The 141306-nt window shown below is 45.5% G+C and overlaps 7 protein-coding genes and 1 long non-coding RNA gene across 30 annotated transcripts; 3 read left to right on the forward strand and 5 right to left on the reverse strand.

The window, feature by feature from the left end:
• Positions 1-847: 847 nt before the first annotated feature.
• Positions 848-6810, reverse strand: OARD1 (O-acyl-ADP-ribose deacylase 1). 4 transcript variants are annotated; one of them, XM_084890322.1, is made up of 6 exons: positions 6652-6810; positions 5769-5848; positions 5300-5444; positions 4062-4120; positions 2951-3063; positions 848-1526 (listed from the first exon to the last, which is right to left on the reverse strand). In XM_084890322.1, exons 2-6 carry the CDS (start codon positions 5805-5807, stop codon positions 1424-1426), a joined length of 459 nt encoding a protein of 152 aa, XP_084746448.1. In that variant the 5' UTR covers positions 5808-5848; positions 6652-6810; the 3' UTR covers positions 848-1423. The 4 variants fall into 4 exon arrangements, with proteins under 4 accessions (XP_084746448.1, XP_084746450.1, XP_084746451.1 ...); XM_084890324.1 differs by lacking the exon at positions 6652-6810 and adding an exon at positions 6452-6610; XM_084890325.1 differs by lacking the exon at positions 6652-6810 and adding an exon at positions 6350-6610.
• Positions 6811-7056: 246 nt separating this feature from the next.
• Positions 7057-36640, forward strand: NFYA (nuclear transcription factor Y subunit alpha). Of its 19 annotated transcripts, none has more exons than XM_084890293.1 (10): positions 7057-7196; positions 16293-16440; positions 18344-18430; positions 21150-21296; positions 23948-24079; positions 27107-27212; positions 28653-28819; positions 30434-30607; positions 31415-31516; positions 34489-36640. In XM_084890293.1, exons 2-10 carry the CDS (start codon positions 16366-16368, stop codon positions 34540-34542), a joined length of 1044 nt encoding a protein of 347 aa, XP_084746419.1. In that variant the 5' UTR covers positions 7057-7196; positions 16293-16365; the 3' UTR covers positions 34543-36640. The 19 variants fall into 19 exon arrangements, with proteins under 19 accessions (XP_084746419.1, XP_084746407.1, XP_084746422.1 ...); XM_084890281.1 differs by having other exon boundaries at positions 28671-28819; XM_084890296.1 differs by having other exon boundaries at positions 18344-18427.
• Positions 36641-37991: 1351 nt separating this feature from the next.
• Positions 37992-78332, forward strand: LOC311625777 (adenylate cyclase type 10-like; the record flags this gene model as incomplete). Its single annotated transcript, XM_084890367.1, is given in 37 exon segments — positions 37992-38148; positions 38894-38998; positions 42248-42286; positions 43328-43471; positions 47379-47439; positions 47441-47648; positions 47923-47982; positions 47984-48014; positions 48109-48197; positions 48766-48957; positions 49728-49849; positions 53881-53897; positions 53900-53956; positions 54084-54273; positions 54761-54816; positions 55526-55679; positions 55841-56030; positions 57616-57702; positions 59105-59254; positions 59258-59376; positions 59842-59978; positions 60629-60757; positions 65720-65825; positions 69307-69508; positions 70067-70192; positions 71576-71748; positions 72330-72483; positions 74741-74945; positions 75239-75335; positions 75909-76014; positions 76017-76046; positions 76260-76373; positions 76803-76810; positions 76812-76992; positions 76996-76998; positions 77494-77707; positions 78210-78332. Coding segments are annotated over 37 exon segments (4311 nt in total). The 3' UTR covers positions 78308-78332.
• Positions 78333-86726: 8394 nt separating this feature from the next.
• On the reverse strand, positions 86727-91418 carry TREML1 (triggering receptor expressed on myeloid cells like 1). Its single transcript, XM_084890302.1, has 6 exons — positions 91338-91418; positions 90818-91150; positions 88597-88702; positions 88128-88213; positions 87625-87677; positions 86727-87275 (listed from the first exon to the last, which is right to left on the reverse strand). The coding sequence occupies exons 1-6, from the start codon at positions 91378-91380 to the stop codon at positions 86964-86966; spliced, it is 933 nt and encodes a 310-aa protein (XP_084746428.1). The 5' UTR covers positions 91381-91418; the 3' UTR covers positions 86727-86963.
• Positions 91419-94253: 2835 nt separating this feature from the next.
• On the reverse strand, positions 94254-106587 carry TREM2 (triggering receptor expressed on myeloid cells 2). 2 transcript variants are annotated; one of them, XM_084890309.1, is made up of 7 exons: positions 106479-106587; positions 99140-99415; positions 98799-98902; positions 96832-97182; positions 95474-95564; positions 94610-94803; positions 94254-94503 (listed from the first exon to the last, which is right to left on the reverse strand). In XM_084890309.1, the coding sequence occupies exons 3-7, from the start codon at positions 98836-98838 to the stop codon at positions 94487-94489; spliced, it is 693 nt and encodes a 230-aa protein (XP_084746435.1). In that variant the 5' UTR covers positions 98839-98902; positions 99140-99415; positions 106479-106587; the 3' UTR covers positions 94254-94486. The 2 variants fall into 2 exon arrangements, with proteins under 2 accessions (XP_084746435.1, XP_084746434.1); XM_084890308.1 differs by lacking the exon at positions 106479-106587 and having other exon boundaries at positions 98799-99173.
• Positions 106588-111480: 4893 nt separating this feature from the next.
• LOC311625747 (CMRF35-like molecule 7) lies at positions 111481-122402 on the reverse strand. Its single transcript, XM_084890306.1, has 6 exons — positions 121978-122402; positions 121466-121795; positions 120129-120204; positions 118423-118547; positions 117612-117715; positions 111481-113834 (listed from the first exon to the last, which is right to left on the reverse strand). Exons 1-6 carry the CDS (start codon positions 122033-122035, stop codon positions 113658-113660), a joined length of 870 nt encoding a protein of 289 aa, XP_084746432.1. The 5' UTR covers positions 122036-122402; the 3' UTR covers positions 111481-113657.
• Positions 122403-124093: 1691 nt separating this feature from the next.
• On the reverse strand, positions 124094-135348 carry TREML2 (triggering receptor expressed on myeloid cells like 2; the record flags this gene model as incomplete). The annotated part of the gene is given in 7 exon segments (XM_084890279.1): positions 124094-124769; positions 125714-125886; positions 126109-126215; positions 127988-128396; positions 131763-132083; positions 135283-135336; positions 135339-135348. Coding segments are annotated over 7 exon segments (1155 nt in total). The 3' UTR covers positions 124094-124688.
• LOC311625761 lies at positions 125909-127975 on the forward strand. Its single transcript, XR_014795557.1, has 3 exons — positions 125909-126050; positions 126132-126239; positions 127423-127975. It is a non-coding gene; the product is annotated as an uncharacterized lncRNA (long non-coding RNA).
• Positions 135349-141306: the final 5958 nt, after the last annotated feature.

A 141306-nucleotide genomic window follows, 5' to 3' on the forward strand; every position in this document is an offset into this window, starting at 1 on the left:
AAAGATGTGAAATACTTTTTTAAACTGCTGTTTCATATCAGGCTGCAATGTGATAAGAACACAAGTCTAAAGTACAAAGGTTATATTTAACCAGTGCTCTCCTGCTGTTTCAACAAGCACATTTTAAAATCCACTTCTTGTACACTTGAGAAAGCAAGTCCTATGAAGGTCCAGAATTTACTCAAGGGAGAAAAATTAATATTAGGTCTGGCTGTTTTAACTCATAACACCATACTGGGGGGACGGGGTGTGTGTTGTGTGTGTGTGTGTGTGTGTGTGTGTGTGTGTGTGTGAAGAACAAGAGATGAAAACTCCACTAGTTTTCCCAATACCTCTGATAGTGAACTACTGGCTATACTCATGAACTTTCTTCTCCCACACAAAAACAGGAATAGACAAAGTGTTGCTTTCTTATCTTAAGAAGAGGATTAATATTTACTGCTCTCCATCCCAGCTGGTTAAACCTTAATGTCCTCTGGAGCTTAAAAACAAAGAAACCTGGCCATCTTCCCTAGCTCCCCTACTACCAAAACTGAAGTTTTTTTGGAAGTGAGTCTATTTTTGAAGAAGATTCATATTTTGTTGAGAACAATGAGTCATCTCCTCAATAAGCACTTTGCCAAGCGTTTACCATATATTTTCATAACTGAATTCAGAAAGGTTCAGTCACAAACTATATAGTGAACAGAAGAGTTCACCATGAGTGGATTCTAAACTCCTGCCTTTCCAGTAAGCTGACCCTTAGCTTGCTGCCTTCCCACTGGACCCCTCTGATTTTTCCAAATTAAGTTGTAGGTGAATCCTCCATTATCCAAGTCCAGAATAACACAAACATGTGTACAGAACCTCACTGTAGCCTAAGATATTTATTTTCCCACTTTGCCCCACAAATTCTTTGTTAACAATGTAAAAACCCATTTTTGTAATTTAAATAACAAAAGAAACACACCTCAAAATTCTTTCCTAGGATGAATTTGAGGATATAAGGATAATACAAAGTAAATGCACAAATGACAAAAGATGCAAAATTAACTGAATTGTTCATTCTTCCTAAAATTTCTCTTAAACATCAGAGAAGTAGAATCAATGCTGCCACCTAGTGGCAAGCCAAACAAATTTGGTAGCATCCTGGGGCAAAAAAGGATCATAGGGCCCAACACCTGGTTCCCTGCCTAATATTATCAGGCTATTACCTACCTTCCTGAAAAGAAAAAGAAAAAAATCACAGCAACATTTCCCAAGCAATCTCTCCTTCAGAGTCCCAGCCCAATCATGGGAATACAGAAACCCAAGCATGGCCTGTTGACACAGAAAATTTCACATGAAACTTCCCTCTGATCATTTTTAAAGTCAGTTTGCCCAGTCCTATGGCCCAATAGGAATGACACCGGAAAACATGGACACATCCAAAATGCTCATCTGTTCAGAGTGTGTACACAGTAATTCTGATGTCTGTTCCCTCAAACACCTCCTCAATTATTGTGGATACGTTTTCCCATTGCAGACGATCAAGACCACACCCAATCCTGAAAAAGATAAAACATCTCCATTGGTTTGATGAAGGTATTGAGGAAATCAATCCTTCTCTCTTCCTTTAGGCTGCATTCACCCAGAGCATAAGAACAAAGTACCTGACCTCACACTATAGGCATCCATGGTGGAAGCTTGGAATTCCTGTTGAGAATCCCCCAAGGCTGTTCCTGACAGCACCAACATCCCACAGCTGTCACTCTCTTTTACCTACATGTTACCACTTCCCCCTTGTTTCAAGAAACATTTAGCAATGTATAACTGCTGTGACATGGGACAAACACTATCCATCTAAGTCTACTGATGAAAACTAGCTGTGGGAGGATGGGGAAAGACTGGCATTTTAAAAATACACTTGGGATCATGGAAAGTTAAGCAAGATAAAATAAAAAGAAGACAAAGGATAGGATCTCTGCAAAAAAAAAAAAAAAAAGAAATTAAGATGGAATGCTGAGAAATGTCAAGCTGACGGCAGTTCAGTTCTTTGTACAAACTGGTGAAAAATCTTTACTGTCCCACAAAACTCTATTACCTAGCACCTTTCTTCTAAGATGTTACTTTATTGATCCTCAACATCTGGGGGGGGGGGGGGGGGGGGAGGCTTTAAAATGCTAATCTCATGTAATGTGATGATTACGTCCCTGAAAAATACTGTGATTTTAAAAAGTTGATGATACATAATCCTTAAGTTTAATTAAGACCACTGTAAGACGAGGGACCCTATAGTCACTTAAGTGACTTAGAGCTTGAAATAAACCTGCATGTATGGTCAGCATTGACTCAAAACTAGACTGACACAAAGAGAGGTGAGCCCAAGCTTATTTCCTGAAAAGGAAACAAAGGGCCTACTGAAAGTAAAATAAAAAACGATGTCATTCCTTAAGTTCCCAATAGGTAGTGTCTAAAATATTACATCAGGGTTATGTCCTCTGGCTACTGCCCAAGGTGACCAGCAACAAGCAGGCAGTTTAAAAGGTAGAGACCCTTTACAGCTTTTTTTTGCACAGGATTAACAGGTCTGGGACACCTGAAGTGGCCCAGAGAAAAATCACAATTGTTCTGTCTTGGTTCTTATACTGCTTCAGGAATGGAAGCTAAGATTCAGGCAGAGGATTCTAGAAATTTAACAAATGTGACTGAACAATGGTTCCTCCCTACTACATAGGTTGAGGCAGGTGTGGGTTTTAATGACCAGCTCCAAGTCATTCAACCCAAGCTAAGAAATGGGTGTGCTTTGGCCTAAGGTCTGACAACTGGTTCAAAGGCGATATTTTCAAAGTTCTGACATTTGTCCACCTTTAAATTAAGTTAGCATTTTGGATTAAGCTTTTAAGTCATTTGTCTATCTTCTCCTTCCCCTTCCCCCCCCCCCCCCCCCCCCCCCAATCAAGTCTTCACTTAGGGCCCTGGATTTCCTTGCCTGGGCATGGAGAGGTCTGTCACTCCATTCTTCAGACAATGGGACTTCATGGCCTCTAAACTCTTCTGTAAGTTTTCGTAAGTTGGCTTGTGTGAAGCCCTTTTCTTTGTAATCTGAGTACAAAGATAGAATTCAAACTTCTATTAGTCCAAAATGATAGCCAAAGAGAAGCCATCACATCTCCCAACATCCTGATAATTAAAACAAAAAGTATATTTTTATAGAACAGTCTAAAGCAGGGATGGCAAATGTCATACTGTCCCTTGCAGTTATGGGAGGCCTTCAGGAAAATCAACTAAATAGGGCCTGAGAAATTCAGACACTGCCAGGTAATAATCTTTCCTTCTCTCGAGCCCAGGAGGTTAACAGGCTGTGCCTACTGTGTATTGATTTTAAGCAAAGTAGGTGAAAAGTCTTTGTGCCACTTCCAAGAGATAAGCTGCATATCTGTAACAAGAACCCATACCACCCAAAAATGTCCTAAGTCTATTTACTTAGAAACTATGTTTGCTTGCTTTCTGTGTCTCTATAAAAGAACAGAGACAAACAGGTAGTACTCCAAATAACACTGAAGTCCCAGCAGCCTTAAAGACAGCATTCAAAGACGTAACACCACTTCAGTGTGCTGTCCAAACCAAGCTCTCAGTGGGCTGGCTCTAAGTCACCCAGCACCATCACCAAGAACCCACTCTCCTGGGCTGAAGACCATGAAGATAGGGAAGACCCCCACAGAGGCAGCAGGCAGGAAAGCAGCCGAGTGCATTTGATAGGGAAGAATGAAAAACTGCTTTGGGCAATCTGTCTCAAGACATTGCGTTTTTTTATCTCACTATGAGAAGGAAGGAATTCAAGTATGAGAGGCATCCCTAACTTTTCCAAGTCTTAAACACAGGCCTTTGGAAGATGTCACAGTATTCCTTCCCATGGAGCTAAGACGCTTTTCTAACCCGAAGCTCCACACAGCCTCACCTCTGGAGCTGAGTTGGCATGAGATCAGAAGCTTTTTGACATTTTTAGTTGTCTAGAATGGACTATCATGATCAACACAAATTCAGTGCAGCCTATCTGATCACCAGTCCTTAGAACATATTGAGAATAGGCCTCATCTTACCAAGTAGTATATGTATCGCCCATCTCTCTTCAGAACAGCCACTTCTCCAGATTTCTTTTCTAAGAAAAAGTTATTTAATAGTAGAAAGAAAAATGAAAATCAACACTGATCTCCATTCTTAGATTTTTAAAAAAACTTGAGATTGGTTTACCTAAACCTATTGTCTCCTATGAACACTTTGCTTCTTATCAGCCTTCCTAAATACTGTATTCCTGAGCATCCAACTTTCTTAATCATGTTTTCTCAACCATTTTCCTCACACCCATCTCCTGTCCTGCTCCTATTTTCAAGTACACCCTTACTGTTCACTTAAAACTTTGTCTGCCTAGAAATGTTTTAGAATATACAGCATTCTTCCTTTGCCAAATGTGTTCATTTTTACATAAAGAGCTAGTGTTTAAGCATTATGGGGAACGTGTAAGTGTATAAAAAAGTTTCTAATTATAAGCTTTCCATCAAGAAAAGGTGTCATGTTCATATATAACTACAATACAAAACAGCAAGAAATTGCTTTTTTGAAGGCTGGGATCAGAATCACTGGTGGAGAAGGTGATTGAATAAGCCTAGACTGTGGTCTGAGCAACTGCCTCAGAAGCTCCACATGACTCTAATACACACTTCTGGTTTTAAGTCTCTGGCAGGAAATGAAAGGAGGGGTATGGAAGGAGGATTCTAAACTCCTAAATACAGTACGTGTAAACAGAGGTTCTTGAATGCCAAAATAATAACTGGGTTTTGCTAAGCACTTCAAAATAATTAAGGTTTCCAGAGAAGTGGAGCATTACCAATAGAGTTTTATGGTAGATGAAAAAAAGAATAAAAACTTTTATAAGAATTCAAGCTTGGCATAATAAGGACCCAAACTAGAGACGATTTTTGTGGAGGAAAAACTTAATCTGATGAATGCAATAAAAGTACTCAGTGGTTAGGAACCTCCTCCTTACTTGTATATCTTGTTCAATGAGTGTAACAGGTCAAAAGACGTTCCAGCCAGGGTATAGGGTTAAACTGTTTTCAAAACTCACGTTGAGCCCTACCCGGTTTGGCTCAGTGGATAGACTAAACGGTCCCAGGTTCGATTCCTGTCAATAGCACATGCCCGGGTTGCAGGCTGGATCCCCAAAGGGATTGTGCAGGAGACAGCCAATCAATGACTCTCATCATTGATGTTTCTGTCTCTCCCTCTTCCTTCCTCTCTGAAATCAATAAAAACATTAAAAAAAAAAAAAAAAACTCACGTTGATTTAACAGTTCCTGCACCCCTCCAAATTTCTTCTTGAAGAGGACAGCTATCCCAGCACCCATCCGACAATCCTCACTGATACAGTGGGCTAGAGAGTCTGTTTTGGGGCATGCAAAAAGGTCTCCTTTCACATAGGTGATCTAAAACGTGCGAATGGGGAAAATGTTTTGTTAGATGCAGAAAAATACTTGTTTTCCTTTACAGTATCCACCACCCCTACCCACCTTCTTGATTAAAAACCAAATCCTTAGAATGTAAGCAGTTAACCACTCGAATTAAAGCATTATGTCAAAGGAAAGTGATGGCTGGTCTCTGTCTAGGTTCTTCTATTAGCCTTTCTAAAATAAATCAGCTAGCGAAAAAGGAAAGACAACTCCATTACTGGTTTCATTGAAAAGTGTTTATGTTTTTGACCTCAATTATTCTGAATTTCAGTTCACCGTAAGTTAATGGTTATTACGCACTCTGCTTCCTTCTGCATCTTCATTAGGGCTGCCGGCCATGATACCGAGTTGCTATCTCCAGAATTTAAATATTCCTTCAGCTATGAAGAGGGGAAAAGTAAAGAAAAATGCTTAGGCAGCCTGACTATATTACATTCAGATCGCCCTGAACACCCATTATTCTTTCCTCTCTCCCGCCCCCCAAACTTATATCACTGAATGTTGCCCACGTTCAGCCCGTAGGAAATAAATACAAGACTTCTGGGGCCCGGGAGAGGGAAACCCCTTAGGCTACCCGCAGCTGTGCCCCGCTCGCATTTCGCGCTTTCCCGGGGCGCCCGCCCCGCCCCCCAAGAAAAGGCGGCCCTAAGCCACGCCTCCGCCTCCCCCGGCGCCCGGCGGCCCTAGGACGGCCCCGAAACTCGGTGGGTTTGGCCTAAGGAAAAAGGAGGGACTTTGCTCCACAGCCAGGGAGTGTCCGCGCAGGGGGAGTGGACTGCCCCGCGCAGGAAGGAGAGGGGAGGCGGCCTCTCCGGGCTCACTCCCCGCCTCTGGGGGAGCAGGCAGGAGCCGGGAGAAGCCTCCCTCCCTCTGTCTCCTACCCTGCAGCGGGTCAGCGGGGGAGCACAGTCTGTCCTTGGGTCCCTGGGGAAGGGGCGAGGAGGCTCTGCTCTGAGCCTCCACGTACCAGGGGTACCCTTCACCTGAAGCCGGCCGCTTGGAGGTCCCGCCCCGAGGGGAAGGGCTCCAGACCCGGCCCCGGTAGGTTGGGAACAGCCGACGAGACCACACGCGGAACCAATCCCGCCACAGCCCTTGAGAGTACGCACCTAAGATGGCCGCCCACCCCGCCCCCCACCTGGGAGCGACGCGGGAACGAGCCCCTCTAGCTAGCTAGCCCTACCAGCACTCTTTGGTGATGGCCGCCCAACTTCCGGCGGCAAATACCGTGCGGTCTCCCGCCGCCACCCGAGCATGCGTAACGAGGCCGCCGGCACGAGCGGGAAGGGACGGCGCCTGCGCATTAGCCCAGGGACGTGCCTCTCGCGGTCGCAGAGAAAGGGGTGGGAAGTTGGCAAACGAGCTAGTTAGCGCCTGCGCAGTAATACGTCCAGGGCAGTGTACTGGCGCGTCTAAAAGACGCCGGCGTATTTTTCCCGTAGGGAGGGGGAGCAATTCCGGAAAGTGGGCGTGGCTTCAGGGACGCCTGCGCAGTGCTCCTTCAGCCAGGGGTGGGGCGTGCCCGGAGCCAGGTGTTAGGGGGCGTGGCTTCAGAGGCGCCTGCGCGGAGGCGGTTGGAGGGAGGCCCGATTCCCCTTTGTTCAGATTCGCCATTTTGCGAGGCAGCGGCAGTGGCGGCGGCAGCGGTGGCTGGAGCCTCTGATTGGGTTTCGGAGTCCGGTAGTGGAGCCAATCAGCGCGGGCAGCGAACCGGGGGAGCGAGGCACGGTTAGTACAAGGAGCCAATATCCAGCGGCCCAGAGCCGGCCCCAGCGCCCGGATTGGCGGGTCTCGCTGACCACTCAGGAATGGCCCAGGCTCCCGTCGAGCCCGGGGAGTCGAGCTGAGCCTAGCCGAGCGGGGGCCCCAGCTGGCGGCCCCGGCCTAAACCCTGCGTGCGCCGCGGGGCCCTCCCGGCCGAGGCCTTCAGAGGGCTGGCCCGCGCCGGGATGGGGCCCCCGGGGGCAGGCACCTCTGGGTCCTGTCCCTCGCAGGGTGCCAGTGCCAGCTGGGGGTGCGTCCGGGTTCCCCCGACACTTAGGCCGGGGTTCTCGGCGCTCAGGCTCGGGAGGGACGGGCTTGCCTGTCGTGAATGTTTCTACACTCAGGTGCGCACGCCTCGGTGGTTTCCTCCGGGTCGTCCTGGCCTCACCCTGAAGCCCGTCCTTGCACTCTCCGCGCTCCGGCCCTTGGGACGGGAACCTGCCCCCTCGGGGCTCGTAATCCGCCGCCCTCCGGGGTCGGCAGGGGGGGCTGGGGGAGACTCGCGTCGCCGCCACGGGACCCCGACGTGCGGCGGGAAGAGGGAGCCGCCCCCGCCGTTTCCCGGGGCTGGGGAGACGGTGAGCGCGCCCACTCAACCAGCTCTGCCGGGCCCCTCCTTTCATCGGGCCCGGCTCGGGGACCCGGGCTGGCGCCGTTACCACCCCCTTTTGGCTCGTCATTTCCTCTCCCCGCCGCGCTCGCCGGGGCAGCACCGCACACCTCAGTCTTGGAGCCCGACCAAGCGGGCTCCCCTTTCTTGCCCGGGCGCTAAGGCCAGCCCACTCGGTGCCTGGAATCCCACTCTACGAAGATTGCTAGCCCTTCGCATTTTTTTTTTCCTCCGGAAGCTGCACAACTTGCTTTTCCTACTGTTAGTCCTACCTGGAGAACTCTTCCTCCTTTGACAATGTTACATTCGCTTTTTCTTTCAGCTTTCTGTGTCACTTTGAACTTGTCAGGCTTGACTTCTTAGCTCCAACCCACAGCTACTCTTGGGTTTTTTGTGTTGTTTTTTTTTTCTAATATGCTTTCCAATTCCATGTGTTTTTTCCCAACAGATATTGTTGGGTTTTAGGGTAAGAAGAAATCTCTGTTGACTAGCCAAGTGTGAAACAATAGTATGTGCCAGACATCAGTATATTTGATGGGGAAGGAGAGGGTAGATGTAAATAAGAATCTTCCCTGCCTAGTGGAGATTGACAGGTGAACAACCAATTAATACATAACGGTTAGTGATGTCACGGGGCCACGTTTCTTTTTGTGAAGTACAGTACTAATGTGTGAGCTACCAACAGCCTTCTGGAAAGCTTAATATAGCCACCCTTTTGATTGGCCTGGAGGATGATCAGATTTCTTCTGATAAGATAGAAGAGCATGGGCAGAGATACCAAATTGTGCTGTCTGAAAGGGGTGAGGAGACAGAATAGGACAGTAGGCAGTAGTGGTGAGAATTTAAGATTGGGAAAACAAGTTTCTGACTTGTGGGGTTCTGTCCCATAACAGTGGCTTCTTTGGGGGAAGAATGGGAGATTTCCCTAGAACTTTAAGAAAACTTTTGACTTAAGTGAAGCACCTAGTGCAGTCCTTATCACGCAGAGTAGGCCTTCATCTGATGCCTGTTTTTCTAATCACGTGTACTAAAGTCATACAACAGATAGGTTTCAGAAAACAACTAATCCACTGTTCTTTAATTCTTATCCACATTAATGGATGTGCAGTGTATCTTATATGTTTTTTTAAAATATCACTTTTTAAAAATATGTTTTTATTGACTTTAGAGAGAGGAAGGAGGAGAGAGAGAGAAACATCAGTGATGAGAATCATCCATTGGCTGCCTCCTGCACACCCCTTACTGGGGATGGAGCCCAAAACCCAGGCTTATGCCCTCACCAGCTGGCTTATCTGGTCACTTTAAAACAGGGGTCTTCAAACTACGGCCCACGGGCCACATGCAGCCCCCAGGGGAGGCTGATCCTGCCCGCCAGGTTTTTTGGGCAGTGAGCGCAGCCAAGGTGTTACAGTAGGAATTAGTAGTTCATATAGTCCGGCCCTCCAGCTCTCTGAGGGACCGTGATCTGGCCCCCACTTTAAAAAGTTTGAGGACCCCTGCTTTAAAACCACCAAACACTTGCTAGACTTTCTAAAACAGCAGTTGTCAACCTTTCGGACCTCGTGGACCACCCGCTGTTCTAAAAAACAGTTATTGTCAGGTTACTCTTTTGCTAGACACTTGGAACTCCCACCTGTCTACAGAAGAACTTGGAATTTTGAGAGACAGTAGTCTGGCCTCTATCTTTCACGTGAGGTATGGGGCCTTTTAGTTTGCTGTCCGTATGTGGAAATTTCTGTGTCCTTGTTACTATGTTGGTTCTTTGGAGTACTCCACCCCTTCCCACATCATCACATATAAATAAGTCTTTCTTGAATTTAACACCAGGTCATATGCCACGTTTTCTTAAAGTCTTCCTTGATTTGTCTATCCCCAGTAGAAGAAATCTCCTCCAGATTGCCTTATTACTTTGTGTCTCTTAGATTCTAGTACAGATTTTTACTCCTTTACTAAATTTAAAGAATCTTTGAAGTTAGAATCTTTGTCAGAGTTTCTTTTTTCAAAAACCTATAGGACAGTGTCTGGGACATGATACATCATTAGTGGGGAAAAGGAACAATTGGAAATTCTAATCCAGAAACCATGAGCAGTAAGGAAGCTGGACAGCTCTTAGTTCTAGTCTTTTATCAAAGAACCAGGACCCATTTGTTGAGTTGTAAAATCAATTTAGTGGGCTAATGCTGGTAATTTTTATAATAAAATAGAAAAAAAACAAAGTGTATATTTTATATGATAAAAGGTAAGTATTCATCACCTGACCAGCATGGCTTAGTGATTGAGCATCTTTGACCTATGAATCAGGAGGTCACGATTCAATTCTTGGTCAGGGCACATGCCTGGATTGCTCAGGTTCCCAGTGGGCATGCAGGAGGCAGCCAATCATTGATTCTTTCTCATCATTGATGTTTCTATCTCTCCCTCTCACTTCTTCTCTGGGAAGGGGGAGATATATATATATATATATATATATATATATATATATATATACACACACACACACACACACACACACACACACACTCTAATAAAAGATAAATATGACCATACCTCCGCAACACCCACCAGCCAGTCAGGAGTGAGTATGCAGATTAATACAACAAAGCTGGTGGGTTAATTTGCATATGCAGACATGGAGCCAAGGCTGAAGGCTTGGCTCTGCTGTGGCCTGGGTCCCAAAGGGAAACTGGTGCCAGCAGCCAGGGGAAGGAAGTCCTATTGCATGAATCTTTGTACAACCGGCCTCAACTATATATATATATATATATATATATATATATATATATATATATATATATACACACACACACACTCACACACACATATATATATATGATAAGTATTCATGAAATTTTTGTTTCGGTTACTTTTTTAATGTTTGATAGGAAATGGTCTTTCTTACTGTGGATTGTGGTCAGAGAAGTTTGAAAGCTTCTATTCTAGACTTTACCTGGTAGTGATTATCAAATATGGTAATTTTGAGGGCTTTTACATGCTTACAGTTGACTCTCTGGAAGTTTAAGCTTTAAAAAATATGTGTGCCCCTAACCAGTTTGGCTCAGTGGATAGAGCATCAGCCTGCAGACTGAAAGATCCCAGGTTCATTTCCAGTCAAGGGCATGCACCTTGGTTGCGGGCACATCCCCAGTAGGAGCTGTGCAGGAGGCAGCTGATCAGTGTTTCTAACTCAATATTTCTCTCCCTTCCTCTCTGTAAAAAATATTAAAATAATAATAAATTAAAATAATTTAATATTAAAAACATTTCAGGTTCTGTGCCTTGAAGTGGAAAGAAGAATTTTCATGCTAGCCAGAATAAACACATACTCTCTTTGAAGAAAAAAAAAAGAGAGAGAGAAATCTATTGGTGAAATCCTTTGCTTTCTCTTGCCTGCCTGATCTATCACCAATGGATTTTATATAACAATCATTTGAAACTTTGAGTTAGAAACAAGAGCTAGACAGACTAAATCTGGCTGACTTAATTTTGTCAGAATCTTGGGCAGAGTAGCATTTGAGGAAAGACAATGTCAGGTTTTATTACAGTTCTGTTGTGGCAAGAGGACTAGATCTTAGTTCTTGTCTTCTTGAAGGAAACATTTCCATCAAGAGACAAAGTGCAACAAAGCAAGCAAAAACACACTTAGGACAGGGAATCAAGGAAGGGCATAGAAGTAACAAGAGTCTAGGCTGTGCTGCTTTGGCTCACTGAGAAGTCGGAGAAAAGGAGGCCTTGGAGACAGATTTGGGGGTTTAGCCTGGGACAAGCTGCTGCTGCTCATTGCATGTCTCACTGGGTCCCTTAAAAGGAAGAAGAGGGGAAGGGAATGGCAATGGCGGGGATGTGCTGCCCCAAGGCAAGCAGGCACTGGATCCTTGCCTTGAGGGTATTTCTCTCTCTTGCAGGTGGGAATTTCAGGGGAGGGTCTCAACAGAATATTCATCTGTTTTCCACTTGTGCTCTTTCATGGTCCTGATCTTCGGTGATTGACAGCACCAAGGCAAGAGATCATTAGTCAGTGCAGCTGGTCCTGAGGCTACCATGGCGTGCTTGTCTGGTTTTGCGGCTTTTCTTGGCCTGGAGCTGAAATACAACAGAGGCCTAGATGCTATCTTTAGGGAGGAAAAGGCCAGGAGTCTAAACCACATGACTAGAAGTATGAAAAGTCAGGGAAGGAAAGGTTACCCTGGGGGTGAGGTTCTTTGTTTTCCCAGTTTTGCCCCTTGCTAGGCATCCAGGGCTTTCTGCCCTCTGGAGTTTCTGTACTAGCCCATTGTCCTTGCTCTACTCATGTCTGTCTAACTGCCTGTAACAGTTCTGCTAACTGAAGCTCACAGCAGTAGACCAGTGTTTTTCAATCTTTTTTGGGCAAAGGCACACTTGTTTCATGAAAAAAATCACGAGGCACACCACCATTAGAAAATGTTAAAAAATTTAACTCTGTGCCTATATTGACTATATATAAAGTAATTCTCTTGAATAGGAATCAAATAAACACAAAGAAAGTATTTTATAATTACTTTATTATGAAATATTAAGTAAACAAAATAGTGAAAAATTATAAAATTCTTGTCTTGTCTGCACCTACGGCACACCAGGCAACATCTCGTGCCGCGGAACAGCAGTTGAAAAACGCTGCAGTAGACCATATGGTTTCACCGAAGCTAGTTGTGTTATTGAATTCACTATTAGCAATCTCAATACCATGTTCCAGTCTGAATCACTTTCACATTAATATGAGAGGATTGCTATTAGATTTGAAACTGCTCTCTTTTTTTACCCTTAAGAGTAGAATGGATTTAAATGTTTTTAATTTGGAGCAATTGTGTTATGGGATAAATTAATTAAGAAAATCTGCATGATCTGTTTATTAGTAACTCATAAGCTATTTAAGATGCAAATTTCTGGAAATTAGTGGTCAAGAAAAGAATCTCATACAATAAGGAGATTGTGGGTAGGGGAGGTGTGGAAATATAGAGGACATTTCTTCATTATACTCTGGACGAAAAGGAGTCACATGCTAACCTGACCAGCTCAGTGAAAGCCTTGCAAGCCCAGAGAAATAAAGTAACTACAAAGGATGGCCTGAGATTAAAACTTTTTTTAACTAATAGCAGTTTATGGTGGGTAGTCATGTCCTAGGCCAGTATCTTCCCTGAAAAAGGTCAATCTTTACCTTAATATTATTAGTTTTTTGCATCTAGGATAACATATCTTTGAATGTTAAAGCAATTTTCCCTTTTCCAGACCCCTCATAGAACAGGCACCACTCTTCAGAGACCACACGTCCCCTCAGTGTCACTCAGTTAATTGTTGACTGTTAACTATCCCACACTCACCGATGTAAAAGAAGTGTGTGTCTATCGTTTTCCTCTATCCCTGCCCCAGAGGTTTCCCCGCTTTGCTTTCTCCCGCCTCCCTAATCTATCACCAGTGGATTTCATGTAACCCACATAAGTCTCCTCTTTTGATTGTAATGTATAAAACAAGGTGCAAAGCTGCCATTCTCTGGAGCATTATCTCAGTCCCTTGAAGTTCTGCTTCCGTGCAGTTGTCGACAGTTTGGGCTTAAATAAACTCACAAAAAATCTTCACAGCATTAAGTGCTTCTGACATTAAATCAACTTTATTAATTAAGTTTGAGATAAACAGTTTAGATACAAAGGGTAATTATTTTAAATTTATACACCTATGTAACCACCACCACAGTGAGGATATAAAACATTTTTATCATACCCTGGATTATAAGCTCAGTGGTTGGAATGTCAGCCCTTGGACCAAAGGGTCTCGTGGATTCAGTTCCTGATCATGGGCACTTATCTGAATTGCAGGTTCAATCCCTAGCCTCTGGTCATGGTGCATGCAGCAGGTAACCAATTGGTGTGTCTCTCTTACATCTCCCTCCCTTCCGTTCTCTCTAAAAATCAATGGAAAAAAATATCCTCGAGTGAGGTTTGACAACAACCACAAACATTTTCATCACTCCAGAAAGGTCCAGGTGCTCTATCCCATTCAACCTCCCACTTTCCCCTTCCTCTCCCCTACTTTCATCATCTCCAGTCCCAGGGAACCACTGATCTACTTTCTGTCTAGATTACTATTGTCCTTTCACGGTTTTAACTGAAATCACATATACGCTTTTGTATGATGACTCAATTCTTTAGTCCCATCGTGTGGTCCCATCGTGTGCACTGCAGTTAGAAACAAGATAGCTTTTAAGGAGATTGTTTACTTCCCTGGCAGAGCCATTTAGCCTGGTTGAAAACCTGATTTTTCTATACTGTTCCAGTGTCCTTTGGACCTGACTCAGTCAGCCAATTCAGAAGAGACAGATGTAAAGATCAGAGTGCCATTTTGTCAGTGGGTATTGAGAAAATAGCTATCAAGTTTATTTTTGTTGTTAATTATATATATCCCTTATTGGCTAATCTATATATACCTAAATCCAAATTAAAACTGCATATTTGCTTGGTGAGTATTTCATTAGAGCAATGGTAGTGAGTTGGAGAACTGTATGACCTGGTACATGATACTGTGATGACACAGTCATCCTGTCATTTATGACTCTTATATACTACACACCATTTTGGTTATGAGTGATAAGCTTAATTAATTTTTGTTAGGCTTTTTTCTTTCAACAGTTCTGTATAAAAATGTTCAAACTCACAGAAAAGTTAAAAGAACTTTACAGTAAAAACCTGTGTACCCATCACCTAGAGCACATGTGTCAAACACAAGGCCCACGGGCCAAATCCAGCCCGCCAGGCCTTGCAATGTGGCCCGCACCGCGCTGTCATCACTGCACTCCGCTGTCAGTTTATGACATTGTCAGTTTATGACTCTTCAGTAAACCATTCTGCCCGCGATTTAGGCTGGATTTTAGATTTTGGCCCCTTCTCTGATTGAGTTCGACACCCCTAACCTAGAGTCTACCATTAACATTGTACCATACTTGTCTTATTAGATATCTTTACACCCATTCATCCATCAGTCTTATTTTTTAATGCATTTCAAAGTAAATTTTTTCCATCGGTACACTTTTTCCTAAATATTTAGATATGCACTTGAGTATATTTTTATTTCTTTCACACAATATTGAGACACGTTGCAAGTGACTAATCTCCTCCATTATGTGAGGATTAATAGAGATTGGTGCCTTGTTTTGCTGCTATAATGTGCAGTTTAGTTCTCACATAATCTTACTCACTTTTTAGGATTTATGAAGGCCTAGAGAAAAATTGAGGAAAAATAATTATCTGCATTTTGTTTATATACCTGTGCCTCCCTCGTATTTCCAAGGAGAATAACCCTTAAATTTTTGAATCAAGTCTTTATTCACCTTTCTCAAATATCACTTCAATTTACCTAATTGTATCCTTATTTCAACTGTTAAAGTGTATGAGAATGGTAAATTTGGACATGGACTAGCTATTTGATGGTATTACAGACTTATTTATTTTTTAATATTTGAATAATACAGTAGAGACAATATCATTGTTATAAATTGATAAACAGAAAAGATAGATGCTAAAGTATTAATGAATTTGGGAAATAATATGGTGTCTGGGATTTGCTTCAAAATAATCCAGGGGATGGTGCAAAGTGGTTGAGATATATGTGAAACAAGATTGACTATGAGTTGAGAATTGTTGAAGTTAGATTATGGCAATGGGGGTTCATTATGATGTTCTCACTATTTTTGTGTATATTTGAAAATTGCCATAATAAGTTAAAATGATACGATAAAGGATAGCATGTTATTAGGCATTCAAATTCAAGACTAGAAAAATTTTAAGGTCTTTTTAGAGAAAATCATAGCCATTTAAAATTTTTCCTTATATTTAATCTGTAAAGAATTATTTTTGCCATTAGTATAATTACTTTTTATTTCTTGCTCTGGATTAAAATGCAAACTCCTAAATCTTTGCTATGGCTTTCTTACTTGGTGCCACTTAGTGGAGATTTTGATAAGCAAAATAAATGTTTGACTTTGGGTCTGGATAATTTACTTACTAAATAATAAACCCTGAAGTTCTAAATATGTAGGGAACTAGAGTTACATGTTAGGCTTGCAACACCTGTTATAAATTAAAGAAACTGTTTCTTCTCTAAAGTACATATGCAGACTTCAAAATCAGTGTTAAATAAGCCTGTAACAAAGTGATATTATAATTCATGAGTATTTCTAAGATACAGGTATTGCTTTTTTATTATTGAAAGGTAAGCTTGCCAGTGAAATGACTAAAAGCATTTTTAAAACATGAAATAGAGTTGATATTGTTGTCATGATTCTACCATGTAATCCTAGTTAAAATGACACTGTATAAGCATTTTCTACTTTCTTAGGCTGATTTCTTACAAATAAAATACAGTGATAAGTCTCAAAGTTAATCATCTGGCATAGCCTTATTGACAATCTCTACTCTTGTTTTTCTCCCCAACATTTCTAATAGGAGTGCATCTCACAGTCTTCTATAATCTCCGGAGGGAAATTCCCTGTGTTCAGGATTCTAACTTGGAGGGACCATGGAGCAGTATACAGCGAACAGCAATAGTTCAACGGAGCAGATTGTTGTGCAGGCTGGTCCGATTCAGCAGCAGGTATGGAAGTAAAACTGCTTTAAATGTCACAGCAGTGGATTGATAACAGCACTACTCAGTTGGGGAATTATTTCAGAGATACCAGATCTTATAAAGAATGGTGTAATGACTTGTGCTAACAATGAAGTGCTTTTTGAAGATTAAACTTGTGATTTCTCTGCTGTTTTCTGTGTTCAGAACTATATTCAGCCTGTGACTACTGAGAATTTGCTCTTCATGGGAGCCTGGTTTAATGTTTTTATTGATTTTAGAGTGAAGAATGGAGAGGGTTAGAGAGATAGAGACATTGATTTGTTGCCTCCAACAGGACCCCCACCACCCAGGAATCAAACTGGTTACTTCCTGGTTCATGGTTTAAGCTCAGAGTCACTTTTTATCTTATTAAAAGTCAAAACACATCATCTGTTTTCAGATGGAAATTTGGAGTTTTTATTTTCTCAGGATTCAATTTGTTGTTGTTTTTCTACTTGATTAAGCTAGTGTGTAATCTACTAAGGTATTGGCCACAATACACAAACTAAGATAGTCAGTGTCTAAGAAGTTTACTGTTCTTTGACTGAATCCACTAAAGTGCTTACTGTGAAAAGTTCTAGTTTACCATGAGGATAATAGACTGCCATTCTAATGGATAAACACATATTAGAAAGCAATTCCCTACTTAAATGGGTTACTTTCTTGAATTTACACACAGCTTACATTTTCTGATGCTTTATATGTGGCTTTATTTTAGTGAAACTTCTCTTGTTTCTCTACATAAAAGAAATTGTCATGTATCAATTTAACTTTAGGACAAGATTAGGAATATTTTGTTTCTAAAATGCATCTTAGATAATATAGAAAAGTAGTTTGTAGGGAGGGCAAAGAAAAGTTTGATGGTGAGTTCTATCTAATGACCAAGGGAAAAGCTGCTCTTCATTACCAGAGTAGTTGTTTAACAGAGTAGTTATTTAAACCTCTTTACTCATCTTTCCTGCCATGTAGCTGCTGTGGTTCTGGCAGCTTCTTCACCTGCTTCTTTGTAAAAGGGATTCCACAGAGGGCCCTCAATGGGTGAATTTTCGTTTGGTCAGAACTTGTCATCACAGAACATAAAAATTGGGTTGAAATTCTTCTAAGGTAGTCTTAATGAGTAGAAGTAATTCTAGTGTGGGGACATGGGAACAGTAACCTCGTGAAAATTATTTTGGTTCACAGTGATTTCCTTTCTGATGATTGCATTTAAGCCCCAGAAATTTTTCATTGTAGCTTCAAGGTTATTAAAATCTTTGTTCTTGTGAACTGGTTTGAGGAAATAAAACAAACAAACAACAAAAAAACAGGCATTAAAATAACATTGTAGGCAAAAGGATCAATACCTATTTCTGGAGGGAAGGATTGCGTTAACAATTTATATATATATATATATATATATATATATATATATTAATTATTGATTTTTTACAGAGAGGAAGAGAGAGGGATAGAGATTTAGAAACATCAATGAGAGAGAATCATCAATCAGCTGCCTCTTGCACACTCCGCATTGGGGATGTGCCCGCAACCAAGGTACATGCCCTTGACCGGAATTGAACCCCGGACCTTTCAGTCCGCAGGCTGACACTCTATCCACTGAGCCAAACCGGTTTTGGCAACAATTTTTGTCTTAATGATAACTGTTTTGACATTTTTGAGTCGTGGAAGTATGTTTTGAGTTTCACTCTGGGGACAAAGGGCTAATATCTTCAGTCCTGTTACCTTCAATCAAACAGGTTCAGGCTAGGGAGTCTGTATAGTTTGAAAGTCCTGTGTAGGGTGGGGTTGTTAAGACTCTCTCACACTCCTATAAGAGGTAAGGTGATCTCATGCCTTGAACCATACATTTTCTTCCTGACACATTTCAAGCTCTTCCTGTTCCTGTTCTCAGCAGCAGGGTGGTGTCACTGCTGTCCAGTTGCAGACTGAGGCCCAGGTGGCATCCGCCTCAGGCCAGCAAGTCCAGACCCTCCAGGTAGTGGTGCCCTCTCTGATTCTCTGTAAGCACTGCATGAACTTCTCTTTTCCTCATGTCTGGTGCCATTGTGGTAGGATCTCAAAGAGGAATGGCAAAGTCAGTTGCATGTTTTTGATGCTAACTTGTCTGAGACTTACACCATGCCAGTTCCCTAATGTTTCATGCCAAGTCATGTGACTCCATTGTGAATTTTCTGAAAACAGCATTTGGCTAGTACTTTTTTTTGGGAATGTCTTGGAAAGAATTGTCATAAAGGATAGGAAAAAATTCTTACAGTGACATCAAAACCTATTTAGAGTTCAAGTTCTGTGTCAGATTGCAAGATAAAATTTCATGAACTTTGCTATAATAGTAAGGAGAAAATCATGTGCATTAGCTAGGCTAGATTGTTTTTATTAAAAGGGTAAATCAGGTACAAAATAATCATTGTACTTGGAAAGTTTTATCTAATCACTAAATCTCTTGTTAATCTCTTTACTATTTTCTAGGAAAATAGTGATCTTTTTTTTTTTTCATCAGATCTGCAAAGATCATCCCATACCTCTAGATTGGATATAAGTGGGATAGATATACTTTCTATAGGTCTTAGGTGGTATAGCCACTGTAAGAATTCTTACTTATTGTGGCTATAACAATTCAGTTCCCTAACATGTTGGCTAAGTTAAATATTCAAATTTGGCATGATATTTTGGCCAGTTTCAGTATAAAATCAGAAGCAGGAGCATTAGTCTTTTCTGTGTCTGTAGGTTACTTTGACTAAAATGACTGTATTTTTTAGAAGCTGGTAAGACTTCAGTGCCCTATCTTTTTCATCCACTAAAATAGAAGTAGTTCAAAGTAGGACCTAGAATGTAGAACCACTAAACATCCTGCAGTTAATTACCCATTATTGTAATCATTTTACTTTACCGTTTCAGCCCCACTCCCACACCTGCCACTCACAGTGTTTGATGATGCCAATTCTGAACAACAATTATCCTGAAAGAACCTAATCTTGTAGGTTCTTCCAAACTATAAATCTCAGAGTTCAGCAGCTTGTAATTTATGTTTTCATGCTTGCTTCATCTTACTGATATGTAAAATAATACTGTCATTAACCACTTTGGAATGGGAATGTAACATGCTCTTAACTGTATGGCTTTTTGTCTGATGCATGTATCCTTGCAATCATTCATATGTTGTAAATACGAGTGGGCTTCTTGGAGTCTCAAATGGTTTATTATGTGTGCTCACAGCATGTCAACAAGGGGAAAGGTTAAGATGACAGAGAGCTAAAAAATTATTATAGTTATGCCTTAAAACTTGTATTCTTACATATGTAGATTTTATTTAAAAGAAGTGGAGACAATTTATGGAAATAATAGAAACTATTCCTTAAAGGTTTCATTAATTTGGAAAATTTTAAATACGTAGTTCTTTTAATTATTCATGCAATAAATGTTCTGAAAAAAATCTTTCCTGCTAAAACATACGCAGACATTGGTGTAACGAGGGATTTGATTGGGGGTGGGGAAGTAAGGGAAGAAAGAAGCAGTGGAATCAAATTGTAAAGTTCTTAATTTTAAACGAATTTCTAAATGAGCAGTTTCACAAAAGCTAGGATTTCGAATATTTCTAAAGGTTCTGGAACACTTGTGAGTGGGTGCTTAATATCTAATTTACTCCTATAGGTCTGATTGATAATTTTATTGGAACATTTTTTTCCCACTGGCATTAAGAATGACTGTTTTAGTCATGCAAATTCTTTTGTAATATTATAAGTAATTTCTCAAAGATAGAATCAGAAAATGAGTTTTTGACTTTTAGCTATTCTGTTGAACATTCACTCCATTTCACTTTTTAAATGGCTTATATTTTGGCTCTAGAAAGGATTCTATTACCTAGGTATTTTTTATTGGGACTCAAAATGTTACAACAGAGCATTTACAATGGCCTGGCTTTTAGAGTTTTCATGGGAGCTTCAAAGTTGGAAATTTTTTGATATGCTTGAGTGCTTTGTATAATTTCCATATTTGTCATTGCTTCTGTTAAAATTAAAATAACTGGAGGTGCTGCAGGACCCAGTGCAAGGAATTCCATCGCAGATACTACAAACTGATCAGAAAATATTTCTAGGCAGTTTTTACTAGTAGGCTCTTTTCAACAACAACCAGAATATAAGGTGAAAAGAGTTAAATATGTACATTTCATATATGCTTGAGAAAGGGTGTTCTGCATAAGATTCCAGAGTGGCTTGCTACCCAGCCTCCTGCATTGCTGTATAGTTTGATTTACTCCCTTAGGTTATTTGGAACTTATATTTAACCATCATCACCACCACTAGCTACCCTTCTCATTGCCTCCTCTTCAGCCCTCACTAGAGATCTTTCCTGGATATTAGTCTAAAAAGGCAAATAGTCTTGACATTTGTTTAAACGCTTCTTATGGAGTAAGCCTATATTTGGTGACAAATGCCTTATATCTATTGAGACTTCCCAAAGACTGGATATACTTCATTATGTCTGACTTTAAAGTATTCCACTTGGCCTCTAGTTAAAAATACCATAGATGCTTGAAGAAGATAGGACTTTAGACTTATTATTGGGGGGTGGGGTAGGAGTAGGCTCTCCTGCCTTTCCCCCCTCTAGCAAGGCAGCAAAATAGTTCCAGTAATTGTCTTTTAGTAGAAACCATTTTGTGTCTTACGTTATTTCATTGTACTCATTTTATTTCATTCTAGGTCCAGGGGCAGCCATTAATGGTGCAGGTCAGTGGAGGCCAGTTAATCACATCAACTGGCCAACCCATCATGGTCCAGGCTGTTCCTGGTGGACAAGGTCAAACCATCATGCAAGTACCTGTATCTGGGTCCCAGGGTTTGCAGCAGGTGAGTGGTATGGAAAAGTGTTTAGGCAGAATATCAGAGGTTTTTAAAAGAATAGTTATTATAAGCTGTTTGATAATTGATATTGTTGCACTTAATTGCTTCCTACCCTCTCTTTGCATTTAGTCAGTAGTCCATCTTTGTAGTACCAGTGGTAAAGCAGAACTAGACATAAATTGTACATCCCTGTAAGGACTAATTAGACATGATTTTTGAATCAGTGTGAAAATATGGAAATCTAGTTTTATAAAAGTAATTCATTGGGTGAGCATTGTTGGCATTTTATGTCATTAAGGGAGGAAATTTATAATCTTCTTTTGGTATTCTTGTTTTGGCTAGAAGTGCTATCTTTTTCATTTCTTTAAGTCATCTAGCAACTAATGAAAAAAGGATATTTCAACCCATACCCATCACACATACCATACACTATATTTGGAGCAAAATTTAATAGCCTTTTTTTAAATTGAAAATAAGTTAATAATATTTATCACAGGAAGTTAGGAAAAGAACAAAATGAGCAAAAAGTAGGTTAAAATTACTGAAGAAGAAAACCAACAAAAATGTAGACAGTAAATAAAAACTGATTCTTTAAAGAGATCAATAAAATAGCTGAAACCGGTTTGGCTCAATCGTAGAGCGTCGGCTTGGGGACTGAAGGGACCTGGGTTCGAATCCGGTCAAGGGCATGTACCTTGGTTGCGGGCATATCCCCAGTAGGGGGTGTGCAAGAGGCACCTGATCGATGACTCTCTCTCATCAATGTTTCTAGCTCTATATCTCTCTCCCTTCCTCTCTGTACAAAATCAATAAAATATATTTTAAAAAAAAGAGAGAGATATCAATAAAATAGATAAATCCAATGGAAAGACTGATTCCAAAACAGAAAACAAAGGTAAAAAAGACAAAACATGTAGAAGAGATTAACAGAAGTAGGTAAGATGTTACATGCAAATATTAAAAGTAGAGTGATTTCTATCAATTTGGCAAAATTAAAAAAAAAATTATTATATCCCGTTCTACAATGGGTGTGAAGGAAAGGAAACACTCATTCCGTAGGTAATTTCAAATTCTGATGTCATTTGGAAGGCATCTTACTCTTAAATACATAAACCTATCCCACTTCTGAGAAACCTATAGGATGAAAAGCATTGATATATAGGGAGAAATATACAAATACATTTATTGCAACATTGTGCTACCAAATAAAGCTGTATTGTAACTTGAATGCCTATTAAAAAGAATAAGTCATACGATATTCATATATGAAACAGTATGTTAAAAAGAATAAACTGTTGACATAGAATGGTGGTTAATACTAAAGTACTTTTGGCAAAAAATAATTTGCACGAAAACATATACTATGTGATATTATCTTTGTAATTAGTAGCCAAAGCCCTATGTAATACATGTGTTTGTTAGCATGGGAATGGGAATGAGGAAGAACTATTAATTTTTACTATATAGATTTTTTTTTAATAATTAAAGTGATCACATTGGTGTCTTAATATTTTTGGAGGAATTTAATACAAGTTGAAAAATGCCGTGATCACACTGCTTAACAATTCAGACTTCTAATTTTTCCACATTTCTTTGTTTTGTTTTTTGTTTTGTTTTGTTTTCAAATCTTCACCTGAGGTTATTTTTTCCATTGATTTTTAGAGAGAGTAGAAGGGAATATGAGAGACAGACAGACATTGATGTGAGAGAGACATCAATCGGCAAACCTCTGCCCTGCCTACGTTATTTTATTTTTGCTTTTATAGCTAAGGTTACTATAAATTTATTTGAGCATGATAGTTTTATTTTCAGTTGAATTCTTAGGGTAGTTACTTTGGAGTGGGGAAATTGCTTGGCTCAGGAGTAGGAACATTTTTAAAGTTATTGGCACCCTAGCTGGTTTGGCTCAATGGATTGAGTGTCAGCCTGTAGACTGAGGCATTTCGGCTTTGATTCTGGCCAAGGGCACATGCCTGGGTTACGGGCTTGATGCCCAGTGTGGGTATGCGGGAGGCAGCCAATCAATGGTTCTCTCTCATCACTGATGTTTCCCTCTCCCTCTTCCATCCCTCTAAAAATCAATGAAATATGTTTTTTGGAGGAATTTAATATATGTGGAATCTAACAAGTCTTTTCTGACTGCTCACTGGCTAAGCTCTGATATGTAACTCGCGGTGTTTTTGGTCACTTGGGTAATAAGAATCCAAGAAGGTGATCTAGGGTTTTTCCACCTCACTCCTGGAAGGGAAAACGAAGGTCTGCTGCTGGAGGGGCTAAGAAATGTCATATCCTGCCCTAGCCAGTTTGGCTCAGTGGATAGAGCCTCAGCCTGTGGACCACAGGGTCTGGGTTTGATTTTGGTCAAGGGCATGTACTTAGGTTGCAGGCTTGATCCCTTGCCTTGGTTGGGGCGTGTGTGGGAGGAAACTAATAGATGTTTCTCCCCCTTCCTTCCACTCTAAAAAGTCAGTGGAAAAATATCCTTTGGATGAGGATTAACAAACAAACAAAAAAAGCAGAACAGGAGTTTTGTTTTGGTTTTTTTTCTCTTCACAGTACTTTCCGCTTTGTAGAGGAATGTGGATAACTAATAATCCAGGACCAAATGATACCAGTGTCAAAGGGGTACTAACCTTTCTTTGTATTGTCTTCCACAGATCCAGTTGGTCCCACCTGGACAGATCCAGATCCAGGGTGGGCAGGCTGTGCAAGTGCAGGGCCAGCAGGGCCAAACCCAGCAGATCATCATCCAGCAGCCCCAGACAGCCGTTACTGCTGGCCAGACCCAGGTAATTCCACTAGCTCTGAACACAGCACAGCTGATTGAGAAGGGTCAAATAGCTGAGCCATATATTTCACATGTAGTAGAAATGAGGGAGAAAACCATAAAAAATATATATAGAAAGAGAACTAAGATAGCTACATAGGTAAACACCTGAACTTGCTGCCGCGCACAAATCATATCAAGACTACAACTAAAAGACAAAACGAATATCATCCAGAGCCATGGGAATGCTGGCTGAGTGGAAATTCTACAACTAGAAGGAAAGAAAAAAGCACATTAAGAGGTCTGGCGGTGATGCATGCAAAAGGGGCTGGCAACTGGGTGCACTGTGTCTTTTTCTATCAGGAGGGAGTTACAAGCTCCTGGCTGCTCTGACCTCCAATTCTGGGTGAGACTCTGGGGGCCCAGACTCATACGGGGAGAAACTAACTGGACTGTCTGGCATCGGGGGCCGGAACGCAAAGGCAGCTTACTCTCAGAGGTGCTTGTAGCACTTCAGGGCAAAGCTGATGGTAGCCATTTGCTGTTTGCTCCACCCTGGTGATTCCCTGAAACCCTGCCCCATCCATTTTACAACCCCATCCTAGCTGTTTTCAGAGGCTTTTGCATATGAATGAACTGGCCTTTTGCGATCTAAAACCTAACCAACTGCCACTGGGTCAGAGAGCACCAGAGCTTCCAAAAGAAGGCCCAACAGCTTGCATTGTTTTACAGCTGGACCTCATCTGGGCACCTCCAAACCCCAAAGGAAGAGAAGGAATCTGCAGACCTCTCTGTAGCTCTTGCTGGATGGCCTCAGGCAGTGGCTGACTTTGCTACTCCTTGGAGATCCAAGAGCCAGTGTACCCAGTGGTCATAGTGAGACTATACAGATTACATCTCTTCATATCCATAATAGACACACTCAGGGGGGCAGACTCAGTGAGCACCAAAGCCCCACTGAAGCAATTCCTGCTCCATGAAGGTGTCTCCAGCACAGATGTTCTCCCATTATAGACACAAATGCTCCTCACAGCCAATTGGTCTGGAGGTCAATTCCTCCCAGTGATACCAACAGCAATCAAGGCTTAATTACCACAAGACTGCACACACTCTACAAAAGGGTACACCAAGAGTATCCACCTCAGGTAATTAAGGAGGCTGAGCCATTGGGCCCTATAGGACACCTAGCACACAAAGCCACTCTATCAACACAGGGAAGCAGCCAAAATGTGGAGACAAACAGGTTACAAATGAAAGAAATGGAGAAAAGCAAACTACTGGTCAAAACCATGGTTATAAGGTTACTCTAAAATCACCTAAAAACCTCCAAGAAATATAGTGAGACCTTCAAGGATATGAAAAAGAACCAATCAGAAATAAAGCAAACACTGACTGAAATACAGAATAATATTCAGCCCTGACCAGTTTTGCTCAGTGGGTAGAGCATCAGCCTGCAGACTGAAGGGTCCCAGGTTCGATTCCAGTCAAGAGCATGTACCTTGGTTGATGGCACATTCCTAGTAGGGGACTTGCAAGAGGCAGCTGATTGATGTTTCTCTCATCAATGTTTCTAACTATTCCTCTCCCTTCCTCTCTGTAAAAAATCAATAAGAAATATTTTTTAAAAAAAGAATATTCAGAGATCCAGCAGCAGACTAGAGGATCCCAAGAATCAAGTCAAAGATTTGAAATACGAAGAATCAAAAAAACACCCAACTAAAAATGAAAAAAGAATCTCAAAATATGAAGATAGTGCAAGAAGCCTCTGGGACAACTTCAAGTGTACCAACATCCGAATTATAGGGTTGCTAGAAGAAGAGAGAAAGATATTAAAAACCTATTTGAAGAAATAATAATAGAAAACTTCCCCTACCCGGTGAAAGAAATAGACCTACAAGTCCAGGAAGCGCAGAGAACCCCAAACAAAAGAAATCCAAAGAGGACCATACAAAGACATAATTAAAATGCCAAGGACAAAAGACAAAGAATATTAAAAGCAGCAATAAAAAAATAATAATAAAATAAAAGCACCAATAGAAAAACGGTTACCTACAAGGGAGTACCCATACAATTGTCATCAATTTCTCAACAGAAACTATGCATGTTAAAAGGGAGTGGCAAGAAATACTCAAAGTGATGAATACCAAGAACCTACAACCAAGATTACTCTACCCAGCAAAACTATCATTCAGAATTAAAGGTCAGATAAAGAGCTTCAAGCTAAAGGAGTTAATTACCTTCAAACCAGTATTATATGAAATGCTGAGGGTATTCTTTACAAAGAGGAAGAAGAAGAAAAAGGTAAAGTTAAAAATTATGAACAAAGTGACAACAAATATCTATCAACAAGTGAATCTAAAAATCAAGTGAATAAAAAGCTGATGAATATAATAGAATTGGACATAGAAAGGGAGTGGACCAACAATTCTTGGGGGGAAAGAGAATTTGGAGGGGTGTGGGAAGAGACTGGATAAAATTGTACGCCTATGGATGAGGACAGTGGGGGCGGAAAGGGGTTGGGTGGGAACCATGTGGAGGGGAGCTATGGGGTGAAAAAGGAACAACTAATAATCTGAACAATAAAGATTTATTTTTTTAAAATAATAAAATTTTAAAAAATAAAAGGGCGCAAAGGGTTTAAATCACTGTTTCTTTGTAGTCAGAGGCAATAGAGACCGGGAGGAATAAAATTCTAAAATCTACACAGAGAAAAGTGTGTGTGTGTGTGTGTGTGTGTATTTAAAAAAAAAAAAAAGACCAGCCCTGGCCAGGTGACTCCATTGGTTGGAGCACTGTCCTGTACACCAAAAGGTTGCAGGTTTAATTTCTGATCAGAGCACATGCCTGCATTTCGGGTTCAATTCCCAGCTAGAATGCATACAGGAGGTAACCAACCGATTGATGTTTCTCTTGCATCAGTGTTTCTCTCTCCCTTTCTCTAAATCAATCAAGTTACATCCTGGGATGAGGATTTTTAAAAAGAAAAAGACTACATGGCCTTTTGTGATATTTTAGAGTCTCTTAAAATGTGTTACAATTTTTCCAATAGACACAGCAGCAAATTGCTGTCCAGGGGCAGCAAGTGGCACAGACTGCTGAAGGGCAGACCATTGTTTATCAGCCAGTTAATGCAGACGGTACCATTCTCCAGCAAGGTAAGTATGCCCATTCATTTCTGTCTACTTTTGGGGGATTCATCTTTATCCCTTGAACAAATTATGCTTCAGGAATTTTGTGATCTCTACATGATATATTTTTGAACAAAAAAGATTTTCTCTTAAGTCTTCATTGATTGTTATTAGGTCCTTGTCACCACTACATGATCAATGTTCATTCCATTTGGAGGAATCCCTAAGTAGTGGTTAAAAGAGGATGTAAAATATAGCATAGGCAATATAATCAGTGATATCCTAATAACTATGTATGGTGTCAGATAGGATTGAGGTTTATGGGGATGATCACTTAGTAAGTTATGTAATGTCTAATTACTTGGGTGTACACCTGAATAATAATGTATGTCAACTGTAGTTGAAAAATAATTTTTTAAAAAGGACTGCTCATAAGGATTATATAAGCTTTAATCTTCTACTTAACACTTTCTAAATAGAAGATTGGAAATAGAAGTTGTTGCTTAGGTGTATTTTTATCAGGGCCACTTTTTTGTTAATTTATTCCAAAAATACTTATTATGTGCCTATTATGTATGTAGAACTTTGCTAAGAAAGAAGAGCTTCTCAAAGAAACTCTAGTCTAATAAGAGAGACATACATGTGAACAAAAAAATGTAGTGCAGAATCCTTATGGAGGTATGTTCTAGGAATAAATCATGCACACAGAAGGGAGGGATGAAATATGGCTTGAGAGAAGAATGTATTTCAAAGAGGAGGATATGGCTCAAACTGAACTGAAGAGCTTTTGGAAGCATTTGTCAGATAGATAAATCTAAAGAGGATATCTAACTGATTCCATGACTAAAGGTTTGACTTATGATTAAGAGTTACCAGTATGTAAAATCCAGTGGATGCAGTAACTGTGCTTTTGTTATGACTCAGGAGAGGGCCTGAACTGGATTGAGCACTGGCAGGAACTCAGAAAATGGTAAACACATTCTCCTCGGTGCTGCTGTTGATAGTTTGGGGACTAGGAATGCATGGTTTAAGCTTTAGGCCTGCAACTGGCTGATTCCTTGTCAATTTAGGATGAACAATTTATACGCTTATAAAATTTCTATCGTGAAGCAGATTGTCCATATGTACAAAAACTGGGCATAGCTATAGTCAGACTGACCCATAGAAGTGGAAGACTCCAAACTGTCTCGCCACCTGTTGAAAACTATTATTGTAATGCCAAGGAAAGTATCCATTTCAAGGATAGATTTATTCAAAGCTAGAACCAAGAAAATTAATTGGGTTTCAAAGATTGTGATTACATGGGTTTTATATAGTGAACCAGGCAGAGAGGGTGAGTGCTTTCCCCCCACTTATGCAGTTTAGTTTTTCCAAGGTGATTGAGTGTGTGCCAGATAGAAGAGGAACTAACTGTGTTCCCTTCTTTCTGTGTACCTGTTTTTTGTTTTATGTTTTATTTTCTTAAAGTTACAGTCCCTGTTTCAGGCATGATCACCATCCCAGCGGCGAGTTTGGCGGGAGCACAGATTGTTCAGACAGGAGCCAACACCAATACAACCAGCAGTGGACAAGGGACTGTCACTGTGACACTGCCAGTGGCAGGCAATGTGGTCAATTCAGGAGGGATGGTCATGGTAAGAATATTAATTCTTCAGCTCACTGTTCTCATCTGTAATTTCTTTTCCTACGTATCTGTCTTTGCAAAATTCTTAAACTTGCAATTTGATGTCTCTCATAAAGCTTGTTAATAATGTTGACCTCTTGGCATTGAACTTGATCCTTAAGACACTTACAGAGACCTATTTTTATAATAAACACTAGAGGCCCGGAGCACGAAATTTGTGCACAGGAGGTGGGGGGGATCCCTCAGCCTGATCTGCACCCTCTCCAATCTGGGATCCCTCGTGGAATGTCCAACTGCCAGTTTAGGCCTGATCCTATTGGACATTCCTCTTGTAATCCAGGACTGCTGGCTCCTAACCAGTCACCTGACTGCCTGCCTGCTCGTCCCTAACCGCTTCTGCCTGCCGGCCTGATCACCCCCTAACTGCTCCCCTGCCAGCCTGATTGCCCCTAACTGCCTCTGCCTACCAGCCTGATTGCCCCCTAACTGCCATGTGCTGACATGATTGCACCTAGCTGCCCTCCCCTGCCAGCCTGATCGCCCTTAACTGTCACTGCCTCAAGCTCTCCCCCCTCACCATGGCTTTCAGAAGATATCTGGTCTAATTAGCATATCACTCTTTTATTAGTATAGATTACAGTGAACTATAATTCATTGTGAGGACCTATTAGTGCGAGGTACTATTCTTGGTGCTGGAGATATAGTAGTGATTAATCAGATTAAATGTGTGATATAAATACAGTGAGAAGATAGAGAAGGAAAGTTGGGTGGTATGTGAAAGCTAAATCCTCTTATGTCTAAATAGAATATCTGTAAATAGTATCTAAAATGGATAAATTAAGAATTGAGTAGCAGAAGCCTGCACAGAGAGGAGGAAACTACCAGAAGAAACAATACAGACATTCAAAGTTAACGTTGGGAAGGGAGTGTAGCTAAGGAGACTTGTCTCATACATTTAGTACAGTGTTTCATTTTTGTTTATTTAGAAAAATTAGTCTTAAATTATATAATAAGTTAACTAAATTAGTTGTATAACTGTAGGCATTAAGTAGCACTTGGTAAATTTACCAATTTTCCATTGAACTGTTTTACCATATTGTCACACAATAGTCCTGGTGCACAAAATTAGTGCACAGGTAGGCTCCATAAGCCTAGCCAGTGGTCAGGGCTGATTGGGGCCTGCTGGCTTTCAGCCTCCCTTCCCTGGCTGCTGTCTGGGGCCTTCCTTCATTTCCGCACTGTCCCTTGGTGGTCAGCACACGTCATAGCAAGTGGTAGAACTCCCAGTCTCCTACTCCAACTCCCATGGGGACACGTTGCATGTTAGCCTGTCATATATATAGATGATTACTGTCTGGATGACTAGATGGCAGCAGACATTCCTAGAGAATGGAGCCATGCATGGACAAGAATTTGGACCAGATTATGTTATTTCTAAGTGTGGCTCCTAGGCCCCCAATTGATAGATTTGTAATGTTTGTTTAAAACGCATTTAATGTAAGTGTTCTCCAGGAAGTGCATTTAACTGAATGCCCTGTAAAATAGATTACCACAGTTTAAGAAACTGTTTCCTATGTCTATACTTTATGTCACTATTTAATAAACTGGTTTTCTCTCAACACAGATGGTGCCTGGTGCTGGGTCTGTGCCTGCTATCCAAAGAATCCCTCTACCTGGGGCAGAGATGCTCGAAGAAGAGCCTCTCTATGTGAATGCCAAACAGTATCACCGCATACTTAAGAGAAGGCAAGCCCGAGCCAAACTAGAGGCAGAAGGGAAAATTCCAAAGGAAAGAAGGGTATGTTCTACTTTAGGAATAAGTTAAACCTTTTATATGGTTTGTTTCCTTGAGAACTTTCCAAACAACTGAAGATAGATAGCTGGTTTGCTTTTTTGTTTTTTAATATATTTTTATTGATTTCAGAGAGGAGGAGAGAGAGAAACATCAATGATGAGAGAGAATCACTGATCAGTTGCCTCCTGCACACCCCACACTGGGGATCTAGCACGCAACTTGGTCATGTGCTCTGACCAGGAATCAAACCATGACATTCTGGTTCATATAGGTCGATGCTCAACCACTGATCCACACCAGCCAGGCTCATTGGCCGAAATGTAATTACATGGCCAGTTACCTGTAAATAAAGCAAAGAAATGCAGTGTTTTTACTAAGCAGCCATTTGCCCAACAAAAATTTAGCCTGTTATTAAAACAAAGGAGAGGATATATATTTTTTTTTTCTTTTTTTTCCAGGTATTATTATTTTACTGATTTTTCTTTTTTTTTCTTTTACATTTTTTTATTAAATTATTACCTGTGTACATATTTTAACATCCCCCCCACCCCCCGAGGATATATATATTAAGAGATAGTTATCTATGGGATATCTTTGGGGAGTCTTTTTTATTATATTTATTTAGCATTTACTTCTTATGATAGTTATATATGGTTAGCTATCCAGTGTTTTCTCTAAAGCTTTCTCCATAATTCAAAGTCATAAGTGCCTCTGGTGGCTTTGATCATTGCTTTTTTGAACTATTGAAGATGGAATTAGGTAACTATGCTGGTTCTAGCTAGTAGTTAAGTAGTTTATTTCTGGTTTTAGAAATATCTGCATGAGTCTCGGCACCGTCATGCCATGGCACGGAAGCGTGGTGAAGGTGGGCGATTTTTCTCTCCGAAAGAAAAGGATAGTCCTCATATGCAGGTAAGAAGACTTGTTACTTAGTATTTTCTCAGGTGGAATCTTTTGCATTGTCTAAGCTTTTCCCCCCAACTGAATCTTGACAGCAACCTAAAGCTCCAGGAAATAAAAATCTTATAGTTGAAACAAAGGTTTAGACAGATTAAAGTTTGCCTAAGGTAAAATCTATATATAAAAGGCTAAGTGTCTGTCCAACCAATAGCTATGATGTGCACTGGCCATTTAAAAATAAACAGCACTACGGATCTGGTGCCGATAAACCAACACTTGGCTTCCCCCAAGTGGGACACAAGCCCCAGCACCACCCTGGAGTGACACCCCACCAAATCTCAGCCTATGGCTGCCAAGACTCTGTAGTGGCAAATGCAGCCCATGTCCCAGCCCAGAAACTGTTGCTCTGAGCGCCTTGTAATTATGTCACGTAGCAAAGCCTCGCTTCCTCTCCCTAGCGACTAGCCTTGGAGTTTCCCAGCCAGGAACACAACTTGCTTTATAGCCAAATGCAAACATTTTATAGTTCAACCAAATATTTGTGAAGCATTTTCCCATGCTTCATCTCATTTTATCCTCAGAAGTCCTGGAGTAGGTACCGTGTTTCCCCGAAAATAAGACATCCTCCGAAAATAAGACCTAGTGCATGGAAAGATAAGACATCCCCTGAAAATAAAACCTAGCGCAACTTTGGGAGAAAAAAATTAATATAAGATATTGTCTTATTTTCGGGGAAACAGGGTAGATAGGAGACTTGGTAGAATCCTATTTTCATTAGCCAGACACAAATAATTATATTAAAATATTTCTTCTAATTAATTTTTTTTTCAATGTTCACGAATCCATGCACCAGAACACTAGTACTTTATAAAATGAAACAACTGAAATTCAAACCCAGGCAGTGAAATTCCATAACTTATTCTGTAACGGGTTCTTACATCTAATTCTACTGATTTTATTGTATTGACATTTCTGAGTCAATATATATTAAATAGAACTCTTGGTTTGTTTGTTTTTAATGCTTCAACCACTCATCTCAATATGTCCATCTACCAGTTACTAGAATTATCCAACTCTTCATTTTACCTCTAAAATGTAATCTGAATCAGTTTACTTTTTTCCCTTCCAAATGTCAGCCTAGTCTAATCCTCTCTCTTTTGGTTTATTTAATATAATAGCTGCCTACTGGTCTCCCTTCTTTCATTCTTGCGCTGCTATGGTCCATTAGCCATATTTTAGTGTGATCTTTTTAAATGTATATTATATCACATCACCATCTTGCTTAAATTTCTTCTACTCCTGCCCTTTCTCATTTGCACTTAAGACTAAAATTTAAAGTGTTATCTTGGCTAACAAGGTCCTGAATGATCTAGCTCCTGCCTACCTCTGACTTCATTTCCTCCTACTCCTTAATTTTTATGCTCTTGCTATAGTGTTCATTTTTTGTTCTTCTGCCATTAAGACCTTTGTTTTCAATATAACCAATTTGTAAAGCTTTTCACCCAAGTAACTCTCCTAATTCTGTGTTCTAACAATATGACATCAGTCAAGTTACTTAGCCTCTTTTAGCCTCAGTTTTCTTCACCTGTAAAATGGGGTGCTATTGATACTTCACAAGAATGTGAGAATGTCATGCAGTAAGTCACATTAGGCACCTACTTAGCCTAGTGCATGTGAGAGCTCAGTAAATACTATTAGTATTCTCATTCATTAATGAAGTCCAAGCTCCAGGCCTACCTCCTTCAGAAATCTTTCAGCTTATCCTTGGATCATGCTAATTGAGACTTCAGTGCTGTGGTGTGAAAGAACTGAAGGTGGTTACTATGGAGTATTGCAGAAAGCTTCCACAGACAAATCCTTGTCTTAACACTGTAGGTTGTGAGAAGCAGGAGGCAGAGTTTAGTGAAAAGAATATTAAATGGGTACCAAGAGATTTGGGAGTTAGTTCTTGCTAGGCTCCTGAGTAACTTATTGATTCTAGTCCAGGCAAATCACTTATACCCATCTGGACATCCGGTTTATTTGTAACCTCTAGGTTACGCTGTAACCTTTTAACAAAGTGCATCAAAGTAAATAAATCCCAGTGTCACTTAGCTCTGCTAAGTGCTCAGCATTTAAATATAATGAGCAGAAAATAATGACCAAAAATATATCTATACAGTGAGTGGCCAGATTATTTATGATCTCTGAACACATAGTAATCTAGCCACTCAGTATATATATATTAGAGGCCCAGTGTATGAATTCGTGCATGGGTGGGGTCCGGCCAGCCTGGCCAGAGGGAGGGAACATGGGCGGTTGGCTGGCCTGCCTGCTGGTTGAACTCCTGGTCAAGGGGACAATTTGACTATTAGCCTTTTATTATATAGGATATACACTGAGTGGCCAGATTATTATGCGTTCAAGGATCATAATAATCTGGCCACTCATTGTATATATACAGCATGTCCGACTGGCCTGGCTCAGTGGTTGAGCATCGACCTATGAAGCAGGAAGTAACTGTTCGATTCCCAGTCAGGTTACATGGTTGAGCTGTGGGCTCAATCCCCATTGCAGGATATGCAGGAGGCAGGCAATCAATGATTCTACTTCATCATTGATGTTTCTATCTTTCTCTGGAATCAATAAAAATATATTTAAAAAAATATATAGCATGACATGGCTTCTTTAGGTCTTTTTCTTAGCCACGTCTAAGGACCCTTAAACACCAAAGGTAGAGCACAACATAGGTATGCTATGAACTCTGGAATGTTCAGTAATGGAGTGCCAGGCCACATCAGATGTTTAATCCTTTTAAGAATAAGGTTTATTGTCTCATTTCCAAATAGAGCTGCATTTTAATCCATTTATGCAGACTTGCAAGCAGACCTTTGATTTTCTTGGCAAAGTTGTATGTATACCCTCCGTGATAAAGTAGTGAGAGCCACAGTTTCTGTTGCTTTTGCAAAGTACTTTAATCATTATTATGCTTTCTTTGTCTCTAGGATCCAAGCCAAGCAGAGGAAGAAGCAATGACACAAATCATCCGAGTGTCCTAACCCCAGGCCATGTGATGGAGATGATCAAGGTCATGTTCCTCACCACTGTTCCAGGAAATTGATCACTTCTTCCAATGGGACACTGATGATCACATTCTGCCCTTTTCTACAGGACAGAAACCCACTTAGTTTTTCAAAGTGGCTTGGTATTATAATTGCAGCAGTGTCTGGCAAATTGAAGTTGCAAGGCTTTGTCTCACCCTTTCAGTCCGGACCTATTTTAGACTGTTGATGTCATTGACGTTTCATGGACTAGGATGATGCAAGGGACTCATGCCAGCCCAACAGTACCACACACAGCACTTAGATGTTGACTGGGGAAGCCAGCCAGCCGTCTGAGCAGGGGAGAAAAACCTTCTCAAGCTAACCTACAATCCGGGAAGCTGCAGCCCACTCCTTCCCATGGAATCTAAACACCATCTCAGGCTAAGTGAATGGATACTGTATTCAGAGATGACTTCCAGGCATGGAAGTTCAATCTCATAATATGGAAATAATAAATTCTCTGAGATACATTCATCTAATCTGTGGTAATATAAGAATCTCTGTCTGCCAAGAGGATAGGTTGGTATTTTTGGACTCCAAGCCAAGAAAAAGCTAATTTGAGGGATAGAATGATAAAAGAATCAAGCACTAAAAATAATTGCTGAATCTTCTTTCGTTTTGGCCAGTTGTGGTCTGCTTGTCAATTTGTTGACAGGTCATCTGGACCATAGTTCTTATTATGGCTGCTTATAAGACAGTTTAGAAGGTATTGGACTTTGAAACTTCCTTTCCTAAGTAGAGAACAAAACAATACAACTATGCTGAAGTGCTGAGGACATTTGTAGTAACTCCTAAACAGAGAGGCAAAATAGAGATTTTCAGTCATAAGCTTGGTGACAGCATTTGGAAAATAGAAGGGTTTGTGTGTGTTTCAGCCTAGAAGAAGAAGAGAGAGAGGTATATACATATATATGCCCATGTGTTGTCATATAGCATGATGTCTTCAGTTGATGGATGCCTGGGATGGATCATTAAGATGAAGAGACTCATTTACATTATAATCTTTTTAACAACTGAAAGAGAAGTCTGAAATTTGGTCTTTGACACTTTCTGGAAAGCACTGTTCAATCAAGCTGTCCTGGATGTTCTCCAGGTTACCTCCTAGACTTAAAAACGTAGATATTGGCTTCACTCGTGCAAGAGCTTTGTGCTGGCCCCAGAAAACAGACATTCTCATGTTTCCCATGGCAGCTGACTAGTTGGTGCCAGCTTCCATTTGCTTCCCCCTTTCTCCACATGCCTTGTACAGCAAGGTTTTCACATTGCATCTACATTTTGGGGACAAATTACAGACTGGAACTAGAGATGCCTATAGTGTAAGGAATTGGGCTACAGTTCCCAGAATGGGTTGTGAGTTTCTGCCTACCTGGGAGCAAAGAAGGAAAACTTAATTCTTTCTGACTTAGGTACCAAGAATAAAGATTAGCTCTTTTTATATTTTACTCTAATTGCATTAAAAGAGAAAAAATATCTCACTCTCTAAAGAAAACATCATAAGCATTGTAATGGTCTAAATAGAGGTACAGAGCTATGCAAAGAAAGCAGGAAGTGAAATATATTTCTAATTCCTGGAATCGAATCATCTCCTGGCTTCCAGATGTCAGAATGGAGGACTTATTCTTTGGTAGACTCACTAGAAACTTCTGGCTCATAACATGAGTTTTATATGTTAACTTTATCCAGTAATCCCCAAATTTGTCAAATGACAGATTACTAAAAACAATGGGAAATGTATATCCCTAGGTTTGTTTAGGAATCTTTAAGGGTGCAGAGTTCAGAAAGAGATTCCTCAGACCTAATTTCTAGTACTTAAGCCAATATTTCAAAAATGCTATTTATTTGTATCTGTAAGTTTGTACATAATAATTCCAGCCTCATTGTTTCAGAATTTTTTCATGCATTTGAGTTTTGCTTAAAATTAAATGCTTCAGTTGTCATTGCATTTCAGCTAATTCATGGCCCTTTTATTGTGGTCATTTTTAGCACACCATAATAACCCACAAAGTGGGGGTGGGGGCGATTAAAGTTTGGATTTTTTATTTGTTGCTAGAAATCCTTTTATTCATTTTTCCTTTTGACTGTAGTGGTGACTTAGATATAGAAAGAGTGAATGGATGAGTGAATAATTGGTTTAATACATAGTTACTTCACTTCATGAATGTTTTGTTTTTTGGTGTGTTTTTTTTTTGCAGGATAATTGTATATATTTTAATTGTATTGGTACATTGAACATGTCAGTGTGTATATCACTGGACCAACAACATTTTTGGCTATTGAGTGCCTGATAATAATGTCTTGATTTTCCTTGGGGACTCAATTATATATATTTTCTCCTCAGCGGTAGGGGAGTACAGGTGATCTAATCATTGATGTCATTGCAACTGTTATTTTTAAAAATAAATTTATGAAAAAGTAATTTGAATTTTGAGAAGTCTAAATATTCTTGGTTCTAGGTTGTTTATAATGTTGAAATTGATCTCTATAGAAAAGACATACGTAGTGTCCAGGCCTCTTACCTATCTCCTTCCTTAAATCTCTTTTCCTTCCCTTTTGGCCTTCCCATCCTGCTGACAGGTATTTTCTGTCCTCTGTAGGTTGATAATATATTTTGGTCTTACAGGAAGTGTTATCAAAATGCAAAGAAGAATTCCTTGAATAGAATTAGCCCGCCAAAATGGCATTGATTATTAGTTGTTGTAGAACTATAGTGAAAATAAAAATGTTTCATTTTTATTTCTGCAGGAAAGACAAAAATACTTTTCTCATTGTTAAAAATCCACAACGTACTCATAGTTGTATTGCTTTGTGTTCTCTATGAATCTGAGCAACAGATTGGAAACTTAAGTACATCATTATCCTACAAGTCAGGAATTAAGAGAAAAACAGCCACAAGGATCTCTCCCAAGAGAGACCCAATTGGTCAACCCTGGCAGGCCTCAGAAATATCGTATAAGAATCTCTCCCCTAACAATTGAAATGGGCCAACAGTAAAATAGCCTTAATGTAATTTTAATTTAAAAGCCATCCTGAGTTTGCTTCAGCCAGATGCCTAAGGAACTTGTCCTTAGAAGTTCAGAGATGACCCGTTTCTACCTCTGATATGACGCAAAGACCATCCACTAATCCTTATCCCAGATCTTTTTTGTTGTAAAAGCATCTTCACTATCATATTTCACGGAAAAAAACGAGGGCGTTGCATGTTTGAAAGCCCTGCTCTCAGCTGCCCCGGAAGCCAGGGTTAGGGCAGGCGGGTGGGCGGTACCGCTTTTGATTGGCGCTGCCACGGGGAAGCCCACACTGATTGGTTGGTGGGCGGGGCCTCCAGGACCGCCATGCTAATTGGCTGCTACTGGGGGGGGGGGCCATTGTTTCCGGTAGGTCGGCGGGCAACACCGCTCGCCGTCATGGCGACCTGCGACCGGTTGAGGGCGCCACTTTGGTGGCCGGTGGAGGCCCGGTTGGCGGAGCTACTTCCCAACCTGCTGGTCTTCAGGAAACCGCTGGCACCGGAGCCCAAGCTGGCTTCGGCCCAGGGCGTCCTCCTGGGCGTCCACGTGACGGGTGAGGGAAGGGCCGGCGCGCCGCTCCCAGCCCGCCCCGCCGGCGGCCGTTGGGCCTCAGTCCGGGAGCCGCTTTCACCGCCAGCCATCCGGGGAATCACCGTTTCAGAGCAGGAGGACCCCGTTAGGGATGATCTGGCTTAGCCCAGGGGTTCTCTTCACAAAGGAGGAAATTGAGACTCAAAGGGGAAAGCACTTGTCCGGGGCCACACGGCCGACTTTGAGACCCCAGATCCTCCTAGTACCGAGCATTTTCCAATAAGTACTCTCCCTCGCCCACTTACTGTATTTGCTCAGTTCATTCTTTTGGTCTACAAGTATGTGGACCAGCTACATTGAGAGTCTGCCCAGTTAACGGGTGTTTAGGGAGTGTAGGTGTCATGGGTATGAAGATGGTTCCAAGAGTTCAAAATAAGAGTTCTCCAGAGAGTATGTTCCCCTTGTGCTGCCTGTCTCACGTGGGGAGAAATCCTGTGGGTCCCTTGGCCAGGGGGCCTTAGAGAATGGTGGGAGGGGAAGCTGGCTGCCGATGAAAGGGGCTTTCGGGTGGCTTCACCATCTGCAGCTCCTGGAGCAGTGGCCCCGGACTTCCCCAGAGGCAGCAGTCTTCTGCCTGCCCACCACCTTAAAGGATGATGGAATTGCTTAAGCCCAAGACATCCGCTTCCTTCACCCTGGTCTGATATGTGGAGGAATAAAAGTTTAGGGTCTTCAGCTAACTTAATAAATTCTGCTTTGTTGGTTAGGGTTTACAGCATTAATGGACAGGTTCAGCCTGACCTGCAAGCCAGAAGATGATCTGGACAAACTGGCCCACATTTTCAGTTATTACATTAGTGACATCATCGAGCGTGAGTGACCATTGTAGGGAAGCAAGGTGGAGTGGTCTGGGCTTCTGAGGGTTTGTGATAGAAAGGGTCCTGGGATACCTTAAAAGGGAAACTAAAGGATCATTCTTTCAGTGTCACTCAGACTAGTTCTGACAAGCTAGGTCTTGGTCAGTAGCTGCCATTCTGTCCAGTCTCACATCCTGTTGACTCAATGTTCAGAAACAGAAAAACAGCTCATTTTAACTTTGCATGTTTGTATTTTATTTCAAAATAAAGTATTTCTCAGGTTGTCTCTTCTAACAATGTAAAGGGCCTCATGTGTGCATATCAAATATAATTTAGAAAGCACCTTCCCATGCCAGTAATGCATTTTGGTCCTGTGAGGTAGGAATGAGTGTTTATTTCCTGCCATGTATTAAGCTCATGCTTATTTGCCTAATTTGAAAAAGAAACTTGTTCATTAAACATGTTTTTGAGTACCTACTCTGTGACACTCACTATAATAGGTACAGAGGGTGCAAAAACCAATTCTTCACCTTTCAGTCCAGTTAGGCCTACCCAACAGAAATTGCTCTGGCCCTATATCATTTAGTACTTACATAACATTCCTGTTCTTGAATGACAGTGCCCCATGCACTGATGTCCATCATTCTGAGATTCACCAGAATACTAACTTTGTGCCACCTCCTTTAGAAACGATTATTTGACTCACCTCTAACCCCTGAGGAGCAAGTAGTAAAGGTTTTCCATTTTTTCTCACCAAGTGTAGATGAAAGTGGGAGATAGAAGTTATGAATTAGGTAGAAGTTGTAATGTCAGGAACGTCTGGGTACCAAAAATACAGGTAAATAAGACATAGTAGCTGTCCTTCTGGAATTTCCATGTTAATGGGATAGACAAATGAATAATTATAGATTATACATTCTACAAAGGAAATAAATGGGTGTAATGGTTTAAAAAAGAAGAATTATAGGGTGAGAGTTTCTATATTAGGGTAGTCCAGTGGTTGGCAAACTCATTAGTCAACAGAGCAGCAAACCTCGGATGTAGCTCGCGAGACGCAATTTGCTGACCATTCGGGTAGTCAGAGGTGGTATTTAGGCTGAGAGGTAAATGATGAGAGGAACACCTTGTGAGGAGCTAAGTATGAAGCATTTCAGACAGAAGAATGCCAAGTACAAAGTTTCTGAGATGGGAGAAAACTTGGCATATTCTGGGAAGTAAGGCCAGGGTGGGGAACATCTGCCCTATAGGTCATATAATGCCCACGAAATCATTTGATCGGGCCTGGCTAAGGCATTAGGGGTGAATTAAAGCAGGCTAATTTTGAAATTGATAATTCTGTACGGTCCACAAATGATGTTATAAATATCCAAATGGACCTTGGCAGAAAAATGTTCCCCTGCCCTGGGCTAGAGCATACCTAGTGAAAGAAAAGTGGCTTGACATGAGGTTGGAGGTCATCAAGCTGTATAGGCCATAGTAAGGAGTTTGGATTATACATGTTAGTGTAAAAGGAAACTGTGGAAACGTTCTAGCAAGGGAGTGTGATCTGATTTACATTTTTTTTAAAGCTCATGTTAGCTGCCTCAGGGAGATTGGGCTAGAGGGAGCTGAAGGATAGGTAGTAAAAATGGAAGCTGGAAGAGATCATTGGAACAGCTGTGAAAGATGATGGACATTTGGTCTAGGGTAGTGGTTCTCAACCTTGGCAACACAGTAACCATTTGGGGAGTTGAAATTTTAAAAATTTTACAGGTAATTCCATTGTGCAATCAAGGTTGAAAACATTGTTCTCAAGATATAGCAGTGGAATCGTATGGCAATGGATTGATTTTATATATAGCATCCCCCCCAAAAAAAAAATGTATACACATACTTTGAATAATAAAGATGGTATTTATTAAAATTAAAATACATTTCATTTTAAAAATTAAGCTACCAACTGTTAAAATGTGAATACTTTTTTTTTTTTGGGGGGGGGGTGGGGTCACCCTATATATTTTTTAGGTTCAACAGACAGGATTAGCTGATTATTTTTTTCTTTTTCTTTTTTTAATACATTTCTATTGATTTCAGAGAGGTAGGGAAAGGGATAGAGATATCGAAACATCAATTTTGAGAGGGAATCATTATTTAGCTGCCTCCTGCACGTCTCATACTGAGGACTGAGCCCACAACCCAGGAATGTGGCCTGACTGGGAATCAAACTGTGACCTCCTGGTTCGTAGGTCGATGCTCAACCACTGAGCCACACCAGCCGGGCTGATTATTTTTTCATAATACTGGGAAGTAGTGAGGAAAGGACTCCCGAGTTTTCAGCTTTCATAACTGAATTGATGGTGGCATCATTTACCAAAACGCGAAAGTCTGAGCTTTGAGAAAGAAAATCAGGATTCTGTTTTGAATATAGTGAGCTTGGAATGTCAATAAGTCATTCAAATAGAGAAATCAATGCATGAGTTGGTAGGGAGAATATAAATAAAGAGAAAGAGCCTAAAACTGAGGCTTGAGGAACTCCAGGGGAGGATTATGATTAGGGAGAAAGAACTACAAGACAGTGAGGTGTATGATATTGTGCTATTTATGTAACCAAATGGGAATAGTGTCTCTAGAAAAAAAAGGTGGTTGCTAGCTTAGTTGAAAATGAAAAGTGTCTAATACAGTGAGGTCAGAAAATACTGAATTTAGCAAGATGAATGCTGTTGATTATCTTGATAATTTTAGTGAAGTGACAGAAGTGGAAGTCAGATTGGAGTAAGCTGAGAAGAGAATAGTAGAGGGGAAAAAAATGGAATGAATAGGATATGAGGAGAAAATGGTACTAGTCAACTCTTGAGAATATTTTTATTGGGAATGTAGCACAAAATGGCCCTAATAGCTAGAGAAGAAGGTAAAGTCAAAAATAGGTTAACTATGTTGTGTTTTGTTTTGTGTTTTAAAATATTTATGGGAACGATGCAATAGAAGATAAGGGAGGGAGTGAAGTTCTTGAGAGGGTAAGCTAGGCTAGGATCCAGAGGACAAATAAAGGGTAGCTTTGAAGAGAACAGAAGTATTTCTGACATTTTGGAGAAGGTGATATAAGTAAAGGTAGCTTTGAAGGGAAGCTAAAAGGGAGGAAGAAGGAACCCAAACCTTAAACATAAAGACCTGGAAAGATATAAAGAAAAACTCAGTAGGTCTTTCTTTTTATCACATATGATTCTTCTATGATCTGGTATAGCTCTGGTTTTGACTTATTTCCCTCTCTCTCTTACTCAATTTTAGATGTACTCTGTTTTGGAGGAGATATCCTAAATATCACAGGTATTTTTCAGTTTTTCTGAATATTTTAAGGACTGAGGGAGGAAGACTACACTGAGTGGCCAGATTATTATGATCTCTAAATGCATAATAATCTGGCCACTCAGTGTGTGTGTGTGTGTGTGTGTGTGTGTGTGTGTGTGTGTGTATGTATATATATATGAAGTCCAGTGCATGAATTCATGCATGGGTGGGGTCTGGCCAACCTGGCCAGAGGGAGAGGACATGGACAGTTGGCCGGCCTGCCTGCTGGTTGAACTCTAGGAAGAGGGGACAATTTGCATATTAACATTTTATTATATAGGACATACACTGAGTGGCCAGATTATTATGCGTTCAGAGATAATCTGGCCACTCAGTGTATGTTTAGATAAAATTTGGTGTATTTGTTTATTCAGTATTGTTTGGTTATTTAATATATGCTGGGCCTGGAGAAACAAGATGAGAAAGACACAATCTCTGGCAGTCTCCCAGTCTAATGGGAAAGCCTTGCCCATATTAAGCTCACATTGCTTTACATTTAACTTAGTGAATGACAGAAAAACAAGTGCCTGTAGAGTATTCATGAGTAAACTAATGAGAAACTTGGTCATTAGTAGCAAAAACTAAATATAAGATAGAGAGGAGTAAAAAGTCTCCTTTCTGTGAACTCTTAATCACTAACGTCTTTATGCCACAGAGTTGAACCATCTTTTTATTTAAACTTAAACCAACCATAACGTTATATTTGAATATGAACCTACATTTTATGAAATACCCCTCACCTTCTTTTGATAAACCGATGGAAGATTACCAAAACTATCATTAAAGGACCTTAATCTATCTTTAAACCTTAGTAACGTTTCAGCTTCTACCTAGTCATGTTTGTTTATATGCTCAGTCAGTTTGAAGATCTAAAGCAATATTTTAAGCAAACATAATACATAGAGCCAAGAAACCTCGCCTGACACGTTGTATGATACCTTCTGCATTATTGGGGTCTTTGTCCTGGTCAAAGTCAGTCCAGATATTTGACCTCTGTCAGCCTATCTTTTATCTCTGTAGGGAATGTCCTCCTGGCACTCTGGACAGTGGAACAGAATCAACTGAGTGACACCATTACCCTGGTGGCAAAATGCAGTCTGGAGATACAGGAGAAATTTGGGGTCTACCATACCAGAGAAGGCCAGGACCTGCAGCTAAAGATAGGTAATAGCTACTAAAAGATATCCAATTGGAAAATGGCAACCACAGCAAAAAATAAAAATAAATAAATAAAAATTAAAATTTCAAAAGATAAATGACAAATTGGGTAAAAATATTTGCAACGTATATCATGTAGACAAAGGATGAATTATTTTTTACATAGAACACAGAGAAAAACACACACACATAGAAATAAAAAAAACTAGCATTCTAAGGGGAAAATGGACATGAATAAATAGTACATAAACAAAGAAATACATAAGATGGTCAACTTCATAATAAGAAAAATACCAATTGAGATCATTGCTCATCTATAGATACACAAAAATTCAGATGCTAAACATTCTATTGAGGCTGTGAAGAGTAAGCCTTATATAGTACTGGTAGGAATCAACAATGATACAACTTCTATGGAAGATGATTCAGTAATCTCTATCAAGATTACAAATGCATTTATTCTTTTTTAAATATATTTTTTATTTATTTTAGAGAAAGAGGAAGAGAGAGATACATCAATGAGAGAGAAACATTGATCAGCTGCCTCCTGCATGCCCCCTACTGGGGATTGAGCCCTCAACCCTGGCATGTTCCCTGACTGGGAATGGAACCAGCAATCTCTTGGTGCATGGGATAACACTCAACCAACACCAGCCAGGCAAATGTATTTATTCTTTATCCCAGCAATTCAACTTCTGAATCCTAATTCTATAGGAATACCTGAGGATATATGAAATGTCATATGTATAAGATTATTGATTGCAATATGGTTTATAATAAAAGCTTGAAAACAATCCATCTATAGGAGACTGATTAAGCACTAAATATGTCTACTCAATGAGATTCTCTGCAACTTAAAAAAATATGTTCTGATATAGCAATATCTCCAAAATATATATGAGAACAAGTAATATTTTGTATGGATTTACTACAACATGTTTCTCCATTCAGTTTTTTTAACTTACGGCTAAGAATAATTCAGAGCCAAGACTCAAATTATAAGAGAAAGTTTATTTAGAAAGTCACAGAGGTAGAAGTGAGCTATAGAAGAAATGGGCTCAGGAAACAAGTTATAGCAAAAGAGCCCTTGGAGATTAAGGAAGAGAGAGATGAAAGAGGAAGAGGTTCAGGCACGCTCCAGCAGGGAAGAGAGATCCTTGAGGATGGACGGGGATGGGAAAAGGTATGAGTGTGCTTCATACAGCCGCTATCTACTCATTTTTGATGGATAATTGAGTGCTCAATTTTTGGCTGTTACAAATAAAGCTGTTATGAACATCTGTGTACAAGTATTTGTATGGACATATATATTCATTTCTCTTGAGTAGAAGGCCTGGGTCATATGGTAGATGTATGTTTACCCTTTTAAGAAATTGCTAATCTTGTCCTAACTGGGTAGCTGAGTTGGTTAGAGCGTCTTCCAGACATGCCAAGGTTGTGGGTTCAATCCCAGGTCAGGGCACAATAAGAATCAAACAGTGAATGAATAATAAGTGAAACAACAAACTTATCTCTCTCTCTTTCTCTCTCTCTCTCTCTCTCTCTTTCTCTCTCTCTCTCTCTCTCTCTCTCTTTCTCTCAAGTCAATCAATAAATAAAATGGAAATTGCTAATCTTTTTCTCAAAGTGATCGCACTATTTTACTTTCCCTCTAGCAGTGAATGAAGGTTCCAATTTTTTCACGTTTTTATCATTGTCTGTTTGAAGAACTTAAACATTTATCATAGTATAAATTTTCTGGAGATGTGTTTCCAGTGTTCATATGTCTGGAAAACTCTTTGTTTAAATCTTTTTTTAAAGGTATTTTCAATGGTATAAATTTTTAGGTTGATAGGGATTTTTTTCTCTCTTACATTAGAGCTGTTGCTCTATCTTCTAGCTTGTGATATTTCCAACAAGAATCTGCCTTCATCATTATTTCTTTGTATATAATGTGTCTTTTTATTTTTTCTTCTGGCTTTTTTGTTTGTTTGTTTGTTTGTTTAATTTCATAAGGAAGGGAAAGGGGGGGAGGAGAGAGAGGATGAGAGAAACAACAATGATGAGAGAGAATGATGGATCGGCTGCCTCCTGCAAGCCCCTTACCAGGTATCGAGCCCACAACCCTGGGCATGTACCTTGACTGGGAGTCTAACTGTGACCTCCTGGCTCCTAGGTCGATTCTCAACCATGAGCCACGACCAGTCAGGCTTTTCTGGCAGCTTTTAAGATTTTTTCTTTATTACTGGTTTTAGGTCATCTTATGATGTGCCTTGGTATTTTTTAGTGTTTTGTTTTTCTTTTTCCTTGTGCTTATGGTTCATTGAGGTTCTTTGATCTCTAGGATTTTAATTATCAAATTTAGAAAATGTTCTGCCTTTATTTATTCAATTTTTTTCTATTTTCCTCTTCTTCTGTCCAATTACAACAGCTATCCACTGCTTGAAATTGCCCCACAGCCCACTAGTGCTGTGTTCAGTTGTTGTTTTTTTCCCCTGTCTTTCATTTTGGGTAGCTTCTATTGCTGTTTATTCAGATTTACAAATCTTTTTGCAATTACCTTTATTCCTGCCTTGTATACTTTTTATCTCAAACCTTGTAGTTTTTATCCTTGGAAGTTTGATTTAGGTCCTTTTTTTTTCTTCCATGTCTCTATTTGTTCAACCTATTCTCTAGGTTCTTGAATATATGGAATAGATAAGTAGTTATAGCTCTTTTTATATTCTTGTCTACTAATTTTCATTTATGTTGTTCTGGGTTATGTTTGATTGATTGTTTGTTTTTGTTTTTTTCTCACTGTGGATCATATTATCCAAAAAGTTGCATGTCTGGTAACTTTTAGTGTGTGCTGGCCATTGCGAATTATACCTTGTTGAGTGCTAGATCTATAAAATCTTTCCATGATATTCTTGAACTTCATTCTGAGATGTGGGTCGCTTGATCCTTTCAGATTTCACTTTTAAACTTTGTTGGATGGGACCAGAATTGTGTTTATTCTAGGGCTAGTTTTGCCCCATTCCTGAATCAAGCCCCTTTAATGTCCAGGGAGTTACTACGTCAGACACTCTGGCCAGTGGAACTATTCCCAGCCCTGTGTGACAGGGGATTGTTCCTTCTAATCTTTTCAGGTGATTCTTTCTCAGGCCTCAGGTGGTTTCTTCACATTGATGCACTTACTAGTACTCAGCTACAAGCTTGAGGGACCCTTACAGATTGCTGGAGTTCTTCATCAGTCGTCACAATGCCCTATTACCGTTAGCCACCTGGCCCTACTCAGACTCCTACTCAGACTCCTAGCTTTGTCTCCAACTCAGGGAGTCTTCTGGGCTGCACCTGGCTTTCCACTCCCTGCGATGTGTCCTGGAAACTTGACAGTAGTTGGGGTATCAGCGGGTTCATCTTGTTTTCCCGTTTCTCAGGCATCATGGTTTTCCATTACCTGATATCCCAGTATCTTGAAAATTATATTGTGTATTTTTTCCAATTTATTAGTTCTAAACGTTATGGTAAATTCACTACATGTTTTCTATCTTGGCCAAAAGCACATGTCTCTGCCATTTTCCCCTTGTTTTTAGTTGGATTAGATGACTTAGCCCATGTCTGTTAAAATACTGATTATTCATCAGCCCTGGTTACATGTGAGGAGGGATGGTATGGTCACTGTGATAGCAGTGTCTGAGCGTAACCATTAGGTCTCTGCCAGCAGGCCCTAGTTGTCCATTAGAAGAGCAATTAGAAACCTGGGATTTCTTGTTTCTACTCCCTCCACCCCCATACACCTCTGACTTGTTTGAGTGTCTATCTCTATTTGTGTTTGAGACAGAAAGAAATCTGAGGCAAGGTATTATTATTCAAATTAAGCTCACCTAATATTTCTGCAACTAAGGGCAATAACAAGATAGATATGATGCAGAGAGCAGTGTGAGGATTCCAGACCCCTCCTTTGTATATTCAATTGAGTTTGGCTATTCACCACTTATCTTCCTTTTTCTGGATAGGTCTGTCTGCCGGACAGATTTCCCAGGTTATTGTTGGAGACGAGCAACGACAGTACCTCTTGGTGATTGGGCAGAATGTAGATGATGTCCAGGTAGCTCAGCGTTTGGCTCAGGCAAATGAGATTGTCTTGTCCTGGAATTGCTGGACACTCTGTGAGCAGTACATGCTTGAAGTGGAAATCATGAAGGAGGATGAAGCTGTGAAGGTAGGAGGATGATTCTGCAGAGGCCTTTCTACTGCACATGGCAGGCAGTGCTCTGGTGATGGTCACATATTGCCTAACCAAAACAACCACCATTGCAACTCTATTTTGGAGGGAGGTTGGGGATACTTCCCCAGAAAGATAGATGAGGCAGAACATTAAGGTTAAAAGGATAAATAATAAACAAAGGAGGTGGCATCCTCAGCCTCTATGCTAAGGAACCAAAGGTAATTCAGTTGATGGGTGGGCACAGAATTGAGCAGTTTTCTTTCCATAGTTAAGAGATATGCGGATCACTGACCCATTTGATTTTGATGAGCATTTTGACAAGTGCCTCAAGTTATCTGCCACGTTACCGGACAAGTGCTAGTAAGTTACTTTGTTCTATCTACCCAAGCCCCAAAATCTTAAATATTAATTTCCAACATGGCTGGAGACATTTCATTTGTTTTCCTTTTCTCAGATACTCTAAGAACTGCCCTGGAGTTGGATCCAGACTCTGCACTTGAGCAAACTCTGCGGAAGCACATAATGAAAAACCTTTTGAAGAAGGTTATTTTCTAGTTCTTGAGTCATCATGTAGATTGTGCATGTGTCTGTGTAGACAACTGTACATTTATATGTGATGTGCTATTTGCACTGATTCAGTTGGTCTCCTGCACCAAGTACTGTGATGACCTATCTTATAATTTTAATTAGATTTCTCAATCTTAGAAAGTAAAAGCCATATTTATTTTTCAGTTTGTCCCTCAAGAAACTAATATACTGCATAGCAGGGTATAGAGTAAGTATATACTTGGTTAATTAATATGTGTTGGCTAAGTGTGTATATATAAATATATGTAATGACTAATGGAAGTGGAAATATCAAACTTAATCTTAAAAAATATAAAAGCTTAACAAGTTTCAGCAGTGAATTAGGTTTAAAGTCAAACTGTTTTCATTCCAAGTGTACTGGTTTATATGTCTTATATATCTCTCAAACCTGAATTTTCTTTTAAGATTTGGTCTGATACCCTTAACTTATTTTGTCCTCCTCCCCACAGAATGTAGAATTAAAATTCCTAAACATGATACTGGCAGTTGACAATACAGTCAGGGTAACGCACTGTCTTTGTAGATTGATGAAGGCCAGCCTACCGAGTATATATCTGAATTTCGTACCGTGACTATGGTTTTGGTCAGCTTAGAATTTCACAAGACAGGATGGATGTTGCATTTGTGTCATCTTATCCAGGAGGCTGCATTATACATCTCCACAGTTATAGAGAAAGGGGGTGGCCAGCTGAGCCAGATCATTAATTTTGAAAAAGTAAGTACAAGGGAACCTGAGCCATAAGCATTAGAGATGAGTGAAAAATAGTCTTATATGACTATTTTGCCTCTCACATAACACAGGCATAAGTCATATTCCCTGCTACTACTGATTTTGCAACAAGCTATTTTACATTAAAACTTCAACTAATAATAGTCAAGGAATGGAATGTTCTAATTAATTGTCAGAGAAATCAAGGGTTACTCTCTATATCCTTTTTTATTCAGTTCTTGTTGAAAAATCCTTGTGAAAGCATAAAGAATCTTCTGACTCTACTAGTAGAGTAAATGTAATCAGATCTTTCTTAGATAATTAAGGGGCTTGAAAGAGTTGTTTCAATACTTGACATTATATGAGAAGAAAATGGGAGCACATAGATTTAGCTCAAAGTATGCACTAGAGCAGTGGTCGGAAAACTGCGGCTTGCGAGCCATATGCAGTTCTTTGACCCCTTGAGTGTGGCTCTTCCACAAAATATCACTGCCTGGGCGAGTCTATTTTGAAGAAGTGGTATTAGAAGAAGTTTAAGTTTAAAAAATTAGGCTATCAAAAGAAATTTTAATCATTTTACTGTTGATACTTGGCTCTGTTGGCTAATGAATTTGCTAACCACTGGCCTAGAGCATTCACTTTAGAAATCTTATAGAATCCTATATTCCTAACAGAAGACCAGAAAAGACCTGGCTTTATTCAGGAAGTTGGTTCATTTGTGGCAAGCCATATTCCTTCCCCAGTTAAACTCTCTTTTCTTTCTTGTTTTATCCCAGGGGTGCATGTTCCTCTGCGTATTTGGCCTTCCTGGGGATAAGAAGCCAGATGAGTGTGCACATGCCCTGGAAAGCTCTGTCAGCATCTTCCACTTCTGCTGGGAGAGTCTTACCGAGACCAGGTGAGGAGGAAGGCAGGGCAGAGAGGGGCTCCTCGGGCCCAGGGGGCTCTTCGGGCATGGTAGGAGGCTGTGACAAGTAGCAGGATTTGAGGACATCCAGAATCTTCCTAAAGGGGAGGGAACATGCTAAGGGAAGTCAGAAAACAAAATCTATTAAGAAATCACTAGTTATACCCAAAACCGGTTTGGCTCAGTGGATAGAGCATTGGCCTGCGGATTGAAGGGTCCCGGGTTCGATTCCAGTCAAGGGCATGTGCATAGGTTGCGGGGACATCCCTGGTAGGAGATGTGCTGGAGGCAGCTGGTTGATGTTTCTCTCTCATCGATGTTTCTAGCTCTCTATCCCTCTTCTTTCCTCTCTGTAAAAAAATAAATAAAATATATTTTTTTAAAAATCACTAGTTATAGAACAGTGTCCTAGATACCCAGAGTAAATGAAGATACGTTTCCATCCCGTGGGATAGGAGAGGGGAAGGAACAGAATGCACATAGCAAGATTGAAGAACACTGCAAAGGTACAAGCAAATGTGTACATTAATATAATACAAATAGTATATATGTTTGTGGAGGGAATGCAGAACAAAGGTTGTCTGTCTACTACTAGGGAGGGGAAGGAACCACAGCTGGTTAATGCTCTCCTCCTGGTCTTTCTCAGACCCATTAAGTTTTCTGGAATTCACACTGTTATGATCACCCTCCTCTACATTCACCCCACCTTCCCACCTTCTATAAACTCCTAGTCCTAATTAATAGAAAATTCTATTTTCCCACTAGTTGCACTATGACAAGGTTGGTTGGAATTTTTCAAATGACATCTTTTTCCCACCAGAAAACTATGGGGAAAGTATTTTGATGTTCTCAAAATACATGAATGAATTTGAAAAATAGTTATATCTAATGTTAGCATTGAGTCAAATATTGTTTGCTTGCCATACAATAAAATAAGTAAATAAATAAAATTATGTCACATATTTATATAATGCTTTAAATTTTATAGAATACTATAATATATGATACCAGTGTGAAATATTTTCTTTGTCTTTATACATGAGGAAACTAAGACCACAGAAGAGAAATTATTAGCATATAGCAGAGCTGGTAACGAAACCCCATTCTTCTGTCCTCAAATTCTGTTATTTTCATTACCCCACAACTGCCTCTTATAAAATATAAATACTATCCAAAAAAGATAGCATATATTACTAATGTGATATAATTGTAGAGGCATACTCATAGAATGTTAGTACTGAAATTTACATTATCTAATCCAATTCCTTATTTTACAGATAAAAAAGATGCTGCAGTTGCTTCTTATATACTCAGATTCTTAGCCCATTACAGATATGTGTTGGCACCTCTTTTAGGCATGGTGGTGTCTACAGATACTTCTACAGCCTATTTTCAAATCTTATCTCTACTATGGGTGTGCTGGGCCATCTCATCTATTGCTGATCTGTTCTGCTCTTGAATTTTGCATTGACCTGTATATTTATATATTGAAGAAAGAATATATTCTTTATCAACGAAGAACATTTTTTAACATACCTTCATTGATTTCCTAGAGAAAGGAAGAGGGAGAGAGATACAGAAACATCAGTGATGAGAGAGAATCATTGATCTACTGCCTCCTGCACACCCCCTACTGAGAATCCAGCCTGCAACCTAACCATGTGCCCTTACCAGGAATTGAACCATGACTTCCTGTTTCATAGATTGATGCTCAACCACTGAGCCACACCTGCAGAGCAAAAACATTTTTAAAAGAAGAAGGAACATGGACTGCCAGGAAGAACAAGGGGGATTGTAAAGTACAATAGAAATAAGAAGTAACAAAGGGAGAAAAGTGTTATTTGTTTAATTGTCGTTGTCTTGTTAATAGCTGAGTTTCTCGCATGCATAACTATATTAATTCAACAAGCATTGGTTGAACATGACTATGAGTCATTCATTGCGCTAGGTTCGATGGACATAAAGATGAAATAAAGCACTACCTCCTCAGCTAAGTAAACCACTCTCTTTAATACAATGAAATTTAACTGTAGGAATCAAATACTGTAGGAGCTGCAACGAAGTGCTATGGAAAGAAGTAGTTAATTCTCACCAGAGATTTCCAGAGACGTCATAACTATAGAAAGAAGTTTGAACCAGATTGGGAATAAAATAAGTTTAGTATGTGGAGAAAGTGGGAAAAGGCATTTTAAACAAAAGAAGCATGATGAGCCAAAACCTGTTTGGCTCAGTGGATAGAGCATCGGCTTGTGGACTGGAAGATCCCAGGTTTGATTCCACTCAAGGGCATGTACCTTGGTTGTGGGCACATCCCCGATAGGGGGTGTGCAAGAGGCAGCTGATCGGATGTTTCTCTCTCATCGATGTTTCTCTCTCTCCCTCTCTCCTCCTTTCTGTAAAGAATCAATAAAGTATATTTTTAAAAAGAAACATGATGAAATATTATAAGGTTTTTAGTCTTGTTCTTGTTATGGTATCAGAACCAACTGCCTGGTTCTTGTCGTGGGTGTCTCTCTTATTTGCCCTGGGCAGTTGGCCCAGTGAATGAAAGGTAAGAGTCTTCAAATCTGTCATCCCGGTAAATTCTGCAAGAGAATGTTAATGTCTCAGGAGACATAATGTTAGGATTGTTGTTACAATTCATATCCTATGAAAACTGAAAATTACTTATTTGTATATTTAACTTAAAACTATGCTCAGTGCACCCTCTTCCTCCATCCACATATCTTATTACTTCTCACAGGAAATTTTTACTTCAATCAAGTAAATCTACTTATTCTCTGTTCATTGCCACCTTTGAATCTTTGCTCTCCTAGAACAATATACGCCCTTTCTTAAAATAATTCATATTTCTAGTACTTTTCCATCCATGGACTAGGCAGGACCACTTCTCCCTTCACCTTCTCCTGCTCTTGAGCTATTACCCTCTAGCCTTCTTGAACTAGTTAGTTTTGCAGAAGCACACCAGATTCTTCAAAATCTATGCCTTTTCCACTAGACAGAATGCTGCTGCCCCATTTTGGCAGTACTTCAACTCTCAAGATCCAATCATATGTCCTGTCCTTTATGAAATACTTTTTTTTACTCTCCAGTTAATGCTTCCTTCTGTTTGCTTTATTGATCTCTAATATGTAGTGTTTGTCTCGTTAACCTATAATTATGTCTTTTCTCCTTCCTCAATTCCTGTCACTCTGCTCCTCAGATTGAACTTCTCCAGGGAAGGGTGTTCTTGAACAGGTCCATATTGTATGTATAAACATCCAGCCCAATGCTTGGTACTGTACATACTCCTCAATGCCTATTAAATGGATGAATGTATACATGTATGAATGAATGAAAAAAATATTACTTATTTTTTAAAATGTTTATCCCAAAGTCTAATTTGCTTCAGGAAGCTTCCCATCAGCAGCCTGATGTTTTGGTTGTTCCTTTACTCTGACATTCTAGCATTATTTGATCCATTAACCCAGTTCTGACATCAGATCTATTTAACTTTCAGGTTTTATCTGAGGCAGTGTGGTATAGTGGAAATAATATTGGTCTAGGAGTCAGAAGGCCTGGGTTCTCATTCTAATTCTACTGTTGATTTTTGCAGTGTAACTCTGGGAAAGTGAATCAACTTTTAGTTGTTGGTGGTGGTGGTGGTGGTCAAATGGGGCACAATATCTGCCTTATATACTTCATATGTTTGTTGTTAATTATCCCTTTAAGGATCAGACAAGGTAATCAATTTGAAAGAACTTCAAAAAGCATATATAAAGTATCTGACAGATATAAAGTATTTTAGCCATTTTACTAATAATTACTCTCAACTAAAACTCCTGGAGTAGGGGAAGCCATTCTGTTCCTTTTGGTTATTTCTCTAGTATTCATTATTTTGTACCCATCGTGTGATGTAGACTGACAGCAGCCTCTGCCTTTTTCATTCTGAGCTCTAAAACTAGTCTCTGGATCTGGGTAATGGCCAATCTAGTGCCTGACCTGGAGGCTTCTGACTGTGTTATTGCTTTTCTGATCCCCAGACTTGTTTCCATCAGTATCACAATGGGCCAGTATTCTGTGGCGTGGTTGGGGCAGTAGCAAGACATGAATATACAGGTAGAATAGGACACTGGACTGTTAGTTCTCTGAATTAGGGGGTAAAGATGGAGGAGGTGATCCAAAAATTCTGCATCCTTTTTTTTTTTTTTTCTTCATTTTTCTTTTTTCTGTCTCCTTGACACAGTTATTGGCCCGAAAGTGAGCCTTGTGGCCAAAATGATAACTACTTATCCAGGTTTGGTGTCTTGTGATGGGGTAACATATCTAAGATCCATGCTACCTGCTTACAACTTCAAGAAACTCCCAGAGAAAATGATGAAAAACATCTCCAATCCTGGGAGGACATATGAATATCTTGGCCATAGAAGATGTATGTGAGTGTCATTATTTAATGGTCCATTCCCATCTCTTTTATGGAATCAGGGCATAGGAGTAATCAGTGTTTGATTGTATGACATTGGAAAGAAATATGCTTCTAGTACCGACCTGCTGAAATAAGAGACATAAGAGAAGGGCTTTGTTCCTGAAATCCTTAGCTTTTATGTTGAGCTCTTCGCTAGTTCCTCAGTGAACTTGTTATCCAACAGGAAGAAAATAGCACTATGTCATTAATCTAGGTGTTATTTTTTCTTCCTGTACTTCATACTTCCCCGAACCTAGAACAATCAATAATACTTCTTTCTCCCTTCTGCCAGATTAAAAAAACAAACAAAAAAACCCTCTTTTTTACATAACTCTGTATTTCTTGAGTTATCTGAAAATATTTATGTGTGAGGACGATTTTTCCTCTATTAATTGGAGGTATATTATCTATCCCAATCTATTTTTAATAGACACATTTCCCTTTGTCTTTTGTCCTAGCATGTTTGGGGAGAGACATTTGATCAGAATGAGAAATAAAAATCACCCTTTGTTAGGTGAGTTTTCTTTTCTATCTTAAATTGTATATTTTTCAGTTATAGACGGTGATTATGATTTAAAATTTTTCAAGAGTAAATGCTTCTAAGATGTATCAGAAATAGAAAGCAGCCTTCTTAGTGCATTTATGTTCATTTTGAAGAGGACTTGCCATTTCTTTTCCATATTGAATGTTTAAATTCCAGGGGGAGGCCTATCACTTTGCCTGAGAAGTACCAACATTTAGTAAGATTCTGTGTAAGTCAGAGTTCAGCTTGAGATCTGACCAGCTTGTTGTGGCTCACTTTAGAAGGAAATTCTTCATCTTTAGACAGTGAAGATAGCCACTTACACTGTAAATTCTCTATCTCTATATGTCTTTTATCTGTATATATATTAGATAGTTCATTATCTTTACATAGCAGTGATGGACCTTTATTAAAAATTGTTATTATAGAAATTTTTACAAAAAGCTACGACATATCCATGTGGTACTTAATTGTCCAGAATGTCATTACTTAGACTCTGGAGCAAACCACCACACCTAGCACACATCTGTAGAGGCCAAAGTTCATTTTCTGGGAAGATATGTGAAGCTTCACCAAAGAATGGGATTCTGCCAAGAATTCTGGGGAAGAAATGGCATTCTGAGACTTAACTTTGCAAAATAATTTAAGTTGAGTCTACTAAAAAGCACAGGAGTGTTAGGTGTTCCCTGTCTCTCTACAGACCGGGAGAAAGAACTAGAAGCCTTCCAAATGGCACAGAAGGGATGTTTGCACCAGAAGAAGGGACACGCAGTTCTGTATGAAGGTGGAAAGGGCTATGGGAAAAGTCAGCTGTTGGCTGAAATATACTTTCTGGCTCAGAAGGAAGAATACAGGTGAAGACATCTGCTTTCTGGCCTGACGTGTGCTTCTCTTGGGGCTCCTTTCTTTTGTTGGTGAGACTCTTGTGTCATTGATTTCGCATCCTTGGGCTGATAGAGTGAGTAACGTCTCCATGGGTCAATGGCCTTCCTGTGACCATAGTAACATTCCCCAGGGTGTTGTCCCTGAAGCTGAAGGAAGCAGATTCCAAGCAACGCTTCTATGCCATCCAGACCCTCATGGCCATCTTCTTTGAGATTGATACATGCCCAGCCTTTTACCGGCAAGAGTGCCTACATAAACAGTTTTGTGGGAAAGTGGAGGAACCACTTCACTGCCTTTTTAATGACCTCTTCTTTGTAAAGGTAAGGAATGCAGTGGCTTTCTGAATTGAATTACTGATGTTATATATATATATACTAGAGGCCCAGTACATGAATTCATGCACCAGTGGGGTCCCTTGGCCTGGCCTGCTCTCTTGCATCCCACAAGGGTTCCCAGATTGCGAGAGGGCATAGGCCAGGCTGAGGGACCATACTGGTGCATGCTTGGGGCTGGGGAGGGGTGCAGGAGGTTGGCCAGCCAGGGAGGGACTGCAGGAGGGTTCCAGGGTGTGTCTGGCCCATCTGGCTCAATCCTGATTGGCCAGACCCCAGCAGCAAGCTAACCTACTGGTTGGAACATCTGCCCTCTGGTGGTCAATGCATGTCATAGCAACTGGTCAGTCAGTTGACTGTCTGCCCCCTGGTGGTCACTGCACATCATAGCAAGCAGTTGAGAGATTTTAGCATATCATTAGCATATTATGCTTTGATTGGTTGAATGGCCAACTAGACAACCAGACACTTAGCATATTAGGCTTTTATTATATTGGATATGGGCTAAGAACACATAGTTAGCAATGGTAGAGGCGAGGTTTGAAACCCTTTTGACAGCAAAACCCAGACTTTCTCCTTTTTAAGGAGAGTAAATTCTAAGATTGATTCTGACACTTGCTAGTTGTATGTCCTGGCACAAATCATTTAGCCTCGCTGAGCTTCAGTTTTTTCACCTGTGAAAATGAGTTCAGTACTTATAGGGTTTTTGCATGGATTTTAAAGGAGATGTTATATAAGAGGTTGCATTGTAAATGTGAAAGGGCTAAATCCATCAAGATGATCCTGACTGGTTGAGCATTTCCAGCAATTGCCTCCATGTCTTCTCTAGTGAGTTTGCAAGTGTTGCTCTTTAAGCCTGTCTTTCTTTTCCCTGGCCATGAAGGATGTCACCTGAACCAGCATCTAAATCTCAAAGGCTTCCAGTGGTCCAGAGTGCACAAGGTACCCAATAGAGAGTAGGCTAAGAATACTCTGGTCCACAATTCCATTTTTCATCCTTCATCATTTTTTCTAATCTACCCAGCCTGTAAGGAATTATATTTAATGGAAAATAGAGAAAACTAAAATCTGTTCAATCCTTCAGCATAGCCCTGTCTTAAGACAGGCCTTGTCTAGAGCTCTGGCTATGGCCCTGCCAAAGTGGTTAAGGAGTAGCCCCACTTTGGTCCTCAGGTCCATGGTGACTAATGTGCCTTGGCCTTGCACAGGAAACAATGTTAGGTGATGTCTGTTGCAGTTGTTTCTGACAAGTCTCATGCACACATTCAACCTGGTATACTTGGAATAAGTGGGGTACTGGAGCTGTCCAAAGTGACATTGCTAGTCCAGTCTGTCATTTATTCCTTAGTCATGACCCTGTAAGAGTTTGCCAGAGTTTGGTATGGAAAGGATCTCTCTTTCTCTCTCTAACTACCAATGTACCCTCTGATGTTTGTAACACTATGCCCAATACTGTACAAGTAAACCCATTCTCACTCAAAATAGAATAAATTTCTATTCCCTTTTGAGAATCTGTATATTTTTATTAGATTGCCATTTTGAATGCTAATAGATGAGTAATTTTTCTGCTCAGTTTCCCTTATCCTTAGAAGTTTCACACATGGGTGACCTGGCCAGACAAAAGAAGATTCAAGAGTGTTTTTTTCAAGTGCTACAGGAGGTGGGTGCTTTTGCTACATACCATTAACTCCTAATATGTGGAGATGGCCTATGCTCATTTTAATCTAGCCACCTCACACCTTGATTTAGGCATTTCTTGGCCTGCCTATTTGTTGATATCTTCATTGTATCTATTTTTAACCCTGAATTCATCATTTAGCACAGAATACAACAAAGGTCTTTGCTTTTTTCTGATCCTGTTTCTTTTCTTTATTTACTTTTATCCTGTTTCTTAATGAAATTTTAACAGTTTGGTTTAAAACAGTGGGTTGTAAATGCAGGTGGATAGCTATTAAAAATACAGATACTTAGACGACCCTCCCCACCCCCCATTCATAATTACAGAATCTATAAGAGCAGAATGGTGATATAGCCATTCTGGAAAGCAATCTAGAAGTAACAAGTCAAATTTTAAGAACATGCCTTCTCTAGACCAGGGGTCTTCAAACTACGGCCCGCGGGCCACATGCGGCCCGCAGAGGAGTCTGATCCGGCCCGCCAGGTTTTTTGGGCAGTGAGCACAGCCGAGGTGTTACAGTAGGAATTAGTAGTTCATATAGTCCGGCCCTCCAGCTCTCTGAGGGACCGTGATCTGGCCCCCACTTTAAAAAGTTTGAGGACCCCTGCTAGACCCAGAAATTCCACTCCTGGATTTATATCTCAATGAGTCTGTTTATTGCATTGTTTGTTTGGAGAGGCTAAGGAGACGTTGGCATGAGCAGTAGATGAACACCGTGGACTATATTGTGGAAGTTAGAAGTAAGGGAAGAGATCTTAAAAACAGTCCTTAATAAAGAGAAACAGTGAGTCTGTACTGTAGTGCCATTTATATAAAAACAATGTTCTTGACAAAACAACTATGCACATTTACAAGAACAACATACAAATGGCTAAATGATAAACACATTAAAATGCTTACATGTGGCAGTGGGGAATGTGGGCACTTCTTTAATTGGGAAATGTGGATTAAACCAAATACATTTTTTAAAAGTCTACATGAGTGGGGCCTGGAAATTGGTAGTTTTAGCAAGCATTCCCAGGAAATTCTGATTTGCAGCCTGGTTTGGAAATGACTGGTTTAAAGAATTATGAATTCCCTTTGCTCAAGGAAATATTTGAAAGCTTTAGGTTTCATTTGGAGAATATTTTATGCTTATTTTTTTGTTGGAGTATTTTTTTGTCCAAAGAAACTCAGTACATTTCTTTAGAATTTAGATATACAGGCTATATTTTGTATTTATAAAGTAAAATACTACCTAGACTTAGGTTATATTTTACTTTGAAAACTCCAGGTTGTATTGACATTTTATTTAAATTATTGATGAGAAATTCATGATAGATTTGCAAGTGAAGGTGACTTAGTTTCTAATCAGTTGTCATTGTCTTTTTGCTGTTATTTCCAGGCAGTGAGGGAAACACCACTGATTTTTCTCATAGATGAGGCTCAGCTTATGGATGCAGCTTCCTGGGAGTTTTTGGGAACATTACTCTCCAGTGTGCCCATCATCATGGTGATGACATTGATGCCTACCTCCACCCTCTGTGGTGGGGCCTAGCATCTCCTGCAGAGCCCTCAGGCTATGCTGAAGCCCATTTCGAAGTTAGCAGCAAACTCACTATTGAAAATGGCATGTTGGGAACTAGGGGAAGTGAGCATCCCCCAAGAGCTGCAGATGTGAGTGGCTAGGACTATCTGGGCACTTCATTAAGGGAGGAATGGCATTAGTAACCATGGTGACCCAAGACTAGATATGAGGGTAGACAGTCCTAGTAAGCCAGTAAGAGGCTACTTCCCTGGGCTATCCACCAGGTTTTCACAGGACAGATAGGACTCGGATGGCTTGCTAAATGTGTCAATTATACGTGGTCAGGCCAGTTTCTGCCAGGCCATTTAACAAAGGAACATTAGTTCATTTTAATATCAATAGGAACAAAATAGTAAAAAAAGAAGTTACTGCCGATATAACTTTCAAAGCCAATCAGAATTTTGTTTACATTTCTGGGTTGCTGCTTCCCTCTGTTATTGTATATTGAGAGCTGATTTCAACAAAAGAAGTATTCCTATTATGAAATACCCTTATACGTGGCTCTCTTCAAGTGGGCATTTTTAGTTAGCAATCCTGTACTTACCTTTCTACAGCTACCTTCTTCGCAGGTGCTTGGGAAACCCCCTGTACTGTAAGGTTCTATGTCAGGACCTTCTCTATAAGGACATATTACTCTTTCATGACCTAAAAAAGGGAGAGGAGGAGAACAGCAAGTGGGAGACCCTCTCAGGTAAGCTGAGCGCCCCAGGGTTCTAACCTTATCCAGCTGCATCTCCCAGCCCTTATAAGGTACATGCCTATTCTCTGCTGTCACTATAGGTAAGATTAGGCCTCCCTAGCTAAGTGAGTTATACAAATAATATGAAACTATGGTGAAAATACTAAATACCTGCCTCAGATAACTTGAGTCAATCTAGCAGCACAGGAGGTGAGAATAGGAAAAATGGGGCCTATAAGCATGACAGTCCACTAGAGAGGATTTCTAAACATGAGAGTTACGTAGAGAATTGCACATTACATAGAGAAGTATGACTTGAGGAGTTGCATGGGAAATGGGAGAAAGGAGGAAGGTAGGAGAGGAGGAAAGGAAGAATGTGTAGATCTAGAAAGACATCTTAGAATTGTGATAATAGAAGAAGGGCTATTGGCAGGTAAACAGGAAGAGTGAGAATGTCAGATACCACATGGTGCAGAAAATGTTAGTTTCTAAGAGAAAAGTAGAGAGCAGGCAGGATGGGTGGGGTAAACCACTTAAAACGTGATATGCCCATTCATCTTCATCCTTTCAGTTTCTTGACTAAATTCTTGCATTGTTGTGCCTTTAAAACTGCAGTCACTGAGCATGGTGCTTTCCTCAGTCATAGTGTTCTTTCCCTACAGTCAATATCATGAAATTCACACTTTATAGTATTTCTCCTGTCAGCTCTAAAGAAGACCAGAAATTGTATGTCTGCACAGTCAAGGATGAGGTGAACTTGGATACAGTGCTTCTCCCACCATTGTTAAAAGGCATGTTCCTCAAAAGACTCAAGTGAACCAGTAACAGGTGTCATTGCAAGTATTAATAGTAATTTTGTGGATGACTGGATATAGTTCTCTTATTAGCATGCTATTGGGTCGGCAACTACGTAATTGCGGATTTTTAAAAGAAAAACAATTTTTTCATGGAACTAAATAACTTTATTCTGTAATGTATTGCCCATTTTGATCAATGACCTTTTGCCATCTTTCAGGCAGCATCATAATCCCACATTCAAAAAACTTCTGGTTTTTATTAGCAAAAAACTGAATCAGGTACGATTTGACATCATCATCATTATTGAAATTTTTACCATTCAAGGAGTTTTGTAAAGAACGAAACAAAAAGTAATCAGATGGTGCAAGGTCAGGACTATATGGTGGATGTGGCAAAACATCCCAACCAAGCTCCATTAATTTTTGCCGAGTGACCAAAGATGTGTGTGGCCTTGCATTGTCATGATGGAATACAACACTTTTTCGATTTGTCAATTCGGGCCGCTTTTCTTCAACTGCATTGTTTAATTTCGTTAGTTGTTCAATGTAGACATCAGAATTGATCATTCGGTTGGGTGGTAAGAGTTCAAAGTGGACAATTCCTTTGTAATCCCACCAAACTGATAACAAAACCTTCTTTTGATGAATATCAGCTTTTGATGTTGTTTGAGTTGGTTCACCTGGCCTGCTCCACGATCTTTTCCGCTTGATATTGTTGTAAACAACCCATTTTTCATCGCCAGTTATCAGTCGTTTTAAAAATGGATCATTTTCATTACGTTTCTTTAGCAAATCGCAGCTGCTAATGCGTTGCGTTAACTGTGATTTTTTCAGTTCGTGAGGAACCCATGTATCGAGTTTTTGAACATAGCCAAGTTGTTTTAAGTGATTTTCAGTGCATGTATATGATACATGAAGCTTCTCTGCAATCTCACGTGTTGTACTGTGACAGTCCGAATTGATTATTGCTTTGATTAGGGCGTCATCAACTTCAACTGGACGACCAGAGCGTTTTTCATCTTTGAGTGAAAAATCACCAGAACGAAATTTGGCAAACCAATTTTGACACTGCCGTTCTTTTAAGGCTTCGTCACCATAAACAGCACATAACTTTTTATGAGCTTGCGATGCGTTTTTCCCTTTGCGGAAATAAATAGCAAAATATGACGAAAATGTTCCTTTTGATTTTCCATTTTTCAACAAACGCCAAACGAAAACTACAAAACAGATCAAAAAACTTTTTTTACTGATTAACAGCTGAATAGCCAACTATCAAATAACAAAATGTGTTTTACATTTGTACTACGTCTGCAAACCTAAAAATTCAACTGAAGCCATATATGTGTGAAACCCGCAATTACTTAGTTGCCGACCAATAGTTTCATTTATTGATTGGTTGATTGATTGATTGATTGATTGATTATGGTATCACATAATTGTCCTCATTCCCCGATTCCCATGCTAGTTTCATTTTAAAAAAATATTTTTATTGATTTCATAGAGGAAAGGAGAGGGGAAGAGAGATAGAAACATCAATGATGAGAGAGAATCACTGATTGGCTGCCTCCTGCATACCTCCCACTGGGGATCGAGCCCAGGACCTCCTGGTTCATAGGTTGAATCTTAACCACTGATTCACACCAGCCAGGCACTAGTTTTATTTTCTTTAGAAAGAAAGAAAGAAAGAAGGAAGGAAGGAAGGAAGGAAGGAAGGAAGGAAGGAAGGAAGGAAGGAAGGAAGGAAGGAAGGAAGGAAGGAAGGAAGGAACGAACCTGCCTTCCAGAAAGAAGTTCTGACACTACCTGAAGAACTCTTTAAATAATTGTAATGCTACTGGAGTAATAGTGTACTTAAGTGACCCCATTGTTTTCTTTGCAGCTGACAACCTGAGAATAAGTTTTATTATTATTATTATTATATTTTATTGATTTTTTACAGAAGAAGAGAAAGGAATAGAGAGTTGGAAACATCGATGAGAGAGAAACATCGGTCAGCTGCCTCCTGCACACCCCTTACTGAGGATGTGCCCACAACCAAGGTACATGCCCTTGACCAGAATTGAACCTGGGACCTTTCAGTCTGCAAACCGACGTTCTATCCACTGAGCCAAACCGGTTTCAGCGAGAACGTTGTTTTAGTTGTTTAATAAAAGCATGTCCTGAGTTTCTCTTTGTGCATATTCCTGTGCTGGAGGAAACAATGAGCAAGGGAGAAAATGCTGCTGAAATTTAAGAAACTCTGGTGCTAGTAAAGAGACAGTGGTACACACATAGGAGTTTAATAAAAAGAGTGCAAAGTAAGTTTATAATGACTTATAAGATAAAGAATTAGGTAGGCATAATTAGACAGGATGTTTTTCTTTTTAGAGATGAGTTTTTCTTTTAATATTCAAGTATTTAGTGGGCAGTATACTATATGTAGCCCTCTGGAGGGATATGATAATGAATAAACATACCTTCAAGTCAAGGATGGTCTTGCTGAGAATATGATACATACATATGAAATAACATGGTAGTTAAGAGCCAGGACTCTGGAGTAAAAAAAATCTGAGTACTGTTGGCTCCTCCACTGACTGGCTGTGGAACCTTAGATAAATTAATTGACTTATGTAAGTCTTAGTCTTCTCATCACTTAAATGACGGTAATGATAGCTCCTACCTACTTCATGGGGTTAGTTAAGGATCAAATGAAATAAATCAATGTACATTATAAATATTCAATAAATGTCCACTTTTATAAGCTATTCTGGAGGTTTTTAAGTCCATGTAGACAGTTTATACTCCTATTGCTATGATAGGCCACACTTGGCAATGGCTTTACCAAGATAGAAGGACCGAGCCAGGAAGTACAGCATGCTAACAGAACAGCTCCAAGTGGTTTTCTTCAGTGGGAGTCCTCACAGCAGTTTCCACTGCTACCCCCTGGAGCCCCAAAGAATAGCTTAGGTGTGATGGAATGAGATCACGATGGATGGGTGCATATAAGCCCCATGCCCCAGCTAAGAACTGGTCTCTCTTATAACAGCTCTGTATGCATAACTTTCAGGCCCTGCAAGGGACTTGATCTGTTAAAATATTTACTGCCCCAAGGAAGCCCAAAGCTGTGGTTTAACCCTGGTGTTTATAGCCTCTTCAGTTTTCTTAATCCAAATTCAGCTTCCAATCAGGGGTCATTAATGATAGATCCTCCCTTCCCCCAACTGGTAGGCTGAGTATGATTACCTAGAAATACCTGAGTACCTAAGCAGGTACCTTATATGGACTATACATTGAACCACCAATCAACACCTGCCAAATACCCTAAGCCCTTGTTCCTATATGACCACACATTAAGCCACCAGTCAGCGCATGCCAAGTACACTAAGCCTTCATTCCTTCCCATTCCTCCCCTCAAAAAATGTGTTCACCTCCTGATTGATTTCCTCATTCTGGTGCCAAAACCTGGAATTACAGGCTTTATTGGGGGAAAGAACCTGCTGGGCTGTCTCCCAAGGGGAGAACATTGACACGTGCAGAGGTGAACATGCCTTTTGAGGGGAGGAATGGGAAGGAATGGGGGCTTAGTGTACTCGGCATGCTGATTGGTGGCTTAATGCATGGTCCATATGGGAACAGGGCTTAGGGTATTTGGCAGGTGTTGGTTGGTGGCTCAATGTATAGTCCATATAAGGTGCCTGGTTAGGTACTCAGGTATTTCCAGGCCACAAGTTACATCATACTCTGCCCACCAGTTGGGGGAAGGGAGGATCTATCAATTTTTAGTGTAAGCAGCATTTCCTGGTAATTCGGATGCCATTTTGTCAGGATCCTGGGAAAGTGCTAGGAAGTTAACCCAAGGTCAGCACTGTCCACAGAGAAGGGAAAAAGATTTGTTAGCTCATAAGATAAAATTAATAGTTTAGTCTGCAAAGCCTTGGTCTAAATTAGGGGTAGGGAACTTTTTTCTGCCATGGCCATTTGTATATTTATAACATTATTTGTAGGCTATACAAAATGTCCAACTTAAAAACTAGCCTACTACCCAATTATTTTGCAGGCCTTATACAATCCTTGGCCTAACATTCCCCTGATCTAAATGAAAGGCTAAAGCTATATTGTGAAAGGCTACATAAATTATAAAAAGTATTTAAAAAGGAGGCCTAGCTCATTTGGCTCAGTGGATAGAGCATCGGCCTACAGACTGAAGGGTCCCAGGTTTGATTCTGGTCAAGGGTACATACCGAGTTTGCAGGCTCGATCCCTAGTAGGGGATGTGCAGGAGGCAGCTGATCAATGATTCTCTCATGTTTCTATCTCTCTCCCTTTCTCTCTGAAATCAATAAAAAATATATTTTTAAAAAGTATTTAAAAAGGAGATTGACATGATTATATTTTACTTTAAGTGTATAACTCTGCCAATACCTAATGTTTTTGGGAATAAGAATGAGGGGAAGTTGCAGATGTTCAAAAGAGGGTAGTATAGCGGTCCAGGTAAAAATTACTTTTTATACTAAAAATTTTTAGGAGGAAACATATGCAGGAACATTTAGAAGAAGGATAAGTGGGCAACCAGTTGGTTGTGAGGGAAAGAAAAAAGTTTAGAATTATTCCAAGATTTTTGGCTTGGTGACTTACTGGTTCAAAACAACTGCTTTAATATATGGATCATAATATGGAGAGATTTACTCTAATGCTGAGAGTTAATTAGCATCTGTATAATTATTAGAGTTCTGGGACCAGTTAGACTTGGAGCATAGCCACTTAAAGAAGGTTGCAGTAGTTCCCCAAAGCCTGTAACCCTTCTACCACATCTCAGGTAAGTGTTCATGTTTTTTTGTTTTAACATTTTCAGTTCATTTATCTTACAGGACATCCTATTTCATTGCCAGCAGCAATTAGAAAGTCTTTTCTTCATCCGTGTGAAATCTACCTTCTGGCAACTTCACGCATTTGTCAGAGTTGTGTCTTCTTCTATAGTTGAAAACAGCCATCAAGATCCAACCAATCTTCTCTCTACTTTGATGGAAGAAAAGTTGGTATTGGCAGGGGAGAGGGATATGAAAGAGATGGTGACGTATTGGAGGTAAAGGACCAAAATGAAGGATTGGATCTATGATCCTAATACCTCTTCTAGCTGTAACATCTGGTGACTGTGAAGGTAGGCCAATAACCTGGAGAAATTGGTCATTGACTGATGCAGTCTATGAGCATTTGTACTTTTGCACTTTCTGAGGGGCAGAGGACAATAACAGTGAGTATCCTAGTCTGATATTGTGATGAGATTATGCTATCATCACATTTCCTATGTGGTCTTGGTTTTGAAGAGTTCAGTTTCAGTTTTGGATTAGACAGCCTGATCAATCTATATGAGAAAGGCTCCAGACCTTCCCAGCACAGTCAAACCCAGAAGAGGCCTCTGTGCATGGCACGCAGGTCCTGCACAGATCGAGAGGGTGCTGCTCACACAGGCTGTGAGGTGAAGGTGCATTGCATAGTGCTGCCGAACTCCAGTTTCTTAGTTACTTTATCCTTACCTGACATTATTTGACTTCAGAAAGCTGGTACTTTTATTTAACACAAGTCCTCTCTACAGCAGTTCTCTTAGACATCTTCTTTTTCAATCCCACCACTCATGCTTCCAAGCCCTAACCCTAATATGTAACACTAGAGGCCTGGTGCACGAATTAGTACACCAGTGAGGTCCCTCGGCCTGGCCTCCAGGATCAGGCCAAAACTAGCTCTCTAACATCCCCTGAGGGGTCCCAGATTGTGAGAGGGCATAGTCCATGCTGAGGGACCCCACTGGTGCACGGTTGGGGCCAGGGAGGGACACGGGAGGTTGGCCAGACAGGAGGGACTGTGGGAGGGCACCAGGGCGTGTCCAGCCTTTCTTGCTCAGTCCCCATCAGCTGGATCCCCACAGCAAGCTAACCTACCAGTCAGAGCATCTGCCCCCTGGTGGTCAGCGCACATCATAGCTACTCGTTGACCAGTCGACTCTCTGCCCCTGGTGGTCAGTGCACGTCATAGCAAGCAATTGAGAGGCCTTAGCATATCATTAGCATATTATGCTTTAATTAGTTGAACAGCCAACCGGTAGACTGGGCACTTAGCATATTAGGCTTTTATTATATAGGATGTCAACATCATTACCAGTGTATTCCCAGTCTTTGCTTTTTTACCTTGGAGAAGGCGAATATAAAGGAAGAGTCAAATCTGGAGGATAGAAGCTGTTGAAGGCCAACTAAGTAAGGTTGAAAACTTGTTGGCCACTAAGACTCTAGTGGACTGTGGCATCATGTGCTCTTGTGATTTTCTCATTAGGTCTTATGTTTTATGGTTCACTCTGCTGTGTCCATAAACCCAATCATCACATTTTTAGGAATTCCTATTATTAGAAGTATCCATCAGCCAAAACCGGTTTGGCTCAGTGGTAGAGCGTTGGTCTGTGGACTGAAAGGTCCCGGGTTTGATTCTGGTCAAGGGCATGTACCTGGGTTGCAGGCACATCCCCAGTAGGGGGTGTGCAAGAGGCAGCTGATCAATGATTCTCTCTCATCGATGTTTCTAACTCTCTATTCCTCTCTCTTCTTCTCTGTAAAAAAATCAATAAAATATATTTTAAAAAAAAGAAGTATCCATCAAACCATTCTGTATTTCTTTATTTACCAATAGTGAGTACCTCCTGGGAATTAAGAACTGGTTTGGAAGGTTTAAGAACTAAAGGAGTTACTATTTGAATTACAAATCGTTGCCTTTGAGAAATTTGCAATCAATTATCCTAATCTTGTGTGCAGGCAAATATTTAACCTAAACTTATTATTATAATGGGGAGGGTGTGGAAATTATGTCTTGAACTAAGCTGCAGAGGAAATTCTCCTTTTTTAAAATACTAAGTGGCCTCCATCTCCTTCCACTTATCAGAATGTTCACAAGCCTTCAAAGCCCTCCTCAATGCCCACTTTTTTCAATCATTCCGTCTCAGAAACACCTGATCTTTTTTGAACTCATGGTACCTGTGGAAAGTGCACTGGACTAGTAGTCAGAGAGGTGAGCTCTAGTTTGGGTTTACCCAGTAGTTTTGAGTCCCTATATAAGTCACTTAAGCTCTCTCAATCTCAGTTTCTTCATCTGCAAAACGGTGGTAACTTTTGCCTGCTGGAATGACAGGGTTATCCTACCTTATAAAAGAGTAATATGCAAATTAGCCATCCCTCTGCTCAAGCCATACCCACCAGCCATGCTCACCAGCCAATCAGTGCAAGCATGTAAATTAGCCCCAGCCAAGATAGCTGCAGCCACAGAGAGCAGTTGAGAGAGGCTTGGGTTTCTCTGGCAATGGAAGCCAAGCTTTCCACACACCCTGGCTGGCCTAGGCCTCCACTCAAGGCTACAAAGTTTCAATTGTAGAAGGTAAATAAATTCCAGATACCAGGGCCTCCACTTGGGTCGCCAGGGGACATGGCTGGCCTGCAAACTACTATAGGCCTCTCACCCAGGCCACCCCACACCCCAAAGGAATCCCAACCCTGATCTGGGACACCCTTCAGGGCAAACCAGCTGGCCCCCACCCATGAACCAGGCCTCTATCCTATCTAATAAAAGAGTAGTATGGAGATTGACCATCACTCCAACACACAAGCTGGCTGCCCCCATTTGGTCAAAGATCCTGCCCCTATGTGGATACAAAATGGCCACCACAAGATGGCCAGCAGGGAAGAGGGCAGTTGGGAGGCACCAGGCCTGTAAGGGAGGGCAGTTCAGAGGGACCAGGTCTGCAAGGGAGGGCAGTTGGAGGTGATCAACCCTGCAGGGGAGGGCAGTTAGGGGTGGCCAGGCAGGCAGAGGAGGGAAGTTGGGGGCAAACAGGCTGGCAGGGGAGCAGTTAGACATCAATCAGGCTGGCATGGGAGTAGTTAGGGGGTGATCAGACTGGCAGGCAGAAGCAGTTAGGGGCAATCAGGAAGGCAGGCAGGCAAGAAGTTGGGATCCAGCAGTCCTGGATTGTGAAAGGGATGTCCGACTGCCCATTTAGACCCAATCCCAGCAGTCTAAACAGGCAGTTTAACATCCCTTGAGATGTCCCACATTGGAGAGGGTGCAGGCTGGGCTGAGGGACACCCCCCTACCCTGTGCACAAATTTCATGCACTGGGCCTCTAGTTGCAAGATAAGATGATGGTGATATATAAGATAAATTCAGATGTGCTGTGACAAAGTTCAGATACCTAAGAGATAAATGTACCATTACGTATTGCTTTCTATCAGTTGTGTTTATATTTAACACATTGTTAATTTACTCTTCAGGTGTGGTCATTTCTCCATTTAGTTTGTGAGGTATTAATAGATTGGCTTTAGGTTTTTTAAAAATCTGTAATAGGACTTTGCCATTATAGATTAAGCCCCTGACTTTTAAAAACTTACAGAGTGATGGAGGAAAAGGATAGACAGAATTAATGAGTTATAAGGAAAGCTTCCTGGGAAAAGTGGCTCAGAGTCCTGGTAATGCCTAATAGCAGTGGCTGCACCTGGCCACTCTCATTTCTACATCCTCTCTCCACAAAGGTCAGAGGAAGAGTTCCTGGATGGAATGAGCAGGAAGCTGGCTCAGGCCATCCCTGAGAAGACCTGTCGCTGTGAGGAAATCCTGAAGTTCGTGCTCTCGCCCCTCGCCCAGCACTGCCTGGTCATCGGAGAAAACACCTGTGCATTTTATTACCTGCTGGAGGCTGCCGCCACCTCCTTGGACCTGTCAGATAACTACATGGTGGGAAAGCTTTGCTTTCTGAGATGAGCCCTTTTACTTGGGGGATTCGATTGGATTTCTTACTATTGTATTAAGTTACCTGGAAAGAAAGTGGGAGCGAGAAAAGACCTGGAAAGGGTTTAGGACAGTGGTCGGCAAACCGCACTCAAGAGCCACATGTGGCTCTTTGGCCCCTTGAGTGTGGCTCTTCCACAAAATACCATGTGTGGGCACACGTACAGTGCAATTGAAACTTTGTGGCCCACGCTCAGAAGTCGGTTTTCAGCCTGGGTGAGTCTATTTTGAAGAAGTGGCATTAGAACACTCAAGGGGCCAAAGAGCCGTGGTTTGCCAACTACTGGTTTAGGAGAAAACGTGAGTGGGAATGTGGGACTGAAAGAACACCAAGCTGCCGGCCCTGCCCCTGCCCGGCTGTGCGCAGTTCAGCTCCCAATTCTAACTCAAAATCCAACCTGATTGAAGTGCATATCTTGACCCTCCTCACATCCTTCCTCCAGTCTTTACTCTAGCATCATCTGAATCCTAATCCAGTTCCTCCATCCCTTGTCGGGTTTGGAGGCCTTCTTTTATTTGAGGAAGGCAAGCAGTCTTCTGGGCCAGCCCTCTGCATTTCCGTTTTTGAAAAAGCACAAGGTGAAGATCTGTCAGTTTAAGGAGGCCACTTTCTGCAGTCTTCGGTCAGAGGTGAGAGCAGAGGTGACCTTGAAGTGTGGGTTATTTCTCCTTGATGGTTACCTTATTATTTCTTTTAAAATCCCTTTGATTTTTGGGGGGTGTGTTTGTGTATGTGCAGTTATAAATGTGATAATATGATAAAAGGTCTACAAATTCAAAACCTGAAAATATATAATATGTAAAAAATGAAACAACCTTCATATGCCACCCCCAGCATAGTTAATAATCTGGCTATATACACAGTCATATCATTATTATTTTGTTATTTTAAAAATAGAATCATATTCCTCATTCTCTTCTGTAGCTGACTTTTATTCTTAATAGTGAAGATTGAACATATTTGTGTGTTGGTATACATCTAATCACAGTTGTAGCTGCCAAGTTTTTCCCTGTATGCGTATATCAAAGTTTACTTACCCATTCCATTCTTCAGGTGCACTATGGTGAATATTCTTGGAAATAGCTCTTCTTTTGTGAGAATGTTTCTGTAAAAGACATTTTCAGAGGTGGAAATACGTAGTGAGAGAGAAGATATGATTTTACATTTAGTAAATATATTGCCAAATTGTTCACCAAAAATATATCAATTAGAGTTTTTTTATACTTCTTTACAGCCTTACCAACATCAGATACTATTAGTCTTTTAAAAACTTGCTAATACATTGGTACATTATTTTTACGAGTTTATTAGTCATTGATTTTTCTGTGAATTGCCTAGTAATGGGGTGTAATAAAACTGTGATGTATAACTGAAAGTTGCTAAGAAAGTAGATCTCAAAAGTTCTCATCACAAGAAAAAGAAGATGTGTGGTGATGGACATTAATTTATTTTGACAATTATTTTGTAGTATATCCATATAATGAATCATGTACAACTGAAACTAATACAATGTTATATGCTGTTTAGATCTCAATAAAGAAAAAATCACATTGCCCACAGTAATATACTCAATAAAGCTAGAAGAAAAAAACAACATTCAGTTGAAAATCTCCCCAACCCTGTCACTTAGCCATTTTGTCCCTTCCCGAGTGCCTCTTCTCCAGTGTTATGTATGTTTATATGTAAGGTCATATTTCAGGTGCTTCCCACAGCATCTGAATCCATGCCCAAATGACAATCCCACCTCAGTCTAACAGCATCACTTTCTAAACCAGAACCTTCCTCTACTGCTCACTGACAATGTGGGGGTACTCTCTCCTTTGTTTGCTCATGGCCCTACTAGTGCTTGGTAGGGTAGCCAGGCTCTGCTCCAATTCAACGCACTCACTCAAGCACCTCATTGGCCCTAAGTGCACATCCCAAAATAAAAGAGCCAGCGTGTTATATCAGGAACCTTATCCAGAGTGCTCTTCCCACATGTGCGTTACTGTTTCTTATTTTCCCACTTCTAGGTCTGTTTCAACATGGGACAGATCACCTTGGCCAAAAAACTGGTGAGGCAAGCTCTCCGACTGCTGAAAAAGAATTTCCCGTGGACCTGGTTTGGAGTCCTTTTCCAAACATTCCTGGAAAAATATTGGCATCCCTGTTCCTTGAGCCAGTCTGCAGACAACCCTAGTGAGAAGTGAGAAGCTGTCCATGTTTTGCTGGTCCCCTTTAGGGCCACAGAGAAACTGAAGCAGGATGCAGCCTAGACTTTTGCCATGTTGACCTCTGACTCCTTTTTTTTTAATCACATCACAAACAGTTCTAGTCCTGCCTTACTTCCCTAGCCAATTAGATGTAACAGAAGGAGGACTTCTGTTTTGGGAGTGTGATGTTATCCTGTCTCTTCCAAACAGTAAAGATAGGTGTGTGTGTACATTCATGGGTATACAGATATGTAACTAGGTAGCAATTTAATATTTGTCTGATATAAAAATTGCTACCTAGTTATTGAGCTATAATCATTAAAAGAAATATAGTTAATCAAAATAGCAAATCAAAGAGTAAACCTTTATTTAAAAACTTCGCTGAACTTTTCTTGGTCAAGAGGGATGAGTTAAAAAGGTCTAAGAGGTTAGAAGTAGTTGGATCCCAGAAACATTTCTGAGTTTGGAAGTCTGTAGCTGGCCTTGGATGGGTAGACTTGAGTTTCTTATGGGGCGGGATAGCTGGGCGCTGGTGAAGAATAAGGCATGCTAACTACCCTGGGCTTCACAACAGGAAGAAGTTGTCAGTCCTGCAGCAGCAGGTGCAGTGCCTCTCGCTGCTCTGGCAGCTCTATAACCTGGAGGCCACTGCCAGCAGCCGCAGGTTTGCCGGCCTGGCCATGCTGATGCAGAAGAATTCAGCCAAGGAGTTTGCAAATGAAGCCCAGGTAAACCAGTCCTGGCTTTACCTCCAGACCCACTCGGAAACCTAAACTGCTAGGGAGACAGACGCTGCCACGTTCCTGGGATTTGCCTGTTCCACAATCACCCACATCTAATAGGATGCCACTGATCATGGGTTAGAGCGTGGTTTCTCAACTTACAGTTTATAGATGGGTTTTCCAGGCATGAAGCTGCCTGTGAACTCGCTGAGCTGAATGTAAAACTGTGTGTGTGTGTTCACAAGAGCCTTTGGGGAGTGGTGGGAGATGGGGAAGGGGTCATAGCTTTCATCAGATTCTCCAAGAAGTTAATGATCTTAAAAAAAAAAAAAAGGATTTAAACTGTTAACTTAGGAAAAAGAAGGAAGAGAAATATGTCTTCCTAATTTTAGCGCCCCTCCCCCCCCCCCAATCCATTTGTTCAACCAATATTTGATGAATACCTATTAGGTCCTGGCGCTGATCTTGGTTCCAGGGAAATAGATCATAGAAAAGTGGAATAAATGATAGTTAGGTGATAATAAATGCCATGGAGAAAAAATAAGTGGAGGCAGGGGGACCTGGGGTTCTAGGAGTGGTGGGTGCAGTTTTAAATAAGGTAGCCAGGGAAAACCTCACTGAGCAGCTAACATTTGGGCGAATATCTGAAGAAGGCGAGAAAGTAAACCGCATGGCTATCTGGGAGAAGAATGTAAGGCAGAGGGCACAGTGAATGCATTAGGCATGCCTTTGTGTTTGAGGAACGGTGAGGAGGCCAGTGTGACTGGAGGGGACGGAGGGAAGGAGAGAGAGGAAAGAGATGAGTCAGAGGGAGGGGTGGGTGGCAGATCCACTGTAGTGGTTTCAGCCTTTATTGTAAAGAAGATGGGAATCCGCCGAAACCAGTTTGGCTCAGTGGATAGAGCCTGCGGACTGAAAGGTCCAGGGTTCAATTCTGATCAAGGGCACATACCTTGGTTGCGGGCACTTCCCCAGTGCGGGGTGTGCAAGAGGCAGCTGATTAAATGTTTCTCTCTCATCGATGTTTCTAACTCTCTATCCCTCTCTCTTCCTCTCTGTAAAAAAATCAATAAAATATATATTTTAAAAAAAGAAGAAGATGGGAATCCTTTGGTTCATATAAGAGGAATGACAGAATAATCTTATATTTTAATATATAATCTTATATTTTAATAAGATTATTCTGGCTGCCATATTGAAAATAAACTGAAAGGGGCAAGAGAGGAAGCTGGGAGACCAGTTAGGAGGCTGTTACAATACCACAGGCAAGAGATGGTTGGCTTGGCTTGTGGTGGCAGAGGAAGTGGGGAGGAGTGGTATTCTGTGAAAAGAGAGCCAACGGGATTCACTCACAGATTAATTCCCGGATGTGAGAGACAAGTGTCAAGGATAACCAATGTGGACTTCCAGAGGGATAGAAATGCTCTTAATTGGGATGGGGAAGCCTGTAGAAGGAACAGATTTGGGGGAAGATTGGCTGCAAGGTTTTGGACAGATTTAATTTGAGCTGCCCATTAGACATCCAGGTGGAGATGTTGTGTAGGCAGTTGAATATACAATTGTTGGTTCATGAGAGAGGACTACGCTGGAAATAGAAATATGGAATCATCCATATATAAATGGTATTTAAAGCCATGAAATTCGGTGAGATCACCCAGAGAACAGAAAAGGTCCAAGGACTGAGTTAATAGCTCCAGTGTGAGGAGGTCAGAGTCATACAGAGAAACCAGCACAAGAACCTGAGAAACAGGAGGACAGCCGAGAGAGCGTGGTGTCCTGAAGACCTAGTGAAAACTGTTCTGAGAAGAGAGTCATCAACCATGTCAGATGTGCACATAGTTATACCAGGCACCTCGCAGCAATGCTGAAGAGCTCTAAAGAGCAAAAATCGGAAACCTTAATTAGAGACAACACAGATGAGGTTTGGCCAGTGTTCTAAAAGGGAAAGTCTGGGATTGGAGAAAAAGAAGAGGGGCAGGTTGAGAAAATGGGTTGTCTAAAGAACAGGCAGTGAGAATAAAAATCAATTAATATATAGGAGTATGTCTTCATAGCTGAAGTGGAGGTGAGTGGTAGGGATACCAGAAGTCCTGACCAAATGTGCAGCATGGCACCAGTATATGTGTGTGTGTGTGTGTGTGTGTGTGTGTGTGTGTGTGTGTATGTGTGTGCACGTGCACACACACATATATAAAGAGGGACGGAATGGAATATAGTGTAAATGTGCTATCAGAAAATTTTGCCCTACGCTGTTGCCCCACAGGTGGTCTCTACCTATGTGGCCCTCTCCCAGTTCTCCCAGAACGTGGGTGACAGGGAGAAGTGGCTGCACTGCGAACGAATGGCCATTCAGAAAAGCAGCCCATGTTGGTTCTCCAGAGAGGGGTTGTTGGCCACAGCGCAGCTCATGCAGACCTTGGCCTATACCAAGCTCTGTCTCGGCCACCTTGACGTCTCCATCAAGCTGGGTAATGGGGCTTGGGGATGGTGGGCCTGAGGCTTTAGAGCACATGTGTCAAACACAAGGCCCGCGGGCCAAATCCAGCCCGCCAGGCCTTGCAATGTGGCCCGCACCGCGCTGTCATCACTGCACTCCGCTGTCAGTTTATGACATTGTCAGTTTATGACTGTTCAGTAAACCATTCGGCCCGCGATTTAGGCTGGATTTTAGATTTTGGCCCCTTCTCTGATTGAGTTCGACACGAGTGCTTTAGAGAGACCAGACTCCCAGCCAGACCTGACAATACTCTTACCTCCTTAGGTTTCCAAGCTCATGAAATGTGCGGGCACCTCAGGAAACCAGCTCTGGAGAATCGGGTTCTCTCAGTTCTCTTCAGATCTGCATTTCTCAAGAAGAAGTATTAAGATCATTTTTTTTCTATTCATGCTTAAGAGGGAGGGTATGATCTCCCATAGAAGATGAGATGAGAAGAGACAGCTGTTCATTCCCACAGCTGTCTCTTCTCCTATTACTACAGGAAGCACTGTCTTAGGTGTGGGGGTCAGCAGTGGGAAGCATGGTCTGAGCTCCTTTTTTTAATAATTTCTTTCTTCATTTTATTTTTTTCCATGTTCATTTATCCCCCTTAACCTCTTCTACCTCCATCTACCCCCACTCCCCACTCCTGCAATCACCACACTGTTGTCTGTGTCCATGAGTTCTCGTGTCCTCCTCCCCCCGCCCCCCCCCCTTCCGTTAGAAGGATAGAGAATTGCAATAGTTCAAGACCCTGGAAACTGCCTTAGAGGCATTTTCCCACATGTTTTGATTAGAGAGAGCGCTGGTCCCAGGTACAGATGCTCTCTGTTCAAATGGAGCTGTGGGGAGGAGGTGCATGGGGTGCTAGGCTGCTTGGAAGGTGTAAGATCCCTCCTGTTTTGCATTGTGCTCCCACCCCCTAGCTGGTCCCAGTGGCTCTGTCTCTCGGCAGATTTGATCTGTGTGTCCATGTGCTGGACAGTCAGTGGGCGCTCATTTCCCAGGGTCATGATATCCTTGGCCTGGCCTGCTTCTATTCTGCTTGCTTAGATCTGCTGCTCTAAAAGGCAAATCCTGCGCATGGCTCTTCTGTACTCCTGAGGGATTTCAGACCTTAGATGGGTGGAGGTTGGGAACACAGGCAGTCATGAGCTGGCCCCTGGTGTGGCCTCTGCTCCCAGCTCCTGGCTCTGCAGAGGGGTGTCTGCCTTACGTATATCTCCTCCACTGTACCACACACCTTCAAAACCAGTTCCTACAGGGGCGACTTCTAGTACCCTGGCTACCTTCTCTGTCCACAGGATTGCTGTGCCGGCCCTTTGGAGAGTGTCTACGTTTCATTCGATACCATGAGCACAGCAGCGTGCTAACCTCTCAGAGCAATGTCATGCTGGGGCTCCACTCCTCTCTGGCCATGTGGTAATGTGTGGCACAGTCTTACTCCGGCTCTATGGGGAAGGGTAGAAATTTAAGGACACCACGAAGTCATTATTTCACATCTTTGACCCACTTCTATCCCCACCTCATTAGAAGAGGTCTTCTTTTCTTCTTTTTCCTCAACAGATCTAGGCTTATAATCTAGGTTGAGGCTTAAATTTGGGGTTACACGTAAGTGCTAGATAAGCCACAGCAAGGCTGAATATCAATAGTCTCCCCTTTAAGTCTTGCATTCAAATTGCATGTAAGAAAGTAACTTGTATGCAAATTAGTAACCTTGGCCACTTTCCAGTATCACAATTCTCACTATCAAGGAGGTCTCAGAGCCTTAAAAAAAGGACACCTCTGTGAAATAGCCATGGCCAGTGAGTGGGACAGAGCTCAGAGCTGCGATGTTTTTCCCTCCAGATTTGCCCAGCACTCAGTGGGACCTGTTTGAGTACCACTTCTCCAAGGCTCGCCAGTTGGTGAAAAGAACCAATGCCTCACTGTTTGGTTCGCATGGCTTTGTCAGGTTCCTAGAGTGTCATGTGGTGATGTTACAGAAAGTGCCCGGGGGTGTCTTCATGCATATTCCCCCAGAGACTCCGAGTCAAGTCTAAAAGGTGCCTGTTCTCCACTGTCCTTCAACTAACAGTTAAGGTGTAGTTTGACCCTGTGATACTTTCTGTCACCTGCATCTGTCTCTTACTCTTCTCTTTGCTGCCTATCTCTTTTGTCCCCTGGAATCCTTTTTTCCCTAGAAAGTCTTTCTTCCTACCTCACGTACCCTCCCAGATATTCTTGCACGTAGGTCAGGGCTGAATCCCAAAGGCAGGAGAAACCTTTGCACAACTACTGCCCAACACCATTGAAACATTAACCATTAGCCCTTCTCCGTGGACCAGTTCTGGCAAGTGTAATTTGGCACATCTCCCTATAGCTCTGCCTTCTGCATCTAAGACATTCTGGTTCCTCTGTTCAAACCAACTTTCTGTGCCTACTTGTTCCTCCAGCCTGAGTGAGTGTGCTGAGTTGGGGCTGTTGTAAGAGCTGATAGAGTGGGGTGGAGGAAGGGAAAGTGCTAATCCCTGAGTTAATGGATCCTTCTTTTCTTTCAGTACTTTAAGGAGTTTTTCTCTCGATGTGTGACCTGCCCTGTCTATCACCGGTGGGTCTCTGAGCTGAAAGCCTCTGTAATGAGATATGGAAAGAGAGAAGTCATGTCCTTGACTAACTTCATCAGGCCTTTGGACACCTGCTTGATCAGGATTTGGATAGAGGGAGAATTCCTGGAGGAAAACAAATCCTTTGATGGAAATTTAGCAATGCAGAGTAAGCATTCCTTCCTTGAACCCTTGTCTGAGAGACACAAAGAACAGTCTCCTATTTCTACTCACAAGCAGCCAAAGGCTTCGCCTCCAAAATAAGAAGGGACACACAGGTGTAAGGAGTTAGTCCTTGTTCCAGAGGTAATTACTATCTTCTCACGAGTCCTGGGCCCAGCCTGGACCCATTGCTACGTAGTGTAAGAGCCTCTCCCAGGCTTTTGCTTCAGCATCTGGAATCCTTAAGTGTAGGAAGTTCCTCCTCGGTCCCAGCTTACACAAGATTGTTCCCTTGAAGGTCACTAAGGGAGAATGTAGGCCTTAGAAATCACAGTGCAATGTCTGTGAAGGTAAACGGTATGATATAGACAAGAAAAAGAGGGAAAGGAATATAGTATCTTGCCTCAGGGCCCAGCAAATTGTCTCCTTTTTACAGGGTCATGAGTTAAGTCTGTATTTGCTGAGAATATTCTTTGTGTTTGTGATCTTCTTTATGTTCCTGGTTCCAGGGTTTGACAGAGTGACTGATACTAAGGAGAACAGGGATAAAGAAGAAATTCAAGAATATAATATTAAAACAACAAAAAATCATCTGAAGGGATCATGATTCTCTTATTGTATATAATACAAAGAAATGCCTCAAGTTCTTCTTTTTAAGATACTGTATATTTTAAAATATACTGTATATTTTAATAAAAGCCTGTGTTTCTGGCCCTCACTGGTTTGTCTCAGTGGATAGAGCATCAGCCTACAATTGAAGGATCCTGGGTTCAATTCTGGTCAAGGCATGAGCCTGGGTTGCCCACTCAATCCCTAGTGGGGGGTATGTAGGAGGCAGCCAATCAATGATTCTCTCTCATCATTGATGTTTCTATTTCTCTTCCTCTCCCATCCTCTCTGAAATCAATAAAAATATATGTCTATATAATAAAAGGGTAATATGCTAATTAGACTAGGTCAACTGACCATCTTCCAGACATCTGACTTCCTTCTAGATGAAGCCATCGTGGTGGGGGCCTAGGCAGAGGCAGTTAGGGGTGATCAGGCCATCAGGGGAGGGCAGTTAGGGGCAATCAGGCAGGCAGAGGCAGGGTGGAGATCAAGCCTGCAGGGGAGGGGAGTTGGAGGCAACCAGGCCGGCAGGGGAGGGCAGTTGGGGGCAAGATCAGATCAGCAGGGGAGGCCATTGGGGGCGAGATGAGGCCTCCAGGAGAGGGCAATTAGGGGCAATCAGGCAGGCAGGCAGAGAGGTTAGGGATGATCAGGCAGAAAGGCAGGTGAGCAGTTAGGAGCCAGTGGTCCCAGATTTGTGAGAGCAATGTCCCTCAAGGGGTTTCCAGTTAGAGAGGGTGCAGGCTGAGATGAGGGACAAAATTTGTGCACTGGGCTACTAGTATCTACACTAATAAAAGAGAAAGATGCAAATTGACTATATCTTTGAGGTGCCCACCAGCCAATCAGGAATGAGTATGCAAATTAGCCCAACAAAGATGGTGGGTTAATTTGTATACAAAGGTACTGAGCATCTGGGGGCAGGGTGTTCCACACCATCCCAGCAGCTCTGCGCCTTTGGGCAGCATGGGAAGGCAAAAGGCAACTCTGGGCCAGAGCGAAGGCGGTGCTGGCAGCCAGGGGAAGGAAGGCCCATTCTTGCATGAATCTTTGTGCATCAGGCTTCTAGTATTTATAAAAAAGCCTGTGTATCTGAAGCATGAAATTTAGATCTTAACTCTGGACTGTCATTTGCACAACTGTAGAGAAATTGAAACTGGGATAGATCAGAGGTCTGGGAGACTTTCCGATGAACTGATTCCATCACCGATAAGGTTGGATCCATTAGCAGTCAGGAAACAGCCCAAATGAAGAGGTCATTACAAAGGAAGGCTGGCAGTGTGGGTGCTTTGGTGCTGACCATGTTAGGCACAAGTGTGGAAATGGCTGCTAAGAAACCAAGGAATGTCCTGGCTAGTTTGGCTCAGTGGATAGAGTGTCAGCCTATGGACTGAAGGGTCCCGGGTTTGATTCTGGTCAAGGGCACTTGCCTGGGTGTGGGCTTGGTCCCCATTGGAGGGAATGTGGAAGGCGGCTGACCAATGATTATCTTTTATCATTGTTGTTTCTATCTCTCTCTCCCTCTCCCTTCCTCTCTGAAAAAATAAAAAGAAAAGAAAAAAGAAACCAAAGAATCACAGTGGGAATTCATTTCTCCTTTGTGGTGTACGATTTGGGCATTTCCCTGAGAAACTGAAATTGCCAGAGGGTATATGACTCCAGCTCTTCTCTTCATTCTCCCCTTTTGGAGCTGCTATCTTTGGCCTTTATCTGTTTGATGATCTTTCTTCCACAGAGTATGACCTTCCCACTGATTTTTATGCTTATAACTCAATCATCTAGTGTTCATAAAGTCAGTGAACTAATGATATGATAGCTATCATTTATCCTTCACTCTGTGCTTAAAGTACATTCTTTAAATCCTCATATCAATTCTGTGAAGCAAGTATTTTTATAGATGAAGCTAAAGCTTAGAAAGATTTTGCTCTAAGAAACAGCCACAAAATGGTGGAGCTGGGATTCTAACTCCAATTTAATTCCAGAGTTTACACTCTTAACCACTAGGCTCCACTGGCTTTCCTGGGACCTAGCCTATAGTCAGCTACCCTGCACTTAGGCTTCAGTATTCTGTTCAAATGACCACAGTCAGAACTTTAAGGATGTTTGGGAAAGGGAGGCCTGGACTTTTAAATTGTCCTGTCTAGTCTACACATACCCTTCTAACCTCCTCTTGTTAACCTCCTCCTTCCCCCTCCACGCCCCTCTTGTTTCCCTTCCATTTTTCCACCTCTTACCCCCTGCTTCCTTTCTCCTCTTCTACTCCTTTAAATTTCCAAGAGGCAGTATAGAGTAGTGGTCAGGAGCAAGGACTCTGAGCCAGGCAGCCTAAGTCAAATTTTAACTGCTACATATTAGCTGTGTTACTTTCATCATATAATTTATTTCCTTTATGCTTCACTTTTCTATAAGTAAGGATTAAAAAGATTGTCATTGTGAAGATTAAATACATATAAAGTGCTAGAACAGTGCCTGGCACATAGTAGGCACTCAAGAGATGTTAGCTGTTATTATCAATTTAATTTTTATATTTAAAAATAGATAATACATTTATGTGGTATAAAATTTAAAGAACAAAAGTATATAAGGGAGAAAGTTTCCTATTCCTGTCCTCCAGCTACAAGCTTCCCTCCCCAGAGCTGATGTGTGTTACCCTTCCGGTGTATCCTAGTAAAATGTATTCTATGCACATGCAAGCTACAGTATATATTTGCTGAACCCTTCTTTCCCACAATATACTAATAAGACATTGCTCTTTCTTTTTTTTGCATTTATTTCCCTTTTGGAAAATTTTAAAAGAATTTTATTGAAAATGGGAACATCTGTATAGTGTAAACAATAAAAATAAAGTTAAAAAAGTTCCAAACCCCATTCATCGTCCTTTATCTCAGATTCCATCATAGCCTATTCTTGATCAGTAACTCAAAACAACAGAAAACAATGAAGAACAAAGAACAAAGGAAATCTGTAATTTTTATTCTAAAAAAGTAACAAATTTTAGCCCTGGCCAGTGTGGCTTAGTTGGTTGGAGAGTCATCCTGTACCCAAAAGGTGACAGGTTCAATTCCAGGTCAAGGCACATACCTAGATTATGGGTTCTATCCCTGGTCAGGGTGCATGCAGGAGGCAACCAATCTCTCTCTCTCTCTCTCTCTCTCTCTCTCTCTCTCTCTCTCTCTCTCTCTCTCCACCCTCTCTCTTTTTTTTTCTCTCTAAACTCAATAAATTGAGTTACATTAATTCATTAAAAAGTAAATTTTAAAGTAACTCTTTACCACCTTTTATATTCTGAAGTTTATTCTCCACATACACAAAATAATTTGTTTGATATTGTAATGACATTGATTTGAAACCAGCAAAGGTTTAATTCTACCTGCTCCAAATAACAATATAATCTTACATTAAGATATTGAACCACTTTAATGAAAGTATTAATTTAAAAGATTATAATTACTAACATGAACTTTCTTGATGAGGTTTTTAAAAATATATTTATTGATTTTTTTACAGAGAGAAAAGGATAGGGATAGAGAGTTAGAAACATCAATGAGAGAGAAACATTGATTAGCTGCCTCCTGCACACCTCCTACTGGGATGTGCCCGAAACCAAGGTACATGCCCTTGACTGGAATCGGACCTGGGACCTTTCAGTCCACAGGCCGATTCTCTATCCACTGAGCCAAACCGGTTAGAGCTCTTGATGAGTTTTTGTTGAATTTTATCAAGCCTTTTTATCATCTATACAGATGTAGTTATGTTTCTTTTCCTTATTCATTTAATGTGTTAAATCATGGTAATGTTTTCTAACAAACTATTTCTAAAGAGGAGAAAAACGAATTTTATTGAGATAAAATTTACCCTTTCAAGGTGTGCACTTTAGTACATCACAACGCTGTGCAACCATCGCCACTAAGTCCAGAACATTGGTAGCACCCCAAGTAAGAAACTCAGTGCCCATTAGTAGTCACTCCTCAGGCCCCCTTACCCAGACTCCTAGGTTTGGATTATTCTAGAAATAAAACTGATTTTTATATATTGATTTTGTAGCCTAAAACTTTTCTGAACTCATTTACTAACTCTTAAGTTTTTGTGTGGATTCCTTAGAATTTTCTACGTACAAGATTATGTTATGTAAATAGAGATAATTTTACTTCTTCCTTTCCAATCTGGATGTCTTTTATTTTCTTTTCTTACCTGATTGCACTTGCTAGACCGCTAATACAATGTTGAATACAAGTGGCAAGAATTAACATTCTTATTGTTCTCAGTCTTAGGGGGAAAGCTTTAAGCATGGTGTTAGCTGTGAGTTTTTGTAGATGCCTTTTTATCAAGTTAAGAAAATTTCCTGCCAGTTTGTTGAATATTGTTTGTTTTTTTGGGGTTTTTTTGTGTTGTTTTTTTTTTTTTTTATCATAACAGAGTGTTGAATTCTGTCAAATGCTTTTTCTTCATCTATTGAAATGACCATGTGGTTTTTAGTAATCTTTTCTATTTGTTTCTCCGTCTTCTTTCATTGTGGTATTTTTTATTTATTTATTTATTTATTTATTTATTTATTTATTTATTTATTTTGAGGATTTGGGGGTCTACATTCATGAGGGATGTTTTCTTATGATCTTTGTCTAGTTTGTGCATCAAGGTAAAACTGGCTTCATAGAATGAGTTGGGAAGTATTCCTTTATTTTCTATTTTTTGGAAGAGTTTGTAAAGGACTGGTTTTAAAATTCTTTCAGTATTTGGTAAAATTCACCAGTGAAGCCATCTGAGCCTGGGTTTCTCCTTGCAGGAATTTTTTAAATTAATTAAACCTCAACTTGTTACTAGTCTATTCAGACTTTCTATTTCCTCTTGAGTGAGTTTTAGTAATTTGTGTCTTTCTAGGAATTTGTCTGTTTCATCTAGGACAGTGGTCAGCAAACTCATTAGTCAATAGAGCCAAATACCAAAAGTACAACGATGGAAATTTCTTTTGAGAGCCAAAAACTGACTTCTGCCCATGGGCCACAAAGTTTCAATCGCACTGTACGTGCGCGCCCACACATGGTATTTTGTGGAAGAGCCACACTCAAGGGGCCAAAGAGCCGCATGTGGCACGCGAGCCGCAGTTTGCCGACCACTGATCTAGTTATCTAATTTGTTGGTATACAGTTGTTCATACTATTCTTTATAATCCTTTTGTATCTCATAAGGTCAGTAGTTCTTCCTCCACTTTCATTCCTAATTTTGTAATTTGAGTCTTTATTTTTTCTTGGCCAGTCAAGCTAAATTTGTTAATTTTGTTGATCTTTTCAATGGGTCTTAAAAACAGAGAGACATAGGTGTGTGAGAGAGAAACTTTGCTCAGTTACCTCCCAACCAGGAATGGAACATACAACCTAGGTATATGCCCTGATTGGGAATCAAACCCACAACCTTTTAGTGTATAGGACGACACTCCAACCAACTGAGCTACCTGTCCAAGGCATTTAGAAATGTTTTAATGTTTTACATATTTATTAGTTTCCAAAGTCATTTATAACTTCATTCCATTGTGGTCAGAAGACATACTTTGTTTGATTTCAATCTTTTAAATTTATTGAGACTTATTTATGGTCAAACATATGATCTCTCCTGGAGAATACTGCATATATATGCTGTTGTTAGAGTGTTTTACAGATGTCTGCTAGGTCTAGTTGATTTATGATGTTCACATCTACTATTACCTTGTTGCTATTCCACTTAACTTGTTTTATCCATTATTGAAAACTAGAGGCCTGGTGCACGAAAGTTCATGCACTGGAGTGTGAGGGGGAGCGTGCATCCCTCAGCCTAGCCCACTCCCTCTCACAGTTTGGGAGCCCTCAGGGGCAGGAGGCAACCCAGAGATCAGGGGAAGGTGACGCAGTTCAAGCTTCGGCTGGCTCTGGTTACCTCAGCCTCAGGCAGCTACCATCCAACGCTTACCTGTGTCTTGGGCATTGTGTGGGAAGCCGCTATCTGAGGCTTGCCTGTACCTGGAGGGCTGAGGGGACTGGGGGAGTCTGGAGGCAGGTGTGTGGAGTGGCCGGACCCACCGGGGGGTGGGCGTGGCCATACCGCATGCCTGTTCTCCTGGTGGGGCAAAGAACTGGATGCCGCCATATTTGAGGGTGTGGTATTCAATTAGCATACTCCCTCCTTATTGGCTGTGGGCACTGCCATCTTTGTGAGGGTGTGACAGTCAATTAACATATTTCCTCTTTATTAGATAGGATGGGATTTTGAAGACTACAACTATTACTGTTTGTCAATTTTTCCCTTCAGTTCTGTCAGTTTTTGCTTCAAGTACTTTGAAATTTTGTTAGAAACATATATTTATATTATTACCAGATGCACAAAATTTGTGCACGGGGTGGGGTCCCTTGCCCCAGCCTGCACCCTCTCACAATCAGGGGATGTCCACCGCCAGTTTAGGCCTGATCACAAACCAGGACCACTGGCTCCTAACTGCTGGCCTGCCTTCCTGCCTGATCACCCCTAACCACTCACCTCCCTGCCTGATCTCCCCTAACTGCTTGCCTGCCTATCTGATCATCCCTAACCACTCGCATACCTGCCTAATTGCCCCTAACCACTCCCTTCCTTGACTGATCACCCCTAACTGCTCACCTGCCTGCTTGATCACCCCTAACCACCTCTGCCTTGGCCCCACTGCTGCAGCTTCGTCCTGAAGAACTTCCAGAATGGCGTCCAGAAGATCATTTGGCTGTCCAGTCTAATTATTATATTACACTTTTATTGTTATAGATATCTTCTTGATGGATTGACTCCAACATAATTAGAAACTGTACTTCTTTGGTCACTGGTAAAAAATTTTTAAATCGATTTGATCTGATATTAATATAGTCACTCCAACTCTCTAACTAGTTTGCATGATGTTTTTCCATCCTTTTACTTCTAACTAATATGTGTTTTTTAATCTAATATTTGTCTCCTTTAGTCAGCATATACATGATCCCATGTAGTTTTTAATTCATCTGCCAATCTCTGTCTTTTAATTGGAATGTTTAATCTGTTTACATTCAATGTAATTACTCATAAGATAGGATTTATGTCTGCCATCATATGTTTTCTATTTGTCTTATTTCACCACTGTCTTTTGTTATATTAAATAGGTACTTTTAATTTAATTTAATTTTTAATTTCTTTATCATGAGCAAGGATAGAATTAATGTATTTCCCTTCTCTCCTTCCCTCTTCTCACCCAGCCAGTTGATCCTCTTCCTTAGTATTTTCCCTTGTACTGCTAAATATGCTTTTGCTTCTGTCGGGTTATGAAAAGTTCAAAATACATTTAGGTCAGGGTAAGTTTTATCCAGAAGCATTCTTTTTTAGACTTCTTTCTGCCCTTCCTCCTCATTCTCCCCCGACATGGCAAGTCCTCAGTCATCTTAGCCAGGGAACAATGAGGGCTTTGTTGATTGGTGGACTGTTTCCTCCACAAGGGTCAGAAGTAAATTTAGGTTCTGTCACAGATCAGACTCTATCAGGGACACTCAGAACATCCTGCCAGAGCTCCCCAAAAATAGCACCCACTGGGCTTACACAGCTGGAGCCCAGGATACAGCCTGCTCTGTCCCTTCTCCCGAGGTGCCTAGACCAAGCTAAGGCCCCTCCAGATGGTGGCAACTCTTCATGCCTAGCTCTCCATGATTATAAGACCAGTGGATTCCTCCTCTCCACTTAAGTCTCTCATCTCAAATGGGCAAATGTTTTTCAACTTGAACTGTTTCAAGAGAAATCCTAGCAGAGATCTTAAAGGCCTAGATTAGCTTTCATTTATACTTAACCATGACCACAGCCTTACCGTCCACGCTTCCCTCCCTCCCCCATGCCTTTTCTCCACTGGGCTCTTCCCAAGCTCCCGAGTTTTGGCCAAAGGGTATAGTGTTGGATAGCCACCCAGAGAGAGAGGCAGCTCTGCTCAAGGTGCGCACAGATCCTTCTCTCCTGGCATTTGAAAATCCAGGAATAATACTGATACATATTTCCATTTCTGTCCTTATTCCTGCTTCTTTTCAGCCCCCTCTCTCACACCTCCATCTGTCCTGAGTCTCCTTTAATCATTATCCCCCTCCTCCCATACATTGTCACATCAGAAGATGTCACTTGTTTGCAAGGTGTACGGCAGGAGCAGAAAAGATGTCTAGCCTCAAGGAAATGAATCTTTACTCTCAGATATCATGAGAAAGGCAGGAAATACTTTTTTGAAAAAGCCTTCTTTGTACCTCTTGAATTCAACTGCACTGCCATGTCCAGAGCGGGGAATGAAGCCCCCGCCCCCTGGCAGGACAGGCAGGAGATCACACAGCACCAAGGTGCATCTTTTCAGTACACAGGCCATCTAAGTAGTCAAACTCAGGCCCTTGCTTTCCCCTCAACCATCAAGAGCACACAGGTCATCATGTAGAGTTTATTTAGCCCAGTGGTGTCATGGCAGAGGTGCCAGCGCGGGAGGCTTCCCCAAGAGACCCAGGTCACACCCAGCATCGCCTTGCAGGTCAAAAATTGAGACGTTAGATTGTACCCTAAAGTCCCTAGTTGCCCTGATACACTGAGGATGTAGGGCACGGGCTGGCTGGTGGACGCACAGAAAGAACCTGTGGTCTCTGTGAGCACACAGTGTGGTGAGCATCTCAGCTGGACGGAGTCTGGCCATGAGGGGGATCCTGTGCTGGCTTCTGGGAGGGCCTGCCCCCCCTGTCCCCTCCAGGGAAGATGACTGTGGCATACATCACAGGGTTGGAGCAGCTCAGGACCTCAGGAGGCAAAGGGGGTGATGAGGATGGAGCTGGGGCTGGGGGTTTCCTTGACGGGGGCTCAAGGGAGAGGTTGCTATAGGTAGTGTTGTCAAAGGAAGGTGGCGAGTCCAGCCTGGTGTACGGTACATCCGACGGCACGTCTAGAGCCAGTCCAGAGTCATCGGTGCGGACCGCTGGGGAGAGCGCCTGCGAAAAAGCAGGCAAACCGGGCAGAGCACGCCTCCCTCAGCCCCAGCTCCCTGGGCGAAGCCGAGGACGCGCTGCCTCTGTCTCTGGAATATGTCAGCAGGCAAGAGGACTCCTTGAAGATTTTCAAGTCCCAAGTTTCTCCCCAAGTCTGGGAAGGTGGGACCATGCATCAATGCTATTCCTTGGCAGGACAAAGGATTTTCAAAGGACCATTAGGAAAATGATTTGTTTGGACTCCCTCTGGGTCCCAGTCCTCCCTCCACCCCATCAACCTGGGACCTCTCTGAGCGTGGCTGGCAGAGAGCCTGGGGGAATTGGCTGGGAGCCGGCAGAGGCCTCCTCTTACCATGCCTGGACCTCCGCTGCGCTGGGATTGGCCAGGGACACCACGCCTGTTCCCTGGTAACACAGGGGACAGCAGCACAGTCTTCCCCTTGTGCCGGCTCAGAGCCCAGCCCTCACCCCCACAGAAACCTCAGGCTCACCTTCCCCACTCCCACCACTGAACCTTTACCCCTCCGACCCACAGCCCCGCCCAGCCTGCCCTGACTGCCACCCACCTGCTGCTTCCACAGCTCCCGCCAAACCTGCCTGGACACCCCCCACCCCCAACTCCACAGCCCTTTCCACACCTCTCCAGTCCCCTGTCCCAGCCCCACTCCCCCACCCGCTCCAGTGCCTGTCTTCCCCAGGTCTGCTCCCACTGAACACCTTCCTCCCCTCCAACCCTCATGGGAAATCGCGCGTCTGCCTCTGTAGGGGCAGACCTAGATTCCTGGCCTTGTCTACAAGACCGGCTGACAGGCCCCGGGGGGCCACGCTGGGATAGATGAGTGGACCACCACCTACCTTTCCTTTTGGCCATGACAGCAAACAGCACCCCCGCCACCACCAGCAAGCTCAGCAGGAGCACGGAGCCCCAGATCAAGGGGATGCTGTGGGACACGAAGGCACCGGTGAGCTTGGCCCTGACCTGGCTGGGAGCTGCTGGCCAGGACTCCTGAGCAGTGGCTCAGGGGCAGTCCCTGGTGGGCCATGGTTGGGAGAAGGAGGTTTTTGGAATGGAGTGAGGAGGACAGGCTCGGGCAGGGCAGACTAGAGACATTATGGAGGGACTATGGCTGTGGACCCTGCAGGATGAAGGGACCGTTGTTGAATGGAATGAAGAGGTCTGTCTGTCTGTCTGTCTAGTTACCTGATCAGAAGTTCCCCAGGAAAGAAAGGAAGCATGGGGTTCCCTTTGATTTACTCTGGGGCTCTGAATGAGCCGTTAGCCCACCTCCACCCTGGTCCCAGCCACCCAGGGTCCCGTCTGTACCTCGTCTCATGCTGGCTGGGCAGAGGGCTGGCACTGCTGAGGGGGTGTGAGGAAGGGTCATCAGTCTCACTGTCACCCTTGTGGAACTCTTCTTCGTCCTCTTCCTCTGTCAGGCCAGGAGTTGAGTCAGGAGGAATATTTAGTGAGCACACCCCCCCTGTGGGCAGGGCTCATGGTCCTGTGGGGGTGAGCGGTGAGAGCTGGTGGGGGACATGGGGCAGGGGGCACTGAGGAGAATGGAATACAAAGAAGGGCTGGGGTGTTCCTTAGGGGCATGCACTCTGGGTGCCAGGGGGTGGCATTCCTATGCTTCACCTGACCGTGGATATGCCACTTCCCCTCTGCTCACGCCCACCGCTTCCCCGGCATGGCTCTCCACGGGCTCCGCCCAGCTTGTGAGGCCACTCCACACCCTGCCACTTCGTGGCCCCTGCAGGCCACTGAGCCACCTCCGGGCTCTGCCCTCAGGGTCTGAGGAACTCCAGGGTCAGCCGTAAGGTGAAACATGCCACTGGATCTTGCTGGGGGACCTGGTTGGTCCCCGAGACTAAGTTTGGTGACAGCGTGCTCCACTAAGGGAGGTAGCACTGGCTCCTCTGGGCCTGGTGATCTGCCTCGGGAGCCTGGCCAGTCCTTCTAGAGCCTCTGGGATGGAGCCTCACTCGTTCTAGAAGATTCACTGCGTCTACTCCCTGTCCCAGGCCAAACCAGGAAACAGAGATGCTGAGCCTACTCTGGCCGCACGTGCCTTCTAAGCCCCTGGATGGGCCTTGCCTGAGCTGCCCCACATCCTCCCTGGATACCAGGCTCCCCCTGCCTGCCTGCCCGCCATCCTCTGCTGCTGTCACTGTGCTGTCGGGCCACACCTGCCATTGCAGTCCCGCCTCCCTGTCACTCTTCCACTGCCTCCCGTCTTGTCCCAACAGAGGAGTTATAACCCTTACTTCCAAGACCTCAGCGTGTCGGAAAGGAGGGGACAAAGGAGACGAGGATGGACAGGAGTGTATTTATAACAGGAAACGGTGATTATGGACTCCAGCGAGGAGGGATCCTCCGGGCAACTTCATCACCTTCTTAATTCATAGATGGGGAAAGGTACCTTTCTTCATGTTGTCATTTGGGGATCAGCACAAAATACTGAGAAAAGGAGGCACTGGCGGGGGACACCTGTCCGCAGCCATGAGCGATGGCCAGCAGCAGTCTCTGCCTCAGCAGCTGCTGGCTGGCCATTTCCCCTCCCAACGGCCTTTTCACAACAGCCTCTCTTACTGGGGGGAAATTTAACACTTTAAATTGTTCTTTAAATCAATGCTTCGATGTTAGATAGCTGCAGGCTTTGTGAATTAAATCTATAAAAATAAAGTGCTTTCCCTGCTGACATTAGGGTTGAGAATATCAGCTTAAATGCTGGGGACACTTTAGGACTGGTTGGGTAGGGGCAGTTGAGGCATTGCCTGTGCCCCGCCTGTGGGTGAGCAGGTGCTGGGTGCTCTGTGAGGACAGACTTAGAGAATTAAGTGAGCTATTTCAGGCCATCTAACCCATTCTTACAGAAATTAAAAAAAAAAAAAAACCTGGATGATATAAAAGAGTAATTCAAGTTGATGCGCCTGAATTAAAACTCTGCTTAAAACATTTCTGTGAACAAAAACAAAAACAAAACAAAACAAAACAAAACAAAAACCTCATCCCGCCAAAACCGGTTTGGCTCAGTGGTAGAGCGTCGGTCTGCGGACTGAAAGGTCCCAGGTTCGATTCCCGTCAAGGGCATGTACCTGGGTTGCGGGCACATCCCCAGTAGGGGGTGTGCAAGAGGCAGCTGGTCGATGTTTCTCTCTCATCGACGTTTCTAGCTCTCTATCTCTCTCCCTTCCTCTCTGTAAAAAATCAATAAAATATATTAAAAAACAAACAAACAAAAAAAAAACCCTCATCCTCCTTGGAATGCCTGCCCAGGAGGCCCGGCTTTGGGTGCGGAAGAGGCCACGCCTTCCTGGGGGACCCGCAGGTGCAGGAGGGGGAGGGGCTGCCCTGCCCATTTTATCTCAGATGCTCACTCAGTTTGGTTTCCGCTCCCTGCGGAGCTGTCAGAAGGATGTCTCCTCCCAAGTCCTCTCCCCCAGCAGTCGCCTCACCCTCAAGGACCCAGGGGCCGCAGGTGGGAGTGGGGAGGGCAGGTCTGAGGTGCGGTGATGTTGGCGATGCGGGGTAGGTGACTCACCTGCCGGGAGGACCTCCAGGGACACCCTGTGCACTGTCTGGGGCCCAGCGTCGGCCTCCACCACGCAGCCGTACTCCCCGGCATCCTCCTCCCTCAGGGAGGTCATGTCCACCTGCAGCAGGCCACTCCCCAGGTCCGTGAGGAAGATGTGGCTGTGCCCCGGGTCTCTGCGGTCCACCGCCGAGGACACCAAGGGCTGGCACCTCTCCATCAGGAAGCGGCACCACACCTTCCGGGCCCGGCCGTCCTGGGGTCGGTAGAGACAGTGCACCTGGATGAAGCCGCCCACCCGCGCCCGCAGCACCTCGGAGTGGCCGTCCGCGGAGCCCTGGCCTGGGGAGGGAAAGGAGGAAGGGATGTTAGGGAGGCGATGGGGGAACCTCCCAGCCCACCGACTGTCCGAGGGGCGCAGGGACCCCTCAGGGCCTTACACACAGATTGTTGCCACAATCACATCAACTGTTCCTAGGCATGGAGCAGGGTGGAGGGGGCCCAGGACTCGGCAGCTTCTGCACCTCACCTGCTAGTCCCAGGAGCAGCAGCAGGAGCAGGTTGGGAGCCATCGCTGGGCTGGGAGATGTGGGCCGGGGCCTTGCTGGGCACTGACACAGCATTCCCCTGGGGCAGGAAACATCTGCCTCGGTCACGTGGGGCTCTCGGTGACCAGGGGGTGGGAGACAGACTCTGGAGGGGCCTCCATGGGTGGGAATAAGGAGTGCCTCCTCACCCTGGTTGGCTCAGTGCTCAAGGACGAACCCAGAAGGCCGGGCTGGGCAGGGCAGGCTGGGCCCAGCTAAGGAATAAGGAGGAAGATGAAGGCAGCTGGAGGGTGTTAGGGAAGGAGGAAAGATAACTTTGGGGTCCTCCAAATACAGAATCTGAGGATGCAGAGCTGGGAGGGACGGAGGGAGTGTCCTTTCCAGGGTCTCAGACCTTCTGGTCCTAATTTCTGTGTGAGTGTCCCCACCCCAGCTCTCAGGCGATTGTCCTTCTCCTGAGGTCCCACCTCACAGCAGGAAGTCCCACCTGATGTGGGCAGGGCCTGTCTTGTTTATTCCGATGAGAGACCTTTTCACTGTGGCCCCACTGCTTCAGTTCTGGGAAGAGTATTATTTCTTTGATAATTACTTCTCCATTTTCTCTTCCCCCACCCCCCATCCTTTTTTTTTTTTTTTCCTTCTGGAACTCCTTAATTGGTTGGATATGAAACCCAATGTATTCATCTCATTTTTATACCCTTTCTCTCTTATCTTCCTTCTCTTTTGGTCCATTTCATTCTGATTTCTGAAAGATAGCCTTATTTTTTTCTTCCATCTCTTCTATCACTGGCTTTTAAAGTTTTATTTTTTAGTGTTCTTCATTCACCAGATTTCCTGTTCTCCAAGCAGGTCTTCAATAAGTCACACTTTGTCTCAGGAATGCGCTCCCCTCTCTGCTGGGGAGCCAGCTCTTTGTAAAGATGCTTCCGTTCCTGCCTGGCCTGGGCCTCCTGAGCGAGGGCCCGGCCAGGGTGTCCGGGTGAGTGGGCAGCAGACACACCGAGAGACAGTTTCAGCTCCAAGGAGGTTTGCTTCCGTCCTCTCCTCCCTCCCTGGGGAAGGTGGGGTGGTTCGTTTTGTTTAAATTTTATTTTTCACTTGCAATTTACATTCCATATCATTTTGTCGCCAGGTGGGGACTTGTTTGGCTTTCATTAGAAGAGGACCCTGAGCCTCAGGAGTTAGGAACTTGCTTAAAGTTTCCTACTGAATTTTGAAACCAAAGTACCTGACCGTCTTCAGCACAGTGTGCCCCTAGAGAGCCCAATGGTGAGGAGAGGTTCGCCTGTGCCAGGCCCCAGGCCCGCCCTCGGGGCAGCCTCCCTGCCATCTCATTGGTGCTGGGGTGGGGTGGGGTGGCCGAGAGGTGGAACCAGGCTCAGTTTGGGCTCCACTGGGTCTGTTCTGTCCTGCCCTGCCTGGGGACGTGAAGAGGAAGTTACCTGTAGAGTCAGAGGCCAGGGAAACAGATGGGACCAGTGGAGCCGCCTTGTGGGGAGCGGGCAGGGCTGGGCTCTGAGCCCGCATACGGGATTCAGAACCCCAGGCGCCCAGCCCAGGTTAGCGGCAAAGCAGCCATGTGGCCGAGGGCACAGCTCCGGCCCCGGATGTGAAGGATGCTCTTCCTCCCCAGCGGCCCTCCGGGACGGTCTCGGCCAGGGCTCCCCTTTGCTCGTGGCCTGGGTGGGTGTGCGTACGGAAGGGAGGGGAGACTCACTTCCTCACCTCCCACAGGGCTGCCTCTGCCCACCTTTGTTTACTTCACCCATTTAAGTTGGACATTCAATGTGCACCCCTCAATGGCTTTTAGGACATTCACAACTTTAGGACGTTGTCATCACCCCAGAAAGAAGACCCACATCCCTTAGCACAGTCAGGCCCCACCCCCAACAACTGCTAATCTACTTCCTGTCTGTGGGTTTGCCTTTTCTGGACATTTCGCAGAAATGGATCATACCCTTTGGTGACTGGCCGCATGCCCTGGTCGTCATGTCTTGAAGGTTCCTCTGTGTTGTAGCGTGTCATTGCTTCATTCCTATTGTCAGATAATATTTCACTGTTTGGACGTGTTTTACTAGTTGGTGGACATTGGGTTATTTCTCCCCTTGGCCACTGGGAACAATGCTGTTGTGAGCTCTGTGTACAGGTGTGTTTGTGAACGTGTGTTTTCTTCTGCTGCATCTCTGTGTCCTGTGGTGATGCTCCTGTAACTGTTGGAGAGAGTGTCCCAACCACCAGCCCGGCCCTCCCAGGATCCCTGATTGCTGACCGACTTGTCTCCTGTCTGCCTCCTCCCCCCTCCGTTAGAACTGGGCTCCTCATGGGCCGACATCATTGCCTGCTCTGTTTCTCTGTGTCTCTGATGCCTGGCACAGGAAAGACCTGTGGAGTAAATAAATGCCCGAGCTGGAGGAAAGGGCACCTTGAACGCCAAGTGCAATTGGATTTCTAGGCTCTACCGGGATCTCTGGGTAACCCTCGCCCTTGTGAGCCTCAGTTTCCCTTCTGTACAACGAGGGACTTTGATCAGGAGTTTCCGGTTCTGGGGCGCTGCCCTCTGTGACTCAGGTCCTGGAGGGGAAGTAGGGTGATGAGAGCACAGCTCCAGGGAGAAGGGACGAGTCAGCTGGGAGCTGGATGGACTCAGGTGGGGGCAGGGAGGGAGGTGGGGCCTGGGCAGGGAGGCCAGCAGTAGTCCGAGGGAACTTATGGACAGGAGGCAAGAGGAGAGGAAGACGAGGCCAGAGAAATTCCAGAGGAGGCAGGACTAGGCAGGTAGCTCTAGGAAAGGGAGAAGAACAGAAAGATTGCCCAATGAGCCAGCCATTTCTCCTTGTTGAGATTTATTCTCCTAACCCTGAAGCAAAAGAGAACTTCAGGATGCCCCAACCAGCCAGTTAAACGTGAAGTCTCAGCTTTATTTGTGAGAATGTTTGCTGTCCATGACACACACACACACACACACACACACACACACACTCAGCCTTGGGGCCCGGGGAGGCAGAGTGCAGGCAAAATGGTATTTTGCCAAAGCAGAACCAGGAGTCTTGGTAGTCGAGGGGTGAGTGCACAGGCTGGCTGTTCCCTGCAGACCTCCACAGGCATCTCGTCCACGTGGGGTCCTCTCCTCTCAGGTGTCCCTCAGCCCTGCAACACATGGAGGGAGTCCTCACACACCCCTCTCAGCCATCTTGCCCTCTCCCCACCTCTCCCTCTCTGCCCGCTGCCCAGCCACACTGCTCTCCAAGCTCACCTGTCAGAGTCTGGAGCTGGTCACCTGGGTCATGGCCACAGTCAGGCCCACTGGCCGGGGGTGTCCCCCGTTTCCGCCCATGCCAGGCCGCAGCCCAGAGGGCGCTAACGGCTAGCAGCTTGCTGAGAAAGATGCAGGCCAGGAGGAACAGGATGGAGGTGGGTGGGAAGGGGATCTCTTCTTCCTGGAGGCTCCTTGGAGAACAAGGAGGGCACATGGGAGGCCTTGGGGTGGCCTCAGAGAAGGATGGGGAGACACCAGGAGCTTCCCAGGGCTGAGAGTACCCCACCCCCACCACCCACCACTGGGATGGAGCTCCGTGGGGCTCAGGAAGCCTGTATTCAGGAGACCTGAGTTCTAGGCAGGGTCTGCCTGCCGAGTGCATTGCAACACATCACCTCCCCCGCTGCACAGTGTCTGCCCTGCGTAATAGGTGGTATGAGATGTGTGAGCGCGTGGAGGGGCACACGTGTGCTCCATGGTTATATTAGCATGTTTAATACCAGTACACAGACAGGAACCAATCAGAACTGATTCTGGTCCCATCAAAGGACCCCAGTTTTGTACTGAAGCACTAAAGCGTCACTGCTGCTGGATTGTGGGGATGTCCTGGGGCTGCCAGGGAGGTGCCGGGGCTGACCTTTCAGGATTCTTGGGGCCACGGCTGTTTACAAACTCTTGTGAAAAATTTCAAAGTTTTAGCGCCTGGCAGTCATGTCAACCTGCCAGCCATTTAGACAGAATCATCCCTGGCCCTTCATGCTCTGACTGCCTTGGACTCCAATCCTGGGACCTGCAGGCCCCACCCCCAGGCCCTCTGCTGGGCGGGGCCAGCGGGGCCTTAGGGGAGACCTGTCACTGTACCTGGAGACGCTGTGCTCCACCTGGGCGTCCTCAAAGCCCTGGGACTGCTCGGGGGTCCAGAGCTCACCAGGGTCCTGGCCATCGAGGGGGTCTGTGGAGAGAGAGCCGGTGACCTGGGGGAGGACCTCCTGAGTGGGTGAGGCCCATGTGGGTGGAGCTGTTAAGCCCTGAACCTCCGCTCCCTCGCCTGGGAAGTGGGGCAGGTAGCAGCCCTCCTCAACGCCAGTGCTGCGGATTCGGTGCAGCATCCTTGGCAGAGCCCACCTCCTCCCAGCACTCAGGAACTCTCGGGTCTTTGGGATCACACGGAATAGTGGATGTATTTGCAAGTCCTGCGTGAACAGCCAAGCCACCAGCCTTGGGTTATTGTTATTATTATTATCATTGTTCTGCTACCCTCTGGGCCTTAGACCCAGATAAGGCTGAAATTTCATGTCCTCAACCCCTACTCCTTCTCCCCTCTTAGAAAGATGGTGAAAGTGGGGCTTGGGGTCTGGGGCAGGCAGTGCCCCCAAGAGCCACACCTTAGACAAGTAGGACTCTGGAACCTCATTTCCATGATAAGGGACGTGCTGGGGGAGGAGCTGGGAAGAAGAGCCTCAGAAAAGGAATGGTAACCCCATCTTTCCTTTAGGGCCGGCTCACGTTCTTGGTCTCCCTGCCCCGCCCCCCACTGCCCTCCCCACCCCCCCTGCAGCAGAGGCTTCATTGGAGGGTATCCCCCAGGCAAAGCTCAGGGCAGGGAGGACCTGGGCAAGCCTGGAGTGAGGGTGCTGGGCATTCAGCAGCTGGAGGCTGGGGCACGGCTGTCACTCTCTCCCTCTCTTCCCCCCCCCCCGCACCTCCAGCCCCCAGCACCTCTAACTGCATGGCCTGTGAGCTTCACAGGAGCCCTAGGTCCGCAGGATGGACACCATCATCCACTTAAAGATGAGGAATTACAGGGTGTGCACGCTGCCCAGGAACAGAGTCCCTCTCTGCACCTGGTTGGAGCTTAATTTGTGCTGGTAGATCCTCTGGGTGGTTGGGTGAGGGACTTCGGGAATCTCCTCCTGCTCCTTCCGGACCCCCTACCCGTGCACTTCCCAACCCATGGGCACGGATAAAGCCGTTTGGGGCAGCAGGACCACAGATGGTGCCTTGTGTGAATTAGAGAGGGTCTCTTCCTTCGGTGTATGCAGGGGCGTGGCCTGGACGGAGGAGCAGGGTGGGACTGTGGTTCCTGTGCAGTGAGCAGCCCGCACAGCTACTGAGGTGGCCTCGGTGGGGCATTCCCAGGTCCCCTGGGCCCCAAAGGGGGGTCCTGTGCACAGACACCAAAGGCAGGAGCCCCGGCCTGAGGACCTCTGCCCACTCACCGGCCAGCACCTCCACCAGGACCTCCCCGAGGGTGTCGGCCTCGCTCCCGCGGAGGCTCTGGCACTGGTAGAGGCCAGCGTCTTGGGCCTGGAGGTTGCGCAGCGTGACGGTGAGCCTGCCGCCCAGGGCGTCGTCCGAGACGGCTGTGCTCCCATTCCACATCTTCACGAAGGACAGCAGCCACGAGCTGTGGGTGCTGACCACCCGCTGGCACGGGCCCTCTGCACCCAGCTGGCGGCACCAGGCCTTGCGTCGCGCCCAGTGCTCCCGGGAGTTGTAGGGGCAGGACACCCGCAGGGATTGGCCGGCCAGGCCCCGGAACACTGTGGCGTTGAGGCCTCGGGACAGCTCTGGGGAGGAGACGTTCGTTCACTCTTCCACTCATTCGTCAAATATCTACTGAGCACCTACTATGTGCCGTGAACAGAAGAGACAGACACCCTGCCCTCACGGGCTCCAGTTCTTACAGAAGTTGGAGGAAGGTGGCGCAGCCCAGGCTGTTCGCATGGGAAATTGGGAGCCATGAAGCCTGCGTCCTGGGTCTGCCTCTCTCACGGGGACAGAGGAGCCAGCCGGGCGGGTTGTGGCCCCGTGGGCAGGGAGCAGCCGCACAGCCACCCCCGTGGCCCCGGTGGGGCCTTTCCCTGGCAGCCCGGAGGCTGGTTCTGCTGAAGTAACCGACCCTCTGGGCCCGCTTCCGAAAACACTCGGTCTCTACGTTCCCTCCCGGTCTCTGCACATCTTCTCCCCATCACGAGGCGAGGCTCCTCCCCACCGCGCTCGTCTCCAGAGAGACGGCTGGTGACGCTCTGGGGCCTGGGGCTGCTTCCACCCCGCGCCGGCCGGCCGGCCACGCTGGCCCCGGGCCACTGCCCACGCGAGCACCGCTCCGCACTCTGCTTCTCCTGACCTTCAGCTCCAGCTTCCCCATTTCTGCGGCTTCGTTCCCCTTTCAGGACAGACTCGTCTCAGAGTTATTTTAGGGGGAGACACGAGGCTGCTATTTTGGGGTCCTCCTTGGGGTGGGGGAGATGGGCTCAGAGCACCCATCCACTTCCAGGGCAGGGGCTGCCGGGGAGTCACCGAGCGCCCTCTGCCTCAGTTCCCCTCTGGGTCCTTCTCCCTTCACCCCATCTTCAACCATACCGGGCAGAAACTTGAGAGAGGATTGGGGAGCCGGTGGCCTGCCTTTGGGAGCCAGAGAAATCTAGTGAGCGGTGGCCCCTCCACACGTCTTCCCATTCACCCCCTGCTCTAGGCCGGCCGCCTAACACCCCACCCCCCACCCCCCCACCCCCCCACCCCCCCACCCCCCCGCCACGCCACCCCAGCTGATAAACTGCAGGAGCCAGGCTCCATCGGGACAGTCTCCCCACCCGGGTTTGCCTGTTGTTCTGGGGGGAGGGGTGGAAGAGGCGCCTTTCCCCCAAGAAGGAAAGGCAGTTGTGGGCCAGAACCCAGCTCACAGACAGGAGTATTGGGCCCCCTCGCCTCCCACCAGGGTGAGGACGAAAGGGCCTTCTGAGCCTGGGAGCAGGCACCCAAAGGACATGAATCTCAGCCCCAGGTTCTTTCCTCCCTCCCCCGGCCACTCCTCTGGGGCTAGTCATATGCTGAAATGAATCATACGTTTCGGGGCTTTTGCCAGGGCCCCCGAACTTCCCCAGCCACTAGCTAGTGCTGGAGATGCCACCATCGGAACTCCTTCCCCTCCCACCGGCCAGGACCCACCAGCCTTCACACCTGCGCCTGCATAGACTGACTGCGGGCCCTATCCCAGGAGGGAGGGAGGGAGAGGAGGAGGGTGTGGGGTGGCGGGAAGAGAGGGTACTTGCACCTCCTTCGGCCCCAATGCTCCCCTGCCCTGCCCCACTTCCCCGCCTCGCCCCCCCCTCCCCCACCCCTCCGCCAGGTACTCAAGGCAGGGGAAGGAAAGAAGCCTTCTGCGGGGCAGGGAGGGGACTACCTGTGACGGAGAGCAGGAAGAGCAGCCGGAGGGGCCCCATGGCAGCCTTCCCTGGCAGAGGCGGATGCAGAGTGCCTTGTGCAAGATCCCGTCTTTCCCTTGAACTGCAGAAAGGAGAGGGTCGGGCAGTCAGGCGCTGCCCACAGGAACTGGCTCCTGGGGGTTGAGCAATAGTCAGGACTGGGGTCTGGCTTTGTGATTCAGGGAGGGGTGGCGGGGTAGAGGAGGAGAGGAGAGGAGGAGCTGCTGCGCAGATCTCTGTCTATGCCAGCCCTCCGTCTATGCCAGCCAGGGTCACCGATGGCTGAGGCTGGGCAGGGTCTGAGGCTGCAGAGCCTCACCGGTGGTCGCTGTCCCATCCTCAGCTGGGTTCAGGTCCTCCTCCAGGGTCACTGCCTGCATCCTCCGGGTCCAGCCTTGCCAGAGGTGGAGATGTGTCTCCTCTTGGAAGAAGCCAGGGCCCGCCCCAGCCCCTCTAGTCCTTCCCGCTGGCTGGCGTCCCCACAGTGTGGAGCGTGAAGAATGCAGGCTGGAGCCGGACTTGGTGGCTTTAGGTCACTCCTTACCTCCTGTGTGTGCAGTCACAGCCTCTGCAGTCACAGCCCCTGTCTCAGTTCCTGTAAAATGAGAATAATAACCGCCTACAGGGTTACTGGGAGCATCACATGGATTTCCACAGGCAAAGTGCTTTAGAACAGGGCCTGACACACAACAAACATGCAACACAATTAACTAGTACTGTTACCCTAATTAGCAGGACACACTTCAAGAACTCAACACAAGTAACTATTACTGTTATCCTAGTTAGCAGGACACACAGCAAGCACTCAGCACAGTTAGCTAGTACCATTATCCTACTTAGCAAGACATACAGCAAGCACTCAACACAAGTAACTAGTACTGTTATTCTAGTTAGCAAGACATACAGCAAGCACTCAGCACAATTAGCTAGTACCATTATCCTAGTTAGCAGGACACACAGCAAGCACTCAACACAATTAACTAGTACTATTATCCTAGTGAGCAGGACACACAGCAAGCACTCAACACAATTAATTAGTACCGTTATCCTAGTTAGCAGGACACACAGCAAGCACTCAGCACAATTAGCTAGTACCGTTACATAGTTGTCAGGGGAAGAGACAATGGGCTGTCTGTGGGAGGGAGAATTTTCTCTGCCACCTGGACTCTCCTGCCCAAGTTTGGCCTCCTTAGCACAGCTGGCGCCTCATGGGGGCACATGCTCACATGACCAGTACTTTGTGTGCACACACATACCTTGAACTTCCTACCATCCTATGGGGGCAAAACAGCAGGTGACATTTTCTGGATATCTGGGGGTGGGGGTATGCTTTTTCCACGAGTTCGGATCCTGTGAAGGGTGATCCAGGTGAGACAGCTGTGTGAGTCAGGCAAAGTACTCCCAGAGGCAGGAAGCTGAGTCATGCGGGCGGAGGTAGCAGGAGAGACTGGGAGCCCAGTACTGCCCTCCATCTTCAGGGTCTACTTGGGTTTCCTGCAAGCACTCTGATTTGTTCTCATTCATTGATTTGCCCATATTTACTGTGCAGATAGCATATGGACAGGGAATGTGCGTGGAGATGGGTAGTTAATGGGTAGTTAATGGTTATTAGGACTAACTAATAAGGTAGTCCTTCACTTAGAGAGTCAACCACCCAGCCTTGACCTAAGGGTCTAGGCCAGGGGGATGAGGGCCTGAGGTCACATGAAGATCACTGTATAAGGCCTTTCAGCATTATTGGCATATAACTTAATACACAAAAATTCAGCCCATCAGGGTGTCCAGTTCTATGAATTCTGACAACCTCATACATCTTTGTATCAACCCCCATAATCAGAATGTAGGGCATGTCTATCAACCAAAAAACATCCCCTCATCCCCCTTCAGCCAGTTCCTTCCTCTCCAATCCGGCCTGGCAGCTACTGATCTGACTTCTGTCCCTAGAGCATCCTGCCCCTGCTAGAACATCACACAAACGAAATGACAGTGCATGTCGCCTTTGAGTGTAGCCCTTTTCACTTGTGGTGAGGTATTCAACATGCACGAAAATTGCACTCTCAGGAGTTCATTCATTATGTTGTTGAATAACATCTCTGTGTGCCTGACCCTCAGGTGCTTTATCCATTCACCAGCTGATTAACATGTGAGTTGTTTTCAGTTTGGAGCAACTGTGAATAAAGCCATTGAGCACATTTATGTACACACTAGAGGCCTAGTGTGCAAAATTCGTGCACAGGTAGGATCCCTGGGCCTGGCTGGTGATCAGGGTTGATAAGGGCCTTCTGACTGCTGGCTGGGGCCTTCTTTCCCCCAGCTTCCAGCTGCTGGCTGCCAGCTGCTGGCTTCCTTCATTCCATGCCACACCCTAGTAGTCAATGGACATCATAGTAAGCGGTCAAACTCCCAGTCAATTGAACTCCCAAGGGGAAAAATTGCACATTAGCCTTTTATAATATAGGACTAAAGGCCCAGTGCACAAAATTCATGCACTGGGGGAGGGAGGATCCCTCAGCCTGGCCTGCACCCTCTCCAATCTGAGACCCCTCGGGGGATAACTGGCAGTCGGACATTCCTCTCACAATCCAGAACTACTGGCTCCTAACCACTCACCTGCCTTCCTGATTGCCCATAATTGGTTCTGCCTGCCAGCCTGATCTTCCCTAACTACTCCATTGCTAGCTTGATTGCCCCTAACCACCTCTGCCTTGGCCCTGCACCCAGGACCCAGGATTCCTTCCTTCAGCCAACCACAGGCATCCAGGATCTGGTCTTCCCTCCCTCTGGATATCCATAGGTGCCCAGGCCGGCTGCAACCACAGGGGATGGTGGGCAGATGGCTTCACCTGGGCTGCAGCCGCAAGTGCTGGCATCTGGGACCACGGGTGGGCAGCATTTCCATCTCCCTGGGCCACAGCCAGCAGCAGGTGCTGGTGCCTGGACCACAGGCAGGCAGCTTCTCCGTCTTCCCTAGGGTGCAGCATGGGCAACTTCTCCAGCTGGCTGCAGCCTGGGATCACGGGGCAGGTGGCTTCTTCATCTCCTGGGCTGCAGCCAGCCTCAGGTACTGGAGTTTGGTTTCTCCATCTCCCCCAGGACATGAAGTGGGTGGACATGGGGTAGGCGGCTTCTGGGGCCTGGGATCACGGGGCAGGTGGCTTCTTGGTCTCACTGGCCACAGCCAGCCTCAAGCACTGTTGCCTGACTTCTCAGACTCCCACAGGCTTGGAGCAGCTGGGGGGGGGGGGGGGGGCCTGCCACCATCTTTTCAGTTTAATTTGCATACTCACTCCTGACTGGCTGGTGGGCATAGCAGAGGTATGGCCAATTTGCATCTTTCTCTTTTATTAGTGTAGGTATTCGATGTGGATATTTGTTTTCATTTCCCTCAGATAAAATCCTAGCAGTGGGAGTGCTAGGTCATGTGGACAGTGTGTGTTTAACTTTATGGAAGCATTGCACTATTTTTGCAAAGTGGTTGTACCATTTTTGCATCCTGGTCAAGACTTGACATTGTTGCTGAAACCGGTTTGGCTCAGTGGATAGAGTGTCGGCCTGTGGAGTGAAAGGTCCCAGGTTCGATTCCGGTCAAGGACATGTACATTGGTTGTGGGCACATCCCCAGTAGGGATGTGCAGGAGGCAGCAGGTCGATGTTTCTCTCCCATCTATGTTTCTAGCTCTCTATCCCTCTCCTTCCTCTCTGTAAAAAATTAATAAAATATATATTTTTTAAAAAGACGACAGTGTCAGGTGCTTTTTAAGTCATCTTAATAGATTTATGGTGATATCATGGTTTTAATCTGTATTTTCCTAATGCCTAATGATGTTGAACATCTTTCATTGTGTGTATCTCCTTTGGTGAACTATTAATTCAAATCTTATGTCCGTTTTTAATTATCATTATTTTTAAGTTGTGAAAATTTTTTATATATTCTGTACATAAGTCACTTGTCAGATTTGTGGTTTGCCAGTATTTTTCCAGCCTCTAGCTTGATGAATCACTTCCAAAGGGTAGAAAATTTAATGTCAATAAAGTCTAATTTATTTATTTATTTTTGTTTGTTTAGAATTTGTGCTTTTTGTGTCCTACTAAGAAAATTTTTCCTACCTAAAAGTCACATTTTCTCCTGTTTTCTGTTAGAAGTTCTAGTTTTAGGTTTTATATTTTGGTCAGTGAACCATTTCAAGTTAATTTGCATGTGGTATAAATTTGTTGTGGTTGTTGTTTTTTAGTTCGTTTGTTTGTTTTGCCTATAGATATCCAATTTACCAGCATCATTTGTTGAGAAGGTTATCTTTTCTCCCTTGAATTGTCTTAGTATCTTTGTCACAAATCGACTGGTGTGTATATATGTTCCATTGATCTATGTGTCTATTTTTTCACTAATATATCACCATCTGCACAACTCACTGTAGTTTTATGACAAATCTTTAAATCTTGTGTTGTGGGTAATCCAACCACATTGTTCTTTTTCAAAATGATTTTGAATGTCCTATACATTGCCTTGCCATGTAAATTTTAGAACCAGCTTGTCAATTTCTTCCTCAAACCCCCCCACGCCCCCGACACACACACACACACACACACACACACACACACACACACACACACACTGAAAAGAGAGCCTGCTGGATTTTTGTTTGGGATTATTGGGTCTTCAGCGCAGTTTGGGGGGAGGGGGAGACTAGACATCTTGACACCACTGAGTCTTCCAATCGTGCATACAGCTTAGCTCTTCATGTATTCATTTCTTCTCTGCTTTCTCTCACCAGTGTTCTATAGTTGTCAGCAGACAAATCTTGCATATATTTTGTTACATTTCTACCTAAGTATTTCATGACTTTGCTGTTATTTTAAATGTTTCTAGATTCCTACACCTTATGCAAAAACAGAACTCAAAACTCCCATGAATCTTACCCAGGCTGGTGTGGCTCAGTTGATTGGAGTATTGTTCTGTACACCAAAAGGTATGATCAGGGGATATACCTAGGTTGTGGGTTTGATCCCCAGTCAGAGCACATATGAGAAGCTACTGATGGATCTTTCTGTTGCTTTGATTTCAATCTCTCTCTCCTTCCCTCTTTCCCTCCCTCCCTCCTCTCTCTAAATCTGTTTTTAAAATATATTCTCAGATGAGGATTTTTTTTAAGTCCCATGAATCTTCATTTTTACTTTCTGGCCCATTTATGCTCCCTTTTGACCCCCTTTTCTCACTTCCTTTCGACCTGAAAAAAATGTTCTTTTTCTTACTTTAAACCTTATATCAAAGGGCAGGCACCAATAAATCCTTACTAATTCTTCTCAGCACATACATATCAAATGTCTTCATCTTTTAGCTTGCGCTAATGTGTGGTTCAAGTTCCTGTCCTGCCGGGGCTGACCAGCAGACCCTGAGCGACAGATGAACAGATTGCTCCGACACACGTTTCTGTGAAAGAGAGCGCTAAGAGACTCTTCTACTTTAGAAGTAAAAAGCAGTCCTGTTCACCTGCCTTCTTAGGCTTTTATTGTCACAACAGCTTGACCTTAAATTAACCTTTAGATACAATTAGCAGGGCAGGTATCCTTGATAAAGTATATGCTTCTACAAGGTCGGGTCTTTAAAGACTAACCATGGAGATCTAGCAAACACGCCGGGGGATCGGGCTTGTTTAGAAAATTCAAGGTAGGGGCTGCCACCTTCAGCAGGTTCCCCTCAGAGGCCCCCGGCCTTTCAGAGAATCCTCCTGACAGACATGCCAACCACGTCCCGTGCTTCCCCACACTGTTCCTCACATCTGAGCACGAGAATATTTGTGCACCACCCCAACCCAAGCAAGGGTCCTTCCTTTCTCTTTGCTAAATCTGAATTCCAAGATACCTGCCACCTCTCCCCCTCTGTCATTATATCTGAGCGTCATCATTCACCAATGCATGCATTTAACCGCCGTGAGTGTGCCAGTCACGGTGCTAAGGAACTCTCTCTCTCAGAGACCCAGTATTCCCAGAAATGATGATGACCACTGCAGAAGCCTCAGAACCACTTCAACTGGACACGTGAAGTGGTCCTCATGTCTAACTTTGGCTGAAATTTCACAGCTGCCTTTTCAGAATGCCTGGATGTTGCCTGGTAAACCCCCAATGACAGCTGTTGCAAATTGTCATCCTCCTAAGCACGCACTTCTATCCACACCCCTCTTTCTTCCCTAAGAAAATCCATCATAGGTGAGCATCCTTACCCTCTTTCAGATCCTCCATTATCCCCTCACCCCCAATCTAGCCAACTTCAGCAGCCAGAGAAGAACCAGAGTCTGGTCAGGACCATGGCCAGCACCCATCCTGCATGAGCCTCAGGAAGGGTGCCTCTGGAGCAGCTGGCATAGGACCATTCAAACTATCAGGGAGTGCCATCAGCCCAACCCGGGATAACCCCTCCAGCCCTGCTGAGAGGTGGGCTCGAGAGAGTAATTGGTGGTGTCCACCCACCCTTGGCCACCAACCTCAAATAGCAGAGCTCACAGCTGTCATTTTCTGATGAGCAGCCCTTTAAGACTTTCCCTCTTGATTTTACTTGATCGCACCTTCCTGGATCCAAATTCCTGCCGTCAAGCCCAACCTCTTTCTTACCTCTGACTCCTTGCAGATGTGACCTTCTCTCACCCTCTCTCTTTATGAGTGTCGTCACTGTCACTGCCAGTCAAGGCAGTTCCCCATTCGAAGTGAGAACCTGAGCTCTTGTCTGAGGCCAATGAATCCTCTGTTCAGGGCAGGACATCTCTGAGGCAGTGCGTGGTAGAGGCAGGGACCCAGGCACTGAACCTGGTACAAGGCATCATAGGCACCACAGGGGTGAGACACAGCATAGGGACTCTCACCGGCTACCTGCTTGGGTCAAGACTGGTCCAGATTCTGGTTGGAGGAAATGTCTAACCCTGGGATCACCATGTGGGGACTAGAAGGCTGAGTGGGACAGAAACTGGAGCTACAGAGTAGGGGTTAGGCACCCAGACTTTGGGTTATTCTGCTATTCACTAGCTCGTTGACCTTGGGCAAGTTTCCTAACTCAGTCTCTGGGTGTGTAAAGTTATGGCACATTGTTAAGTGCTCAAAAAAATAGTTATATTACTTTCTTTCCTCTTAATATATTTTTAAGTCTGTCTTCCTCCTACATATCTTCATCTCCAAATTTCATTTCCTTTTCCAAGATGACCTCCTCCCTCTCTCTCTCTCTCTCTCTCTCTCTCTCTCTCTCTCTCTCTCTCTCTCTCTCTCTCTCTCTCTCTCTCCCCGTCCCTAGCAACTTGCTTTCTCACCTACAGCCTCTCTCGTCCTCTTTAACAACACCCCCAAGCACCTGGGCACAGTCTCACTTGCTCTGAAGACCCCTCTCTTGTCTCCGAGTCCCCTTCCATTGCTGTGCTTGCATTATCAAGTACTGTGTTTTGCTCTTCATGCTCTTCAACTGCTCCTTTGAGTCTGCCCCCTAGAAGTTACCCGTGGCCTCCTTCCAGCCCTCCTCTCCCTGGCTTTCCTGCTGCCTGGGACATTCTTGACAACTGTGCTCGCCATCCTTAACTCCTGTCCTGCCCCCGACCCATGCCCTGCCTGCTCAGTCCTGCTCTGCCCCCAGGAGAATCTCCTCTGGGCCCCATGACCCAGACTCCCAGCCATTGGCTTACCGCTGGGTCCAAGCAGAGGGGAAGGTTGGCGAGTTCAGACAGGGCTGCTCCTCTGTAGCCACAGCTCCTGCAGACACCCCTCTTCCACAACTGCAGCGCCACCATTCTCTCCCTGTTTAACCCAGGTCTGGGTGTTAGCAGCTCTTATCTTTAGGCATCACCACCCCCTGATGGCTCCCTGTCCTGCCCATGCTCTGTAAAGACCCAGTCAAAACCGATGGGCACTTGGACCCATCTGTGTATACACCTGTTCCCAGAAGGGGACCTGGCCTCCCATACCTTCCTTGTCGGTATTCATTCTACTCTAGGAGAACAGAAAGTCTGGAGCACTCTTCCCAGGAGAACGTTCATTTACTCCACACATCTTTGCCAAACACTCACCACGCCCAGGCACCACACAGGGTCCTGGAAAGCTCAGTAAACAGAAGAGGCACTTCCTCTTGTCATTGGACCTGGTAGTGGTGTTGTGATTGTAAATCTGTAGCAGCCGGATTCTCAGAAGTCAATAGCGTGGGTTTTAGGAAGTAAAGTGAAAACCTCAAATGCGTCATCAGAGAGAGCTTGGGACATATTTGACCACCTCGGCCAAAAAGGTGCATTCCAGCATCTAATCTGGGTGTGAGTTGGAAATCAGGATGCCCACAAGAGTAGAAATGGGGACCCTGGCTTTGACATCAGAGGTTGTCATGAAGATTGCTCTGCCATGGCTGGGAGCACAGTGTCTTAAAAATGAAAGAGGGCTGTTAGAGAATTGCAGCCTTTCTGAAGAGGAAGAAAACAAATTTCTCTGGAGAGAGGCCGATTCCTGCGCCAGCACCATATGGACCCCACATGGTGGCACTGTTTCCCCGTAATGTCCGGGCCTGAGTGACCTCACCAGTTCCTTCCCACACCCCATCCACCAGGAAGTAAATCCTGAGGCCAATGTGCGTCAGGACCGCCCTTCCAAACAGCCTCTGACCACAAAACCCTTTCGAAGCTTCTGAGACATCAGCAGGAGCACGGGGGTCATCACTCCTGCCGGATTGGGGAAGAAAGCAAGAATAGTCCTAGAGACAAACCACTGACTTCAAGACTGGATCAATTTCCCCAAAAATTGTAAGTAGAGACTTAAAAATTACAATTTAGAAACATCAGACAGTTTTTACAGACCTAGTGTTAACATTGTAAATATCTAGCTCTACCAGTGCTTCATTGATTAGATGACATACATCAAGGTTTTCAGCAGTCCCTCAGCAGCTGACATGTTCTACCTTCAAGGCACAGGCAGCCAGCCATCTGCCACACTGAAGGGGGCACCACTGAGAGGGAGATGATGTTCATTATAAGAATAACTATGTTAAATGTGTTCAGTGTTTTAAAAATATTTTTTAAAACTACATTGAATTCATTTTTACTTGAAAAAATATATGAAAATTTACTCTTAAAAGGTGAAAGTTGGCCATAAGTCAACCACTTAAAACACACGAGCTTTTATTGAGTACTTACTATGTGCTAGACCTTGTCCTAAACACTCGAAATGCGTTACATCATATGTATAAGGTAATATTGTGGCTAGGATCCAGAGAAATGAAATACCTTTCTCAGGATCAAACAGCCAGTGCCACGTGGAAGTTAGGTTTAGATCTGGGTAGTCTGGCTCCAGAGCCAGTCCTGTCAACAATTTCTCTGAGTGAAATTTCTTCCCCAGAGAAAATTGCTAATACTGTTTTGCTGTATATTCATTTAGTTTTTCTTTTTTCCTATGGTCACACACAGAGACACAAACACAAACCAGCTCACGCTAGGTATCTTATTTTGTGGCTTGTATTTTTTTCATTTAATATATCCAGGTCATCTTTCCATTTCAACAAAATTAGTTCTATTTCACTTTTGTAATGTCTACATAATATTTCTTTATGTGGATATTGCCTAATATATTTAATCAGCCTCCTATCTCTATTTATATATAGAAAAGTCTAAGCCACCGAATGACTGAACAACTGAATGACCAGTTGACTGGTTGCTATGACATGCACTGACCACCAGGGGGCAGATGCTTAACCAGGAGCTTCCCCCTGGTGGTCAGTGCACTCCCACAGCAGTTGCAGTGGAGCTGGGATGAGTGGAAGCGGCCGGCAGGAGTGGCAGGTGGCGTTGGACAGCCAATTTCCTCCCGATCCCCACAGGCCACACCAAAGGACCCCAGTGGTGCACAAATCTGTGCACTGGGCCTCTAGTGTATATATAAAAGCCTAAGCAACCCGGTGACCATTCAGTAGCTATGACGCTTACTGACACGGGGAGGCAGATGCTCAATGCAGGAGTGGCAATCACAGGCATGGAAACATGAAACAGACTGATGAATCTCAGAGATAAGGAGAAAGGAAGAGGGGGCAGGAAGAGATTAACCAAAGATCTTATATGCATACTAGTCAACTCTTTTAATATCAATTGACTAGAGGCCAAGATTCGTACACTGGTCGGGTCCCTTGGCCTGGCCTGCAGGGATCAGACTGAAACCGGCTCTCTGATATCTCCCAGGGGTCCTGGGTTGTGAGAGGGCACAGGCCAGGCCAAGGGACCCCACTAGTGCACGGATCTGAGCCTCTAGTTAATAGATATTAAGAGAGTTGACTCTTGCAAATTGTGATAAGCATAACTTATATTTCCTTATGTTCAAATATTTGGAGAAAATATATTACTACCATTGGTTATTTTCTTTCCTTTTTTAAAGACTAGCTTATTGATTTTTAGAGAGAGAGGAAAGGAGAGGGAGAGAGAGAAACATCCATGTGAGACATCAATCAGCTACCTCCTGCACGCCCCCCACCGGGGACTGAACCCGAAACCCGGGCCTGTGCCTGACCAGGAATCAAACTGGTAACTTCCTGGTGCAGGGGGCAATGCTCCACCAACTGAGCCACACTGGCCAGGGCTGGCATGGCTTATTTTCACATGACATTTATTAGTATCTCTTAAAATGCTAATGTTTTGCGGAACATTGGGAAGCAAATCGAAATACTTCAAAAGCTGTAATAAGCTTCAGTTTGTGTCAATCACACCCCTTTTGTGTCACAAGGTCATGGTCATGCAGCAGAACCACCTGTAGCCAAGTCTCCTGCCCCACATCCCCAGCCTATTCCCACACACTCAAACATCGCAACTCCTGGAAGACAAGACTAAGGTAGCATGCAGCAGTGAGGCAGAGGACCCACACTCTCCAGCCTCAGGCCCAGCGTGTTGATCTCTACATTTTGGCTCAAGGGGATAAGAATTCAGTGGGTGAGCAAAGGATTGATGAGCCAGGAAAATTGGCTCAGGAGATGTGAGGAGATAGCTACCAGATGTTTGCAGCAAGATACATGGGGACTTTGAAAATGTGCCCATCCGTCAGCTTTGTCAAATCTAAATATGTTGCAGTATTGAAAATGAAAAAGAGAAAAAGAGGAAAAGCGGAAAACTGGTTTGGCTCAGTGGATAGAGCGTTTGTCTGTGGACTGAAAGGTCCCAGGTTTAATTCCGGTCAAGGGCATGTACCTTGGTTGCGGGCACACCCCCATAAGGGCTGTGTAGGAGGCAGCTAGCCGATGTTCCTCTCTCATTGATGTTTCTAGCTCTCTATCCCTCTCCCTTCCTCTCTGTAAAAAGCCAATAAAATATATTTTAAAAAAAGAAAAAGAGGAAAAAATAGTTCATATTTGAGGTGTATGTGTAGGGTAGAGAGCTTGTTATCTCTTATATTCTGTTAGATGGAAGTTTACTAGTAAAGCATACTATGTAACAGCAAAATTTACATATAATGCCATGTGTTAGTTTTCTTCTGTTGGCCCTTCTATGTTACATAAATCTCTAAGTGATAGAAACCTAGTGTTTTTATGTGCATTTTTAGCCGGGGGAGAGGGGGGAAGTGAGCCTCTGAAGTGCCTAAATTCATATATAGAGCTAGATTTTTTCCTGTGATTTTTTTTAAAAGAATAGTTTATTGATTTTGAGAGAGAGAGGAAGGGAGAGGGAGAATAAGAGAGAAACATCAATACAAGAGTGGAACATCAATTGGCTGCTTCCTGCATGTCCTTACCAGAGATCAAGGGCTCTGTGGTTATTATTATAAATTCTCAAAGTTAGAAAATGTTAGGTTACCTATCTATGAAATATATATATATATATATATATATATATATATATATATATATATATATATGCTTAACCAACTATCCAACCGTTTGACCTTGCAAACTGGTACCTAGGACATCTACTGACCACCAGGGGACAGATGTTCAGCACAGGAGCTGTCAATCTGTGGTGACTTGGCAGCTGTGGTTCTCGGGTGACACACCTTGAACCAGAGAGGAGAGAGCCTGATTCCGGGTGTGTCACCTGAGAACCGCCCTGCCACAATCTGGGACCCCTTAGGGGATGTCAGAGAGCTGATTTCGGCCCCATCTCTGCAGGCCAGGCCAAGAGACCCACCTGTGCACAAATCCGTGCACTGGACCTCTAGTTTAAATAAAACATTGCAGACCTATCTGAAGCCCCTTACCAGTATACTAGGTATGAATGCATTTGGTTGAGATTTGCATTCCTTTGAACACTAGTGAAGTTGAACATTATGTGCCATTGGTTTTTTAAATTTTATTGTTTGTGAATTTCTTAACTATAACTTGCCAATTAAAAATGGTTTGGCCTTTTAATGATTTATCAATTTTGGCTACTAAACCTTTACCCGTTATATGCATTGCCAATGCCATCTCCCTGTCTGTGCCTCATCCTTCCCTTTATTCCTGGTGTCTTCTTTGTACTCAAGTTTTTCATATGAACAAGAGTCAAATATCTTACATCCCTCCTTTACCGTTTGTGCTTGTGATGCCTTGCTGACAAAGTCTTCCTGAAGTCATAAAAACGCTTACATTTTTGTCTGAACATTTTATTGTTTGGCGAATGACATTGGGTTTAGAATTGATTTTTGTGTAAGCCATAGGTAGGAATCTCATTTTATCCCCTCCCTCCCCCCCCCCCCCCCGCCCCGCGACCCCGGATAGATAGCTATGCCCTCTCCCTGGGGCAGGGGAGCAGGAGAAAGCCAAGCTCTCTTATCTGAGGCCACTGGTTCATTGGGAATCTCTCCTCTTAACTCCCAGCTGAGTCAACCACACCCCTACATCTGCTCTGGGATCCTGGAAGCGCCTTTCAGACAAAGCTATGATGCCCCTTCCCCTCCCAGCACCTTTACCAATCCTCCAGCTGTAGCCATGATTGTTTTGTATTGTCATTCTTTTTTTCATACATCTATCTACTGTGTACATGTGTGGGAACACACACACACACACTGCAATGAATCCTTACAGGACCAGAGAGCTAGAAGCATTGTGGCTACTAAAACTTCAGGATCTACCACTGACTAGCTGGGTGACTTTGGGAAGTTACCTAATCTCTTTGTGCCTCAACTTCTCCATCTGTAAAATGGGGGGAAGTACTGATCTAAGAGGGATTCTTAAGCCACTAGAGCAGGTGGAGGGATGCGGCCCATAAGAAGCACTCCATAAATGCTGGCTTACTACAGGGAGTCTCTGCATCCCCAATCCTGAGCAGTGTCTGGCAGTTGGCAGGGACCCATGAGAACTTGTCCAGTGAATACAATTATAGGAGCTCTAGTCTGAGCACATCCTTTGGGTTTGTTAGTTTGTGAGGAACAGGACCCCTGGGTGGCTACTGAGGCTGCGGCCAGAGCAATTCCAGCAAGAAGCCCACGTCGGGGAGATGGTGGTGAAGAGGGGTTTGTAGACTGCAATACAGACCAAGACAGAGCGTTACCAGGGACCCGGAGCTATGAAGGAGCAGAGGTCAGTGAGGTGTAATTAATGCCAATGACCTTTTCAAAGCCCCGTCAGGCAGGTGGGAGAACAGGTACAGCAATGGCCCTACCTCCAGCAGGCAGACCTGGTGGGAAGGGCGGTGGGTAGGGCAGCGCTGAGCTCTGAGGAGCCAATGTGATGCTCAGAGTATCTGCACCCACCATGCTCCCTGCCTCACTCACCCCTTCGCCCTCAGGTCTGCATGATCACACTCCCCTGGTCCCTCAGACTGGGACAGACCGCGTCCTCCAGGCCGGGAACCTGGGAGAAGGTGATGTCAGCAGGGATGTCACAAGTGACAGGCACTTAGCCCACCTCATCCAAGAACAGACCTCCTCCTTCCACACCAGCCTGAGGACCTCAAACCCCCCACCTTCCCTTCCTTCTCTCCCCTCCCTCCCTTTCTGGTCCTCAGGTTCCATCCTGAGGGCAAGGCTGAGGTCTCATCATGACTGAAGGTGAGCAAGGTAGTGATGGAAAATACCCAAACCAGCCACCTGAGCAGGAGGCAGCCAGCTCCCAGTCCTGGGAGACACAGGAGCAGAGACCACCCCTTCTGCCCACAGGGCCTGGACTTCCCGGGGCTCAGGGTCCCCCTTCAGGGCCTGCCTCCAGAGGGCCCTGTGTGCGTGGACTTCAGGGAAGCAGGCGCCGGGCTCACCGCTCTGTCTGCCTGAGACACAGTGGGCAGAGGGGTTGTGGTTTCTGGGGAGGGCAGAGGTGCCCTGGGCAGTTCTGATGAAGCTGTGTGGGCCGCAATAGGAAGGGACACTCCCCTACCTGGCGCCTGGCAAGGCCAAGGCTGAGGGGGACCCCCTGAGGGGTGCGTGAGGATGGATTAGAATCAGGAGGCCAAGAAGGAGGAGAGGAGCTGGGGTGGCAGATAGAACTTTGCAGCCTGGCCTGGAGGGCCTGAGAGGACAGTTAAGGGAGGGGCGCTCATGGGGACAGTCACCCGCAGAGGAACTTTCCTAACCGTCAGGATTTCACAGCCTGGTCAGGGAGGAAGTGAGACCAGAGAGGGAGGCGAAGACTGGGTTACTCAGAAGCACTGGGTCCCAGACCCTCTCTGGTCAGAGGGGAGTGGGCTGGCATCCAGAAACCCCACAGTCTGCCCACAACCCTCAGACTCAAACCTTCTCTCCTCTGGGTGATGAGGCTTTCCTTCCCTTGCTTCCCCGCTCCTCATCTCTGTTCCAGAAAGGGATGGTCTTTGCCAGTTTGGGATGGTCTCGGCCACAAGAAGTCACCCGTCCCGGGTCACCCCTCACACAGCTGCTCACTGCGGAGTGACTTCTGCCTTCAGATCCGGGGCTCCTCCTGGGCAGCCAGCCGGGTGCGGGGCTCAGTTTTTAGTGATGCTGGCATATTCCACATCCAGAAATGGGTCATGTATGGGCTTCGGGCCGGGGCGGGTGTTGATGTAGATGGGGTTCTCCAGGCCTAAGGGCTCCAGGTGGGTGAATGAGGCATAGTGGATGTCCCCAGTGTCCTTGCCAGAGCCTATCTGCTGATCGGAGCCCTGGGAATCAAAGACAGACAGAAGTCCATTGGATGGATTACAGCTGGGAGTGGTCCGTGTCCAGTGCTGAGGATAGGGACAGGGATAAGGTATGGGACAGGGTGTGGATTCTGTAGGAACTCTGGGGATGGCAGAAGGCAACCAGGGCACCATCACTGAACATGACTAAGAATGAGGAAGGTGAAGAACCAAGATGCCAGCATAGGCAAGCATGGTACTTGCAGCCTCCCACAACCACATCAAAATTATAACTAACATAGAGAGCAACCATCATTCAGAACAGTCAGAAAGCTGGCTGATGGAAGTCCTACAATCAGAGAAGTAAAGAAGAAAGCACATTGAGACTGGTAGGAGGGGCAGAGGTATGGAATAGTCTGGTCCAACACACTCGTGTGGCGTGTTTCTAATTGGGAGGGATATCTTGGCTGCGAAGGCCTCTCGTGAGGAGAAGCCTCACACCAAACTCTTCAGCTCACGTTTCCAGTGCAGGGAGGAGAAGTCTCCTTAACTTTGGGCTATAAAAACCAATGGGGATTGTGGCTGAGTGACAAGGAGGCTGCTGGAGTTCCTATTAAAGAGCCAGCGCATGAACTTACTCGGATTTGCTCCCTCTGAGCTCCCTCAGTGCTTGGGTAATGGCTTAGGGGGATCCAGGGACATAAAGAGGGGAACTGGATTGTCTGGCATTGGAGCAAGAACTTGGGAGTGGCTTTCTCCCAGATAGGGGTGCTCACAAGGTTCATGGTTGCTATGCTGAGACCTCCACGGTCACAGAGCTGATGAGCAACCACATCTGAGTCTCCATCTACCTGGTTCACACTCTTTGCTCAGGTTATTCCATGAGACCTTGCCTCATCCAATTTGCAGTCTTACTCAAGGTATTTGCAGCACTTTTTCCATACAATTGACCTGTCCTGGCTCAGGCTTTCCTCAAACAATCAGCAGCTGGTGTCAGCATACCCCATATTTATCAATAAGTGGCCCAAGACCAGGCACTAGCAGCAGCCTGCCTTGCTTCACAGCTTGGCCCCTCTTGGCTACTTTCAAGCCCAACACAAGTAGCAGCCATCTGCAGATTACTCCATAGTTCAGGGAGGAAGGCCCCAGGTAGTGGCTGATTTTGCACCTCCTGTGAGGCCCCAGAGCCAGTGCACTCAGTGGACAGCTTCAGACCACACCAGATTACCACTCTACACATCCACGAGTGACGCACTCGAGGGGCAGACTCAGTGTCCACCAAAGCCCCACTGAAGCAAGTTGTGCTCCACAGGGGTGTCTCCTGCACAGTAGCTCTTCTGCTGTAGTCACAGCTGGGCTGGAAGTCAATTTATCCCAGTGATGCCAATAGTAATCAAGGCTCAACGATAACAAGACTATGCACACAGCCCACACAGGGATGCCCCTAGAGTGCCTAGCTCAGATGACTGGGGAAGCTAAGCCACTGGGCCTTATAGGATACCTACTACACAAGGCCACTCTACCAATTCCAGGAGACATACATAATAGCTCTATCTAATACATAGGACAAAGACAGAGAAGCAGCCAAAATGCAGAAACAAAGAAACATGTCACAAAAAAAAGAACAAAAGAAATCTCCAGGAAAAACACACACAAAACAACACTAAATGAAATGAAAGCAAACAAACTACTAGATACAGAGTTCAAAATAATGGTTATAAAGATGCTCAAGGGCCGAGACCGGTTTGGCTCAATGGATAGAGCGTCGGCTTGGGGACTGAAGGGTCCCGGGTTCGATTCCGGTCAGGGGCATGTACCTTGGTTGCGGGCATATCCCCACTGGGGGGTGTGCAGGAGGCAGCTGATCGATGACTCTCTCTATCTCTCTCCCTTCCTCTCTGTATAAAATCAATGAAATATATTTAAAAAAAAAAAAAGATGCTCAAGGATCTCGTTGACAGCTTCAAGAAGCTTAACGAAAATTTCAAGAATCTAAATGAGAATTTCAAGAACCTTAGTGAGAACATAAAAAAAAAAAAAAAAAAAAAAAAAACATGAAAAAGGACCAGTCAGAAATTAAGCCTACACTAACTGAAATAAATAATAATTTACAGGGGTTCAACATTAAAGTAGAGGACACTGAGAATCAAATCAGTGGGTTGGAATATCAAGAAGCAAAAAATATTCAGTCAGAAAAGCAAAAAGAAAAAAGAACCCAAAAATATGCAGGTAGTGTAAGGAGCCTTTGGACAACTTCAGCATGACAATATTCTTAGTATGGGGCTGCTAGAAGGAGAAGAGAGAAAGCAAGATTTTGAAAAACTATCTGAAGAAATAATGACAAAAAACTTCCCCTGGTTGGTGAAAGAAATAGACTTACGAGTCCAGGAAGTGCAGAGTCTTAAATAAGAGGAACCCAAAAGAGGCCCACACCAAGACACATCATAATTAAAATGCTAAAGATTAAAGACAAAGAGAGAATTTTTAAAGCAGATAGTTACCTACAAGGGAGTGCCCATATGACTGTCAGCTTATTTCTCAACAGAAACTTTGCAGACAAGAGAAATTCAAAGTGATGAATAGTAAGGACTTACAACCAAGATTGCTCTACCAGCAAAGTTGTCATTTAGAATTGAGGGTGAGATAAAGAGCTTCACAGACAAGAAAAAGTTAAAGGAATTAATCACCAACAAACCAGTATTACATGAAATGTGGACGGGTATTCTTTAAGAAGAGGAGAAGGAGGAGTAAGAAGAAGAAATATGAACAAAAAATTGCAATAAATACATATCTGTCAACAACTGAATGTAAAAATCAAAACAAACAAGTAGTCTAATGAACAAAATAAACTGATGAATAAGATAGAACCAGAGCCATGGAATAGTCTGACAAATCTCAGAGGGAAGGGGAGTGGTGGGGAGAGATTAACTAAAAAATGTACATGCGATATGTGTTATCTATGGACACAGACAATAGGGTGGCGAAGGCCTGGGGCAGGGTAGGAACAGGTGGAGGGGGGCATTGGGTGGAAAAAGGGGGACATCTGTAATACTCTCAACAATACATATTTAAAATAAAATAAAAGGATGCACAGAGTGCAGTAAGGTCAGAGGGCTAGCAGCACCATCTCAGTCTCCACCCCAGATCTATTAGCCCAAAGTCTCTGGGTGTTGGACCCAGAGTGGCCGAGCCACTGACCATCATGACCCAGCAGATGAGTCGGCATTAAAATATGTCTCCTACAGAGGGAAGGTCAAAAGCTTGGTCAGTCAGCTTCTCCCTCCCTCTCTGAGGAATTTGAATTGGGAAATATGGGAAAAGGACGTGCATAGACAAAGCATTAGGGGCATGACCAGTCACAAGTGAGCTCAGGTTCAGAGTAAATAGAAACTGTAAGTAAACAGAAGCCAGGAAGTTGGAAGAAGAAGAAAGAGGAAGAGGAAGAGGAGAAGGAGGAAATGGAGGAGATGAGGAGTAGGAGGAAGAGGAGGAGGAGGAGGAGGAGGAAGAAGAGGAGGAGGAGGAGGAGGAGGAGGAGGAGGAGGAGGAGGAGGAGGAGGAGGAGGAGGAGTGGCAGCATCTTGGCCGATGTGGCTCATTGGTTGAGCGTCAACCCATGAACCAAGAGGTCACCAATTCTATTCCTGGTCAGGGTTCATGCCCGGGTGTGGGCTCAATCCCCAGTAAAGAACATGCAGGAGACAGCCGATGTTTTTCTCTCATCGATGTTTCTGTCTCTCTATCCTTCTCCCTTCTTCTCTCTCTAAGATCAATAAAAACATATTTTTTTAAAAAGAATAATAATGAAAACAAAGATACCCAGGAAAACTGAGAGTCCCTCTGACGTGCGGGGTGATCCGTCCGAAGCACAGTTTCATCCTCATGGGTGGAAATGTCATGGATGTGGTGGGCTTTGCCCTCACCTGTGAAAAACAGGTTTAAAGGAGAGACCCCTGTCTGCCTCTCTCCTGGCAATTCAGGTGATGCTGGGGGAACTGGCTGGGCAGAAGGGACCCTGCCTGACGGGGGAGAGGCTGGGCTTGGCTGGGAGGTGCCATCCTGCGGGAGATCCAGCACAGATCAGTGCCCGAAAGCAGATGTTAGTGCCAAATGAAGGAGCAAGTCTGATTGGCTGCCTGCATCTAATTTGCATCAAACCAGTAAACTTGATCAATTCTAGGTCCAGGGACCCATCGCTGGTATGTGGTTAATAAACACAGCGCGAATGTCCTGTACAAACCAACAGCAAACAGGGTAGGAATCATCAAGAGGCACGGGTACAATCATCTTGCACAACATGCCGTAGACTTCACGCATGCTCAGTGCCAAAACTTAGAACTTGGGAGATTCAAAAGCGCTCCCGGTGCTCTTAGGAAGGCGATGTTTAAATGTGATAGCAACGATTAAAAACACCGTGCCACACCTCAGGAAGGCCTTCGGATCCATTTGCTTTAAAATCCTCAACTACAAAATGATGATAAAATATCTGGTCTCAAACAGACACTAGAATACCCAGCGTTAGGCAAGTTGGCGCTGGCCTGTGAGCCTGCTTCCTGGTTGGTAACCAGCATAACCCTGTCTCACTGCTCCAGGCTCTTCAGATGGCGTGCTCAGGACCGGGCGGCTTTACCTGCCCTGGCTCGGCGCCGCTGCCGGGCTTTGATGGCGAAGTACAGGATCACCAGGAGGATGAGCGCCAGCAGCAGCGGGAGCACCACCATCGCGCTGAGGATGACCTTCGAGTGGTCTGGGGAGCTGTGGAACGAGGACCAGGTGAGGAGAGAAGGAGCCAGGCTTCTGCGGAAAACTCATCCCTTCCTGTGGTCTGCACGACTCATCCCATTGCCTGGGAAGCTCGGTTCTCACCACCAGAGGCAGCCGCGACTTGGGCTGCCAGACCCCCACCCCTGCCTGCACCCCTGCCCTGGGTCTGCTGGAACCTGGCCCCCAGAGCTCAGGGACAAGGGTGGGAGAGGACGACGGAGGTGGGATGCTGGCATTCGGGGATTCGGGGAAGGATTTCCCAGAGGCCTGGCAGTTGGGGGGCCGGGGCCGAGTGTGCACCGCCTCTAGGTGCTGTGTCCTTCCGTGCCGAGGGTCATGTGGGAGCGGGCTCTACAGAGGGGCAGCATGTGCGGGTCTGCCTGGCCCAGGGGCCCCTGATCTTGGGCAAGCAGGGACGGTGGCCACCTGCCTGACACAGGGCACACCCTGGCCTCTGCCTGAGTCCTACACCCGCCACCTAGGGGCCAAGTGTCCGCACCTGTCCCACCTCTGGGAGTGTTTCCTTCCTCCTCTGAGAGCAGGGATGCTGACTGTGTCTCCAGGTTTGCTCTGACAGCTTGCTGTCCCCTCTCTGGCCTTCGGGCCCCTGTTTTGGGATCTGTGCTCACCTCTCCGGCAGCTTCCCTCAACTTGGTCCCCGCCCCTCACCCTCAGCCTTGGCTGAGAGGTGCAGTCAGCTCTCGGAGAATACCCGTGTCCTTTGACAAAGAGCTCTGTACGCAATAAGCGCCTTCTGACAGGCCCCGTCTTCAGTCAAAGGAAGAAAAGGTGGACTTTCCCACATCGCAGCAGGCCCCTGGGGCAGCCGCCTGGGGTGTCAGGTGTCACGGGGTCAGGCAGCAGCTCTGGGGACACTGACTACTCAGCTGCACTGACAGCACCCTTAGTGCCTGCTGTAACCCCTAGAGAGGGAACTGGAGTTTGCCGGAGCTCAGGATTTGCATTGACAGAGGGCGGAGAGAGGGTGGGAGGGCAGAGGTGGGAAGAAAACCAGCCCTCAGGCCAGTCACAGGGCCGGGGGCCTGGGAACCACGCGGCAGAGGTAGAGAAGTCAGGCCATGGGCAGAGGCCACTGTGATGAGCCTTTCCCCGGACCCCGTGGCTCCCCTGAACGGAGGAGATGGGCTGGAGCAGGGAAAGGGAACAGAGCAGGCGAGGCACTGGGTCCTTTGTGTCCCCAGAGGCAAACTTGGCACCGTCTGGAGACATTTTCGGTTGCCTGGGTACCTGGCACAATGGGTACCCGGGGGAGATGTGCGCTATTACGGGCTGGTGGGTGGAGGCCAGGGATGCACAGGACAGCCCCTCACAACAAAGAATTGTCTGGCCCCCAATGTCAATAGTGCCAAAGGGAGCAAACCCTGGAGTACGGGGTGCCGGGAAAGTCACTGACTCCATTTTGCAGATGAGAAAACTGAGGCTCGAAGAAGTAAAGTGACCTGGAAAAGACCCCATTTCATCCCCTGAGGGCCAGGTGCCATGGGAACATGTAGTTGGAGGTATCCGGCACGGCTGGCGATGGAGGCGGAAGAGGACAGGGAGGGACAGTACCTGTCACTGTCACTGATAGGTCTGTTGGCAAAGGTCCCGGTGGTCCCGATGGTCCCGGTGGTGGGCTGGGTTGGAGCTGTGAGAGACGACCGTGAGGGGAGCACTCTGTTTGCCCCACACCCCAGGGCTTGGCCTCCTAGCCCAGCCCTGGGCGGGAGGAGCCCACGCATGGCCTGGACCACGCGAGGCCTGAGAAGCTCCACCTGCCCCTCGAAGGCATGCGGGCGGGCATGCCCTTGGGGCAAGCGGCTTTGGAGGAGCCGTCACGCTGTCGCTTGTATGCTGGCAGCATGCTCCGGTCTCCTCTGTTTCCATTGCTTTTTAACACGTCGGGCACGGTCCATGTGTACTGCCGCCCTCCTCCCCTCCAAACCCTTTTGCCTCCCCTGGATAAATTCCTGCTCACCCAACCAGGCCCCTGCAGTGTCACCTCCCCTGCGGAGTCCTGCAGGCAGGTCCGTGCTCCTGGCCTTCACCGGCAATCTGGCCCCTCCCTCCGCTGGGCCTCCATCCCACATGCCTCCACTATGCCACCCACCACCTGCATCATAGCCTTTTATTTATGTCTCAGGGTTCCCTTCCCCTCCCAAGGCCTGGCCCGGTGCCCTACATGGAGTGGGCAGTGAGCCCAGGCTTGGGCAGAAGATGACCGAGCAGCTGATGTGGGTGCGCCAGGCCCCCAGCTGACCACACAGCTGGGCAGGCTCGGCAGCAGGGCGGGGGTCTTCAAAGATACTGTCTCCCCGTGACCATCACGGGGACATGTAGGGGGGCTTTGCAACTCTGAAGTTTTCAGGAGGCATATGGGGGCGGGGGGGAAGGGGGACTCAGGATTAGGAGGAGCCTCGAGCTTCCCATGATGAGGCTGAAGATCACTCAAGGATCAGGGATGAGTGCCGGGTGGGACCCAGTCCCCCTGAGCCCTCGGGCCCTACAGCTCCCAGCCTCACCCCGCAGTTCCCATCTGCTCCCTGGGGCTGTCTCCTGCCTGTCCGCATTCTTTGAGCCCAAAAGAGTCACCTCAAGGTCAGCCCTTTGAGAGAAGGTCAGGAGAGAAGGTCAGGGGAGGGTGCCCCGGATGGACCGATAAGACAGGCTTGCTCAAGCCCGAGTCGAGTGAGCAACAAGTGTTTGGAGAAGTGTGTACTGGGGAAGGAAGAACTGCCCCAAGCCGGCAGTCTGAGATCTGGTGCTGGCTCTGCCCATAACTAGCGGCGACCTTGGGAAGGGGCCTGGGGTTCAGCCACGGGGACAGGGGGCCTGGCTTAGGTCCTTTCAGCATCCGCCTGCTGTGGTTCAGGGAACCTGGGAAGCACACACAGAGGGAAAGGACTCACCCGGAGATACCACCAGACGGATGGCTCTGAGAAAAATGACCATGGAAGATTCCAAGATTCCACACCAATACAAACCCGAGTCCTTCTCTCTGAGCGCAGCCAAGGTAACGGTGAAGTACCTCTGTTGGGGGTAATCCATGATGACGTATCTCGGGTCTCCAGGCTGGCCCCGGAGCCTGGGGTGGGTGACTAATGAGGCACAAGTTCCTGCTCGTATTATTCTGCACCAGGTTTTCATCTTGAAACCTCTCTGGGGTGGATACTCGCACTTTATGGAGAGTTCCTCCCCTTCCAGTTTCCGCAGTGGCTGTGGCTGCTGCTCCCAGGAGCCTGAGAATAAACCCTGGGGTCAGGGAGCCGCTGCTTGTCCCAGAGCTGAGAGGGGCCCCTCCTCAGGAAGTCCTCCATGCACTACACTCAGTGCCCCACACACACACCTCACCCTCCTCCCCATGCCCCTCATGCCACCTCACTAGCATCCCTCCTCCTCTCCCCCACGCCTCTGCCCTCACCTGAGGCCAGGAGCACCAGCAGGACAAGGGGCAGCAGGCACGTGGCCTCCCAGGCCATGGCCCTCTGCGGGGGCTGGGGTGGCAGCGGCCGCCCTGAGGAGCCGGTGCCAGAGCTGGCGGTTCAGCAGCTGCCCCTCCTGTCTGGGAAGAAGGGCTGAGGAAGGCAAAGACTGCAGGTGGGGAGGGGGCAGCGAGGAGGGGAGGCCTGGGCTACTCGGACCCTCCCCTGCCCCGCTGCCTCTGGGCCTGGCTGGGGGCTCTCTGGGCCAAGCCTGCCCCCTGCCTCCCTCCCATGGGCGTGGGGAAATCGGTGAAAGCCCCGGGAGGAAACGATGGTGAAATAAGAAGCCATTCCTCCGCCCTCTGTCTCCCCTCGGTCCTTCCACTTCCTTCCCCTCCTCAGCTTTCTCCTCTCCACCATGAAAAGCAGGGCTGAGGGTGAGTGACAGAGGCGGGGGACCCTCTGGAGGCCCCAGTGGTCAGAGGCCGCCTGCCCAGGCCTGCTGGGAATTGGGGTGTCCTGTGGGGACCGGAGGGGCAGGTGGAGGTAGGGAGTCATTCTCAGGGGAGGAGGTGCAGGGAAGGTCCCTGGCAAGGGTGGGAGAGCAAAACAGATCTTGGGGGGCGGGGGGCGGGAAGAAGGTGGGGAAGGAGGGCATGTGGGAAGAATGGGGGTCTCTGCCCTCTGTGTCCCCAGCTCCCCGCTTGCCACTGTCATCACTCCTTAAGCATTTGCTGGAAGGCCATGCTAACCAAGCTCATTTAGAAAATAATTTGTACTTTGCATCCCTGTGACTAATAGTGCCAACAATAACTCCGTGTGGTTCTGGGATGGGGGTGGGGGCCGCTTTGTAAAGTGTGTGACTGTCCACCTCTACGCTCTACACCTGAAAGCAACACAAAATCACCCTGAATGCAAGCTGTAACTGAAAAAATAAAAATTGAACTGTAAAAGAAAAGAATCTGTCAGTAGAGGAGCTACAGGAAAACAATTGTCACGGCTGCTTACAGTCACTAGACAGACAACCAGGTCAGAGAGCCCTGCACACGCGCGGGACAGATTCTCGAGGCAGAGACTGGCGGGAGGGGGGGGGGGGTGAGAGAAGGAGGGGAACGGGGGGGGGGGTGTGTCAAGGTGCTGGGACCAGGCCGGGAGGCAAGGGCAGGAGCAGCCCTCGGTCGCCAGGAAGCTCCAGCCACCCTCTGGGGACAGGCTGCCTGCCCCTTGGGACCTTAGTCCCCTGCCTCCGATTCAGGGGCGAGGGCTGCCCTGGGAGGGGTCACCTGGGAAGGGCCTTCCACCCTCACTGCTCCCAGCACTGGGGCGAGTCCCTCAGCCCTGCAGGAGGAGGGGGAGGCCGGCTGAACGGCCACCGACTTCCTGACGCGGAGCGAACCACGGTGTGCAGCATTTGCCAGAGCCGGGAGCCTGGACTCGCTGGCCAGCCTCATGGTGGCAGGTGGCAGGCCCGCCCGCCGGCTCCTCAGTTCAGACATCTGAATGTGCCAGGGGTGCTGGGGCCTCCCCATCCATCCTTCCCCGGGCCACCACCAGTCGCCCTCCAAGGGGTGCCCTGCCTCATCCCATGGCCCGGGAAGCTTGGTTCTCACCGCCTGAGGCAGCCGGGCCTGGGCTGCCTGACACCCGCCCCTGCCTGCACCCCTGCCCTGGGTCTGCTGGGACCTGGTCCCCCGGAGCTCAGGGACAAGGGTGGGAGAGGACGATGGTGAGATGCTGGCATTGGCAGGAGGATGTCCCCGAGGCCTGGCAGCTGGGCGGCCGGGGCCGGGTGTGCACCACCTCTGGGTGCTGTGTCCTTCCGGGTCGAGGGTCGTGTGGGAGCGGGCTCTCCGTGCGGGTCTGCCTGGCCCAGGGGCCCCTGATCCTGGGCAAGCAGGGACAGTGGCCACCTGCCTGACACAGGGCACACCCACCACCTAGGGACCAAGTCTCCCCCCCACCCCCCACCTTCCCTTTCCCCCTACAACCGAGGACAAAACAGAGAAATGGGGTACAGAAGGCTTTAAAAAACAGAAGATGACACACACTATTAAACTTGAAAAGGACTTGAAGCCCAGCAATCACAACGCATGTGCTCAGTTGCATAAAGTTCACATCCTTTCATTTTTATTCTGAAAAGTCTTGAGGTAGGAATGAGTGTCCCCTTCCACAGGAGAAGAAAACTGAGGCCCGGGAGGGTTGGTGACGTGTGCAGGGTCCCCCGGGACAGGTGGCAACCCTGGTCCCGGTCCTGAGGCCTGGGCAGTGCTCTCCGCGGGACAGCCTGGTCTCCTAGGTGACAGGGCCGTCCAGCTGCTGTCAGGCCTCCATGGAGGGGGGCTCCCGGGGATCCGTTTCCCCAGGTGACTTAAACTCCCTCCAAGTTGTACAGCAGGCAGTAGCCACCCCTTCCTGGTGGGGAGGACAGATGTCGTGTGTGTGTGTGTGTGTGTGTGTGTGTGTGTGTGTGTGTGTGTCAGCACCAGGCCAGCCAATTCCAGTTGAGCCTCCCCTCTGGCGCCCTCTCCAGGACACAGGGAAGAGGTGCCTTCTTCCGATGGTCCCATAGGATCACCCCCAGCCCCCTTCTCTCCCCATTTCCATCTTGGAGTGGCCCCACTAAGGCCCTGGCTGTGTCCGTCTCCTGACCATGACATTTGCTCTCCCGCCGGGGAGGCCCCTGTCCCAGGGCCGAGTAGAGATGCCACATCTAGACCCACGTGCTTCTCCAGTCAGTCCAGGCTGCAGACGCCTCTTCAGGGGACAAATGCAGCCGGATGTCCAGCTTTCCCTGCAGGAGGGGCCAGGCATGAGCCAGGAGCCTGTGAGGCAGGGGCACTTGCCTCCTGCCACCTGCCAGGCCCTCATGGGACATGGCAGGCCACTGGGCCAGGCTCCTGGGCTGCATCCACCCCATTGGTCCTGCCCACCGCAGTCCTGGGCTGTGGGAGCTCTGAGCTGCTTCCCTGTGTCAAGTGGCTCCTCTCTCCCCAGGGGAGGACGCCGTGGAAGGAGGGGTGTGTGGGGGGTGGCAATCCCCGCTCCCTGAGCTGTGGCCCCCTCCTACAGGGGACCCTCCAAGAGCCCAGATCTGGAAGCCAGATAGGGACTGGGGAAGACAGTCCTGAGTTCAGCCTCTGCACCCCAGTCTGGGGTCAGGCTGGTCCTGCCATGAGGGGCTGCTGGTCACAGCTGTCCCAGGAGGGGCTGGCCGGCAGGTGGCAGCGTTGAGCGGGTGGGCCCTGCTGGCTCTCAGGACTTGAGGGAGAAGCAGCCTGGCCAGGACACATCGGAGGTCAGTCGGAGGGTACATGGCTGCAGGGCCGGGCTGGGCAGCTCTGGGGACCCTGCTGCCAGTGGCTCTGGGACCCCCAGCTCTTAGTCACCTTCTCCTCCTCCAGAACAGGCCTCTGGACCTCTGGGACTTTCTTCCCCAAGTTCACGGGGAAGCTGGAGGGGAGCAGAGGGCAGCTGAGGACACAGGGTCCTGGTGGGGGGAGGGCAGCTGGCCACCCCACCCCACTCCCCTCCAGGCCGCGGGAGCTGAGGCTCTGTCTGTAAACAGCACCAGGCGGCTGGGCCGGGCTCTGAGCAGATTCCCTCAGGGCTTCCTGGGCTTCCTGCAGAGTCCCCTCCGGGGCCCTCCCCAGGCTCCTGCATCCGGGCCTGGGCGGGTGAGGTGCAGCCGGGTTAGGGAGGCCTGAGCCCATCCGTGCACAATCCTCACCCCCCAACCTGGCTCCAATCCAGACAGGTCCCCGTCTTCACTTCTGTGACCTCCTGGGGTCCCTCGGGGAAAAGCTCGCCCACTCCGTAAGTGGCCTTAAACCACGCAGGCTTCCACGGAGGCTCCGGCCTTCCAAGCGGGTCCCTCCAGGGCCTGGCAGGGCTCCGGCAAATGCTGTAGCCTGTGAGGATGGAGAGGGATGAGGGGCGGCTCCTGGGCTGGACCCCCCCCTCCTGCACCTCCCTCCACTGCCTGCCGCCAGGTCAGCCAGAGCGGGTGCTGCGCTGGCCCCGCCTGCCCACCCTCCTCCCTCACCTGGGGCCTCGCAGCCCTCCAGTGACTCAGGTGAGGACACACCGGGGACCCACCGCCCTCAGGAGGCCGGGAGGAGGGCTGTACTCACTGCCCACGTGTCTCTTCTTCCAGAAGCCATAGACCGCCATCATCACCACAGGCACCGACAGCAAGGACAGCACGCACGCCAGCACAGTGGGGTTAGCATCCCGGGGCCTGAGGAGACGGGAGAGAGCAGATGTGAGCACCAAGTCCCCCACCCCCTCCCTCATCTCCAGCCACATCTTTACACACCATACACACACAAACACACCACACACACAGATAAACCACACACACCACACATACATACACACACACACCACACCACACACACACACAGATAGACCACACACACCACACATGCATACACACACACACCACACCACACACACACACACACACACAGAGAGAGATAAACCAAACACAATATACATACATACACATACACAGCACACCACACATCCACACACACACAGATAAACCACACACACCACACATACATACACACACAGAGATAAACCACACACACACATAGACACACACACCACACACACGTACACACACACACACAAACACACCACACACACATACACACACACAACCATACACACACCACACACCCACACACACACATACAGATAAACCACACACACCACACATACATACACACACACACCACACCACACACACACACACAGTGATAAGCCACACACACCACACATACATACAGACACACACCACACCACACACACACACAGTGAAAAACCACACACACCACACATACATACACACACACCATACACACACACACACACACACAACCATACACACACCACACACACACACAGATAAACCACACACACCACACACACATACACACACAGAGAGATAAACCACACACACCATACACACATACATGCACACATAGACACACACACCACACACACATACACACAACATACACACACACACCACACACATAAATACACCACACCACACACACACACACACACACACACACAGAGGAGAGGAGTCAGGAGAGGGGAACCCTGACAGCCCGAGAGAAGGCAGTGAGGCACGGGGGCGGGGGAGAGGGGTGTGGAGGGGGGGGAGAAGGAAGGGGAGAACGTCCCCAGGTGGAGGGGAGCATCTCTCCACTTTAGCGCTCCTCCTCCATTTCCCCCCAGTCTGCTCGCGGTTGAGAACAGGACTCTAAGAGAGCCCACTGGTGACAGAGGACACCAGGGTTCTTACTCTCCTCATGGTACCAGGGGTGCTGGTCCCACCCCGTCCTCTGTGTCAGGGGCCACAGGGGCCCGGCCTGCATTCCTGGCTGCGTCACTTCCACGTACACACGCCCATTTACTTTTTTCTTTTTTAGCCGGAGGAGTTTCTCTTGCCAGTGGCTCCTCCATGCCACACGTGGCCGCAGCCCTCTACCGATGGCCCACAGGAGCGGAATATAAACACACCAGCAGCCTGGCGCCCCGGCGGCTGCTGGACCCGGCGCCCAGAGTCCCTGGTGGGGCCGAACTCCGCTGCCCACAGAGGCCGCCCTGGCTCAGCACCCTGTAGCCGCCTCCCTCTGCCTCACTTCTGCATGCTCTCCCCCTGTCCTGGTCTCAGAGTCTGCTCTGGGGAGCCCAAATTAAACTACCCCATTTCCCACTCCCCAAGCCACCTCCTTGCCCTGTCCCCACCCTCTGCATCCACAGAGCCCCATGCTGACCCCTCCCCCGCCCTCATTCCCCACTGCCCTGCTTTATGTCCTGGGTGCCCCTTCTCCGTATCAGCTCCCAGCCTCCCACCTCCCCTTCAACAAGCCAGCCCGAACTTCAGCAAGGAGTGGAGGTCGGCTGTGACATGGGCACCGTGAGGTCTGTTCAGGCGCCAAGAACTGTTGACACGCCTGGTAGCACGTCACTCGACTCCCTGGCCCAGGGTACCTGATGGGGGGTAATTTGTTGAGGAGCGACCGGCTGGTGTGGCACATTCTCATGGTGGGCGATGTGGGGTGCAGTGGCCCGGCCTTGGTGGAGACGGATGCCGGGGCCGCCGAGGAGGCTCTGGCATGGCTGGGAGATGCAGTCACCGTCTGGGCCATGATCCTCGTGGGCTCTGGGGTGGAGGGGCTGGTGTAGCTGTAGCCCGACATGGAGCTCAGCCTGATGGTCCCCGAGGCAGTAGAGGGCAAGAGTCTGGTCAAGGTGAGGACTCCGGGTGTGAGCATCCTGACGCTGGTGGTGAAGGGGGCCCCTGGGCCTGAGGTGGGGGCGTGGCCTGTTGTGACGACCACTCCACTCTTGAGGATGCCGGCCAGCTGTGTGCGAGGAGTGTTTCTCTCGGCTGTGGGGACTGAAGGCCAGACAGGGAGGAACGTTAGAGGAGTTAGGGGCTGGGTGTTGCGAGCAGATCCCGGGGTGGGGCATGTCCTGTCTCCCCTCCTGACCTGGGGCCTAGGATCTGCTCTGCTAGTGACCAGGTGTGTTTCCTCGGAGGGTGATGTGAGGAGGAAGTAGACCCAGTAAAGAAGGAGGAGACTTTCAGCTCTTCAGCCTCCCCGCCAGGCCTCCGGGGCCCAGAGGACTCGCCTCTCCCCACACCTCACTGTTTTGTCACTTCTGGACCCTCCTTATTTCTGAGGGTCAAAGAGATTCCTCTGCTGTGATGCTGGACAGGGTCTGTCCAGCTGCTCCATCATTGGTGATGGGATCAGAGGTGAGCACAAGGAAGCATCGGGGGCCTACATTCCAAAGGATGATGCAAGCAGCAGATCAGACACCTTCCTTGGGGCTTTCTAAGGACATCAGCTGTGCTACCCTCACCCACCAACCCAGTCCCTTTCCCACCCCGTTTTCTAGAGGGAGGTTGGTGTTTGGATGGTGGGGGAGAAGGGACTTGTAATGCTGCAGTGCAATTCTAGGGGGCAGTGTTGGGTCTTTCTCTTCAGGGAACAAGAAACTTGGAGAGAGATGGCAGGGGATAGAGAGGGCTGCGGCATCCCACAGTTGTGCTTGACAAGGTTCCTGAGGGCCAGGCGGTCAGCACAGAATATGCCCTTTTTTCTGGGCAAGGAAACCCCGAGCAAGCGGCATTGGTGAGGGCAGGCTTAGAGGAGGGGCTGACCTGGAGCCAGCTCTCCCACATCATCCTGCTCAGCAGTGGGCAGACCCTCAAAGGACCTGCAAAGAACTCACAGGTAGGCGCCCTGGGAGAGCAGCATGTGGACACTCACTTCATAGAGGCTCTCAAAGGTTGGGCAGAAAAGGAGTGGCATCCAACACTAACAGGGTCAGTGGAGTCAGCCTTCTTTCCTGCTCCAAGGAGTTGGCAGGGGGGAGACAAGGAAAAGGTGACACAGAGGAATCCCCCTTCCCCACCCCCAGAGAGGAAGGAGAAAGAGTTAGACTTCCCCCATTTCAGGTGCCCTGGCCCATGAAGCCTGTCTTCAAAGGGGAGCAGAAGAGCGCATATATGCTAGAAGATTCTGATTATAATTGGGCTGAGGATTTTTTTATTTGCTAATGACTGAAAAGAAATACATAGCTTCACTCTCCTGAAAGTGTCATTAAGAGATGCCGGTTGAGATTTGACATAGTACAATGGGGGGCGGGGGGGGGGGGGGGCAGGGATATGCTGAGAAAAACAAAACCATTTCGTGTTTGTATCCCTATAAATTGAGACTTCAGTAAACTGGTTTCAGCTACTTCCCTGGGTCCAAGTCGGAACTAGAGAGAGGAGGAGTGAGATGGGGCTCCACACCTGAGAGACAGTAGGGTCCCCAGTTCAGACTCAACAGAAGGTGGGGATGCAGGTGGGCCAGGGACCAGCGAAGAATGGGTAATGAATTCCATCCTTGTTGGCTACTTTTTCAGGCTCTTTCTCTGGCCCCTCGCCGTCTCCTATGTACAAACGGGGGAGGGCCTTGGGGTTAGGATCTAGGCCCTCCTTCTTCGTTTTCTACATTCAAGGGTGAGCTTTTATATCTCCTTGAATGTCTAAGAACTTTATTGAGATATAATTTACATCTCATGTAACACCATGATTTTAGTATACGCACAGTCATGCATGTGGTTATATTTTTGTATAACCACAGGCAATTTTAAAAGTTTCATCATCTCAAAAAGAACCTCCTCACCCTGTAGCCATTATCCCTCAGCCCTAAGCATCCACCAACCTATTTTCTGTCTCTATAGATTCCTCTAATCCCCTTGACTTTAAACTGTCTTCACAGAGACACTTCCCAGCCTCTCACCTGAGCTTCAGGCAGATACATCACCTGCCTGCTTCATTTCTCCATGTGAGGTTCCGGGAGGTATCTTAATTGTCATGGGACACAATAGAGTGCTTCACTTTTCTCCTCCAAACTAGCTTCCCTACCCAGTGGTCAATCCCGCCATCCACCTTCCTGAGGAAATGGACCAAGGGACCATCCTTCGCTGGTCCCTTGGAGTCGTCCTTGATTTTTCACTTTTGCTCACCTCCCACATGAGCAAATCCTATCTTGCCTCAAAGAATGTGCAGGGTGGGCAGGAGTCTGACCATCGTCGATATGAGCCCCTCCTCTTTTGTCCATCTCCAGGGACCACATCCTACTCCAAGACACTGTCATTTCCAGCCGGGACACCCACATGCTCTTACCCTCCCCAGTCCCTCCTCCACACAGCAGCCAGCATTGTCTTAAAGACACACACAGCACACCCACTAAGCTCTCTAGTAGCCATTATACTTAGAATAAAACTCAAACTCCCTCATCATGGACTTCAGGGCTTCTGTTTGACTCTCCAGCCTCATCACCCATCATTCTGCCCACACTCAATATGGTCCTGCCTCTAAGGCGGGCCTGCCTTATACAGCCCTCATGTCTTCTCCCCTTGGGGCATTTGCACCTGCACTGCCCCCAAGTAAAGACCTTTGGAGCACCCCCATTTCAACAGTTAGAAAGCTCTCATCATTTAGGGCTCTGCTTGATGCCATCTGCTCAAGGAGGTCAAGGCTGGGACTTCAGCAGCTCCCCCACCACTGAGTTACTTTCTGGTTTATCCCATTCTTTCATTTTCTTAAGAGCTTCTATTGTTATCTGCAATTATTGTCTGATGGTATTCTATTGCCTGTTATCTCCCACAGGGCAGAATTTTTTTTAAATATTTTTTAATTGATTTCAGAGAGAAAGGGAAAGGAAGAGAGAGGTAGAAACAGCAATGATGAGAGAATCATTGATTGTCTGCCTCCTGCATCCCCCCTATTGGGGACTGAGTCCGAAACCTGAACATGTGCCCTGACTGGGAATCGCACAGTGATCTCCTGTTTTATAGGTCGATGCTCAACCATTGAGCCATGTCTGCTGAGCGAGTTGTGTCTGTTTTTGCTCATGATTGTATATTCAGAGCCTAGAATAGCAGCCAGCATATAATTAGGATTCAATGAATATACACTAAACTGAAGAAAACAAAGCACAGAGAGTCCTGAGTTTGAATCTCTGCCACTAGCTGGCTGTGTTGTCTTAGACAAGGTCAGAGCCACATAGGAATTTTTAGATCTCATTTTCTTTGTCTATAAAATGGTGACAATAATGTTCATGAAGATGTGTGAAAAACTGTGAGAGCCCTACTGTGCAGCATACCCACTGATGGATTGTTATTCTTGGTACAACCGATGTTAGTGCAGGGCAGAGCAAGGGGGACACTCCCACCCTCCCGGTGCCCCAGCAGGCCTGCTCACCTGGAGACACTTCCAGCTGGAAGCCCATCAGAGGGTAGAGGGTCCCGGAGCTGTTACGCATGCACCAGTACCGGCCTGAGTCCTGGCGCCTGAGGGCCACCATAGTGATGTTGACCACCTTGGCCTGGGTATCGTCCTGTAGCAGGTAGCGCGGCCCTGGTGCCCAGACCCGGGTAAACCCAGGCTCACACTTCTTCCTCCTGATTTTGCACCAAACCTTGCCCTCCACGTGTTTCTTGCGGTTCTTGTAGGAGCACTGCACAGACAGAGTCTCCCCTTCAAAGTGTTGTACTTTGGAGTACACATTCTCGGTGGGGACACCTGGGGAGACATGGCATGTTGAGCAAGGCCCAGCAAGGAGGGAGGTGACATCGTGAAACTTGGAGGGAGAGGAGATGGGTATTGCCCTGCCTATGTGGGACTTATGGTCCCAGGGAGAAGCAGCCCTTCTCTGAGGGAGCTTCCCAGTCTGAGGGGGCAGATGCAGGCCCTGCCTTTAGGGAGCCCCCATCAGAGCCCCTTCTTCATGGTATTTTTCCAGTCTGAAGGAAACATGGCAAGCCCCATGTCCAGAGTCTTGAGGGAAAGACCCAGGATGTATCCTCAATAAGAGACATGCAGATGCAAACACAAGTCATCAGGTTATGACATTCCAGAGCACAATAACTTAAGTAGAAAGAAGATCCAATCTTAAGTTGTAAAAACATTAAGAGTGGTTATTTATTTTACAAACTAGAGGTCCGGTGCACAAATTTGTGCACATTGAAAGGCAATTAATTAGAAGAAGTATTTTAATATCTCTATTCGCTCTTTCTCTTTAATAGAACTGTCAACCAAATTCACAATCGACAATGACAGATGGAAACACACACATGCAATTGGTGCCAGTGAGAGTTTTACATATATAGATAAACTTGCCTAATTAGATCTGCTTTCTGATTTGACTAAACTTTTTCCAGCCCAGTGAAGTCCCCCAACTTCTCTTTCAGGTAATTGTCAGCAACACAGCAGTAAATATCAACATGAAGCAGATGATTATTGTAGACCATGCAGGGAGAACAAAGGATGAAATGTTTAACTGTAGCAGTGTTTAATTATATTCTGAGCAGTGAGAAAACCTTCATTTTCAAGTTCTATTTTTTACTTCTTTTCAGTCAGGTCAAGTTTCTAAACTTTTTCATCTCCATTTCCTGGCTAATGAAAAGAAAATAGGATTCTACTGAGTCTCTTATCTACCTACTCCAGGACTTCTGTGAGGATCAAATGAGATGAGGCACATGAAAACGCTTCACAGACATTTGGTTAAAGTGCAAAATGTTTGCACCTGGCTATAAAGCAAGTCATGTTCCTGGGCTGAAGAAACTCCAAGGAGGCTAGTCGCTAGGGAGAGGAAGCTGGGTATTGCTACATGACGTCATTATCCAGCACCCACAGCCACTATTTTTGGTTTGGCCTGTGGGCCACATTTTGCACCATGAGGTCTTGGCAGTGTTTGCTGCAATTTGGTGAGTTGTCCCTCTGGGGTGATGGCAGGGCCTGTGTCCCACTTGGGGGAAGCTGAGTGTTGCTTTGTTGGCATCAAGCCCATGGTGCCATTTCTATGTAAATGGCCAGGGGTGTAACAGTAGCTCCTGTGTTGAGCATTTACCCTGTGGTGGTCAGTGCACATCATAGTGACCGGATGGATGGTCAGAGGGACACTTAGCATATTAGCTATATATATATACATATATATATATATACACACACACACACACACACACACACACACATATATATATATATATATATATAGAGAGAGAGAGAGAGAGAGAGAGAGAGAGAGATAAATAGATAGATAGGTTGGTTCACTATAGATATCTTTTAAATAGCAAGGTGTCTTGGTTCATTCTAGGTGGTGTTTAATTTTAAAATATCCTAGCTACATAAAACCCATATAATAAATATACCCCAAAGTGCATAGAGCTCTGGCCAGTGTGGCTCAGTTGTTTGCACATCATCCATGCAACAAGTGGTTGCAACTTTGATTCCCGGTCAGGGCAGATACCAGGGTTATGGGCTTGATCCCCTGTAGGGGACGTACAGGAGGCAATTAATCAATGTTTCTCTCTCATTGATGTTTTTTTCTCTCTCCCTCAGGTATAAATAAATAAATAAATAAAGCATAGAAACTCCCACCAGAGTGCAAGCCAGAGAATTCTACAGTTATCCTCTCTTCACTTCCAGCACGTCACACACTGCGCCTAGGGATGGGTTGTGGTCTTTATGATCCACGGTCCGGTGGGGAGAGAATAGGTCTAAGTCAGATGTGTCGAGCCAGGGGACAGGAAAGAGAGTGAGCTGGGGTGGGGTCCCTCCACCCCTCTGCCTGCTGTAAGCTCAGCACTTGCCCCTTAACACCCCCAGAGCCTTCTGCAAAGAAGCACAAATACACAAGTTACTCCCTTGTGTTACACAAGTAGGACAGAACAGAGCACACATTTGGAGTCTAAATACACCTGGTTAAAACTCTGATTCTACCACTTAAGCAGATCAGGTTGGTTATAAGAACTATGCCCTAGGACAGTGCCTTGAATACAGTAGGTGCTCAATGAATGCTTCCTTGAGTTGCTCCAGATTTCTCTAGGGCTATGATAACCACGGGCTGGCACCCAAGGCATCTGCCTCAGTTTTCACCCCAGCTGCCACAGCGGTGAAGGCTGGGAGTAAGGTAGCACACACCATCCCTGAGCATCACTTTGTCCCATGCAAATTAACACAGTGACCCAACTCAATTATATGGTAGGTGGGAGCTTTGGGGGCCCCAGGATGGCTCAGCCCAGGAGACACTCTTATGCCCTGGCAGAAGGCCCCCTGGCAGAAGGGGGGCCTCCCTGAGGGAGATTCCTGGATGAGGTGACTTTGGAAAGGATCTCCAGGGTACTGGGTTCTTTGGTATCCACCTTCCAGTCCTCTCACAAAGGGTGAGGAGTGGGTTTTGCCAACCCCCTCCATTCCCAGAACTGAGCGGGAAGTGGTAACTTGGTTGCCATGGAAACAAGGGAGGCAGGATTGGGTGAGCACCCACCTTAAGGAGCATTGGTGCCTATAGGTGGGGAAGCCCTCAGGGATTGCTTTCCCTCGGGACAGGGGGCAGTGGCATCAGCATTCTGAGAAAAAGCGAGTTCAAAGCACACAAGCATGATGCAATGATTCCCGTAACAGCCAACAAGGCTTTCCTGACCGAGGCCAGGGGCCCGGCTTTCTGAGAAAAGAACTAGAGTGTCCTCGGTCAGAGGTCCCGAGGGAGCCCTGCAGAGCGGGTCTGAGCTCTGCAGACCTGGGGCAGCTCTGCCTGAAGCCAGGTATTAGGGTGGAACCTTCTCGTTGGTCTCTAGTAAGGAGCTCCTTAGGCCAGCCCAACCTCCCCCTCTCCTCCTCCAACTCCACACGATAGTATACAAAGTCATTGGCAAGAAAATCCAGGTGGGAGGGTCCAGCAGAAGGCCGTTCCCCCACCCTGGCGCCCCCACCTTCTCACCTGAGGTGCAGCCCTGGAGCCACAGCAGGAGCAGCAGCAGGAGCAGCGTGGGAGCCATGGCTCCATCCAGCTGCCGGCAGGCACAGGCCAGAGGAACCGACACCTGGGGCCCAAGGTCAGGGCCCCCAGAAGGTGCAGGATGGACCCCTTGGGTCAGCCAGGGGAGAACCTGGGCTTCTCAACGTGAACCTGCCCATTTAGGGAAGTGAGGAAGTCACGGGACCGCTGTGACCAGCAGACCGCAGGAGCCGGCAGAGCCTGGGAGGGCGGGGCCGCAGCTGTTTCCGCCCCTCTTCCTCGAAACTTCAGGCAGCTGTGGCTGCACCACCCAGCCTGGGCCCCCAGCCCAGGGAGGACTCACACTCTCTGGATTCCATCCTGGAAACTGGTCCAGTAGCCGTGCTTCCTATTCTGAGACCAGAGGCTGGTGTGAAGTTTCTAGAACCTCAGGTACAGACTTCCCTGGGACTCTCTGGGCTAACACCCACGGGTAGGGCTTATGTGGCCAGGCCCAGGCATCAGGCATCTTGGACATCGCATTTTTCACAAACACACACTCAAAGGAGGCTCTTATAAACTCACATTCATTCATTCATCCCTGCTGGATGCATTCATTCTGGCGTGTTCTTTCTCTCTCTCTCTCTCTCTCTCTCTCTCTCTCTCTCTCTCTCTCTCTCTCTCTCTCTCTCTCTCTCTCTCTCTCTCTCTCTCTCTCTCTCTCTCTCTGATTCCTGGCTGGTCAGATCAGAACTGTCACTCCCGCTTACACTTACAAATAACCTACATGCTCAAAAGCAGTCTTATTTTTGTCACGGTGACAGGAAAAAAAATTCTAAAACTCAGAGCCTAAGTTTTGGGTTCAGGGAGGGGCCTCTGTGCCCTCACACGTGGGGCACATGCACACACACACTCACACATACACACACTCTCACATACACAGCACAAACAAACAAGCAAGCGGCCTTTCCTTTTCGCTACACGTCTCCCTGGCCCTAACCTCCTCTCCAGCTGTCCTGCCGTCCTGCCTACTCACCCACCAGCTCTCAGGAGATTCCTGCTCCCTCTTGCAGGCCTCCTAAAGCAGCCCTCCCCCACCGCCTCCCAGAAGCCACACCCCCTGCCCCTTCTCCCCCAGCTCTGGCCCCAGCCAGCACACAGGCAAGCCCACTCCACTTCCTCCGCCAACCCTATCTCACCGGGACAGCCACCAGCGCCAGCTATAATGACCCAGCACTTGGCCAAGACCCCGCCCTTCACCTAGTCCCCAGGGCTGAGAATCCAAGGCCGCACTGCAGACACCCAGGCGCTGTGTCACCCGCTCCATCGGTGTGCGCCCAGGACGACCTGTGCCCACGTCCTTCCCCTTGGATGGGGTCAGAGCAGGAAGCCTCCAGTTTGCATGGCCAGACCCAGTCTGGAACTGAGTTTGAGCCTCCAAGTCCCAAACCAAGGAATTTCTCATCTTTGCTGACCCTAAACTTTTAGTTTCTTAACTTACTCGTGGGTTCATTCCTTCATTTGTCTGTGCTAACAGTCTGACCTGCAGTGGTGGTGCCAGGCGTGGGGAAGAGGAAGACCTGTCGTGCTTTCCTCAGTTCAGTTCCCAGAAGACCTGTCGTGCTTTCCTCAGCTGCCCTTCCTTTCAGCATTCTGCCCCAAGCCCCCGATCCCCAGATCCCCACTGGGAGGCTATCTTACCTCCCAACATACGCGCTGTCTTTCTCCCTCCCTCCCTCAGTCCTTTCTTTCCTCTCTTCCTTCCTTCCTTATTTCCTTCCTTCCTTCCTTCCTTCCTTCCTTCCTTCCTTCCTTCCTTCCTTATTTCCTTCCTTCCTTCCTTATTTCCTCCCTTCCTTCCTTCCTTCCTTCCTTCCCTCCATCAGCACAGTCAACACTTCAGGGTGGGATCATTTATTCCTGCTGGAACCTATGGTTCTGCAGTTGGCATTGCTACAAACCTCTGTGCCCGCCCGGAGTGAGGCACTGTGAGAGGTGCCAAAACAGCGGTGTTAAGGAGGGACTAAGAACCCAGACACTCATTCCTGACAGAGGTGGTGTAAACTGGATTATATGTTCTTTAAGGGAAATTTGGAAGAATTTATCAAAATCTCTAAAAATGTGTATACTTCATTCAGGCTTTTACTACAAAATAAAATTTTGAAATATATTTTTATTAATTTCAGAGAGAAAGGAACGGGGGTGGGGGAGGAGAGAGAGAGAGAGAGAGAGAGAGAGAGAGAGAGAGAGAGAGGACAAAGAGAGTCATTGATTGGCTGCCTCCTGTATGCCCCCTACAGGAGATCAAGCCTGCAACCAGGGCATGTGCCCTGACCTGGAATCGAACCATGACCTCCTGGTTCATAGTTGACGCTCAACCACTGAGCCATACCAGCTGATCATACAAAATAATTTATACAGCATTATACTTACCTGTTTCTTTCTTCAAGGTGGAGCAAAAGTTGGTTTACTGTTGTGAGTACGTAAAACAGAGTTTATTCTTATATTATTACTAGAGGCTGATATATGAAATTCATGCAAGGGTAGCCTTCCTCCCCCCCGCTACTGGCCCCAGCTTCCCTCCAGCACCCGGGACCCAGGCTTCCCTCGCAGCACTGGTTTCATCCAGAAGGACGGCCAGTCTAATTAGTATATTACACTTTTATTATTATATACTAGTGGCCCAGTGAACAAAATTCATGCACCTTAAAAAGGAATTATTAATTAGAGGAAATATTTTAATATTGCTATTTGCCCTTTCTCAATAATAGAAGTGTCAGAGATGAAAGAAAATTAGTAAAATGTGTATGAAAATCTTCCTCCTGTCAGAGTCTGGGGTGCACCACAGGAACCAGGGTCAAGTTCCTGCCCTTGAAATTGCGCTAGACCCAGACCAGGCCTTCTTACCCGCATTGGGCAAGATCCAGACCTGGCCAGCCCCAACCCCGTTAAGCCCTGGGCATGAACACAGCCTCAGGTCCCCCAGTGCACCCTCAGATCCTCTGACCTGGTGTCATGGCAGGGGTCACTGCCTGACAAGCTCTGCCGGGCGGAGGGTGCAGCCTCAAATCCCTCTCCCGGCCTCTCCCCGGCCCGACACCACACAGCCTCAGGGCCCTGCTGATCGCTCCTTAAGGCTTGTTACAGGAGGTCTGTCTGTGGGCGCAGACCTCTTGTGACAGCATGGGAGTTACTTTGCATATTAATTTTTTATTATATAGGATGTATTATTTATTGTTTTCTGTACTAACAGGTGTAAACCTACTTTTGCCCCAGCCTGTATTTCCATTATAAAAAGTCTCGTTTGCATAGAGTAAAATTCACTCTTTTCGGTTGGAAGTGCTGGGAGATTGGCATATCTGCAGGGATGGGTAATCACCACCATACTCAAGATACAGAAACATTCTGCACTCCCTAAAGTTTCCTTGGTAGTCATCCCCTCACCCCTCCCTCAGTTCCCAGCAAACACTGACCTGTTTCGGTTTTTCCCCCTCTATAGTTTGCCCTTTCCAGAACGTTATGAAAATGGATGATACAGCCCTGCCCAGTTGGTTGGAGTGCCATCCCATGCACTAAAAGTCTGTGGGTTCTGTTCCCAGTCAGGGCACATACCTACTTATCAGGTCTCACCCCCTTAGGTTGGGGCAGGTAAAGAGGCAACCAATGATGTATTTCTCTCACACTGATGTCTCTCTCTCTCCCCCGCCTCTCCTTCTCTCCTTCTCTCTAAAATCAATAAAAGCACATCTTCAGGTGAGGATTTTTTAAAAAAATGAATATTCTGGACAGCGTGCTCAGTGATTAGATCATTGCCCTGCATACTGGAGAGTGGGGGGTTTGAATCTCCATCCAGGTCATGGGCAAAGGCAAGTACCTGGGTTGCAGGTCCAATCCCCACCCCCATCAGAGGTGCATGTGGGAGGCAACCAGTCAATGTGCCTCTGTCACATCGATGACTATCTATCATCTCCCTCGCCCTCCCTCCACCTTTCTCCCCCTCTCCCCTCCGTTCCACTCTCTCTAAAATCAACGGAAAAAATATCCTAACTCCTTGAGTGAGGAGTAATTAAAAAAAAAAGAGAGAGAGAGAATGATACCATATGGCTCCTTTCACTTAAAATAATGCATTTGAGATGTGCAATGAGTGTTTTAGTAGTTTGTTCCTTTTTATTATGAAGTAGGATCCCATCGTATGGATGCACCACAATTTGTTTATTCATACCCCAGTTGAGAGACATTCAGGTTGGTGTCTAACTTTGGATTATTCCAGGTTAATCCACTATAAATATTTTTAACCGGGTCTACATAGGTTTACATTTCACCTGGGTAAATAGCTAGAGTGGAATTACTAGATTGTATGGCTATTATTAAAGTTTGAGTGCTCTTTGTATATTCTTTAATTGAATATGGTTTTTTGCAAATATTTTTTTCAAATTTATTGCTTGTCCTTTTATTTTTATTTTTTTTAATATCATACTCAGTATACTTCAGGAGCATACTTTTAATTTCAATGAAGTTCAATATGTCATTTTTTGACTCATGCTTTTCATGTCATCTATATATATAAAAGTCTAAGAGACCATTACAATTGAACTATTGGAATGACCGAGTGACTGGTCAACCAGTCGCTATGACACAAACTGACCACTAGGGGGCAAACACTCAATACAGGAGCTTCCCCCTGGTGATCAGTGTGGTCCCACAGCCAACTACCTGAGGCTCCTCCCCTAGTCAGCCAGCCCCCATCGGCCCCTGGTGCTAAACCATTTTTAGAGACCTGCTTCTGGGTCAGGGTTTCATACGTAGCAGAGCAGCTCCCTCACTGCCATCTATTGAAAGTCAGCCTGTGATCCAAAGGTTTGTCTCGATCCTGTCCTCTCCCTTACCTGAGGGCTGCCCATCCACTGCAGTGGTGGCACTGTGGCGAGGGAAGGAGGAGGGGAGGAGGAGGTGGTTCTTTCTATGCCTAGCTACTCTTGCCTTCTCTCTCGATCCCACCAGAGCCTTCAGGCTGGGCTGGGACATGGAACTGAGGTTTGGTGGCTGTGGATGTGGCCCCTTTCCTGGGAGGCCCAAAGGCTGGCTCCCTCCTTGGGATGGGCGGCCAACCTCCCACCGTTCCTCTCCCTGCCCCTGCATGAATTTGTGCACCAGGCCCCTAGTATCTAATAAATCTTTGCTTAACCCACGGTCAGAAATATTTATTTAACAGCCTTACAGAGAAATAATTAGCATAATATAAAATTGACTCATTTACAGTGTACAATTCAGTGGGTTTCAGTATAGTCACTGAGTTGCACAACTATCACCACAATCCAAATTTAGAATATTTTGCTGGCGTGGCTCAGTGGTTGAGCATTGATCTATGAACCAGGAGGTCATGGTTCAATTCCCGGTCAGGACACATGCCCAGGTTGCAGGCTCAATCCCAGTGCAGGAGGCAGCTGATCAATGATGCTCTCTCATCATTGATGTTTCTATCTCTCTCTCTGTCTCCTTTCCTCTCTGAAATCAATAAAACTATATATTTAAAAAAAATAAATTTACATGTTCACCACCAAAATGAAACTCCATATCCAGTAGCTGTTGCACCTGTATTGTTTTCCCATTACTGCACACTTAGGGACTTAAAACAAGATAAATTCATTTTTTCACAATTCTGAGGCCAGATGTTTGAAACAGTATCACTGGGCCAGCATCACAGTGCTGTTGGGGCTGTGGTTATTCTGGAGACTCTAGAGAAGAACCAGCTCTTTGCCTCTTCCAGTTTACAGAGGAGCAACATTCCTTGGCTTGTGGCTTTGTCACTCCAACCTTCAAGGCAACATCTCCAAACTCTCCCTGCTCCATCTTCACATCACCATCTCTTCTAGGCCTTCAATCCCCCTCAGGCTTTGTCTTATAAGGGAACATGTGATTGCATTCATGCCCAGGCTCATAATCTAAATAATCTCCCCATCTCAAAATCCTTAGCTTAATCTCATCTGCGAAGGCCCATTTTTTAAAAAAAATATGTTTTTTTTTTAT

This window comes from Pipistrellus hanaki (genome assembly GCF_964339955.1).
Source record: "Pipistrellus hanaki genome assembly, chromosome: 7".
NCBI classification, from domain to species: Eukaryota; Metazoa; Chordata; class Mammalia; order Chiroptera; family Vespertilionidae; genus Pipistrellus; species Pipistrellus hanaki.

Coding starts and splice junctions, on each gene's coding strand:
- OARD1 (XM_084890322.1), bottom strand. CDS start 5,807: ATGGCCGGCAGCCCTAATGAAGATGCAGAAGGAAGCAGA. Junction 5,445..5,768: donor AAGATGCAGAAGGAAGCAGA/GTGCGTAATAAC, acceptor CGCACGTTTTAG/ATCACCTATGTGAAAGGAGA. Junction 3,064..4,061: donor GGCGATACATATACTACTTG/GTAAGATGAGGC, acceptor CTTTGTACTCAG/ATTACAAAGAAAAGGGCTTC.
- NFYA (XM_084890280.1), top strand. Junction 24,080..27,106: donor TTACTGCTGGCCAGACCCAG/GTAATTCCACTA, acceptor TTTTTCCAATAG/ACACAGCAGCAAATTGCTGT. Junction 27,213..28,652: donor CGGTACCATTCTCCAGCAAG/GTAAGTATGCCC, acceptor ATTTTCTTAAAG/TTACAGTCCCTGTTTCAGGC.
- TREML1 (XM_084890302.1), bottom strand. CDS start 91,380: ATGGCTCCCAACCTGCTCCTGCTGCTGCTCCTGGGACTAGCAG. Junction 91,151..91,337: donor GCTGCTCCTGGGACTAGCAG/GTGAGGTGCAGA, acceptor TTCCCTCCCCAG/GCCAGGGCTCCGCGGACGGC. Junction 87,276..87,624: donor GCAGCGGAGGTCCAGGCATG/GTAAGAGGAGGC, acceptor GCTTTTTCGCAG/GCGCTCTCCCCAGCGGTCCG.
- TREM2 (XM_084890309.1), bottom strand. CDS start 98,838: ATGGGGCCCCTCCGGCTGCTCTTCCTGCTCTCCGTCACAG. Junction 97,183..98,798: donor CTTCCTGCTCTCCGTCACAG/GTAGTCCCCTCC, acceptor TCTCCTCCCCAG/AGCTGTCCCGAGGCCTCAAC. Junction 94,804..95,473: donor GTGGAGCACAGCGTCTCCAG/GTACAGTGACAG, acceptor TTGTTCTCCAAG/GAGCCTCCAGGAAGAAGAGA.
- LOC311625747 (XM_084890306.1), bottom strand. CDS start 122,035: ATGGCCTGGGAGGCCACGTGCCTGCTGCCCCTTGTCCTGCTGGTGCTC. Junction 120,205..121,465: donor CCGTCTGGTGGTATCTCCGG/GTGAGTCCTTTC, acceptor CGTCTCTCACAG/CTCCAACCCAGCCCACCACC. Junction 117,716..118,422: donor GCGGCGCCGAGCCAGGGCAG/GTAAAGCCGCCC, acceptor TGTTTTTCACAG/GTGAGGGCAAAGCCCACCAC.